Source organism: Mauremys reevesii, linkage group 2 (assembly GCF_016161935.1).
Source record: "Mauremys reevesii isolate NIE-2019 linkage group 2, ASM1616193v1, whole genome shotgun sequence".
Lineage (NCBI taxonomy): Eukaryota > Metazoa > Chordata > Testudines > Geoemydidae > Mauremys > Mauremys reevesii.
In genome coordinates, this window is record NC_052624.1 from 209,304,297 (window position 1) to 209,426,192 (window position 121,896).

At 41.7% G+C, this 121,896-nt stretch overlaps 2 protein-coding genes across 6 annotated transcripts; one reads left to right on the forward strand and one right to left on the reverse strand.

The window, feature by feature from the left end:
- Positions 1-20,052: 20,052 nt before the first annotated feature.
- On the reverse strand, positions 20,053-85,255 carry SS18 (SS18 subunit of BAF chromatin remodeling complex). 5 transcript variants are annotated; one of them, XM_039526477.1, is made up of 11 exons: positions 85,146-85,255; positions 82,815-82,891; positions 80,828-80,912; positions 61,300-61,453; positions 47,625-47,846; positions 32,092-32,262; positions 30,978-31,082; positions 28,548-28,640; positions 27,686-27,808; positions 25,457-25,590; positions 20,053-21,744 (listed from the first exon to the last, which is right to left on the reverse strand). In XM_039526477.1, exons 1-11 carry the CDS (start codon positions 85,212-85,214, stop codon positions 21,718-21,720), a joined length of 1,260 nt encoding a protein of 419 aa, XP_039382411.1. In that variant the 5' UTR covers positions 85,215-85,255; the 3' UTR covers positions 20,053-21,717. The 5 variants fall into 5 exon arrangements, with proteins under 5 accessions (XP_039382411.1, XP_039382412.1, XP_039382414.1 ...); XM_039526478.1 differs by lacking the exon at positions 85,146-85,255 and adding an exon at positions 84,406-84,689; XM_039526480.1 differs by lacking the exon at positions 30,978-31,082.
- Positions 85,256-102,622: 17,367 nt separating this feature from the next.
- On the forward strand, positions 102,623-116,593 carry PSMA8 (proteasome 20S subunit alpha 8). The gene is made up of 7 exons (XM_039521613.1): positions 102,623-103,208; positions 108,645-108,771; positions 111,056-111,180; positions 112,097-112,219; positions 113,543-113,662; positions 113,763-113,825; positions 116,055-116,593. The coding sequence occupies exons 1-7, from the start codon at positions 103,107-103,109 to the stop codon at positions 116,142-116,144; spliced, it is 750 nt and encodes a 249-aa protein (XP_039377547.1). The 5' UTR covers positions 102,623-103,106; the 3' UTR covers positions 116,145-116,593.
- Positions 116,594-121,896: the final 5,303 nt, after the last annotated feature.

The window sequence follows — 121,896 nt, forward strand, 5'->3', positions numbered from 1 at the left end:
AGCTCTCGTGAGGGCCTTTCACCTAAATCATGCTGGCAATGCCCCATAACCAGGCAGCCACAGTTCAGGTCCTACCCACCATTTCATTAGCAAGTGACTCTAGGCCAGGGGTCGGCAACCTTTCAGAAGTGGTGTGCCGAGTCTTCATTTATTCCCTCTGATTTAAGGTTTTGCGTGCCAATAATACATTTTAATGTTTTTAGAAGGTCTCTTTCTATAAGTCTATAATATATAACTAAACTATTGTTCTATGTAAAGTAAATAAGGTTTTTAAATGTTTAAGAAGCTTCATTTAAAATTAAATTAAAATACAGAGCCCCCCGGACTGGTGGCCAGGACCAGGCAGTGTGAGTGCCACTGAAAATCAGCTCATGTGCCACCTTCGCCATGCGTGCCATAGGTGGCCCCTGTTCTAGGCTCTGCTCTGCCCTTAAATTGTGGATTTTACCAAGGGACTTTCTCTTATCTCAGAGCATTGGGGCTGGTGGAACCCTCTATGCTCTGCTCAACCCTTCTCACCAACAGAACAGCAGCTCCAGCCTCCACCTTCAATCTGGAAAGGAGACAGCAGCTGGAAATGCAAAACTCATTCTCAAACTTAAATATTATTTTCATACAAAACAATAGGGGAAATTGGCAGGATCCACACTCTAACTGCTACTCTTTGCTCTTCCAAGCATGAAGATGGTGTTTTTATAGGCTTTTGCATGGTACTCATCACAGTAGTAGCTGAGTGCTTTCTGCTTTTCGGTACTGTTTCGGCTTTGCTTTCCATCCCTAATCTCAACCCTGGCACTATGAGCTCCCTCTCCTGCATCTGATCAGACTAAAAATAAACCATAAAACCCCCAGACAACTCAAATTGGAAATAAAATAAACTATTTTATCTCTTTGGGCCGGCTGTTTCCATGCAAATGACATGAGAAGCATGATTCACAGAACCACGGTGAAAAACTTTGTGGGAAAATTGCCATGGAACTTTATACTGGTCTGCATATTAAAGGTCTGCTGCTGCTTGTGGGAAGTCTTGAAAAAATATTCTACCTAGAAGCAATTTTGCTCCCACATCATATTAGCTGTATTTCCCTTCTGTGAGTGCTGTTCACAAGGATGTTGACATATAAATGGCCGTTTGTTTTGTTGAACTCATCTTCTCTTGCTACTTTTCCCCCCATCTGAACTCACTAGGTGAATAACTTGCACTGAACAGTGTATTTGACTAATTTACTCATTTTTCCTTTTCACAAATTATCTATGAATGGACTTCAGTTTCTTAACTTTGTTCATTATCAGCATTCTTTGCCAAACTGTTTATAATGATATTTCAGCCTACGGATTGCTTCCAATCTGTTTGTTATTATTTAATTTTGATTTTGTTCTTGTAATTTGTGGCAATGGCACCTGGAGTTCTGAATAGGCAGCCCTTTGTATCATTGCATAAATCTAGAAAAATGATTATTTATTTGCACGGCAGTAGTGCCTAGGAGTCCTAGATGGACCAGGACCCCATTGTGCGAGGTGCTGTGCCGGCATAGAGCAAGAAGACAGTCCCTTCACCAAGGTGTTTACAATCTAAGTATAAGATAAGAGACAGCAGATGAATACAGAGAGACCGGGAAGCACAAGGAAACAATGAGGCAATATTGGTCACGTGCTGCCTAAGGCATATTGCACATACACTAAGAAGAAACCCACCAGCAGCCTAACAGCTGTCAAGTTCTTTTGTAGGTATCATGGCAAAGGAGAGTTTTAAGAAGGGAAATGGAAGAGAACAGGTAGCTTATACAAATATATAAATAAATATAATAAATATTGCTATGAGTATTTGCTGTTCAGATTCATTACTCATCTCATGTGATTGGTCACCTAAATACGTGGTATTGGTTTGTGCATCCAAGACCTTTTCGAATGGCCCTGGGGACACTTCTCACATCAATACACAAGGGGGGGAAAAAGACATACAAATATTTGTGATACTCTTTTTTAACAATTTTTAGAACAATATTTGCAGAAAGTGAAAAAGGATACAAATACAATCAAAGCAAATGTGCAGGGATTTTTGCTCAAAGGAAGTTTTTACAAACAATTTTGCAGTATTTGCTCACCAATTATTCTCATAGCAACCTTGATGTCACAGAAGGCTATGGCTGTACCTCCTGTTAAAAAGGAAGTGTGTCTGTTTTCCTACAAAATATCCTCAGCAACAAAGACAGTATAAGGAAAGGTTCAGAACACATAGAACAATGTTTTCCATAATTTTCTAATAAGCAGCAATTCAAAATATAAAATCAAACTTCAGTAGAATGAGACCAGAGCATATAATATGTGGTTGTTGGGATTATATAACAGAGACGCTCTCATTGATTTTTTTATGAAGTATTGGATCCTGGAGATTTTAAAATTAGGCACTGAGGTTGACCCAATTTGGGTGGAAAAAGCTTATAGAATCCCAGGAAAGAACACAGCCCAGGGAAAAGTCTCTGGAGATACAGTTATTTTTAACCTTTCAGACCTGCACGACAAAGAGTGAATTCTGAAAACTGAGAGTAGAAAAGAGAGATTTAGTTTAGGAATGTTAGTATCCTTTCCCCTCAGAACTGCCCTGGCACAGAACTTATAAGGCAAACTTTACTTCGGATTAAGCAGGAATTTTTGGACTATGAGATCGAAGATGCCATTTTATTCCCAGCAAAACAGTGTAAGAGACCACAGTAAAATGTATGTCCTGGACCATGGCTCAGCTGACAAGTAGCTGGACCAGATCAAGAATACAAAGATAGAAAGTAAAAACAATGATCTAAGATCAAGAAATTTGAGATGAAAAAGTCTTCAGTTGAGATTGTAATTGAATTTGCCTTCAACCAATTGCATGTTTCAGCTTTTTTTTAATATATGTAAAAGGACCAATGGCTAGAGAGATTTCATGATACCGGTTGGAGAGCATTTCAGATACATTGGTGGAGCAAAGCTAAACAGACTTCCCAATATTAATGGGGAGATAAGATCAGGCACCAATGTAAGTACCCTATCATATTGCCATATATATTTTCAGTTGCTGTGTGAAATGCCAGGAGAGTTGAGTACAAATTCTTTTGAAGTCTATATATGGTACCTGACTCTTATGGGGTGTGATCCTCACTATCGCTTTGGCCCCTTCATGCCAGGTTAAAGGGCAGGAGTCGTTAAAAAGGCTCTAAAAGCCCTTGATCTGGCCCAGGATGGGGGTTCTCCCAGCACAGCACTGTAGAAGACAGACATAAGGTTGCCTTCTGAGGGCCTCCTCAAGCACCCTGGCATAGGTAGAACTGAGGTGAGGGAGGTGTGTCTCCCCTTAGGCTGAGTGTTGTGCTGCACCATCACAGAATCTCATCCACAGATTTTAGGTCTGCCTTCTCTTTGGTGGGTACAGTAACTTTGCAGTACAGGGCTTTGTATTACTTCCACTGGCATGACCAACTGCAACTAGGGTTATGTCTACACTACTCGCCAGATGGGCAGGCAGCAATCGATCCAGCAGAGATCAATTTATCACATCTAGTCTAGACACGATAAATCAACCCCTGAGCCCTCTCCCGTGGACTTCTGTACTCCAGTGCTGCAAGAGGCGCAAGGAGAGTCAACGGGGGAGCAGCAGCAGTCGACTCACCGTAGTGAAGACACCACGGTAAGTCAATCTAAGTATGTCGACTTCAGCTACGACCCCCACCCCCCAGTGTAGACCAGGGCTAGGAAAAGTATACCTGGGTAATGAGTTCTTTCCTTATGTGTTCCTCTTTGAGTGTCCCTTGCACCGTGCCCCCTTAGGAAGTGGGCAGATTGTAATATTAGTACACAGCATCAGAGTGGCTGTGCTGCATAGAAAAAAGAGCCTGTATCACAAAGCTTTGCATAATAATCTCTGTGGTAAAATGAGGGGTGTATTTATGAATTATGTACAAGAAAATAACTGTATTCAAAAATAAAACAATGTAAATCTTTAGAACCTACAAGTCCACTCAGTCCTACTTCAGCCAATTGATCAGACAAACAAGTTTGTTTACATTTGCAGGAGATAATGCTGCCCGCTTCTTGTTTACAATGTCACCTGAAAGTGAGAACAGGCATTTGCATGGAACTGTTGTAACTGGGGTCGCAAGCATAGGCGCCAACTTTCCTCAGTGCCAGTGGGTGCTCGCGCCTCCCCCCACCCCACCCTGACTCCACCCTTTCCCCGCCCCCATTCCAACCCCTTCCCCACAGTCCCTGCCCCAACTCCGCCCCCTCCCTGCCCATTGCAACCCTTCCCCAAATCCCCACCCCAGCTCTGCCTCCTCCCTGGAGCGCCGCATTCCCCCTCCTCCCTCCTCCCTCCCAGCTGCGTGAAACAGCTGTTTTGCGGCGCAAGCACTGGGAGCTAGGGGGGAAAAGCAGCATGCAGTGCAATCAGGGGAGGAGGAGGAGGCGGACTAGAGACAAAGGTGAGCTGGGCGAGGGGGAGGGTGGGGAGCTGCCAGTGGGTGCAGAGCACCCACCAATTTTTCCCCATGGGTGCTCCAGCCGTGGAGCACCCACAGAGTCAGTGCCTAGGGCTGTAAGATATTTATGTGCCAGATGGGCTAAAGATTCATATGTCCCTTCATGCTTCAACTACCATTCCAGGGGACATGTGTCCATGCTGATGACGGGTTCTGCTCGATAACGATCCAAAGCAGAGCGGACCAACACATGTTCATTTTCATCATCTGAGTCAGATGCCACCAGCAGACTCTTTTTTGGTGGTTCGGGTTCTGTAGTTTCCACATTAGAGTGTTGCTGTTTTAAGACTTCTGAAACCATGCTCCACACCTCATACCTCTCAGATTTTGGAAGGCACTTCAGATTCTTAAACCTTGGGTCGAGTGCTGTAGCTATTTTTAGAAATCTCACATTGGTACCTTCTTTGCGTTTTGTCAAATCTGCAGTGACAGTGTTCGTAAATCAAACAACATGTGCTGGGTCATCATCTGAGACTGCTATAACATGAAATATATGGCAGAATGTGGGTAAAACAGAGCAGAGGACATACAATTCTTCCCCAAGGAGTTCAGTCACAAACGTAATTAATGAACTATTTTTTTAACAAACATCATCAGCTTGGAAGCATGTCCTCCAGAATGGTGTCTGAAGCATGAAGGGGCATATGAATGTTTAGCATATCTGGCACATAAATACCTTGCAATGACAGCTACACAAGTGTCATGCAAATACCTGTTCTCACTTTCAGGTGACATTGTAAAAGAAGCAGACAGCGGTATCTCTCATAAATTTAAACAAACAAGTTTGTCTTAGCGATTGGCTGAAGTAGGATCGAGTGGACCTGTAGGCTCTAAAGTTTTACATTGTTTTATTTTTGAATGCAATTATGTAACAACAAAAAATCTACATTTGTAAATTACACTTTCACAATAGAGATTGCACTACAGTACTTGTATGGGGTGAATTGAAAAAATACTATTTCTTTTGTTTATCATTTTTTCAGTGCAAATATTTGTAATAAAAACTAATATAAAGTGAGTATTGTACACTTTGTATTCTGTATTGGAATAGAAATCAATATATTTGAAAATGTAGAAAAACATCCACAAATATTTAATAATTTTCAGTTGGTATTAAGAGTGCAATTAATCACAATTAATTTTTTTAATTGCAGTTAATTTTTTCAGTTAATCGGGTGAGTTAACTGCGATTAATTGACAGCCCTACTCAACATATATAATATTCCCAAGGGAGTCCTGTGGGCAACATAATTTGGCTTTGCAGAAGTTGATCTCAAACAATATTTGGGCCTGTTATTACATTTTCTTCCCTCAAAGAACAACTTAGTCCTTATCATGATGGCATCATTTGACAACCATTATCTAATTCAGCAGTTGGCAGCCTTTCAGAAGTGCTGTGCCAAGTCTTCATTTATTCACTCTAACTTAAGGTTTCGTGTGCCAGTAATACATTTTAACTTTTTTAGACAGTTTCTTTCTATAAGTCTATAATATATAACTAAACTATTGTTGTATGTAAAGTAAATAAGGTTTTTTAAATGTTTAAGAAGCTTCATTTAAAATTAAATTAAAATATGGAGCCCCCCGGACTGGTGGCCAGGACCCAGGCAGTGTGAGTGCCACTGAAAATCAGCTCGCGTGCCGCCTTTGGCATGCGTGCCATAGGTTGCCTACCCCTGGTCTAATTAAACCTCACAAAACCTCTACAAAGTCACTAAAGGCCTGATCTACAGCCGATAGAAGTCAATAGGTGCACGCCCCAGGTATGAAACATTGACCCCATTTTATAGATGGGAAACTGATGCAAAGAAGTTAAGAGACTTGTCCAAGAGCACACATGAAGCCAATGTCAGAGCTGGGATTAGCATTCTGATTCCCCCACCCTGCGCACTGGCAACTAGGCCATGGCTCTCTCCATATTAAACTGAACAAGAATCATCCTGGTTTGATGTCTTAGAAATTAAAATACAGATATCATGAAAATACTTAGCTCTTGTATAGCACTTTTCCTCCATTGATCTCAAAGTGCAACATTCATGAAACAGAGAAAATTGCAATCCTTTTAATACACAATCCCACTGATACCCAGCCTCATTCCATTAAAGATATTTAGAAGAATATCATGATACACAGTACATGACCACAAAAATGAGCTTGGGAAGATTTCATTTGGAGGCATGAAAAGGAGTCAAGTTTCATTGATCTACAACTTCACATTCAATTCTTGCAAAAAGAACAAGGCATTTATAATCTATTAAAAATCCAGGCTAGTTTTAGTCTTTTTGTTGGATAAGTCAGTCTCTCAGAATAACCTGAGAGTTGTGAATAAAGAAAAACTTTGCTGTGTTTATTTAGAGAATCTAACCCCTTGGAGCCAGAGTATACACTAATGCATTTTACATTAGTGGGCTGAATCAGAAAATCTTGATTTTTACTGCCAAGGGGGTAATTAATATCAGATCATGTTTGCAAAATGGTTGTGTTTATGTGGGAACGAGGACTAGGCACTAACTTGTATGGTTTGATGTATTCAACTTTAATGTGGAGCTAGAGCTGGCTGAAGAGTGAAATACTGAAAATAATGGACAGGAAGTAGGATTTCTATGGCTAGAAAATGCATTGCTGCTGAAGGGGGTGTCAGCCTTGGTGCTCTGCTCTTTCCCTAGGAATTTTGTATTCACAGAGGAATGGTAGGTAGAAGCTAGAAAATGGTTCATGTGACCTTAGCAACATTTGTATACTATGATGCTTTCCTAGAGTGTCACCTCATAGTACGGTGTTTTCCAAGCCTGCATGCTTATTGTTCATCCAAGGTCAAAATATGCTCAGAAAATATTTCTGTTCTCACATGTAACTGGAAAAGTGATTGCTTGGGTGTGAACAATGTGTGTTGCCACACCGCATAGGCATGGGGAAAACCCAACCTTCTGTGTGATCTGATTCAGACACTGAGGAAAGGACTATCAACAAGGCATTGCTCTGAACTGAAACATGCCTCTGTTTATGTCTCCCAAAGTTTATAACAAACTGAACTAGGAACCTCAGCTCAACTTCCTAACACCAAACATTAGGTTCAGAGCTGCTCAGTCAGTTTTTCAGAGCACCAGCTGTGCTTGGAATACAGAAGTGCCGGCTTCCTTTCCCCAAGCCTGCCTTTAGTGCCTCCGTCCCTCAGAAATACACCCATCACTGCCTTCTTACCCAGCCCGATCCCGGTGATGCCATGCTCCACAGACCCCATCCCTAAATGAAACATCTGCTTCCATTCTCCGGAGCCTACAACCTTGTCTCCCTTGTCTCTCTCCACATACTGCCCGTGTTCCCAGGAACACACCCTCACCCCCAAATCTCTCTCTCCTTCCCAGTTACACTCTTCAGGAATAACCCCACCCCTCAAGTCCCTCCTTCATCTGCCACTATTCCCCAGCACTGCCCCCCAAATCAATTAAAGTCTTTTACTGAGCCCCCACAATCTCCCTAAAATGAATTGCTGCCACCCCCTACTTCTTTTTGTGGGGCTGCTGCTGCCCCACTTCCTAGTGATCTCTGTCCCAGGAGCCCCAGCTCCTTCTCGACTAGCTGCTGTGCTGTTTGATTGCTCCCATCCCTCCAACCCCCCACCATGAACACTACGTGGCTCCAAGCCCTGTGTGCTCTCTCACTACCCTTCTGAAAGAAGCAGGAGCTCAGAGGCTGCTTTGCTCTTTATTGGGGAACATGTGTTGAGTTTGTAATCACTGCACAAATACAAATTTTCTTGTTAACACAGATACCGTTAGAGGCGACAGTGCTGGATAGCTCCAATTTAGTGGTACGCATTGGAATGATATTGGGTTAAACAAACAAACTAGATGGGTGTTCCTAAGTGTCCAATGAATGTCAGGTTTTCCTTATAAAAAAGGAACTGATAAGATAACAATAGTATTCAGTATTTATGAAGGGCCAGTTTAGTAAGTCTTGGGGTATCTGAAGCTACCTAGCGCATACCTAGTGATGGGTGGGGGAGTGTCCACATGTGGACAGCTCCAAATAATGAAAAAGGAGCGATGAACCTAAAATTGTGCATGGGGCTGGTAATCCCACCTCGTAAAACAAACTTACTACAGAAATGTATACCCAGAGTCATATCGTTACGCAGCAGGTTTGAACAAGAGACCAGCTTCAGGAAGAATATGATAGGCAACCCCCTAAGAAAGGCCAGGTCCTCAGAAGTCCCTAGCTCAAAGCCAGATCAACAATAAAAATCAGATTTTGGAATTTGAGAATAATGTACAAAGCTACTAAAACTGCTCAAGTAATTACCATCTTGATGTCCTTGGAATCAGTGAACGTAGATGGGCAGGTTCAAATGAACTACACTTTAGAGAAACAAATAAGACCAACATCTACTCCAGGAATGTGGATGGTAGACATGAAGATGGTGTAGCGTGGGAATCAGTCAAGCAAGGAATTATTAGAGTTCACTTTCAGATTAGAGTCTTCAAACTAACAGTCATACCACTCTATGCATGAACCATTGAAAAGACAGATGAGGAAAAAAAGATTATTTTTATGATTTATTAAAGAATGTGTTAACCAAGGTCCCAAAACACAATATCGTGACTAAACAATTAGTAGAATTTTGCAGTGTGAACAATCTAGTGATAAGTGGAACAATATTTTCTCATAAAGTGACATGGAACTCCCCAGATGGTAGAAGACAGAACCAGATAGATCATTTCTGCATTACAAGAATGTTTTTCAGCTTGCTGGCAGATGTATGTTTGTACAGGAAAGCAGATGTGGCCAGTGACCAGAACCTTTGTATAGCCAAATTGAAGATTAAGTTAAAAAGGATGAAGAAAGTTAAAAGAATACCATGCATCAATAGTGCACAATTAAAACACCGAAACACAAAAAGTGCTTTTCAGCTTAAACTGAAGAACAGGTTTGGTGTTCTAATGGAATAAACTGAAGAAATCCAAGACATTGATATTCTGTGGAAAATACCAGAGAGTGCTATCTAGAAAGGGCAAAGACAGCTCTTATAACAAAGAAATCTAAAATGGAAGAATGGATTAGCGGTGCTACCTGGGAAGCAGTGGAATAGAGAAGATGTGTAAAGCAAAAACTCATGAATGCTAAGACATGTGAAGAGACAAGCAAGTAGAAAGAAGAATATGAGTTCAAGACAGAGAGGTAAAAAGATGGGCTAGAGATAAAAGGACATATGTTGATAGAAAATGTCAAGAGGCTAAAGATGCCAGCCAAAGAGGTGACTTTATAACTTTGTATAAGACAATAAAACAGCTAACAGGAAACTCTGGCAGTATTGAAGGCCCTATTAAAGATGCAAGTAGGAAGACTCTTAGTACAGAAGGAGAACAAAGGAAAAACGAGTAGAACGTTTTCAGGCTGTTTTAAATAGACCAAGCCCAACTGAACTACTAGAAATACATGATGAAGACCTACGACCAGAGCTTGAGATTGATGTAGTAGATATTACAATGGAAGAAGTTGGAAAAGCCATCAGTAAACTCAAAAAAGGGAAAGCAGCTGGAGAGGATAACATTACTGGAGAGATGCTTAAAGCAAGTGATGAAAGAGCCCTCTAGACTTTCCCTGTGCTTTTGGATAGAATATGGAATGAAGAAAAGAACCTAACCCAGTGGAAGAGAGGCCTTATAGTAAAATTGCCAAAGAACTGCAATAATTGGAGAGGAATCGGTGCCTGGGAAAATCATGTGCAACATCATCCTGGAACATATCAAGAAATTAATTATAGAGTGGCTTTTGAAGGGTTAAAAATAGAACATTTCAGCTAAATATTGGCAGGAGCTTGGAACTGTCATGAGCAAGGAATTCACCTATATCCCCCAGCTTTATCCCTCCCTCCCCACCGTTTCAATGGAAGAGAGTGGCTGGCAGGATGTTCTCTGTGAGGGAGTCTCCACACTGGAATTTACTCTGTCTCATGCCCACACCTGTACTCGTAGCTGGAATTTCAGGGATATTTGGTGGAGGGAGAGGACTGAAAGCAAGAGATAGTCTGGCAAAGGGCCTGCCTGCCCTCTCGCACCCTTTCGGGCAAAGTGTGGCTCTGCAGCACCCTGCCTCAGTTTCCCCTTCTTTCAGGGCCCCTTAACAACTCCACACAGTCCAAAGGTATAAGACCAAATCCCTTTTTAGGGGTTCTCCTTTATTAAGTCTAAATAAAGTTGAAATAAAATCTCTTCCACCCAGATAAAAATAATCCTTAAATGCCTCCCTGGCAGGTAGCCTCCCAGTGAGGTTACACAGCCCTCCTTTCTTGGGGCCTGTGTTTCTGGGCTTTCAGCAGCACCTTCAGCAGTTTCCTCAACTTCTTCCTTCAGGAACCCTTTCAGCAGCTCTCATGTAATATTTTTCCTTACCTCCCTGGGCTAATAGAGGTCCACAACTAGCTGCCTGATGCTGTCTCCCCCTCTTTATATGGCCTAGGTGCCTTTCCTCAGGGACGGCTCTAGGTATTTTGCCGCCCCAAGCATGGCAGGCAGGCTGCCTTCGGCGGCTTGCCTGCGGGAGGTCCCCGGTCCCGCGGATTCGGCGGCAGCCTGCGGGAGGTCCGCCGAAGCCACGGGACCAGCGGACCTTCCGCAGGCATGCCACCGAAGGCAACCTGCCTGCCGCCCTCATGGCGACCGGCAGAGCGCCCCCCGCGGCTTGCCGCCCCAGGCACGCGCTTGGCGTGCTGGTGCCTGGAGCCGCCCCTGCCTTCCCTTAAGCTCTGTGGGGCAGCAGGTAAGTAGTCACAGGTGCACTGGTCCCAGCTCCCTCATAAAGGAGCCAGTCATCCTATAACAGTCAGATATGAGATTGTTGTTATGCTAGGCAAGCATTATTGTGGATCATGTGGTTAGCCTAGTCCCTATGATACATATTGTGAATTTTATGTTTTATTGACTATCTTAAAATGAATAAAGGGGACTTGCTCCAGAGATCTGTGTCTAAATTATAAACTAACATAAATAAATGAACTGTAAGTGAGAAACTAATTATGCCAACTTCTAACCACTGGAAACTAAGCAACCTTGACTACATCACATAGGATAGTTAATTTCACATGAGCAGGCTTCTCTGAAGAAAGTGAACAACAGGAACCATTTTGTTTTGTCACAAGATACAACAAGGAGAACATTGGTGATGCCTGTACAGAAGTTCACTCTTTAAACCGTGCCAGAAGGAAAATGATATCAAAATGAACTGTAGACTGATGCAAAAGATACCACACTCTGAAAACAGCACAAGTGGGACAAAACACACACAAAAAGTAGAATTAAAACAAGCTCTACGTTAAGACAGTAAGGAGAACATTGCATAAACTAGAATATGTTCTCCTTGACAGGGATGCAAAATGAATGGTAAGGTACTATATGTAGGGTGACTTTATTTCCTTATGCTGAATACAGACACCTGGTAAAAGTACTTGTATTCAAGTGAGTTCAATGGCAATCAAACAGAATATGCAGTACAAACATTCAAATTAGCATCAAGTTGACTGAGCCCCAGTTAAAAAGAAATACTGTATAGTTGGATTCTTTTTATTTACCATCTTATCTTTAAGGCTTTAGTGTTCACACAGGGAGAGGTGACACAGTGACACACACACGCTCCTGTACACCCAGGGGTGGCTCTAGCTTTTTTGTCGCCCCCAAGCATGACAGTCAGGCAGCCTTTGGCGGCGCGCCTGCGAGAGGTCCCTAGTCCTGCGGATTCAGCGGCGTGCCTTTGGGAGGTCACCGGTCCCACGGATTTGGCGGCTTCCCTGCGGGAGGTCCGCCGGTCCTGCGCCTTCAGCGTACCTGCCGCCAAATTGCCGTCGAAGCCACGGGTCTGGCGGACCTCCCACAGGCAAGCCGCCGAAGGCTGCCTGACTGCCGCCCTCGCAGGGACCGACAGGGAGCCCCCCGTGGCTTGCTGCCCCAGGCACAGGCTTGGAGCACTGTATACACCTCTCTCACGCAGAGGGCATGATTGACCAACCGACCTGATCCTCCCTGCCCAGCGCTCTCCACCCTCCATGTCTGGCTGGGCCCCCGGGACAGACCTGCCTCTCCTGATAACTGGTGCCACGTCTTCCCATAGCAACACAGGGGGTGGGGCAAGGAGGGTCACATTCCCTCCCCCCACCCCGATTTCTGCCAGGGTTCACACCAGAATGTGGCCAGCAGTAGCCTTTCAGCACAGTGCAGGAGGGAAGGGATGGGAGCTGCTTCAAGTCGCAGAGGAGGAGGGTGGGCAGGAAGGGATGACCTGCACATGTCTTTACAGAGCTCATCTCTTCTTCTCCCCCTACGCCCCTGCGGCTGGAAGCAGCTTGTTACTTCCTGTCCGCACAATGTGGAAAGGCAGCTAACATCGCCAGGCTGCTGCTGGCCATCAACGTAGCCCAGCTGCCTCCTGTCCCATTCCCCCACCACCACCTCCCCACACAACTACAGCATGGGCAGGAAGGGGTTAAGCCCTAGGGTGCCTTGTGCAGCAGAGCCCAGGGAACCTGACTGCAGGGGCCTCAGCGAACCCAGCCAGAGAGGTAGCCAATGGGTGAGGGTGCCTAGGGGACAGAGCAGCCCCACGCTTCCTGGGGGCAGGACTTAGGGCAGGGGACTGGGCACTGAGGAGAGTGCTAAGCCCCCGCCCTGGGCAGGGCCGGCTCCACCATTTTTGCTGCCCCAAGCAAAACAAAAAACAAAAAACCACTCGGACTGTGCCACCCCAAGATTGGACAGAATGCCGCCCCTTAGCATGTGCTGCCCCAGGCACGTGCTTCCTCCGCTGGTGCCTGGAGCCTGCCCTGGCCCTGGGGTCTGCTGTGGAGCCTGCAGGTTCAGCTCATAAACAAGATGGAAATCGCTTCCTCCCACCCACCCTCCGCCACTCCAGAGCTTAGCTGAGGGGCAGAGAGGCTGCCCGGTGTCAGGCTGTGCAGGGATTTAGCATATGCAGGTCTCGGCTTCTCCTGGCCAGCGCCCTGGGACAGAGGGTCTTGGGCTTTCCCGGGGCACCGGCTCAGACAGAGGCAGTGGGGGAAGGAAGGAGCCTGCTGGCCAGGCTGTTGGTGAGCTGAGCACCCCGACCAGGGGCTGGCTCTTCAAACAGTGGGGATATGGAGGAGCAGCGGGGCTGGGGAGACGAAGGGGCAGTGCAGGGAGAGGACAGTGAGAGGGGAGCACGTAAAGGGCCAATGGGTGGGCAACAGAGGCGACACGCAACTGGCCGCTGCCTGGAGCCTGCCTGCACTTACCAGCCACTGCAGCTCACGCACCAGCAGAGGGCGCGCCAGCCCCATGCACTGCCTCTTCGCCCCACCACCAGCCTTGCACATCCACCTCCATGGTCAGCCACTAGACCCCCCCACTCACCACTGTGGGGAGCACTGCTGGCGAGCAGGGATCTAGCCAGTAGCAGGACCTGCCAGTACTGATGGGAGGGAGATGGGAAAATTTGCCCATTTTAAAGAAAAAGCCAGGACACCTGAAGGAGGACTTAAGTATGGGACTGTCCCTTTAAAAACAAGATGTCTGGTCACCTAACTGTATGACATTGTGCAGAATTGGGGCTCTTGAGGCAATATGGAGCAACAACGGAATTATTCAAGAATGTCAGACTTACCAGAACAGTCACTCTCCATGACAGAGTAATGATGGTTTTCATATCTGCCATTGTACATGTGCTCCAGTGAATATAAGGCAACGTTTGACTTGTCAGTGCACAGATGTGATTGCTAAGACTGATTAAAGATTTCCAGTTACCTGTTGGGAATCCATTTGCAGGCCTGAAAACAGCCATCTACCAGCAGTCAAAACCACACAGGACGTAGCAGAGGCTTCCAACTTTGCCACATATTTTGCTCTGCCTTTACATTACTTGGTCCTGGGAGTACATGGATGTCTGAGGAGAGGACAAAAGTGCCAAGTTGGTTAGTAATTTGCTACACTTGGATGAACTAGTCCTCTGGTACAGAGAAGTTAAGAAAACCTTGTGAGAAGTATTTATAGCTGATATCCCTCTCCATGAACATTAATTATTTTTTTATATGTTATCTCATGGCAAAAGACAAATATTTCATCTGAGCTGAGGAAATGGCCCTGGGAGCAAACAGATAAGGGCAGTTATCTAGGCTCTCCAATAAAAACAGCTGGCTCTCAAAGGATCTACATCAATGAGGAGGGGAACAACAAAAAACCCAGACACACAGCTCAGAGTTGGACACCTTGGAGACTAATATCTGATCCACATATCAATTTGACAAGAAGGTATCTCAAAAAGTAGGGCCGTAACCAGAGTTTAGAAAGATACTGTAAGAAGCAGTGGCCCTTGGTTATACTGTACTTCATGAAAAGGAGCAGAGCAAAAATCTGAAGACTGTGTGCTGAGAATCAGCACTCAAAAGAGCAACCTTTACAATTGCATATCTAATTTTTTCTCTGGACTTAAAATTAGCTGAAAAACAACAAGGAGCTGGTGAATCCTAATGTACTGCAATTTCATAAAAATAAAATGGGTACTTCCACCCCAACAAATTAACTTTTTCTATAAAATATATCCAATGAGTCTATTCAGAGATGCCAGCGTCCTGGCAACACCCTCCTGAAGTAGGAAATTAGAAGTTAGGCAGTTTAAAATTAACTTTTAGCTGAAGTAAAAATGATTAAAAAAAGAAACTTTTTTTAAAAGGCTCCAAAGTGTGATTCACCTACACTGGTTGCTTTAAACAAAAACCGCAAGTCAAGCAAACACAGTACAGTGTTCTGAAGATTTCACAAACTGTAATAGCTTTGGTTAAACTAACAAAAAAGAGTGAGCTACTACGTTTTATAATATTTATGAAGCTGCTGACATTCTTCATTTCTGATGAACAAGCGGTAAAGCAGTAGCAGCAGCTTAGAAAAAAGTTATGGGTTGTTTTGTTTTTTATTTGCTGGGCACTGAGAAAAAAGAAAAGACCTACTTAAAAATGATTAAATCCCAGGCATGTGTAATAGTCTAATATTTTTCTTGTAAAAGGATATTTTTTCTCTTTTTTCAGGGAAGTTTGTCCACGGTCAAAAGAAAGCAGCACCAAACATGGATTAGAGCTTTTCCTCTCTTCTTGATTAAATTAAAAGTAGATGTTTTGTTTGCATTTAAATGGTAGCAACAAGGAGCTGGAAACTCTTCCCGGCTACACACCCCTCCCTTGGCATCCCCTTATAGGCTCAATTCCTGCAAGGTGCTGAGCACTTTGGCACTTTAAGCACGAGTAGACCCAGGGGTTCTCAAACTGGGGGTCAGGACCCCTCAGGGGGTCGTGAGGTTATTACACAGGGAGTCGTGAGCTGTCAACTGCCATCCCAAATCCCGCTTTGCCTCCAGCATTTATAATGGTGTTAAAAACATTTTTATATATTTTTAATTTATAAGGGGGGTCGCACTCAGAGGCTTGCTATGTGAAGGGGGTCACCAGTACAAAAGTTTGAGAACCACTGTGTTAAAGTTAATGGAACTACTCGCAGGCTTGCTGGTCTGGGGCCAGCATGCTGGGCACCTTGAAGACTGGAGTCCTATGTGTGCCATAAAGGAGAGGGGGAGGGAAGTAGCTCTGCAGTTCATGCCTCTCTCTGTGAGAGACCATGGAAGCCTCTCTATGTGATCACTGCATTGTGAATTCTGAAGAGTGAAAGCTGAGACAATGGCTGCTCTAGGTGGCATGTTACCCCTCCAGAGAGCCCAATCCAACACCAACTATAATCAATAGGGGTATTTTCACTGACTACAGAGAGCACTGGATCAAGCCCTAAACTAGCTAGTGTGCCCCCACAGTGGCTTTGGCAAATAGCAACATGAATCCTCAGTAATCTACTGCCCACCACCCAAAAACAAAACAAAACCTCCCACCCCGAAAGAGCTGCAGTTTCCAGGGCCCCCAGTGATCAGAGACTGAAATTAAGCAAAGTAAAGACAATCTGTACGTTATATTAGCATGTTTCACCAAAATGCTAGAGTTGGAAAGGTAATCATATACTTAAGAAATACTTAAATTTATCATACAAAACTAATTAATGAGTTTTTGTAAAGTTAGAATCAAATATAAACTTACCGTTATACACATGCCCACATCTACAGTACAGATTTCGCTCTTGTAGATTTACATCAAATCTGTACTTTATCATAAAAGCCACAAAATGATGTAAGGATTTCATGTTCAGAAATGGATAAGAATTGCCATACTGGTTCAGAAATGGCCAGTACCAGACATGTCAGAAGAAGAGGATGAAAAAATAAAAAGTAACCCAAACCCACAATGGACAATGAGGGAAGTTTCTTCTTAACTCTAGTGGGTTAGTTGTTGTCTTATTACGACAGAGCATATCCTTCTAAATAAACTGTTTCATCTGATCTAATGTAACTGGGGGTGTTCTCATCCGTATAAAAATCTATTTTTTTTAAAAAAACCTACTAAGCCTCTGGCCTCCCTGATATCTTGTGGATTGTGCAGTTATGCATTTCCTATTATCAGTTTTTAATGAGTTGCCTTTCAATTCCATTGACTATTCCCCTTGTTCTTGCATTATCAGAAAAAAATGAGTGGGAATGCTCAATTTACTTTCTCTTTTCTATTTATAATTTTATATACCTCTATCATATGCATCTCCACTCTGAACTAAACAGTCCCACTCTTTTCAGTATCTCCTTATATTGAAGTTTTTCCCATACCTCTAATCACTTGTTGCTCACCTCTGGACCCCGTCCTATTTCTGCTATTCCTTTTTTAAGATGGGGTGATCAGAACTGACACAGCATTCCAGGTAAGGACAGAAAATTTAATATAATGGCAATCCCCTTCTTGACATTTTTGTTTGCTTTTTGACCCTGGCTGCATATTGAAAAGGTTTTCATTGAACTGTGCACAAAGGGTATATGGGGGGGAGAGGGATAGCTCAGTGGCTTGAGCATTGGCCTCCTAAACCCAGGGTTGTGAGCTCAATCCTTGAGGGGGCCACTTAGGAATCTGGGGCAAAAATCAGTACTTGGTCCTGCTAGTGAAGGCAGGGGGCTGGACTCAATGACCTTTCAAGGTCCCTTCCAGCGCTAGAAGATAGGTGTATATCTCCTATTATTATATCTACACAGCAACTAGACACCACCAGCTGACTTGGGGTCACAGTTCACTGCTGGGGCACAGGCTCTAGGACCCTGCAAGGTGGGAGGGTCCCAGAGTTCAGGCACCAGCCTGAGCCCAAAAGTCTACACTTAAACTGCCACCAGCCCAAGCCCCATGACCCCAAGTCAGCTGGCACAGGCCAGCCACAGGTTTTTCTTTGCTGTGTAGACATACCCAAAGGGGTCTAGGTCTTTCTCCTGAGCAGTTAACATTATGTATGAGTAGTATGTTATTCCTTCCAATGTGCATTACCTTGCTTTTGTCAACACTGAATTTTATCTGCCATCATTGCTGCCTATTTGTTAGCTTTGTTATGCCCCTATGAAGTTTCCCAAAATATCTAATCTTGATTAACCTAAATAATTTTGTGTATTTCAAATCTGGCCACCTTCTTGGTCATCCCATTTTTCCAGACTATTTGAGAGATACAATAAACAGTCCTCATAGAGAATCTTGGTGCACTCCAATGTTAAACTTCACTATGTTAAACATTTACGCCTACTCTTTGTTTTCTCAATCTTAGCTAGTTTTCAAACTATGATGGTACTTCTTATCTTATGACTAGTTTCCTTAGGGTCATCTTTGTCAAGGTTATTTTTTTGAAAATCCAAATAAATATCAACTAGTTATTTATCCACTATATTGCTGAAACATTCAAAGAATTCTAGTAGGCTAGGGAGGCACAATTTTCCTTTTTCAGAAAACACGTTTGCTTAGCATATCATATTCATCCAAGTGTTGTATAATTCTATTTTTAAATTACTACTTCAGCCAATTTGCCTGGTACTATAGTAAGGTTCATTGGTCTGTATTTCACAAGATCAGGCCTCCAGTCTTCTGGCACAGTAGCTGATGTTAATGAGAGAGCATATAAAAAGCAGCTCACAGCCACTTTAATTCTCAAATTCCTTCTGAGCTATTGAATAAATTCCATGTGGTCCTGGTGACTTGTTACTCTTTAATTCATCTAGTTTATTCACCCTGAAGATCACCTGAAAGTAATGGGTACTTCCTCAACATCCTCTGTGGCGAAAACTGTAGAGAAGCTAAAGGATATTTTTTGCATCCATGTCCTTAACCCTCTTTACAGGAGCACCATCTATTTAAAAGTCACATCTACATGATTTTTAATGAACTTTTATTACAAGTAATATCTGAGATTACTTTAACTGAGAGCCTTTAGAGCAAAAGTATATTATTTCTCTATTTTTTCAGTTTGTTTACTTTGTTTATTTGACAGAACTTTGTATATGGTCAGTTTCACCATTTTTCTCCCAAACAATGAGTCAATTTTCTGTTTTTGAGAGTCTCTCACACAGCAACAAGGGAGAGAAAACCATTTTTTTTTTTAAAAGAGGAAAATGGTTGTTCAAATCAATCAATCACAGAAACTGTCCATGGACTAATGTGGTATCCGAAACTGCTTTTAACTCATTAATCGTCCTCTTTACTCTCAGGACATATTCTTTCACAGGCTTCCCGCATCTGATAAACTAATTATTTTTATGTTTCAAGTGGATGTTCAAATTCCTTATCAGCCCTCATATTTTCAACAATCCATTCTAAATCCAAGCTTAAGATCCTTTCTGTTGGCTTTACATGGGTTGGATTTCCATTTACTGAAGGATACCTGACTCAAAAAAACTTCTTGCACCTTGCCATTTTCGTCTCCTCCTCTCCCTCCCCAGCCCCCCCATACCTGGCATGCCTGCTTCCTTTTTTGTTTAAGGGGATGTGAATAATGTATAGGTATAATTTAAATGGGAATACTAACTTTTACGGGGAACTACCTCCTCTCAAGTTGTTCTTCTAATGTGGTACCAGAGGAATAAAGTAATTTTTGTCACCACCAATTAAAAACTTTTACGAAACAGGACCGTTATAAAACAATTAAACTTGCAAATGCACTAGTCTCTAGGAGGGAAACCCTGGAGGAAATTCTGCTTATTAAAATTGCAATTTTAGTTTCCATTAAAAAGGAGAATAAGACAACAGAAGATGGGTTGGCAAGACAAATTATTTCTTAATGTCAGTTGAGCTTATTTCAAATGAGATAACGTATCTTTACCAGGTTGGGTTCAGCACATTTTTTGTCTCTTCAACTCATTTATCTAATTCAGTCATCTTGATTATAGCCTCATGGACCTTCATTTTCAGAGGAAGAATTTTGTAACAAACAGCCTACACAACATGCTGATTACTGAACAGTTAATTCTAATTAACTTGGCTATGGCAAGAGAATTTTGATAAAGTCCTAGAATGCAAATATATTTTGGTTATCCTGGACCAACGTCTATAAAATAAAACCTCTCAGCAAAGTCTCCAGATGAGACATCAGAGTGATAGAAATCTAATTTAAAGAAACAAATGAGAAAATTAAAATCACAAATAATTTATTCTTCCTTTAGAGTTGATGGAATACAGTTTTAAATAGCAATGAAGTACACAGCGGTGGAAAATTGGCACAGAACCTACAAGCGTTTCATTCATAATAATGCTCCTCATGCGTTATCTGTTCAAACTTTGATGTGCATTTTCTACCGATCAACTTTAAGCTTAAAAAAAAAAAAGTTCTTCCTTTAAAAACAATGGACAAATGAAAATTTTGTTTTCCGTGTTTGTTTTGCTCATTCAAATACTATGTATTACAATTGCTTTCTCCCTGTTAAAACATTATGGCCAACTGTGAAAAAAATATTATTTTACTCCTGGGCTAATTTTATTTTTAAGTTATGTCCTTCATAAAGGTTGCATGTATTCTTGCACAACAGAATATTCTTTCACATATCTGAACTACAGTCACAGGATGGTATCAAAACCAATTTGTCTACTATGCTATTGATCAGCGTGCTGCCTTTATCTCACATGCAACACTATAAGCATCAATGCAGTTCACAATAAAATTTGGCATTTACCTCACCAGCAGGTTTATATGTGATAATCTAAAACATACCTTGGTCTCATATTAACCAGTAAGAAAAATGGATACACACAAAAAATGCCTCCTTTCTAAGGGTATTAATTCCCAGTTAAGAAAGTTTAGATAGAGGTTTACAAATTCTTCTATGCTAGTTTGTTACATACAAATTATCCAACTAAAGGTTAAAATACACTTATACAATACAGTTTGACCTGTCTTAAGTATTAATTTTTTAATTCTTTGCATATTCAAACCAGGTAAAATTAACATTGTCATATTCTTTGTTACTGCAATTAGAAAGGGATTACGGCTTGGTTTATGTTACACTGTGGCAAAACACCTACAGTTTGAACAATTTTTCTGGGTACCAAACCATGCTGCAAAAAATTGTCAAACTACATTAGAAACCTTCTTTACAAAAATGCTTCACTCAGAAAAATTAGAAAGCTTAAAAAATTAATTATTTGCACAAGACTATATCATACTGTTCTTGATTACCTTCCTGTTTAGGTAACTGGGATTCAATTCTTTGTACAAGAGCCTATCGGTAATGTACAGTATACTATGTCTTTAGTCAGCTTTATTATACACCATTTTGAGACCAACACAATCAAGCATTTACCATGCCCCCATCCATATTAACAGCAGATTTTTGATCCTGCCCAGTGAGTAGTGTACTGTCTTGCATATTCACCACATGAAAAACATAATATACAAAATATTGCTGCTGTAAAAAGTGTACATTTCCCCCTTCCCCTTACAAAAGAATTTGTGGAAAAAATATTAAATTCCCATAACCTTCATAAACATACAAAGCTGTTCACGCCTTTCAGTCTGTAACAGTCTGTTTGATGCACAGTTCCGAACTCACTGAGAACTGGTTATGTCAATGCATTTTCTGTCCAATATTGCCATCTAGAGTATGGTTGTGAAATGAGAGTTTTTGAGAGGCTACAGCCTTTTATAACGAGCCCATAAAGACTGTATATTGTAAAACAGCCATTTATCCACAATATTTTTCCAAAAGCTAGATGGAATGGGAGATTCTCTTCACAGGGAGATGTCCACAGTGCTGAGGAGACAATATGGCTGCTAATACATACTGGAATGTAAGTACTTTTTCACTGCTGATAGTTTCCATATTGCCCCTAAAAAAAGTTAAAATTAAAAATATGATTAGATAATGATTTTGTTTTCATACAGTAAAAGTTGAAACAGGGCAGTATCCAAAAAAGTCATGCCACTAAGAATTAAACACACTCAAAAACATTCATTTTATTGATATACATGGTATAGTGTTTCACCTCAGAAGTTCTCTAAATTTATCTGTAAATTACACTGCTGATTATATGTTTATGGCCTGGAGTTTAATTCTGTCTGAACAATTTTTCTTGAATTGGTATTGGTAATTAATAAAAGATTAAATAAGAGACATTAAAAATTTAAGACAGATTATGGTAAAACTGTCTAACAAAGAATACAACAGAATGGTTGAATACTAAATTGGAATTTGAGCAGCACTGCAAGAATTCAATTACATACAAAAGCACAGAAATTCATAGTGAAGGTATCCACTCAGCCTGTAACTCATAACTATTGTCCACATATTTTCAGAGCACCATAGAATAGACTAACACATGTAGTTCAAAACTCTGTGTGTGATCCAAGGCACATCTAGGCAATCATAAAGATGTAGATAGCCAACTTGTCCTATAGGAAAATCATAGAATCGTAGGACTGGAAGGTACCTCGAGAGGTCACCTGGTCCAGTCCCCTGCACTCACGGCAGGACTAAGTTTTATCTAGACCATCCCTGACAGGTGTTTGTCTAACCTGCTCTTAAAAATCTCCAATGATGGAGATTCCACAACACCCTTGGGCAATTTATTCCAGCGCGAAAGCACCCTGAGAATTAGGAAGTTTTTCCTAATGTCCAACCGAAACCGCCCTTGCCGCAGTTTAAGCCCATTGCTTCTTGTCCTACCCTCAGAGGTTAAGGCAGAGGTGGGCAAACTACGGCCCGCAGGACCGTCCTGCCTGGCCCCTGAACTCCTGGCCTGGGAGGCTAGCTCCCGGCCCCTTCCCTGCTTTCGCCCCTCCCCTGCAGCCTCAGCTCACTCACTCCGCTGCAGACGCAATGCTCTGGGTGGCGGGACTGTGAGCTTCTGGGGCAGCACAGCTGCAGAGCCCAGCCTGACCTGGTGGGGGGCAGTCAGGAAGGAGGGGGGGTTGGATGGGGAAGCAGGGGACAGTCACGAGCAGGGGTTCCGGGGGAAGTCAGAGGACAGGGAGAAGAGGTGGTTGGATGGGGCAGAGGTCCGGGGGGGGGGGGCGCATCAGGAATGAGAGGAGGGGTTGGATGGGGCAGCAAGGGTCCGGGGGCAGTCAGGGGACAGGGAGCGGGGATGTGTGGATGGGGCAGGGGTCCCAGAGGGGCCATTAGGGAACAGGGGAGGTTGGATGGGGCAGGAATCCGGGGGGGGGGGGGGGGGAGGGAGATAGGAGGTGGGGGCTGGGCCAGGACCCCCTCCCCTAACTGCCCTCCATACAATTTACGAAATCCGATGCTGCCCTCAGGCCAAAAAGTTTGCCTGCCCCTGAGTTAAGGAGAACACTTTTTCTCCCTCCTCTTTGTAAGAACCTTTTATATACTTGAAAACTGTTATCATGTCCCCTCTCAGGGCAGGTCTACATCAGAAGTGCTACATCAGAAGCGCTACATCTCTGTAGTGTGTCTGGTGAAGATACTCTATACCAACAGGAGAGCGCTCTCCCATAGGCATAATTACTCCACCAGCACGAGAGGTGGACGCTATGTCGGCAGGAGAACGTCTCCCGCTGACACAGTGCTAGAGTGGACAGCGCTTAGTTCGCTGTAACTTGAGTCGCTCAGGGAGGTGTCTTTTTCACACCCCTGAACAATATAAATTACATCAACTTAAGCGGTAGTGTAGACCTGCCCTCCATCTTCTCTTCTCCAGACTAAATAAACCCAATTTTTTCAACCTTCCCTCATAGGTCATATTTTCTAGACTTTAATCATTTTTGTTGCTCTTCTCTGGACTTTTTCCAATTTGTCCACATCTTTCCTGCAATGTGGTGCCCAGAACTGGACACAATACTCCAGTTGAGGCCTAATCAGCATGGAGTAGAGTGGAAGAATTACTTCTCGTGTCTTGCTTACAAAAGTCCTGCTAATACAGCCTTAATCCACAGATTTGATGCATGGAAATACTGGCCTCATTACTCTCCTCCAATTCCTCTGATGGAAGAGATCTTTTGTGAACGGCAAAGGTTGGAGCAGAGACATCAGTAAATGCATCTCATGATCATTCACAAGCTCTCTGCAGGTATACCATGGCATTCAGGATTTGCAGAAAACAAGAGGGCATGTTTGGGAATGACCACTTTGCACAGCATTGTCACCCCTCAATCCCACCAAGGTAATGCAGCATAAAACACTTCTGATAAGGCTGCATTATACACATTAGCACAGTTCCTAAGGTAGTAGTGCTACTGCGGGGAACAGGGAAAGCCTTCCACAAATGGATTCCCCTTGGGACTTGGATTATGCAAGAAACTGGAGGAAACAGAGGGAGGGAAGTTATCCCTGGCCCACACCAAAATGATCTATAGGAAATTCAACAAATTAAAACTTCTTTTCCCCTCTGTTCCCCCTCCCTCTCTTTAAGCATTTTTCTATGCCTACTTCTTGCATTTGGAACTATGGCCCTTTGTACACTAAATTATTTTTGAAGACTTGGAGCTAAAAGGTAGTTGCACTTCTAGATTACCAAATTTAACAAGGTTTTGTTGCCTTCCCCCCGCCCCTTTTTAACATATTTGTGTACAGAGAGAAATCTGTTCTCCCTGAAGGTACTCTAACCACTGTTACTCATGGGAAATATGTTTTTCTTGTTCAAAGTCTAAATAGTTGCTTATGGACAAACTATTAAGATTTTATTGTTAAAAAAACCTATCTGTGTAGTAATATATATTGTCATAATGTCCAGCTTCCTTATGCCCAGGAGAGTAAAGGCGTCTATTTTAATAAAGTTTACAATATAACATTCAGAGAGATATTAGGCAACATTTTCTGTTTTGTAGCTTGTAACACACAAAGGAGAAAATCCTCTGCTCTATGTCCAATCTTAATAACTAGGCATATGTACAAGGAACAGAGAGGAAGAAATCAATTCTCCCTTCTCCATGGCCATTAAGCAGCTGCTGAGCCACTCTGGTCCAATGGCTGGAATAGCCTCTACAGGCTCTTACTCAGCTTCCTGGGGATCCTCTGCCTCCCCCACCCGTACACTGCCATGCAGGGAATCAGTAGAAACTGAGGCTTCCAGTCTGCATGGGTCCCTCCCAACATCTATCCCAACACCTATACAGCATAATTACACTGCTTTGGCAGGCAAGGTGCCCTTTGTAGATGCCAAGGATGGGGGCTGGATTTGCCCCTAAGGGAATGCTTTAAAAAAAAAAAAAAAAAAAAAAGCATTTAGCCATGTTCAATACAGAGCAATAATAAAATGTGTCTCTGCAAGATGCTTGGTACCCTCAACTTCCACTTAAGTCACTCTCATCACTAGGCTAAAATGGTTCACATTAATTTTGATACAATAGTGAGCTGTTTATAACACACGAGCTTTGCAAAGTTTAGTATAGTTTGGCCAAATCAGAAAAGAGTGATCTAGACTAATCAACTCTCCTAGCTGTATGTGAATAATTCCAATGGAAATAAAAGCTATGAGAGTTACATATATCCATCCAGGGGAGACAATTCCCCCAAATCCATTAATAAAACAGTAAAATGAACACACAAGAATCAGTACATTTTCCTAAACAAAGTTGTACCTGGTCATATCCATAAGGCCTCTGTTGTGGTGGCTGCGGTGGTCCAGGCTGTGTGGGCCTGTATGCTGCATACTGCTGTCCTTGCCCTTGTGGATAGTTAGGATACTGAGGTCCTGGACCACTCTGTGAAGGACCTGCAAATCATTAAAACAAATCAAGAAAGGGAAGGAGTGAAGAACAGAATTGTAAATGGGGCTCCATGCCTGCAGACGCTGCAGGTAAACAAAATGACTATGTATTAGATATTCAATTCAATGATTCCATAGAGTTTAAAATCATCAAATTTTGGTATAGACCCGTTTGTAAGCCGACCCCTGCTCTTTGATGCGTCACTTTGTTTACCAAAAATATTCGGCTTATGAACGAGTATATACAGCACTTAACAAGCTTAAATTAGGTCACCACATACATCAGGCAAATACAGAGAGTTACATTCTTTGGTGCCTGCCACTGGATCCCCTGAAGACCAGATAGAGCCATAAAGTTCTACAACTGATGAACAGGTGCTTGCTCTTACACAAACAGACAGATCTGTTTCTGGGGCAAAATGTGACTTGCGTAGACAGTAACTTGATTCAGTGCTGACAAGTGCAAATTTTATCTAATCCCATTGGTCACTGAGCAGCCATTAGATGGTAACAAATTTGGTAATTTTGGATCTATGAGAGGTTCAAAGTGATGATCTTGAGGATAAAATCTCCATATTCCATTACCATTCTCCTCAGGCATCAAATCCACCTGAAATATGCTGCTTCAGCTCTCTGTGCTTCTCCTGGAGTGGGACAGAGACTTGAAGATTCATAATAATTACTGGGGCGCTGATTGCAAATAATTGATTTTTTGCAAATTAATGAGTAAGCAGATAAATATTAAGTAAAGCAGGATACTACATCCCAAAATGTACTTTGTTCATCTCACAAATGTAGTTCAGTTTTATTTATGATAATTCTGTACTGTTTACTAGTAAATGTTCATAAGAGATTTTGTAAAAAAGAGTTAAATATATTAATTTAAGACTTCATTATCTGCTTAAGAAACTGTACTTGAAAAGTGAGCTAGTTTGGGTGGGCAAATCATGGTGTGTGTGGATAAGGAGTTCTATTGTATTTGTTTCACCTGTTTCTTCTAATGTTTTTATTCTAAACCCCAGGTTTTGAAAATTGAATGTATGGAAAAAATGAGTCAAATTTTATTTATTTACTTTTTTAATGCTCTGGGTACACATACAAATATTTCAAAACTGTAACACTCCAGTCCCAACTTCAAAAACAAACTCTCCCAAATCTAACTAGGTCCTTTACAAAGCACTACCACTAACACAACTAAGTCAGATGTGAAGCTAGTATTTTCATGCACAATCATGATTGCATATATAATCTCACATACAAATTATGGAACTGGTTTTCACTGTCTCTTTTTGAGAGGATGTTTATTTTAAGATGAATGTGTAAGTCTTTTTACAGTATGACAGCAAGGACAATTTAAAATGTGTAGTATGCCCTGTTCTGATTCAAAATCTTCAGAAAAAAAAACCCCTGCACTCTGCGCTCCTTGTTATGGAGCACGTCCTTGAATCCAAGGGGTTAACGTTCCTAACAATAATAACGTGGTTTCCCAATGCTACAGTACATTAGCGTGGGGAAATTCTCAATACTAGCACAACATTATCTCTTAAGACTACAACTGTGCAAGTATTTTTTGTTACAGCAGTGGTACAAATATCATCAGAGAAAGTAAGAACTTAATGATCCAAGCTTGACTCTAATAAATAAACGTTAGGTGAGAGTCTATGCTGAGTCTCTAAGAGGTGCAACACAGAACTGGAAGCCCAGCAGTACAAGGAGTTAAGATGGCTTTATGGGGTTAAGATGGCTCTCTTTGTGCTCTCCTGATCCTAGGCTCCTGTATGGACTGGAAAGGCCCCCAGTATAACTTAGCTCTGGGACCAGCCTAAGTTACATATATCTCTCCTACGGGCCGCAACACAGTCTAGAATCTCTGCAGCGCTATGAGCTGCCCCAACATCCCCCTCCTGGCCCCAGCTCCACCCCCTCAGGAAGCTGTATTCTGCAGAATCTGTGCTGGGGGACTCCTCCCCCAGCTGAATACAGGGATTTTAGGGCCCTGTTATATTGGTCCAGCCATTTCACCCATCATAAAGAGGCTGAAGCAGAGATGAGGATCTCACCCATAGTCCTTGTGAAAACTAGTTTGTTGTCAGCTACTCACCATAACCCTGCTGTTGTCCTGGATAACCTTGCTGGCCTGTGTACTGCTGCTGTTGTGGAGGGTAACCCTGCTGCTGAGGAGGTCCTTGATATGCATCTTGCTGCTGAGCATACTGCGAGTTTCCTGCAAAACGGTTGCAAGAAAAAAAAACAATTAAAAATGTTTACTACACTTCTGCTTTCTCTAAGATGGACAGCCAACAACACATGAACAAAATGAAAATGCAATCTTGAATTCAAAAACTTAATAAAACAAAGAAAACTCAAACCAAACAGAAGGAATTCGGCCAAACAAACTGCAGTTAAAGCCAAGTTTGCAAGGTTGAACTGCAGCTTTTTCAGCATCTCTGCCAAACAAGCAGTACATTTACTGGAACATCACAGTCATAAGATCATGACTATGCTAAATAAAATAAAAAAAAGACAAAATTAAAGACATCTACGAGAGCACAGACTAGCTACACAAGATCAGCAAGCTGTTTCCTAATGGCACTATATTTATATATATACATATACATATATATATATACACACACACACAAAAATATATATATATATACACAAATGAACCAATGGATTTATGTTTAATAAAAAATTTCCATTGGAAAAAAACGTTCTCTAACAGTGTTTTAGTCATTTTACTGTTGTTAGAAATGGCAAATTATGGTTATATATTTTAGATGTTTGCAAGAAATTATTTTAAATGCTTCAAGTTCCCTGCAATTTTCAAGACAGCCAGCAACTAGTATTCTACAAGAGCTTTGCATGGGCATAAATTGTTTTGTGCAAGAATTTTCGTTCCCATAGGAGGTGGGGGAGGGAAGGGAATGTATGTGCGTATGTGTGTGAAGGTATATAGATACCTCCTTCGTAGTAATGTTGTGAGGAATCCTCATAAGGCCTATCGTAGCCTTGTTCAGGATACGACGGTTGCTGATAACCGTAATCATTATGACCTACATCAATTCGACAAGAGACAGGAAGAAACGTTAATGGCCTCTGAGTGAAAACCCTAAAAATATTTCATCTTTCAGAAAAATCAAAAAAAAAGTCAACTGGAAATACATAAAAAAGATTTTTCAATTTTATTAGCCAAAGATTTACCAATATGATTTCCTTTCATATTGAATTAACATGTGATAGGGAACAAAAGCTTAATGCACTCGTTTTAGCAACATCACAGCAAGGGATGGTCTTAACCTTCTGATAATCTTTGTTGGTGGGAAAAAGTACTTTATCTTTTATTTTAAAAAATGAAAGCATTTAGGCCTTTCACATGTAAATAACCTGAATTAAATTAGAATGAACAAAGGAAGCAATTATCATACTTTGTCTAACACCTGTTCGGCTGATCTCCAATTCAAAAGCATATGCTAAAAGCAGTGTGAAATATAACAAAGCTCAATGAAGTTATGAATCACATATTTCTGTAGTAAATTTTGCTCTGAAGTGTCAAAGGAAAAACTTCTCAAGGCTGATTTTTCCCCCCACAAACATCATTCCTAACAATCTTAAGAAGACATTTTCCCTGGAGAATCTCATTCATCAGCACAATCATTAAAAAAGAAGCTTCAATTTCAGAGGCTATGGGCCCCTCTGGCTTAGAAACCAAAACATGAGAAAAATAGCCTACCTGTTTGTTGTTTTAAGACCCAATATATTTCTCCTGCAGATTACTAAAATGTACTACATCATAGTGTCCTCTTGTGAAACTCAAGTCATGAGAACAAGCTTTCATTTTGTTAAAATTTGAGCACAAATTTTATGAAAGTGCCTAAATAAGGCAGAGAGCAAGAAGTTCTAAAAATAAATGGTCTTTGGTACAAATGAAGAACTAGACCCAAACTTCTTAAAAACTGACTCTGATGCTCCTACATTATTATTATTTTACATTTTATAGATTATTATTTTAACATATCCACTGCTGTTTAACAATACTTGCCGAAGTTAACAGAATATGGTGGATCTTTGTAAATTCATCTAAACTGCCATATAATTTTAATTGATAATGTTCAATTGTATGCATTAAATGCATGAATTACCTTTAACTATTTGAAAATTATGAAAGTCGTACAGCTAACTCTTTTTTGTACAGAGTAAATGAGGTCATCTGTATAACACAATATAAGTTTCAGAATTAAGACTGTATGTTATGATTTAACATAACTTGTGAAATATCTTTGAATGTACACAAATGAAAATCAGATGCCTACGCCTATCTATAATAGCTTTAGGCCTGGCTAAAATATTGATTTAAAAAAATTAAAACTTTAAATTCAAATAAATAATTCATTTCAATAAGTATTTAGAAATTTTGCTCTGAAATGTTGATAGGATTTGGGGGTTGTTGAGCTATGAATGTTTTTTAAATTGTTACTATTACCATGTTCCTTGGACTTCACAAAACACATCATTAAGTGGCAAGCAGGCTATCACAATAGCTATGAATCAGCCAGTATTTTTCCACAAAAACAGTTTGTTCACCCAACCTCTCCCTCAGCAAAACCAAAACAAATTAAAAAAGGAACCCCATCTTCTAATTTATAGCATAATCCTCATTCTCCTTGTTCAAATACACTATATACAGATCTCTTACTTCAAAGAGGAAAAAGGACTGATTTGTGTAATATTAATTTAGAGTCTGATCCTGAGAACACTGAGGGAATTCCACAGGACCATGCCTTTCAACAAACAAGCTCCTCAGGGCTGGAACTATCTTATGCCTTTATCAAACAGTATGTATGCTTAAGGCCCACACCACAGCAGCAACAAAACATGTGCAATTTGTTCTTAAAATCAAAAATAAAGTATGTTATAGAATAAGAACAATCATAAAAAAACAAAACATTATGCTTATAAGCAAGTTTTTTTATTTCTGTATACTAGCTATAAAAAGAATATATTACTCAGTCTCTTTCTACACATACAGTATCATAAAGCAGATGTATAACATGACTGCTTTAATTCAGATCAGCTGTTCTACATACACTGAAGAACCCTCCATACTTGTAGCTAAATGAGAGGATTCTTATTATAGAATATGAAAGCCAATATTAGGATGTCAAAGTAGAAGTATTACAAATGATGTACTTTGAGCAAGTTGTAAAATTAGTTCTCTTTAGCATCTTAAATTATAGTAACAATTCTGAATTTAGAAGCTTTTATAAATACAAGATCTGTTATGGTGATCAATTACTAACTATTTTCACCCCATTCTATTGTTTTTGAGTAGCTCTCTACATTGATATTGGGCAGGTATAGAAAATGGGAAAGTTAACATTATGAGAGATTACCATCAGGGTAATATTGCTGGTTCATGCCTTCTGGAGGACCTTGTCCACCATGACTGTATTGGTCCCCATAATAGTCTTCCTGGCCTGAGTACTGCTGTGGTGGGCCTGAAAAACCACAACCAGTCAATACGTAAGTATCTTGTTTTCTCTGTTAACAAGCTTGCTAATTTCTGGTTTTAGTATGAGAAATATTTCTCAAATGTACTCCCCACCCACCCTGTTGCATTTCAGACAACATATTTAATCTACTTGTTCGTCTGCACTAGACTCCATACAGTAGAACCTCAGAGTTACGAACACCTCAAGAATGGAGGCTGTTCGTAACTCTGAAATGCTCACAACTCTGAACAAAACATTATGGTTTGTTCTTTCAAACATTTACAACTGAACATTGACTTAATACAGCTTTGAAACTTTACTATGCAGAAGAAAAATGCTGCTTTCCCTTTATTTTTTAGTAGTTTATGTTTAACACAGTACTGTACTGTCTTTGCCTCTGCTGCTCTCTGATTGTGTACTTCCAGTTCCAAATGAGGTGTGTGACTGACTGGTCAGTTCGTAACTCTGAGGTTCTACTGTATGTGAATCTAGCTCAGAGTTCATTTTAAGAACACATGTAAAACAGCAACAGCACTAAGCTATGCATCAAGAAAAATACAGACTATCTTTTTAAAAAGGACTACAGTTAAGAAAAAAATTACAAGATTGTGGAATATAATTCTATTTTCTCTCACTTTCCTCTAGTGGTTGAGCAATTTTAGAACCAAATGGGTTATTTAATTATTTTCCATACGTATCAAACTTTTGTGACAACAAACTGAATTCTACTTCATACAGCAGGTTCTCTGGGGTGTAAACTTTTTGGACACCCTTTTTATTCAGAAATGAGCTTGAAACAAAAGAGAGATAAATCTCAAAATTCATGTCCAAACTAGTAGCTTTTCTGCTGCAAGAGCTACCTTTAAGAAGGAGGAAAAAATATGCTGGAGACAAAGAAATCTGAAATTGTGCACATAGCAATTTGGTTCAAATATGATGTAGACAAAAAACTATTTACAAAGATTTCCAAGATGGTTATTTAAACTAATCTGAGAAGTTCAATGTAGAGTCTTACCTTGCTGTGGTGGCCTATATGGAGGAATCTGTCTCTGACCCATCATGTGATTTCCTTGGTTAACTTGGCCCATCATTCCTATTGGTGGCTGCTGTCCCTGGTAATGTTGCCCACCTCCCTGTGGCATATTATATTGCTGGGAAGGAGGTGGCTGCTGGTGCATCATTGGACCTGTAGAAGAAAAAAACCCAACTATAATGTCTTTTCTAAATCGTGATCTGGATTAAAATCCTTTAAAACGCATAACAAATCAAATCTTAAACTATTAATAACCAAATCCACACAGATATGTCAAAAGCAGTACCATCAAGCATTGCTTAATTCTGGACCTATGCAAGTTGGGGTAACCAATTCAGTCACCAATTTACAGAACAGAACTTCTCCAAAAAGATGAAGATGGTTGCAAGAAGGTGTTGCGGCTTTTTAAAAAAATCAAAATAATGGGTATACTGTATTTTTCATTCCTATTTTCCTCATGCTCAAAGTTAATGGAAACATTTACACTCTATTTCCATACTGGATCAGACCAAAGGTCCATCTAGCCCAGTATCTTGTCTTCTGACACTGGCCAATGCCAGATGCTTCAAAGGGAATGAATAGAACAGGGCAATCATCATGTAATCCATCCCATAGTCCAGTCCCAGCGTCTGGCAGTTAGAGGCTAGGGACACCCAGAGCATGAGGAGGCATCCTTCAAATTCATGGATCTACCGTTCATGAACTTATTTAATTCTTTTTTTAATCCAGTTATAGCTCTGGCCTTCATAACATTCCTTGGCAACGAGTTCCACAGGTTGACTGTGCATTGTGTGAAGTACTTCCTTTTGTTTGTTTTAAACTTGCTGCCTATTAATTTCATTGGGTGACCTCTGGTTCTTGTGTTAAGTGAAGAGGTAAATACACTTCCTTATTCACTTTCTCCACACCATTCGTGATTTTATAAAACTGTAACTACAGAGGTCACTTTGTTCCTACAACAATATTCTCAGATTAAAACTACACTGCAGTTAAGGTTGGAATTACATATCAGTTATTATGGTAATTTTTTAAAATGCATGTTACTTAGATTAAAAGCTGTCTAGTGTCAAGATAGTATTTTGGTCACATGTCTAGCACAATGGGGTTCTAGTCCACAACTGGGCCGCCAAGGCACTACCACAATACAAATAAATAATAAAAATAATTTTAATTATCCTAAAACAAAGCATTATAAACTCAGGAAATTCAGAGTTAAGGCTAAATTTATAACAGCATTCAAACAACCTTAACTTTGCCTTGTGCTGGCAATAACCATATGATTATGATTACAGATTAGATTCAACTACTTTTTAAAGAAATATTAGAATCCCTTCTCCCTTCATGGTGTCATCACAGGAAGGTGAAGGTACCAGATTTCACTAAATCTTAACAAGATGTAAAATGTGAAGAGTCTACGTTATTCCGCTATTAAGATCATTAGGGCAAGAAAAGTCCAACAAGGTGCTAAACTGTTTGTATGTCTGTTTCTTTTTCTTTTCTAAATCCTGATCTGTATTAAAATCCTTTAAAACAGCGTAACAAATCAAAACTTAAACTATTACAAACCAATTTTTTCTTTTCTTTTTTTTAAATGGTCAGGTAAATTAGGAACAGATAGTATCATAGCAGAAATTTAATGGCGTAAAACTAGCTAAAAGCAGCCAATTTTGAGGATGGACTTATAAGAGGAATATTACATGGTAACATTCAGGAAAGTTAAATCAAATTAACTGAAGGTGTGATTGTACAGTGCATTAAACCCCTGTATGTATGCTCTCATTCAGAAGTGGCCAGACTTCAGTTTAGTTTAAACAAACTGTAATTAAATTAATTAAGAGCACTAGTAAGAGGGAGGCTATTCTAAGTGTGTTACTGGGGGAGGTTGCCAAAAAGTTTTCAACAAGAGGAGGCAAAAAAGCAGCAACAGAGAAAACAGAGATGTTCTGCATTTTCTTTTGAAGATAAATATAGACCATTAATTAAGATCATGGAATTCAAAATCCTGCTTCTGTTCTCTAGTATGACAATTTCTGTGTTCCAATTTTAAAGTACTGAATAAAAGCATTAAAATGAAGATGCTGAAATTATTTTCACTTAACTGAAATTGTATTTCATATTCTGGATTTTCTGAACAATTGGATAATTCAGACCATTCCAATTCACTACAGCTCTGTCTGAATGTACTGAGAACAAGAACACAGTCTTGAAAAAACGAAAACTAGTTGCCATAATATTCCTAGATCTCAGGAAAGCTTGTTAATTAACAATATTAATATTAGTCACAATACAATGTGATAAAATGTGTTGGCTCCCCATGGTGCAATGTAGAGGTTTTCTATTTGCTTTTTAAATTAGAACTTCATTAATGCTTTGTAAAGCCACAATGAGAATCCACTACTCTGCATCAGCCTAACTGTCTATAATATTAACAGCAGAGCACTTGGCTTCTTTCCAGTTTGGTCCAGGTCTCCTTTATGAGAATGGCATCAAGAAGGTGAGCCATGAGTTCTATCAGTTTTCAGAATGGAACCATTTCATGCAGCGGGTTGGGCAGGTGTAGTTTTTTTGTTTGTTTGTTTTTTAAAAGGGTTGGAGGGTGGGGTCCAGTAGTGGTTTTTTGTTTGTTTTTCAGTTACAGTTTTATGCCATATTTAGTTTCATACTTAGTCAGGATACAAAACTAAATAAGACTATAACAAAAAAACAACCCCCACTCCACACAAAAACAAACTAAAATATTAGATGACAGGACTCCCTTTTTGATGGTTTTTTTTAGTTTTTTTTATTTTTTGGCTATTGTTATTAATGATTTATTTACAGCCCATCAGCTCTAGAACATATTCCAATGACTGTGAATTGTTCATTTTGGAAGAGAAGCCTAGAATGGGGATGTCTGTAAGGACTATTGCTGACAGAGATAGAAGCTTGAGTTCCTTTAGTATGTTATACTTTAATTCTCAACTTTAGGAAGACTTGAGAATTTTTGAAGGAATAGTTAAAGATGCAGTCATCGCCAAATGCTGCAATGGTCTCATCTATAGTTGTAGATAAGAGGTTACTTCATGGAAGAGGCCACAAGATTCCTCTGGGTGAAGAAAATCACGCTGATCTTTGCAGGCTGTCTTTCATACAGCAATCATCCAGAAATGCATCTATAAGTATTCCCTGATGCAAGAGGAATACTTGTATGCATGTTGTCTCCATGACCAGATGTTTGGTGTGAATTCCTGGTGCTAAAGAGAGGCTGAAGGAAAATAATTTAAATTGGTAGAATTGTGTGTCTCATGGAAGAGCACAGATAATTTTGGTGAATCAGTCTGAAAGTCATGTGAAAGCATGCACCTTTTAGGCTGACAGCTCCAAACCAGTTTTGAAGGGAAAGGGATTGGATGATGGAAACCAGTCAGCACGTAGCATTTGAACTTTTTACTGAACTGTTCAATTTTCTTAGGTCCATAGCAAAACAACGGTGATCTCTCTTTATTTTTGGAATTAGAAATAGTCTTATTAGCAGCCTCTCCCTCTCTACACTACTTTGGCAAGTTTTCTATGGCTCCCATCTTTGAAAAGGAACCCATCTCTGCTCTGAGCAATATCTCATTACATGGATCTGAGAGGAAATGGGGGAAGGGAGAGATGGAAGTCAGAATGGAATGGAATTAGATTGCATATCTGAACCGGATTATCTCCAACAGCCAATGATTAGTGGTAATTCCATGCCATGCCCATAGGAACTGACAGACTAATCTTAAAACATATTGGAAAAATGAAGAGTAAGGTAAATGCAGACTGGAAGTGTGCTCCAGGACAACCTAACAAATTTGAGGCCAGGTGGGTACTGAGGATGAACAAGCGATAGAAAAATTCGACTGTTTAAAGTGTTTCCTCACGGTTTTGTCTTCCACTGGATCTTAGATGTCAAAGTGAGAGGGTACAATATGACAAGAATACAATAGCTGCTGACATGGTTGAGACTGCTGGAGGAGAGGTAAGGGAAAGAGGAACCAGATGAAGCGAACTGTCTTTGGACCCAAAAAGACGACACCACTAGGTGAAACCCAAAGCCCATGCTGCAAGATGTAGTCTCTTCCATCTCCAGAATTTAATAGGTTTTGCTGCTCAATAAACCTCTGTTATTAAAGGGCAGATCTTTCACCTTTGAGCTTGAGCTTTAATAGGAAGGCCAGATGACTTATGCCAGTGGTTTTCAACCTCTATTCATTTGCGGACCCCTAAAAAATTTTGAATGGAGAACTTCTTTTGAAATTCAACCTGTGGTCCATGAAACTTTATTTGCATAGTCACCCTTCATGGACCCCTTAGACATAGTCTGCAGATCTTCAAAGGTTTGCAGACCACAAGCTGAAAACCACTAACCTATGCCAAGAATACCATCAGAAAGTGATCCCAGATGTCATAGTTCTGGCCAGTGTACCCAGGGCATTATATGAAACACAGAGTGCATGTCTAGAAACAACGTGACATTCGGCAAACTTTTTCTACCTTATTTTGCTCCTCTGAGAGGTCGCAAAATAAAGGGAGCACTTAGTCACAAACCTGGAACTGACTGCTAGCCATGATGGGCTGATAACTGGTGATAAGAATTCCTACACCACAGTAGCTCTGCAGGAGCTGCTGCAGCATTTAGAAACTCCAGTGAAGCATACGCTTAACTGCTAATGTCTTCTAGGATCTTTGCAGCTTAGAAACTCCACAGGTGTCTGGAAGCCCAGGCAAATGATAAACAGACAAAACTTCATACTTTTTGCAAGCCTTGCTAATGTTACAGGGGAAACTTAAAAGATTCTTCAGCACGATCTCAAAAGCCTTGTAACATGTCAAGGGAGCAATTTGCTATTCCTAATACACCAGAAATATCTTTCCAATATGTACCACTAATTGAAAAATAGCAGAAGGAACTACCGCTTTACAAGGCCTTCACCTCCCAAACTAGATTTGAAGTTTCTAGGCATCCTCATTTTTTATAGGACATTGAAGAGATAAAAACAATAATTTGCCAGATGGGCAAAACACTTAATATTTCTAATTCAAAGCAGTTCAAGTATTTAAACCTTTGCACTTGACAAGTAGAATGTGGCATCTGTTGAAAGCAGACTCTGTTCACAATCAGCCATACCTTTGTTTCTTCAAGATATGATTCCTATAGGTAGCTACTCTTTAAAACCATATGAAATTGAAGTTAGTACAGAATGCAATGCATAAGTTTAAGGTGTTGGGGTTTTTTTACTTATGAATTCCAAATGGTTGGGTCTTGGTTATATTTGAGACTGCCTTTCCTTGTGTGTTACACTATGGCAATTGCAATCAGCAGAGGTGTTCAAACTAACAGCCCTCTGTTTAAATGGGAAGGGGCTGGTAGCAGGGCATTCAGAGTGAAGGGTCCTCAACAATGGAAATCACTTCTTCCCTAGTGCCTGAATTGTGTGACAATCAGCACCCTATGTTAGGTTCATTTAACCTTTCAGTCTTTTACTGATTGGGTAGGACAGTGCTGTTTAGGGTTTTGGGGTAGACAGAAAGGGAGAAGTTTGCTTCAGTGGAGTCAGTGGTGTTTGTGATCCCTTACGTATTTGTTTGTAACTACTGCACATTAGCCAGAAATCTGGAAGGGTATTTTATATATTTAAATAAATGAAAATGTCTTTAAAATCTTACTATCAGGTTCAGCAAACAGTCCTCAACAACTGGAAAGGCAAACATGACATCCAGGGCTATAGTTCTGCTGTTTAATTGGGCAGGCAACATGTGTCTAATGTTTAGTACATGGAGACTGGTGAGTCAGAGATACTTGGCGCTCAGCTCAGCTCAGGCAGGGGAATGGGGTCTACCACAGTGGTCTGCAGAGGGACATGAAAAACAGGATTCCTGAGAAGGCTGTGTTATTTATTTTGGCCTTTTTTTTTTTTAAATCAAAGTATTTGAGTTCTATAGTTTGTCACCATAATGCAGATGTGAAAAATTCTATTCAATCTACATAAGGAGTCCTTTCTAAGTAAATAGAGACTTCAGTTTGTTGAAAAATTCTGCTTGCAACAGTCTCCAGATAGCAAAAATGTCTTGTTAAAAATGGCAGAATACACTGGTCTACAATTTTTGAGAAGTCGTCTGCTTCAGAGATAAAATGTGCTATTTATTATGTATTTTGATGTGCTGAATTCAAATATGACAATTAAAACAACTGATTGGCTACTGTTTCTAAGTTATGTAAGTTTTTACATTTTATGTCTATATATATTGTGTAGATAGTAGAGTTTTAATCATAAATTGTAAACCTAGGTCTTTTCATGTGTTTATGGTTGCTTTACATGATAATATTTCACCTGTCCTGTTTATGTAACACTTTAAAAATCAGCAAAAGGGTTATATAAATAAAATTTATTATGAAACAAAAGGCAAAAAACTATTATATACATAGTTTAGTCCTATTCAGTGTCTACTCGGCGCTTCTTGGCTTGTCTCTTGTATTCATTAAATGGAGAATCTCTTGACACTGTCCAGCAATAGTCTGCAAGCATTGATGGGCTCCATTTGCCCTGATAGCATTTCTCCATTGTTGCAATGTCCTGGTGAAATCGCTCGCCGTGCTCGTCGCTCACTGTTCCGCAGTTCGGTGGAAAAAAATCTAGATGAGAGTGCAAAAAATGTATCTTTAGTGACATGTTGCAACCAAGGCTTTTGTATGCCTTGAGGAGGTTTTCCACCAACAACCTGTAGTTGTCTGCCTTGTTGTTTCCGAGAAAATGTATTGCCACTAACTGGAAGGCTTTCCATGCCATCTTTTCCTTGCCATGCAGTGCATGGTCAAATGCATCATCTCGAAGACGTTCACGAATCTGAGGACCAACAAAGACACCTTCCTTTAGCTTAGCTTCACTTAACCTTGGAAATTTTCCACGGAGGTACTTGAAAGCTGCTTGTGTTTTGTCAATGGCCTTGACAAAGTTCTTCATCAGACCCAGCTTGATGTGTAAGGGTGGTAACAAAATCTTCCTTGATTCAACAAGTGGTGGATGCTGAACACTTTTCCTCCCAGGCTCCAATGACTGTCGGAGTGGCCAATCTTTCTTGATGTAGTGGGAATCTCTTGCACGACTATCCCATTCGCAGAGAAAACAGCAGTACTTTGTGTATCCAGTCTGCAGACCAAGCAAGAGAGCAACAACCTTCAAATCGCCACAAAGCTGCCACTGATGTTGGTCATAGTTTATGCACCTCAAAAGTTGTTTCATGTTGTCATAGGTTTCCTTCATATGGACTGCATGACCACCTGGAATTGATGGCAAAACATTGCCATTATGCAGTAAAACAGCTTTAAGACTCGTCTTCGATGAATCAATGAACAGTCTCCGCTCATCTGGATCGTGAACGATGTTGAGGGCTGCCATCACACCATCAATGTTGTTGCAGGCTACAAGATCACCTTCCATGAAGAAGAATGGGACAAGATACTTTTGACGGACACGGAACATGGAAACCCTAACATCACCTGCCAGGAGATTCCACTGCTGTAGTCTGGAGCCCAACAGCTCTGCCTTACTCTTGGGTAGTTCCAAATCCCTGACAAGGTCATTCAGTTCACCTTGTGTTATGAGGTGTGGTTCAGAGGAGGAGGATGGGAGAAAATGTGGGTCCTGTGATATTGATGGTTCAGGACCAGAAGTTTCATCCTCTTCCTCTTCTTACTCAAGTGAGAATGATTCTGGTGCATCAGGAACCGGCAGTCCTTCTCCGTGGGGTACTGGGCGTATAGCTGATGGAATGTTTGGATAATGCACAGTCCACTTTTTCTTCTTTGACACACCTTTCCCAACTGGAGGCACCATGCAGAAGTAACAATTGCTGGTATGATCTGTTGGCTCTCTCCAAATCATTGGCACTGCAAAAGGCATAGATTTCCTTTTCCTGTTCAACCACTGGCAAAGATTTGTTGCACAAGTGTTGCAGCACATGTGTGGGGCCCATCTCTTGTCCTGATCTCCAATTTTGCAGCCAAAATAAAGGTGATAGGCTTTCTTAACCATAGTGGTTATACTGCGCTTTTGTGATGCAAAAGTCACTTCACCACAAACATAGCAGAAGTTATCTGCACTGTTCACACAAGTACAAGGCATCTCTGCTCACTTTGGCTAAACAGAAATGTGTCCCTTTGCAAAATCAAACACTGACAAATAAGAGAGCACGACACTGTATGATTTCTAGAGCTGATATAGGGCAATTTGTTCAGCAGAGTGATGTAAGCTTCGTTATGATTGCATCATCCATGACGTCTAGGAATAACATGATGCAATTCATATCATGTATGACGCAATACCAGCTTCAGATTGCATCATTCATTGTTTTGCCTAAAAAGCAAGTACTGTCCAAACCCAGTCATAGATTTATTCATAGATCCAGTCAAAGATGTATTTTAGTCATTTCTGGTTTAAATTGAGATCCCTTCCCTTTATAACTCACTTATCCTCCACTATTCCCAAGTCAAGGGTCGTATATACTGACTCAATAGCATAACTTGAAAACTAGAGCCAATCAAGAATTTTAAGCATCATTTTCATTCTCAGTGACCCAGAATTAGTAAAGTTTGACTACATTTATTTCAGAAGCATTTTGGCTGTAGAGCAGTGTATCTTATTCAATATACTGTACCAATAAACTTGTAGGATTGTATACAAAAAAAAAGGGAGACAAAGGGGTTTTGTTCCACATTCGCTTAGCCACCTTACATTCCCATATTCTTCATAAAGGTTGGCTAATATTCCTTGCAGTTTTCTCAGAGTGGTACAACACCTTCATTATGAGAGTCACCTGTGGATCTTATTGTTTAACATTCATTTTCCACAACCCAAGAAGACTAAAATTTTCAGTTGTAACAGGACTGACCTTGTAAAACAATCTTGTGAAGGCTCTAGATTTTCATACACGACATTCCTTCAGCAGGTGTCTTATAAACTAGTGCAAGTCAATGATTAATACAGTAGATACTGATAACAAATCACATTATTGGACTTTTTGCCATACTAAAAAGTGTTTTCATTCCTTTCCTACTAATACCATCAGACTCAAATGATAACTTCTGTATGACCTCATACTAGTAACTGCACACACACAAAAAATATGTTAAAAGAACATTAATGTTGCAGATTCAGCACTCAAAAGTTAGCAAGTGCCATAATTAAAGGTTATCTATATGCAGCCTTAATTTAGCCCCTGAGCATATGCATTCTGATAGTCTTTAATTACATGATCACATACATTTTTCCACAAGACCACTCACTGCCTCATTCAGTGCACAGGATGGACAGTACTCATTGAACAAGCAGCTATATCATAATATTTTATCATCATTGTTCAGTGTGTGCCTTATGCCTTATTTCCATCACATTATTCAAACCCTGCTCTAAAGACTGAACAATTAATTTCTTCGTCGGCTTTGCTATGGCACACATCACTATAGTATCAAACTATATCACAAACGTTAATGAGTTTATTTTCACAACATCCCTGAGGTGAGATAGTATTATTATCTCCATTTTGCAGATAGTAGGGAACAGAGACACGGAGTGATTAAAGTAAAAAATATCCACTAGTTTTGGGTGCTCTATTTCATATATTCCACAGCCAGAGGAGACCATTGTGATAATCTAGTCTGACCTCCTGCATAACACAAGCCACACAAGTCCCCTGTTTTAATCCCTGTTTGAACTAGTGTTTATCTTTTGAAAAACATCCAATCTTGATCTTAAAGTTGCCGGTAATAAAGAATCCACCACAACCCTTGATAAGTTGTTCCGATCGTTTTTTATCCTCACTCTTATTTCCTGTCTGAATTTGGGTACCTTCAACTTCCAGACACTGGATCTTGTTATAACTTTGTCTGCTAGACTGAAGAAAATTTCCCCATGCTGGTATCAAATGTGATCAAGTCACTCCTTAACCTTCTCTTTGTTAATAGATTGAGCGCCTTAAGTCTATCTTTATAAGGCATGTTTTCTAACCCTTTACTCATTCTTATGGCTCTTCTCTGAACCCGCATCAGTTTATCAATATCCTTCTTGAACTGTGGACATCAGAAACGAACACAGTATTCCAGTAGTAGTTGCACTGATGCCAAAAACAGAGGTAATATAACCTCCATACTCCTACTTCAGAAATTGAATTAGCTCTTTTGATCAAAGCATTGCACTGGGAGCTCCTGTTCAGCGGACAGAGCCTCCATCCTGTAAGTATGGCCTACTTTCTTTGTTCCTAGATGTGTAACTTTACATTTGGCCATATTAAAAAGCATACATTGTTTACTTGTGCCCAGCTTAACACACAATCCAGATTGCTTTGTATCAGTGACATGTCCTCTTCATTTTTTTACCATTCCCCCAAATCTTTGTATAATCTGCAAACTACATCAGTGATGATTTTATGTTTTCTTCAAGGTCACTAATAAAAATGTTAAACGGCATAGGGCCCAGAACTGCTCCCTAAAGGAATCCTCTGGAAACACACCTGCTTGATGATTCCCTGTTTACAATTACATTTTGAGAACTGTCAGACAGTTTAAAATTCAATTAATGTGTGCCTTGTTGATCATTTCTAGTTTTTTAATCATAATGTTGTGTGGTACAAAGTCAAAATCTAAGTATATTCCATCATTACTATTACTTTATCAACCAAACTTGTAATCTCATCAAAAAAATATACCGAGTTAATTAGACAGGATCTGTTTTCCATAAACCCATGTTGATTGGCATTAATTATATTTCCCTCTTTTAATTCTTTATTAATCGAATCCCGTATTAGCTGTTCCGTTATGCTGCCTGGGATCAATGTCAGGGTAACAGGCCTATAATTAACCAAAGTCATCCCATTTACTCTTTTTAAATATTGTCATAACATTTGCTTTCTTCCAGTCTTCTGTAACTTCCCCAATTTTCCAAGAGTTAACAAAAATCAACATTAACTGTCTAGAGAGTTCCATGGCCAGCTGTGTGACACTAGCAGTGTTACCAGTGGCACCAATATAATTGTCTCAGCAACAGTTCCTGCTCCACAGTGAAGCAAAGTAATGATTTGTTTAGATGCTGCTCCAACCCCTCTTTGAAAACCCATTAAAGTACTGATATTTGTTCAGTAATGGAACTACTATATCAGCTGCTTCAGCAATCAATTTAAAAAGCATAATCTATTCCATCGAATTGCCACAACTTCTTATTAACTTATTGTTTCAAATACACCGCTACCCCGATATAACACGGTTGTGGGGAGCCAAAAATCCCTACCGCTTTATAAGTGAAACGCTGTTATATCGGGGTAGCGGTGGCAGGGCTGCAGCGGTGATTTAAAGAGCCCAGGGCTCCGGCCGCGAGGAGTCCCAGGCCCTTTAAATCGCCGGCAGAGCCCTGCTGCCGCAGCCCTGGGGTAGCAGCAGCAGGGCTCCAGCGGTGATTTAAAGGGCCCGGGATTCCCCGCAGCAGGCGGAGCCCCAGGCCCTTTAAATCGCTGGCAAGCCCCGCTGCTGCAGCCCTGGGGTAGCAGTGGCAGCGCTCCAGCGGTGATTTAAAGAGCTCCGGGCTCCGGCCGCTGCAGGGAGACCGGGCCCTGTAAATCGCAGGCCAAGCCCCGCTGCCGCAGCCCTGGGGTAGCAGTGGCAGGGCTTCGGCGGTGATTTAAAGATCTCCGGGCTCCGGCCGCTGCGGGGAGCCCAGCCCCGCTGCTGCAGCCCCAGGGTAGCGGCAGCAGGGCTCTGGTGGTGACTTAAAGGGCCCAGGGCTCCCCGCAGCAGCCAGAGCCCCAGACCCTTTAAAGCGCTGCCCAAGCCCTGCTGCCAGAGCCCCGGGGTAGCGGCAGCAAGGCTCCAGCCGTGATTTAAAGGGCCCTGGGCTCCCCGCAGCAGCCGGAGCCCTGGACCCTTTAAAGCACCGCCGCAGCCCTGCTGCTACCGTGCTATATGCGAACCCGTGTTACATCAGGTCACGTTATAGCAGGGTAGCGGTGTAATTCTTTTACAGTCTTAACAAATCTACAACTGTTTTTGCAGTTTCTAATGATCAATTTCCAAGTTTGATTGTGGGGGGAGGGGGTAAATGTATTGGGAAAGTATTATAGTACGAAGAATACTATGAAGAAATATTAAGTACACTACTTTGAAATAGCTGAATCACTAATTCCCTATGTTTAAAGTAGATCAATTACTTACAAAATAAACTGATTTTTGCACAGATATAAAGTTTAATTCTTTCCTTGAATTTACTTCTACCTACATCATTTACTTCACTTATTAAGAATCAAGTCTTCATAATTAAGGTAAACCTCAACTGCAGTATGTCCAATACTTTTCTACAAAAAATTCACAAATATTATAAAAAATGCTCCAGGACCCACTGCCTAATAAACACACAAAATTTACCAATTTACAGCCAGAGGTATATTTGCTCTGATTTGCAATCACAGCCGTGTGTCTACTGTACTTTTTCTTAACTACCAGATTTCTTAGAGCTGTGTAACTACAACTATGGCTAATCTCAGAATCATCAGTTTTCTTGCTTTTGCTAACAGTAACCAAACTCGTGGTTGGACTGTCTTCTGTACTAACGCTGACTGGATCTTCTTGTTGATTTGAACCTCTACCTGACCTAATAAAAAGAAAAAGTATTCCTTCACAGACAACAGCCAGATGTGCAACAAAACATGGAACAAAAGACACTATTGGAGAGCAAAACTCAATCTCAATTCACACTATAGTATTGTGCATATTAGTGACCAAAGAGAGAGCCTTCCAAAATAAAAAAAAAATTCTCTCATAGCAGAAGTAGTAAAGGCAGCCGCACATGTATTCTTTAGTTGACTTATTTGCAGTACAATCCAGATAGTAGATAGAGTTCAAACATGTTCTAATTACAGGATTTACATTTTGGATTCCATAGTTTGGCTTTTAGAGGACAGCATATTCAAATCAAATGCAGCAAGACTTCACAATGAGCAAGTGGTGTTCTGCCTGTCTGTTAAGAGCATTTGTGTGAATACATAGCATAGAAACAAGTAAATAGTTTTGACCATTGTGGTAGTATCATATTTTTACACTGCAGTGTACTTGGCACTAACACAAGGACCACACTGTCAACAGGACAAAGCATCTCTGCTGTTTATTCTGGATAAATATCTTAGACACAGAATCCGTTCTGAATTGTTACTTTATGCATAAAGACATCATCAGAAAATACTATGTAAAACAGATTTGTATCTGGCACTGAAATTCTATTACTAATACAAAAGGAAGAGGTATTCCAAATTAAAAACATATGTGTGATACAGAACAGGGATACATATGGATACATAAGATTAGATAGTCTCCTATAAATATTTATTGGGACTATCTAATCTTAATTACTCCATTTATCCATAAAGATTGAAGAGTGACTTGTGTATCAGTACTTAAAAAGAAAAATGTATTGTTTTACCATGGTAAATTTCTACAAGAGATACATACAGCAAAGTAATAACTCTTTTATATCACCATCTTCACCAAATGCAGAATGTTTCATTAATAAATAACACTACAAAACAGACATAGGTTCCCTTCAGATCTGGCAAAAAACAGATTATTTCCAGTGGTTCACACTGTGTCTGAATGGGGCCCAATGACTGAAAACGCTGAAGTGACTGAAACACAGGAGAAAAGAAACAAAGGGTGGGATCCACAAAGGTACTTAGGTGCCTAATGCCCATTTTTAGGCACCGCTGCAATCCAGAAAACTCCAGCTCAGCTGCTGTCTAACTTCATAGGTACTTAAACTCACTTGGCACCTAAGCTTTTGCCTCTGGACATGCGAACTGCAGCCTCACTCCTGGGCACCTATCTCCTCCACAACTGCCCACTCTAGGCAACCAGATGCCTGTCTCCCATCTAAGAACCAGAATAATTCACAAACCAGAAAGACAGGCATTCAGCCACCTAAGCTTAATATAGGAGCCCTATTCATTAGATAGCATCTGAGCACATCTACTGGATCAGCCCCCTCAGGCTAGTTCACATAATATAGCCTGGGGGAAAAGGGGAAGAGAAAGAAAAGGAGGACCTCCCTCATAACCTTTAGCCGAGTGGATAGGGTATACACCCAAGATGTGGGAGAGCCCCCAGTTTAAGTCCCCATCCTCCTGAAGGGGTGAAGGAATTCAAACAGGGATTGGCCACCTCTCAAGTGAGTACTCTAACCACTAGGATATAGAGCAGAGGTTCCCAAACTTTAACAACCCATAAACCCCTTTCACTAAAATGTCAAGTCTTGCAAACCTCCTCCTAAAAATGAATATTTCCAGGGGTTTTCTCCTTTACCTGAGTATAATTTATAAAAAGCAGTGATCTTAGAAATATAAAATTTGTTTTATGACATGCTTATTACACTTTATTTATGATTAATTATTATTTATCATTACAATATTTATATTATATTATGAAAACTCTTTCAAGATCTCACTTTCGTAGCTTGTATCACTTTAAATAAGCCTGTTATAAAACAAGGCTCCTATGTTTCATCAAGGAGTATCAGATGTGAAACAGCATGAAGGTGTTTAAGAAGCCAACTCAAAGAGTTCCTCCTACACATGCATTCAGGTCTTGAGCAGCCCAGGCAAACAACATACGTTACAACAAAGCTTAAACTTGTTCTTCATAATAATTTTAAAAACAGCAAGAAATATCCACCTCCCTTTCCATTTCATATAAGGAGTCTTGAAGTTTAAATCTCCTCAGTGTGATAGATATGCTTGCTTTGATCTGCTTCACTCTTGGAAGTCCAGGGGCTCCAGGCTGCTGACCCCATGCTGCCTGGGGTCCCTAGGAACAGCTCTGTCTGCCATTAGGGATTTTTTTCCCTGAGAACCCCCTGTAACATTTCGTTAATACCCCAGTTTGGGAACCGCTGATATAGAATCATTCTAACTCTATCTCTAGCCCAATTAATATTTAACTATTCAACTGTTTCATTAAAGTGGACCAACTTCAACAAGAGAGATTGAGGGACACGCATATCAGACTATTTCCACAGCCTAGCGGTTAGGGCACTCAACTGAGAGATGATCGACCCAGTTCAAATGACTTCTCCCACTCAGGCGCCTATCTCCAAGAAAGGAGAGGCGCTTAGCATCTCCCATGGGCTAGCTTAGGCAGTTCCTCAGCTAGTATGCTGGCTTTTGTGGATCATGTTCTTAGGTACCTATTTCTCCCCATTCATTGTATAGGGAGTCTTTGTGCCTAACTCAAGCTTTGTGGACTCCAGCGGTTCTAATGATTTTCTAGGTGCCTATTAGGTGCTGTGGTGCTCAGCACTGCTACACCTAAGTCCCCTCATGGATCCCACCCAAAGATCGTTAGGGACATAAAGATAAATATATTTAGAGAAGGAAACACTTTAACTTGGAATAAAGGCTTTTTTCCACCTTTAAAGGCTTACATAAGAGGCCTCGTTTTCTAGCTGACCCCCACTTAATAGGAATTAAATTTCATTTACCTTGGTTTGGTTGCATGTTTATGTTTGGTCTGGGGCCATAGTTGCCCATGGGCTGTCCTTGGCTCAGAGTCATCTGATTCTGCACTGGCATGCTTTGTGAAGATGGCACTGAGTGATTATAACCGCCCATGGACCCATGGCTACTTGAAGGCATGTTCATGGAACTGTTTGTCATACTGAGTTGATTAGGCCCAGGTCCTTGCATAGGCATATGGTTAGGTCCTTTGGAGAGAAAAAACATGTTATGTTAAGTACCATTAAACAATCAACAGCAGTCACACTCAATCACAACACTAATTATATTATGTACATTTATTAAATCAGCAGGTTGGCTTATGATTTGTTGACCTGATTAAATCATAAACAGAGTTTGCAATTGTCATTAAGTTTAGCTCCACTGTGACTTTACATTATCTCATATATTAGCTGAAACTTTTAAAATAAAAGTTGCAAATGATCATTCAGCCTTTCTTAAATCCATACTCTGTGCAAAGCTAGCCCTTTTAGCACTTAGCTCACATACACCTTGATTTCAACACACCCCATATTGATCAGTGCAACAGTAGGATCTCTAGGTTCAAGAGCCTGGCTATACAGATTTTAATTTATTCAGACTAGTTAACCTAGATATTCTTTTGAAACTGGTATTTAATACTTGGGAAATAATAACAAGTACTGACCTTCAGACAGTGCAAAGAAACACACACACACACAACACATGATTATATGCATATTTAACATTAGGTTCTAACACCAACTACACAGCCAAAAGCTTACAAATATATTTACAGATTACAGAAAAAAACAGTTAACCTCTCACCATTTCTCCCAATGAAGACCCAAAGGATGAACAACCTGGTCACACACCCATATGGCCAGTTATACCTCTTCACTCTTTACTCCTCCCTTCCTGGCAAGACAGGTTGGAGTTTGATTGATCTCTTGATTATACCCACTCTCAATGGATATTTTAAAAAGAGTATAAACATGACTGCTTGATAGGACACCATCTGATCAGTTTACCTATTCTTTTAGCTGGGAGATGTGAATTAAAGTCCCTTTTCTCCCAATCTGAATATCAGCTGTTCACATTCTAAATATTTATTTTTTGTAACTGGAAATTGCTTCTATAAAAGGATTTTTTTTGGCTCTCTGCGGTGGCAGTGGAATATAATTTTATTTTGTACAGCTTTTTTCATATAGGCTTTATCCCCAAAAACTTTACACAGTATTAGATAATACAGTTATAAAGTTAAAATGAAAAAAATAAAAGCAGAGAGAGAAAAACAGGTAAGGGAGAAAATTTTCTAATCAGATATGAGGGTTGAAAAGGTAGTGAAATCAGGAAGGTTTTCGTAAATGACAGGCATCCTAAGAGTGAAGTACTGTATGACATGCGGTACCTAAAAGTAGCCCCTATAACCCTCATATTCATAATTCGTATATGGTTGTAATATTTCATACAAAGCATGCCATGTAAGATACTACATGAAAGGTCATGATCTGCTGAAACCCATTGTTCTGTCAAAATAAGTATATTGTTAGTGTGTATAATATTATGAGATTTTTTCTGTATGGTTGTTATTGAAATATGTTGAGAGTTTGGGAGTCGCCCATTGCTAGTTCTCCAGTGACAACAAAGGGGCGACCCACACACAGGAAGGTGTTAAACAACCATTGATCAGCAGGAGAGTTGTAAACAAGAGATTTACAATTCTGTAACAGAGTTGAGTTAGCACTACACAATGGGGATTGCTCAACTCTATGACTCAGTTGCAAAAGACCACACCAGGTGGACTGCTCAACTCTGTGACTCAGCAAGGCCCACCAGGACATATTTGGGCCAGTATTTTCCAGGCACATGGACTGAGGGTATAAAATAAGGGGCAGTGGCATCAAGCAATTACCTCTTTCCTCCCCCACTTACGCCGAAGGCAACAAGAATGCTGGGAAGACAAAGACTTGAACTGAGGAGACTGGTCCCAGGCTGAGAAGGAAAGTCAGTCTGTGTATTAAGAACTATAACCTACCTGCAACATCCAGTGGGGTGAGAAAAGCTGTTTGATTCACCTCTGGTTTAGTCTAAAAGTTCAGGATTTAGACTGCGTGTTTACTTTTTATTTTCTTAAGGTAACTATCTCTTACCTTTATGCTTACCACTTATAAACACTTAAAATCTATCTTTCTGTAGTTAAAAAAATTATTTTAATATTTTATCTTTACCAGGGAGTTTGTCTAAAGTGCTTGGGGAATCTGCTCAGGTTACAAAGGCTGGTGGCATGTCCATTTTCCTTTGATGAAGTGGCAAATTAATTAATAAGTTTACACTGTTCAGTGAAGGTCTTGAGCAGTGCAAGACAGTATATTTCTGGGGTGCAAGGCTGGGGGCTTAGGAGACTAGCTGTGTTTTTCTGCATATAGCTCATGAGTGGTTTGGAGAGCACTCAAATTGGCTTGGTGTGCCTCTGCATGCTGGTGGCTGAGTGATAACGGTGCCTGGAGGGGTTTGCTGCTTGTCACTAGCAAAGCATTGTGAGAGACAGCCCAGGCTGGAGAGTTAAGGAGGCACAGCAGTTCCACAGTTGCAGGCTGTACCCCAGGGAACCCGTCACAGGAAGGAAGTCTATCATACTACCAGTAGCAAGATTATGTGATGGGGCAGAGAGGGGAGGCCAACGCTACACAAGCTGAGTGGGGAGTGTAGAAGTGATAGGTCTATAAATAGGCTACATCATGGCTAAGTAGGCTCAAAGCTTTCATTGTGAAATAGGCTGCATAAAGGATACAAAACAGAAGGCAATTTTGAAATGGATCCTAAAAGAAACACAGAACAAGTGGAGCAGTATGAAGACATAGCAATTTGGTTGTATTTTTCTGTATGGTTGACATCAGCATTCTATATGTCTGGAGAGCCAGGTCTTGGCCAAGGAAACATAGCTGCAATATTCAAAGTCAGAAGAAACTAAGGCATAGATAAGGATTTTTAGATGAGGCAGTGTTATACACCAGAGGTTCTCAAACTGTGGTCCACAGACCACCAGTAGTCTCCGAGCTCCATTCAGGTGGTCCGCGGATAGTTCCCTCTAAGGTGCGCGCTTGGGTGGCTGCACATGAGAGAATGAAGGGCCACCCACCCAATTAGTGAAGCCGTGCAGGTGTGGCTCCAGTAATTAGGTGCCTGGACCCTGGAGAAGACGCAGACGTAAGGTGAGGTGGTGGCCTTGGGAAGAATAGGGGGTAGGTGGGAGGGGCAGTGGGGTGAGAAGACGGGGTGTGGGGAATTTGGGATGTGCAAGGCTGTGGCGGTCAGAGAAAGAGGCGACTTTCCCCAGTTCGAGGACTGTGGCTTCCTGGGAGAGAGAGCCTTCCTTCCCAGCCTCAGCTCTGTGGCTGCTGTGGCGGGGAAAACACCCCTCTCCTTCCCAGCCCCAGCTTGGGGGCTGCCACCGTGGGGGAGAGAGGGCACATCCATCGCATTAGAAAGGTAAGATGACTGATATTAAAATATGATTTGTGTGCTTTTATTTGTAGAACAAAAAAAGTTAATTATTATTAAGTTTTTTTATATATAGTGCTTTTATCGAAAGCGCTTTACAATAGTTAGCTAATGGTACAAACAACATTTGGAAAGATCATTAAGTGGTCCACCGAGACCCTCAGCAATTTTCAAGTGGTCCACAAAATAGAAAGTTTGAGAACCACTGTTATACACAGTGTTACAGAGGCAGTTATTGGCAGATTTGCAAACAACAAGATGTATAAGAAAAAAATGAAGGTCAAGGATCATACACAAACAAAAAAGGCAAACGGGAAGGAAATATAGAAACTCACCCTTGAGGTGAGCTTGTTGTCTGGCTGGTTGGTGGTTTTTGTGTGCTTGCTTAAATGCCATGTTCCTGCTTGCTTGAAGTTTGTAGTGTGTTCTGTTTGGGGGAGCTGTGAGCTGTGTGCCATGTGGCCTGAAAGCTTCCTAACAAAGCTCTAGCCTGCTCTCCTTTGATCCCTAATCCCTTAAGGATCCCCTGACAAGGGGGCCAGGGATACCTCAGGGAGAACAGGAGTTTAAAAAGCCAGCTCCTATGTGACCAGAGGAGCTAGCAAACAGGTGAGTTTTGCGAGGGAGATTAGAGTGGGAGCATGAGAGCCAGATACAACTAATGACCATTCTCTAAACTTAAGCCAATAAATGTCCCCCTCAAAAAAACAAAACAAAAACCCTCTGCAAGAGTAAAAATAATGCAGGCAGATGTCCAGCAGCAAAGCAGAGGCTATCCAGTTTATTGCCCTGAATGCAGCATGTATAATTACCTGCCTTGTGGGCAGGGGACATATGTGTGCATGCAGTGCAAGTAACTCATGAGCTCACAGTGGCTGAATTGGAGGCGCTAAGGGAGACAGAGAGGTACACAGATGAGACTTTCTGGGACACAGTAGAGTGGTCCCACCCTCACTCTGATAGCCTGTGTGCTGTTGAGAAGGATGAAATTCTCACCAAAGGAGAACATCAAGCTGGAGCAGAGGGAAACAAAACTATAGTTGGGACCGTCCTTCCAGATGGAGTCATGATATCCTATTGCACAGAGGCTACCCCTCCAGAGGAAGGAACCCCTGTTTTTTGGAAGAGACAGGTAATAGTAATGGGGGATTAAATTATTAGAAATATCGATAGCTGGGTTTGTGATCACTGGGTGAACCACACGGTGAATTGCCTGACAGGTGCGAAGGCTGCAGACCTCTTGACAGATTTGTGTGCAGTGCTGGGGAAGAGCAGGTGGTTGTGGTACATGCAGGTACCAATGACACAGGGAAAAGTAGGAGAGCGGTCCTTGAGACCAAATTTAGACTGCTAAGGAAGACATTAAAGTCCAGGATTTCCATGGTAGCATTCTTTGAAATGCACCAGTTCCATGCACAGGGCCAGTTAGACAGGCAGAACTGCAGGGTCTCAATGTGTGGATGAGACATAGTGTTGGGAGGAGGGACAAAGGAACTGGGGCACCTTTTGGGAACAAAGAATGGTATTCAGGAAGGATGGGCTCCACTTAAAACAAAACAGAACCAGATTGCTAGCTGGTAAATTGAAAAGATCGTGGAGGAGTTTTTAAACTAAAGGCTAGGGGAAATCTGACAGCCACAGAAGAGCACATAGTTCAGACAGACACACCCCAAGGAGGAGGATTTATTAAAGGGGATACTCTGTATCCTAGTAAAGAGGTGAGGATAGAAGGTGATAAAGTACAGGTCAGAACTGAAGACAAACAGTCAAACAAAAGAGAGTCCTATTCAATTACATAACATGAAAGAAGACAACTAAATATTGACAAATTTTATAAGTGCTTGTATACAAATGCTAGAAGCCTAATTATTAAGATGGGTGACCTTGAGAGTCTGGTATTAAATGAGGATACTAATATAATAGGCATTACAGCAACATGGTCGAACAATGATAATCAACACCAGGGTACAAAATATATAGGAATGGCAGAGTAAGTCGTGCTGGTGAAGGAGTGGCACAATATGTGAAAGAAAGCATACAATCAATATTGTAAATATCTTAAATAAACCAAACAGTACCACAGAATCTCTTTGGATTGAAATTCTATGCTTGAATAATAAGAGTATAGCAGTAGGAATATACTACACCTCTACCCCGATATAACACTGTCCTCGGAAGCCAAAAAATCTTACCGCATTATAGGTGAAACCGCATTCTATCAAACTTGCTTTGATCCACCAGAGTGCGCAGCCCTGCCCCCCAGGAGCGCTGCTTTACCGTGTTATATCTGAATTTGTGTTGTATCAGGTCGCGCTATATCGGGGTAGAGGTGTACTGATCACCTGACCAGGATGGTGACAGTGCTTGTGAAATACTCAGAGAGTGTAGAGAGGCTACAAAAACAAAAAAACCCAATAATAATGGGGGATTTCAACTATCCCTATATTGTCACCTCAGGACTGGATGCAGAGATAAAATTTCTAGACACCACTAATGACTGCTTCTTGAAGAAGCTTGCCCTGGGACCCACAAGGGGAAAGGCAAGTCTTGATTTAATCCTAGGTGGCACACAGGATCTGGTCCAAGAGGTGAATAGAGCTCAACCGCTTAGTAACAGTGAACGTAATATAATTAAATTTAACATCCTTGGGGCAAGGGATACCAAAGAAACCCACCACAATAACATTTAATTTAAAAAATGTGATCTATATAAAAATGGGGAGGCTAGTTAAATGGAAATTAAAAGAACAGTCAGCACAAGAGTGAAATGCTTGCAAGCTGCATGGAAACTACCTAAAACACCATAACAGAGGTTCAAACAATATGTATGCCCCAAATAAAAAAAACAGTAAGAGGGCCAAAAAAAATGCCACCTTGGCTAAACAGCAGAATAAAAAGAGGTGGTTAGTGACAAAAGGGCAGCTTTATAAATAGGAAGTCAAATACTAATGAGGAAAATAGAAAGGAACATAAACTTTAGCAAGTCAAGTGCAAAAGTATAGTTAGGCAGGCCAAAGAATAATTTGAAGAGCAACCAGCAAAAGACACAGAATCTAACAGCAAAATTTTAAGTACACCAGAAGCAGGAAGCCTGCTAAACAACCAATGGGGCCACTGGACAATCAAAGTGCTAAAGGAGTACTCAAGGAAGACAAGACTGTTGTGGAGAAGCTAAATGAATCAGTCTTCACTGTAGAGGATGTGAGGTAGATTCCCACACCTGAGTCATTCTTTTTAGGTGATAAACCTGAGGAACTGTCCCAGAATGAGGAGTCAATAGAGGTGGTTTTGGAACAAATTAATAAATCACCAGGACTAGGTGGCATTCACCCATGATTTTTGAAGGAATTCAAATATGAAACTGCACAACTACTAACCGTGGTATGTAACCTATCGCTTAAATCAGCCTCCGTACCAGAGGACTGGTAGATAGCTAATGTAATGCCAATTTTTTTTTAAAGGCTGCAGAGGTGATCCTGGCAATTACAGGCCATTAAGCCTAACTTCAGTACCAGGCAAATCGGTTGAAACTATGATAAAGAACAGAATTATCAGACACATGGATTAACACGATATGATGGGGAAGAGTCAACACAGGTTTTGTAAAGGGAAACCATGCCTCACCAGTCTATCAGAATTCTTTGAGGAGGTCAACAAACATGTAGACAAGGGTGATCCAGTGGATATAGTGTACTTAGATTTTCAGAAAGCCTTTGACAAGGTCCCTCACCAAAGGCTCTTAATCAAAGTAAGCAGTCATTGGATAAGAAGGAAGGTCCTCTCATGGATCAGTAACTAGTTAAAAGACAGGAAACAAAGAGTACGAATAAATGATCAGTCTTCACAATGTAGAGAGGTAAATAGCAGGGTCCTCCAAGGAGCTGTACTGGGACCAGTGCTGTTCAACATATTCATACATGATCTAGAAAAAGGGGTAAATTGAGAGGTAGCAAAATTTTGCAGACAATACAAAATTACTCAGGATAGTTAAGTCCAAAGCAAACTGCAAAGATTTACAAAGAGACCTCACAAAACTGGGTGACTGGGCAACAAAATGGCAGATGAAATTCAATGTTGATAAATGCAAAGGAATGCACATTGGAAAACATAAACCCAACTATACATACTTAATAATGAGTTCTAATATTACTTGTAGTAATCAAGAAAACGATCTTGCTGGAGTCATGGATAAATCTGAGAAAACATCTGCTCAAATGCAGCAGCAAAAAAAAGCTAACAGTTATGGGAATCATTAGGTAAGAGAGAGATAAAAAGACAGAAAGTATCAAACTGGCATTTTATAAAGCCATGGTACACTCACACCTTGAATACTGCATGCACTTCTGGTCACCCCATCTCAAAAAGATATATATTAGAATTGGAAAAAGCATAGAAAAGGACAGCAAACATGACGAGGGGTATGGAACAGCTTGCATATGAGGATAAATTTAAAAGAATGGGATGGTTGAGCTTAGAAAAGAGACAACTAAGGGAGGAAATTATTGAGGTCTATAAAATCATGAATGGCATGGAGAAAATGGATAAGGAAGTGTTATTTACCCCCCTTCAAATAACACAAGAATGAGGTTCACCCAATGAAATCAATAGGCAGCAGATTTAAAACAAAAATAAGGAAATACTTTTTCACACAACACATGTGGAACTCATTGCCAGAGGATGTTCTGATGGCCAAAAGTATTTGTGGGCTCCAAAAAGAATTAGATAAATTCATGAAGGACAGGTCCATCAATGGACATTAGCCAAAATGTTCAGTGACTCAACCCCATGCTGAGTGTCCCTAACTTCTAACAGCCAGATGACAACAGATGGATCACTCAATAAGTTGCCCTGTTCAGTTCATTCCCTTTGAAGCATCTGGCACCAGCCACTGTAAGAAGACAGGACACTAATCCATTGGTCTGAACCTGTATGGCCATTGTTATGTTCTTATGGAGTTGTGTTTAAGGAAGCACCTCTTACCCAAAAGAAGCAAAGCCATAAGTTTACTTGATCTGGCAGACAGAGATAATGGAAAGGATGAAGTGTTAAAGGTGTCAGATGTGTGCAGTAAATAGCTACCTTTGTAGTGATGGTAAGGCTAAAGATAGAGAAGATAAGCGGAAAGATGGGAGACTCAGAATCAAGCTCTTGCAGGACTCCATAGAAGAGGGGTTCATGGCACAGAGTAAGAGCCAGAAAGAATAATTTGGTAAGCAGGAGTCTGACCATGACAACACAGAACCAGAGAGGCCTGCATAATCACGTCTCCAAGAAAATCAAGCACTGCTTAAGACTGTACTGGCATCAAGGGGAAAAAAGGACATCATCAATAACTACAGGTTGAGATAGGTTTCAATGTGGTAGAGTAAAACTAACATTTGAAAGAAAACTCAAAGATATCATACAAGAAATTATTATAGGGATGACAAAAGGCTACTTTCTCAAGTACAGACGCTCCCTGACTTGCGCAAGTGTTCCGTTCTGGAACGTCCTGGTAACTTGAATTTTGCCTAAGTCAGAAACGTATCTCCGACCATTATGCAAAAACAAAACAAAAAAACCTCCTATTTCTAGCTTACGGAACTTTTTCCGTAAACTCGGATTTGCGTACATCGGGTTTACGTAACTCGGGGAGTGTCTGTACCTTATTGAAGGGAAGGATAGCAATAGGATAGAGAAATGTGTTGTCTGTAGGAGAACACTTCAACTTCTCTGGTCACTCAGTAACAGACTTAAAGATGGCAATTTTGCAACAGAAAAGCTTCAAAAACAGACTCCAACGAGAAACTGCTGGACTTGAATTAATATGCAAACTAGATACCATTAATTTAGGCTTGAACAGAGACTGGGAATGGCTGAGTCATTACACAGATTGAATCTATTTTCCCATATTAAGTATCCTCACACCTCTTGTCAATTGTCTGAAATGAGCCATCTTGATTATCACTACAAAAGTTTTTTTTCTCCTGCTGATAATTGCTCATCTTAATTAATTAGCCTCTTACGAGTTGGTATGGCTACTTCCACCTTTTCATGTTCTGTATGTATATATATCTCCTTACTATATGTTCCATTATATGCATCCAATGAAGTGGGCTGTAGCCCACGAAAGCTTATGCTCAAATAAATTTGTTAGTCTCTAAGGTGCCACAAGTACTCCTGTTCTTTCTTCAAACTGGTCTTCCATCAGACTGCAACCAGAGAAAGTTGGTTATGACCGCCTTCTGTGATCACAGGACAACAGGGCCAGTAAGCCAAATAATACAATTAAGGGCCTCTGTAGTACATAAAGCCTTTTGTTATCTAGGCCACAAGTTTCTGAGCAATCATCTTTTGCCTGATTTCCTTGCCCAGCAGTTATGATCATCAGGGAATTGGTCTAAAGTAAGTCCTTTGGTTTGCTCAGCACTGACCACTGTTAGGCAGGTCTTTTTCCATCACAGGACCCTGGCTGTGGAAGACCTTTCCAATAGTAGGCCTTCCTGAATCCATAAGTTGGTGTTTTAAGGGCACGAATTCTATTTACTTCAGGTAGGTCTATTCGTGATAATTTTCCCTACAGCTCCCTTGGTTTTCCATGTTATTAAATGTGTACTGTATTTGGACTAATTATGTCTTCTTAGATTTTTAAAATTTTGGTTTTTGGTTCCTATTACAAAGTGTTTATTGGGATCTGTGACGGGGTGGATTAAGCTGTGAGGCCCCCTGATGGAGGCCTCATGACCCTGCCACATCCCATCCCAGGAAAAGGGCAGCGGAGAGAGCCCTCCAAGCAGCCAGGAGCAGCAGCAGCAGCATAGTATGCAACCAATCAGAGAGGGACTGCAGAGAGCAGCCAATCATGACCTAGCAAACTTATATAAAAGGAGCTGCAGTGCAGTGCAGAGTTCAGTTCCTTGCTGGAACTGGAGGAGTGTGCATGCCGTGTCTGTCTGGGGGTAAGTCTACACTGTAACGTAAACCTGCATTTGAGCCCTGGCTCAAGCCTAGCCCCCCTTGCATCTACACTGCAATTCTACTAACCCAGGGCTCAGATCCTGCAGGGCTGGAAGGTCCAAGCTTGATTTAAGTCAGGACGCAGAGTCCAAGCCCTAATGCTTTGCAGTGTGGATGCAGCCCCACTTGACTAGGGTCCCAGAAGTCAGTTGGAAGTATCCCACAATTTCATGGGACAACTTTCTTAGTCCTCTCTAGCCCACCAATCTGCAGTTCACTCTATTGAAAATGGAAGCCACTCAGGTCAGTATTAACCCATTCTCTTCTGATCATCAACCTGCAAGCACTCCATCAGAGAGCCTCCTGGATTCACAACGGAGACTGAACTGATCAAGCCTTTTGCACAGCAGGCTGCTTCCTGGTATCGTGCAGGGCAGGTAAAGTTTTCCCACAGTGCACCACAGTCCTAGGGCTAGAATGTCCACATTTTGGGGGTGGGCGCTAGGAACTCTGTGATACGGTGACTTTGACTCTGATCTGCACACTTCAGTGTGGACACCACAACCCTAGGTTTGAACACAGGTTGGCTGAGGGAGCTACAGGACCTCGGACAGAGCAGTGCTGGCAGAGGCTGGGGGGAACACGAAGAACTGCCAGGTTGGCTGCTGGGATTCAACCAGGACAAGGCCCCAAGGTAAGGGTGAAGAACGAGCTGGGGCCACGGGAAAGTGGCCCAGGGAATCACAACAGTGACACAGTTTAACTAAAGGGATGTGGTGTATGGCTGCTATATATAGGGTCCCTGGGCTGGGACTTGGATTAGAGGGTGGGCCCGGGTTCCCCCACCAGCCACTGGGGAAGTGGCCTGCCCTTCGATGTGCCCCAGAAGGGGAACTGAACTCTTTTAGTGGCCCAGCAAGAGAGCCCACTGGGGCCAGAAAGACCTAGAGAGGTGACGTGGTCCCACACCAGGGCCAAAACTGCTTGAAGAGCAGGGACAATTTGAGAGATCCCAGAGGGGCTGAGAGACAGTTCAAACCAGGGTAATGCAATAGGCCCTACTGAGCTGATTGAGTGAGACCCAAGATAGGGCTGCAGATTGACAGATCTTACAGAGGGAGCTGAGATAGGCCCCTGTTGGACTTCTATCCCAGAAGGGGTTTGGGTGTTATGTTCTTTTTGTTTTGTTTTTTATAATCTCACATAGAGACTGTGCGACTCGGCCAGAGGGCTGAATCACTGAAGACTCACCACAAACAGAGTGCAGGCATAAGTACTGAGACAGGGATGCTCACGAGAGGTGTGTGTGACCTCATTACAGGTACTTATTCTGAGATATCTAAATATATAAACATGTACACAAAATAAAATAACTGACTGAAAGCATATATCTCAATTACTAAAGGTCTGAATATAGGGAACCTTTTAGAATTTAAAAAAAAAATTGCTATATTTCAAAGTTGTACATTTAATATGATTTTTTCCCCTCTTTCTCCAAGGTTCAGGAAAAAATATTCAATGGATTCAGTGTCACCCCCAATATCAGAAAATGACCCATTGTAAACTGTTTATCTTCACATTCTCAGAGAATCTTTAACAGAGAGAAGGAGCAGATGTATATTTTAAAAAAAGAATATGTTGCGGTAGAGGGTAAATTAAAGCTTGGTTAGTAATCATATTTAAATATTCTCTCTATTGGGAGAATACCCAAACAAAATTTATTTACCTTTCACATATTTTCATAAGAGCTCTTTTTTGTAGTCTACCTAACTGGCAAAAGATGTACCTTTTTATGTACAGTAACTTTCTCCCCCTTCGTTCTGCAGTGAAGTGTCAATGCTAACATTGTGACAATGATCTTTTCCAAGGAAACACATTACTCTCATAAACACAACATTATGACTTTAGTAGAGGCTCAAGAGACTGAATTGTGAAGGACAATGCCATTTTCAATGTGAGCAGATGGACGCTAGGAGGGGCAGGAAACTCCCCACTGAGAATCCCATGATTCCATTTAGGAAGTGAACATCATCATCATATATGACGAAGCAAAAGAGGTCTCTTCTGCCAAATGTGGCCTGTGCTACAAATAGATGATTTAACTAAATTCTGCTCCACCCATAATGACACATGTCACTAAAGGACTGCTTGTCCTTCTCTAGAGGCTAGCAGCCACTTTTCTCAAAAAGAAATCTGATCACTATCAGATCATTTGAAACCTAGAGTTGAGGGGAAGCTAGGGACTTGTTACTCTGATAAGAGCTGGAGCAATCGCAAGATTTATACCCTCATGTTTTAAATTCTGTCCGATTTATTTATATATCTGTAGAGTTTATCCATGTGCTTGTTTGAAAGGGGTGAGTCTACAGAGAACCTTTGATGGCAGCTTCCTTTCTCTGGAAGAATCATCATTTTAGAGCTCTGGTCTGAAGAGCTCACTTGCACCCACTGTGTGGAGAACTGAACAAAAGAAATCCTGGGAATGTAGCTTTTTAAGTTAAAAGCTAAACTATGAGAAATAGGCACTAAGACTTTGATACTAAATTCTGGGAAGCTGATTCCCAATAAAGAAATAAGCTTTTCCACAACTCTCTCCATTCTGCTCTTACTGCTAACAGGAGCACTTATCTCTGTAGCCATCATCTTATTTCATTGCTTTGTTTTTTTTCGCAATTAAATGACTTTCAAGTTACACCTGAAACAATAATCTTCAAGCAATTTCTTCACAAATTCCTTAACATTCAATGTCTTCAATAATAAATGGAATACAGAAAATTAGTGGAAATTAGATTATTTTTTATAAAGTGTTCTATTTTTAAAGCTTACCCTAGAGTTTGAAGCATTCTAAGTTATATTTACTTTATTACTCTCTTGTTATTTAGCTATGATGATTTTAGAGTCTTTCCTTTATGGAAGGATTTGTATTTCTTCAGCCACAGGCCAATACCTTTCCCCAATAAGTCTTCTAAAGCCAACTGTACTGCATGTTTTCAGACAGACTAAATTTAGCCAGTTTTGTTCATCAGAGGAATGCTGTATGTCAGCTACATCAAAGCCCAAGGGCAGCCTGATAAACACTGAATACAGGTCACGTAGCTCTGTAGCTAACAAACTCTAAGAGAGCTTGTACTCGGGGGCATTCAAAGCAGTTTTGTCATCAACAATCTAGTATCCCTTGAGCCCCCATGTCGTTTCAGTTGCTAAGCAACACTGGTGTTAATGTCTTAGAGGAGAAAAACTTACCAGGCATCTGGCCGTTCATCTGGCTCTGCATGTGTGGTGCAGGAGGGCCCCCACCTACCATACCATCTGAAGACATGTTGTGAGAACGTGGAGGTGGGGGAGGGCCACTCTGACTCATCCCTCCTGGACCCATAGGCATATTCTGTGTGGGTGGCTGAAAGGAGACAGTTTAGTCAAACAAGAGAAGCATTTAGTCTGACAAAAATATTATATGTACATATGGTACAACAGTTGCCTATATTGTTAAGTGGGCTATGAACGAAAGCACTGTGAAAAGCATTTCTTGTCTCTTCTGATACATTTAACTCCTCTTAATATTAATTTTAGTAAAACATTTAATATTTTACATAATGTATTACATCAATTTTACATAACGTATTAGACACACAGAATCTTTCAGCTTGGCTATTAAATAAAATACAAACCAATGCTTCATTAAAAAAAATATATCAGAACAGTTTAAGATTGCTTAAAAAAAATTAACCCCCTACTCATCCACCCCAAAAAAGGACATTTTAAAGAACCATCCCTTTATATCTGCTCTTTCAAAGCAATATTTGTTTGGTATAAAAATAAACATTCTATAATCTTCTCTCACCAACAGTTCCTGGTGCATCCACTGCTGATAACAGACTTTGCACCAGTAAAAAAGTAGTTACAAAAAGAGATGAAAACCCCTAAATGCTGAAAGCATGCCAAAAATCTGCACTATTACAGAGGAGAACTGTGGGTGTTAGAAAGTCTGACATCCCTTCTTTTTTATCTCTCTGAAGGTTCATAATTTTGTGCTGAACACCCCCTACAGACTGGAAGCACATTAGTGCTGCTCTCCAAAGGTCCAGAGACAGCTGCCTAGAAAGGATGTTTATGGCAAATTTCCTAATGAAATTGTGAGGAAAATTGCTGAATAACCTTGAGAGTTCAAAGAAGGAAAGCAAGAAAAATAATATACATGAGCAGAAATTTACCACTGGACTCTACTGAGGAGGATGTATTGGGAACAGAAACTGCTGCTAGCTAGCTTCACTGTCCCACGCAACCCTCAGGAGACAATACTACCCCCCTTGTACACCTCAGCCAAATGCTTTCTATGGGATAAAAATGCTCTCTACTATGAGAGGGTAAAGATTCTCTCATCTGGGGCTCCTCAGACAACCACCACGATACCCCATGCAGGCTACCATGCTCTGGGGCACCCTCTCCTGTGACACAGGTATGTGGTTATTTTGCCAGATTCCCTTGTACAGAAAGAAATAACGTGACCAATGAGTGACCTCCTGTGGGCTAATTCCTCTGCAGCCTTGTCCTTCCCTTCACTATGTCTATTCATCGAGGGTTCAGAAGAAGATAGAACTGGAAGTGGAGAGGAGAGGGCATTTAGAGGAGAGGGCATTTAGCTTCTTGACAATTTCTTTAGGAAGTCTGCTAAAGTTCTTCTTTCTAGGCAGCTGTTTTTTACACCCTTGATGGCCAGCCCCAATGTACTTCCAGTAAGCAGGAGGAAGAAAAAAACAGTGAAGGAGATGGCTTCCCTACTAAAACCCTTCACCTTCCTCTACGATGACAAAAAAGCAAAGAGGTGGATTTTCATAACCAACTTATCTCTCACTGCAGCAAAAACAGCAGGAAATGGAGGGGGTAAAGTGTGGAAGGCAGCTACCATTCTACAGCAGAACCTCAGGGTTACAAATACCAGAGTTACAAACTGACCAGTCAACCACACACCTCATTTGGAACCGGAAGAACACAATCAAACAGCAGCAGAAACAAAAAAAAAAGCAAGTACAGCACAGTTAAATGTAAACTATTAAAATAAAAAGGGAAAGCAGCATTTTTCTTCTGCATAGTAAAGTTTCCAAGCTGTATTAAGTCAATGTAGTCGTAAACTTTTGAAAGAGCAACCATGATGTTTTGTTCTGAGTTAAGAACATTTCAGAGTTATGAACAACCTCCATTCCTGAGGTGTTGGTAACTCTGAAGTTCCACTGTACTTGATCTTCCTCCTCTATTAAAGAAGAGGGAGGAGGGTAGGCCTTTTAGGTGAAGCTCTTGCTTCCTTAAAATAAATAAAATAATAATTGGAGATATACCTGTCTCCTAGAACTGGAAGGGACCTTGAAAGGTCATTGAGTCCAGCCCCCTGCCTTCACTAGCAGGACCAAGTACTGATTTTTGCCCCAGATCCCTAAGTGGCCCCCTCAAGGACTGAACTCACAACCCTGGGTTTAGCAGGCCAATGCTCAAACCACTGAGCTATCTCCCTCTCTCCCCCCCCCCTTCTACTTCAAGAGGCTGACCTTTCCTCACTAGGGTTGTGGGACTCTTTCTGAATTGAGCAAACTAGCTCAAAAATATTTGTCAATAGACACAAGATAAGAAAACTCAAGATTTTATTTCTCATTTTATTTTAGACAGATTGCTTATTTGGAGTATGTGAAGCACCAATATAGGGTCAATAGCATCACATAATACAGGCGGAATTCTCTCAGGGCAGAACCACACAAGTTGAAAGAACTAACAATCTATGTCATTTTTTTTTCTTGTTAACACTTTCCCAGATAAAGATTAACTTTGCTAATGATTTACAGTTGGATTTAGAAAGATTGAGAAAAGGTTAATGTTTACACAGCACTTTCAAGGATGAAGATCATCATCAAGTTTCGGCTGTAATTAAGAATGAAGTGGTGAATTCCTTGTGGTGGTATTTGCAATAAAGCTAAAATATAACAATAGCCAAAGAGGTTTGCATACCCCTAAGCAAGAAAAAACTGACAGGAAGCCATGGGAGGGAAAATATGGCTAAATCACATGGTTCCCAAGGCTATTTGAGCCAAACAGATACAATACTTCAGAAAATGGAAATCCTACTTTAGTGAAGCCAACAGAAAAGACCATAAACACAAACAGCTTAAAATGTAAGATATAAACTATCATGGCTAAGAGAGAATTTAAGTAAATAATTATATTTGAAACCAGACCTACTGTGAATTAGTGGGTCCACTGAGAGTTACCAGTTAAGGGATCAATTAAGGAGAATAAAGACATAGCTTCTCTGCAACAATGATTTCTTTGCAACAGTCTCTATCATAGAAGACACTGGGGAAAATGCACCTCAGGCCCATTCTTTTCAGAAGAAAACAATAAGGTACTGTCAGAAACTGAGGTGCCAGGAGAAGGTGCTAGAGAAAAATTGCTAAATTAAAGTGCAATACCAGAACCAGATGACATTCATCCAATAGTTCTGAGGGCAGTTAAGAACAAAGTGTCAAAGTTGTTAACATAAGCAACCTCTCATTACAATCAACTACTCTATCAGAGGACTGAAGGGTAACAAATGTTATACCTATCCTCAAAAAAAAAAAAAAAAGGCAGTGCAGCTGATCTAGGAATTACAGACCAGTGAGCCTTATACTTCACTATCAGGTAAACTGACTGAAATAATTAAAAACTGAATTATAAAACACCAAGATGGACACAGGATAACGGCAAATTATCACAGCTTCTATAGAGGGAAATCATGTCTACCTAATTTATTAGAAATCTCTGTGTGTCAACAAAAAAAAGTAGATAAAGGAGACCTAACTGACTCAGTTTATTTAGAATTTCAAAAAGCCTTTGGCAATGTCCCTCATAAGGGTCTACTGAGGAAACTAAGTAGTGCTGATGGGCATACTGTCATGGATCAGAAGCTGGCTAAGAGAACAGAAATATTTAATACATTTAAACATGGAAAAAGGCTACTAACGTGATGCACCAAGGTTCTCTAGAACTGGGGTTTCACATATTTATTTATTATACTGAAAAAGGGGGCATATAGCTGACACTTTGCGGATGATACAAAATTATTTACATTATTCAACTCTAGAGAGGACTGTGAGGAAGGAATAAGCAATATGATGACAGATTAAATTCAGTATTGATAAAAATAAGATACCATAGATTGGAAGGAATGATTTGAGCAACTCATAAATATTGCAGGGTTCTAACTTTCCTGTAACTACTAACAAAAAAGGACCTGGATATCATTGTAGACAGTACAGTGAAAAATGCTCAAAATGCAGAGGCAATCATAAAACAAAAAATGAAAATGTTGGTGTATTAAGAATGGGATAAGAAAATATAATGCCATTATATTTATAAATGCTCAGTTCAGTACCATGTTCAGTTTTTCACCCCATCCCAAAAAGATGTGAGAAATAGAAGCACTTCAGAGACAGGCATCAGATGATTAGAGACCTGGAAAGTCTTTCATATAAAAGGTTGAAAAGACTGATACTGTTAATTTTAGAGAGGAGACAAATACAAGGGGATATGATAGCAATACAACCTCATGAATGGTATGGAGCAGCTAAATTAGGAACTCCAATTTACCCTTTCATAGCAAAAAAGAAGGGGACATTCAATGAAACTGAATGGAAACAAATATATAACTGATAAGAGGAAATTCCTTTTTATACAACACACAAATTGCTCAAGGAATTCACTGAGAAAGTTTAACAACAAGTTGTAAGTAGGATTCAAAAAACAATTACACATGTATATGGACAATGATAACACACAGTTACATTAGATGGGATATACACCCTCATACTGCAGGGCATAAGTCGACTACTAACTGATGGGGATTAGGAAGAAATTCCCCTACATATAATAATTATCCACTATGGTGTTTCTGGCACCTTCCTCCAGAGCATCTGGCACTGGCCATTATCAGAGGAAGCATACTGAACTAGATGGACTACTGGCTTGATCTAATATAGCAACTTCCACGTTCCTATACGTGATACTACAAATAGTGGGACCTTATTCAACAACCAATCACTTTCCAGCCTGCTTCAAAAATAATTTAACCAGCTATCAGATTAACAGAATCATAGAATTGTAGGACTGGAAGGGACCTCAAAAGGTCATCTAGTCCAGTCCCCTGCATTCATGGCAGAACTAAGTATTATCTAGACCATCCCTGACAGGTGTTTGTCTAGCCTGCTCTTAAAAATCTCCAATGATGGAGATTCCACCACCTCACTGGGCAATTTATTCCAGTGCTTAACCACCCTGACAGTTAGGAAGTTTTTCCTAATGTCCAACCTAAATGGCCCTTTCTGCAATTTAAGGCCACAGCTTCTTGTCCTACCCTCTTAAGTTAAGGAGAACATTTTTTCTCCTTCCTCCTTGTAATAACTTTTTATGTACTTGAAAACTGTTGTTGTGTCCTCTGTCTTCTCTTCTCTAAAGTAAACAAACCCAATTTTTTAAATCTTCACACATAGGTCATGTTTTCTAGACCTTTAATCATTTTTGTTGCTCTTCTCTGGAATTTCTCCACATCTTTCCTGAAATGTGGTGCCCAGAACTGGACATAATATTCCAGCTGAGGCCTGATCAGCATGGAGTAGAGCAGAAGAATTACTTCTTTTGTCTGGCTTCCAATACTCCTGCTAATACATTTCAGAATGATGTTTGCCCTTGTTGCAACATTGTTCACTATTGACTCATATTTAGCTTGTCATCCATTCTGACCCGCCCCCAGCTCTCTTTCTGCAGTACTCCTTCCTAGGAAGTCATTTCTTTTTGTATGTGTGCAACTGACTGTTCCTTCCTTCTATTAAGTATTAAACCTTTTTGCTTAATATTAAGCTATAACATTCTGTCTTTTAAACCCAGATGAAATCTAGGTCAATGGCCTCAATACTTCTTTCATAAGTTAGATCAACTATAAGCATCTTGACCACCTCCAGTAAAAGTACTAAAACATCAGCTAGAAAGAACTTAAATACAAACTGACTTCATATTATTGAAACATTAAACATCTTCCAAGTTAATTTTTTTCTTTGAAAAGCAGACTGGCCCAACATGAAGCCCAGTCAATTTCATACTTTAGTCTTAGTGTAAATCCATGTTAAGAGGAAGTTCAGATCTGGAAAGAGTAAGGATGAAGGCTGCTTGGCATGGAAGAGTTTTTTCAGGATTAAATGCAGAAGGGAATTAGAGTTCATGTTGATTTTATTCCAATTACAAACTGGAATCAAATTCAGTATTTTAGGATAAAGATCTATTTTAAATTATATGATAACAGTAAATTAAGGAAGCCAAAAGTCATTCTGAGCTGTGCACTTATGCCAACAGTCATGCAGCACTTCTCAAAGCTGTAGTAAGGTTTTCTTCAGGGTTTTAATACAGGACAGAAACAAAGCAGCAAACAAGTGCAAGCCTTGAATTTTCTACTACGACCCTAACTTTTATCAATCTGAATTATTATAGCCTTCCTGCTGTCAGTAAAGGACAAAAGATTTGTTTGCAGAGGACTGACAAAGTTAAACAGGACTGAGATACAAGACTAACTATAGCAGAGACTCTGGAAGGGTTAAAACATGTAGGAGAGGAAGTAAGCATTGCTAAATCCTACTAAAACTTTATTGCTAATCTGTGGGGAACACAAAACCGTATTTTGAAGTCTGCTTTGAAAACCTTGTTTTTTCTGTAATCATTTTAGGGGGGGTTATTATTGTTTGATATGCAGTGTAAACAAACGTTCCCCCACCCTCCTATGAGCAGAAGAGAAATGGAACTAAATCAGGATTTAATAATTTGTGTTCAGGTCTCTGAAGCACAATTCTTTGTAATATAAGATTTTCCATCCCATAAACTACCCTAACCTGCAGTCTATTGCTAATATCTCAGCTCTGTCTATTCTATTGATAGGTGGCAATGGCATCTGCAGTGCACTTACTGAGGTGTGAGAGTGGGAAATAAGGTGACAAAAGGCCTGAACTTCTGAGATTTGAATAAGCAAAAATGTGAAAAATGTAAATATAGTTATGTTTATTCTGCTACTTTCAAAAAAAAAACAGTGGAAGTGTTAGAAAAAAGCATCCATTTTTTCAGCATGTGATTTTTTTCATATAACAAAGTATTTGTGACCATATGTAGCTGTGAAAATAAAGTTTAATTACAAGTGTAATTTATCATCACACTGTTGCTGATAATCTTACTGAAAAGTGATATTAGTGGTAAGAAAGTCCAAAGTAAGAATGACAACCAATTTCCAGCATGATTTTATATTAATGTTTTTAATAGCAAAAGAGAACTTCGATTTAAATATTTGGATAGAATGTTCACCATGTACACAGTAAAATATTTCATCATTAAAATCAGCTGACCAACCAGAAGAACTTTATTAGAATACTTTTAAGGTTTGCAGAGCAACCAGTTCTGCTGTTAAAAACAATATGAAATCAGGATAACAACTGGTTTATGATTATATTTTAGGCTCTAATCTGCTGTTAGATGCAGCTGTTATGAATAAAATTTATACAGGATATTTAAACTTCCTTTAAGACATTTATATTGCCACAGAAAATAAGTGAACTTAGGGCACACTTGAGATTCAAAGCTGGATGGGTGTATGGGGTACTCCATGACAGCAGTGAAAAATGGGTGGATCACTTCTGTTTTTAAAAAACTGATCTTGTCCACCTAGAATAAACCTGTTTTTAAAAATGCTTTCTTGAAGACACATGTAACCTTAGAACAGGGACCTTCTGCTCTTCAACTGTGCAGCTCCTTCTTCTTGGGGAATCAAGGAGGCTATTGCTGAGTTTAAGGCCTGGTCTATACATGTTTTGTTGGCATGGGGGGGGGTCAGTTGTTGGGGGCGAAAGCATTTGTGTGTTTAAAAAAAAAAAATCCCATCCCTAACCAAAGTAGCTTCACTAAAAGCCCTAGCGTAGAAGCAGTTATACCAGCAAAGAAGCTGTTTTGCCAGTACAGCTTATTTCTTTCACTAGTGTATATGATGCTACTCCCCTAGAAGGGTTTGCTGGTGTAGGTATACTGGCACACTTCTTATAGCATAGATAACGTCTAAGATATCGGCAAAAATTGATTTATTGTAGAAGTGTTTTGATGGTATTGTGCAAGACTCCATGATTACTACTGAAGAATTTGCGATCACATAGGCCAGAGCATGTTAAGAGAGTGGTTTAGAATCTTCGTGATTAGAGAAAACAAGCCTCTCTGAAGCAGAATGGACAAACTGGTGAATACTGGGAGTCCATGGTACTTCTGAGCTAACTCATAGGCTGGATGATGAAGGTTTGAGTTTTTAAAAATACAGCGGGCCCAATTCTCCACTTTATACCAGTGTAACTACACTAGTACCAACAGAGACATACCGGCATAAAACTGGTGTAGCACAGTAGATAATCAGGCACCAAATGGTAAAATGAGGGGCCTACTAAACTCAGTTTACAGCAGTGGTCTCCAACCTTAAGCATAAAATCACTTTTTGAATTTAAGTGCAACCCAGGCTCCACCTCAAAGAAAATACAGCAATAACCATAATCACACAAACCCAAACATCCTTGCCCTGCCCCTTCTCTGAGGCCCTGCCTCGCTCACTGCATCCCCCTTCCCTCTGTCACTTGCTCTCCCCCACTCTCAATTACTTTCACCGGTCTGGGGCAGGGGCTTGGGGTGCAGGAGGGAGTGCAGGCTCTGGGCTGGGGGTGAGGAGGGGGCTCAGGGCTGGGGCAGGGGGTTGAGGTGCAGGATGGGTTCGGGATACAGGCTCTGGCTGGGCATTGCTTAGCTTAGGTGGCTCCCAGAAGGTGGCGCAGCAGAATGAAGGCAGGCTCCCTGCCTGCCCAGACCCCGTGCTGCTCCCGGAAGCAGCCGGCACGTCTGGCAGCGGCTCATGGGGAAAGGAGGCGCAGGTGACTCCATGTGCTGCCCGTCTGCAGGCACCGTCCCCGTAGCTCCCATTGGCCACGGTTCCTTGTTCCCAGCCAATCGGAGCTGCGGAGGTGGTACCTGAAGGCGAGGGCAGCACGCAGAGACCCTCTGCCCCTTCCCCTCCCCAGAGCCACAGCCAGACATGTCGGCCACTTCCGGGAGCGGTGCAGGGAGCCTGCCTTAGCCCCGCTGTGCCACTGGACTGTTAGAGGCCAATCTCCTGGTTTGGCTGCAGGAGGGTCAGCAGCAACTCTACGCGATTGACTGGTTGACTGTGGAGCCTCTGACGATCTCAGCGACTGAGACTGAGATCGTCTCTCAGAGGCTCACCAATTGACCAGTCGATTGATCTACTGGTTGGTGACCACTGGTTTACAGGAATCTGACGTTGCCTAGAGGCTTCCTATTTTTGTTTTTTAAAGTCTTTCAAATGTCCTTTACCACTCATACATTCATTTTTTGTCTCAACATGTCAGAAGTTTCACTGTTTGCTGGGATTAACAGCTGAAGTATTCTCCCTCCACACTCAGCCAAAGGAATCTGACCAGCTGTTTGTAATGGACTAGTGGTCTTTTGGAAAACATACCCAAACCATACATTTAAATATGAAGAAGTCCTATATAACTATAGTTTTTGACCCTGCAAAGAGTGTGAATAAGTCATACAGCATCAGAAACATGAAATATATGGAAAAATTACTAAAGGTGATCTCCTGCTGCTTTTAGACTAGGATCAGCTAGTCACTGCAAACACACTGGTCCCTCAGCAGGATTTAATACCATTGGACCATAGGCTGTTGCTCTGATGATTAAAGGATATAGCTAGCAGTTCCAGTCATATCTAGACATTAGTCAGTATGTAACAATGAGCACTTGTGTGTCATTAATAAAAGGTTTGAAATGTGGTATCCCACCTGGAGAGATCTTGGCTATCATGCTGTGCAAAATAAATACAAACTCTCTTGATGAGATCCCTTCTAAACACATGGGGAATTCAAATTCAGTCTCTGCTCTGATAAAATGCTTGCACTACTATAGCAGCACCTTGGCTGTGCCAGAATTATCATCCTCTACCTTATCAAGATAAATCTGACTGTTGAGAAGAGATAGTCTGTATAAAGAGGCTTACCTCTAAGTTTCCCTACTCACTGGGAGCTTTGAGTGAAGAATCTGAGCATCATACATAGTTTAATCCATCCTCAGGTCTCAGGGAAAACTAACTGATTTCTTTATTAGCATTATATGGATAACTTTTAAATTGTACAGCATCAGATATAAAACATGAAGCTTGATTATTGAAATATCCTCCAAGCAAGGCTACTCCATCACTTGCTTGTTCACACTGTCTGTTGCTAAATAGCAGCATCTAACTTAGCACTGTGGGTTTTTAAAGCACTTAACAGTATTGATACTTCCATGTTCAAGAACTGATCATTGGACTTTGTACTGATGCAAATACATTCACCTACCTCTATCCATCATAGTAATACACAGGTACATTTCAACCCCTTTCCTTCCTTTTTCATAATACAAACTCATGTTTCGTGCAGGTTATATTTTAAAAATGCTACTGTTATAAATCATTTGTTTCATTTTATTATCCAGCATTCTACGTACTGTGGTTATTGCATTCCCTCAAGTAAATGTTTTTGTTTTTTTTTTAAAAAAAAGGTTATTTACACTGCTCCTAGAAAAGCTTTGTAAGAGAGAGATAGAGAAAGTTAATAAAAACACCTATTGGAAATCGGCCTGCCTTCTGACTCAACAGTGAATACCCAGGGAGACAAGCCATGAACCATTACCCCCTTTGTTCTCAGCTATTTGTAAGCTGAATGAACAGGGCAAAACTAGTGAATTTTATGACTTCTTAAAGTATTTTATAAAAAGTGGATAGCCTCTGCCAAAGCAACACCATACCAGAGGCTAACAGACCTTATCCATTTGTTTTTAAACCATACATATCAACATCTACCCTACTACAATCAAGATTGCTAGTCACAGCACAGGCACACACCCAAAGAAATATATGCTATACTACCTAGAATATTATCAGACCTTACCAGCTATGTAGGGTCAGATCTGGTTATTGCTTATTCAAGGTTTAGTTTTGTTTTTAAAACTATATTTAAGGTTTTGTTCTTTAACTGATTAGATCTTTACAACTAGATACAATGATTAGAATCTAATATCAGAGGGGTAGCCGTGTTAGTCTGGATCTGTAAAAGCAGCAAAGAGTCCTGTGGCACCTTATAGACTAACAGACGTAGTGGAGCATGCGCTTTCATGGGTGAATGCATCCAACGAAGTGGGTATTCACCCACGAAAGCTCATGCTCCAATACGTCTGTTAGTGTATAAGGAACCACAGGATTCTTTGCTGCTTTTATAGAATCTAATAGTTTACTAACTATAGTCTTCCTTTCAGAATCCTAACATGCTTTTTATAAAGCAGGAGTCTTAAAACTATAACTTGACTACTATGTGCAGATTAGGCAATGTCCACATTCAATTTAAATACAGAATTTTCAGTGAGCAAAATTTTATTCGCCCCGTTCTGTCCTAAAATGTTGGAGTACTGCTATGTATGGATTCATTCTATGCAAAAAGTTGGTATATTAAAATTTCCGATGAAGCAACTCCTAGAGATGTCTGAGATCCTTCTGCCTGAAGAGGAACTACAACTATAAAAGCAGTTTCTCCTCCCTTGGTGTTCACACCTCAACTGCAGAAGAGGGCCTCATCCTCCCTGATTGAGCTAACCTCATTATCTCTAGACTGATTCTTGCCTGCATATTTATACCTGCCTCTGGAAATTTCCACTACATTCATCTGACAAAGTGGGTATTCACCCGCGAAAGCTTATGCTCCAATACGTCTGTTAGTCTATAAGGTGCCACAGGACTCTGTCGCTTTTTACAGATCCAGACTAACACGGCTACCCCTCTGATATATGAATACAGTAAATCCTCACAAAGTCATCCCAGTTAACGTTGTTACGTTGCTGATCAATTAGACAACATGCTCATTTAAAGTTGTGTAATGCTCCCTTATAACATTGTTTGGCAGCCGCCTGCTTTGTCCACTGCTTGCAGGAAGAGCAGCCTATTGGGAGCTAGCTGGTGGGGGGCTTGGAACCAGGGTGGACCAGCAGCCCCCCTATCAGCTCCCTGCTCCCCTAAGTTCCCTGTGCAGCAGCTGCCCAGCAGGTTATCAATTGCCTGGCAGTTCAGCTGTCCCTCACCCCACTGCCATGTGCTGCTCCTGCCCTCTGCCTTGGAGCTGCTCCCAGGAGCCTCCTGCTTGCCGTGCAGGGACGGGGGGAAAGACGGGGGCTAATGTCAGGGTGTCCCCCTTGCTCTTGCTCCTCTCCCCCCACTTACCCCATATCCATAGAGCGGGATGGGGGACACAACAGGGCTCAGGACAGAGGGAGCTTGCTGGCAGCAGCTGCTGCCTCAACTTGCTGATCTACTTAAAAAGGCAATGTACTTAGAGTGGGGTCAGCGTACTTAAAGGGGAATGCACATCTCTCTCTCTCACACACACAGGGTGTGTGTCTATCTGCTATGCTGTCTCCCCTCCCTCCATTTGTGCTGCCTTGTAGAGTGTAATGGCTACATTAACGTGTTAAACCTTGAGGGCACAGCCAAGTGCTAGTTCATCATTTAGCAATAAGGCATTCCACAGGAAATATCCCAGCCTCTTCCACCCTCTGACTTCACCACCTCAACCAAGCTTAACAATCATCACTGCTGTGTACAGTATTAAACTGTTTGTTTAACACTTATACTATGTGTCTATATATAAAATATACGCTTTTGTCTGGTGAAAAATATTTCCCTGGAACCTAACCCCCTCTATTTACATTAATTCTTAATGGGAAACTGGATTCGCTTAACTTCGCTTTGCTTTTTGCAAAAAAGTTGCATTTTTCAGGAACATAACTACAACAGTAAGCAAGGAGTTACTGGATAAGATTCTATTATATTAACACTAGCTTTCAGAACCAAAGCATTCATGCCTATGAAAGGACTGCATATATATCTGACTGCAACAGCTTTTTATCTAATATAACAATCATTAATTTGAGCTGATAAACTTATAACAGTTTATTGAGGTGCTGCTTGTAGCGTTAGTAGTTTCTCTTCTTGAAGAAGTTACGCTAGAAGCAACTGGTATTTCAGTGGCTGCTGCTGCTGTCGTCTGGATTTTTGGAAAAAGAAACCATCACTCTGCATTTAAAAAGCTTTTTGCACTTATATAACAGCAGGGACTTGTACTACTGTTCTTTTATGAGCAGAATTCTCATATGTGACTAAGAGTATGTTTATACTATCCCCCGGATCGGCAGGCAGCGATTGATCCAGGGGGAGTTCGATTTTTATCGCATCTAGTCTAGACGCAATAAATCGATCCCCGAGCACTCTCCCGGCGACTCCTGTACTCCATCAGGCTGAGAGGCACAGGAGGAGTCGATGGGGGAGCGTCAGCAGTCGACTCAACGCAGTAAGCAGATCTAAGTACATCGACTTCAGCTATGTTAAGCACCTTCAGCTACATGAATAACTTTGATCGACCCCCTCCCCCACCCAGGTGTAGACCAGCGCTACGTTTCATGCATGAAATTATTACACATCACATCCTCCAAAAATGTGTTAGCTTCAGGAGTCAAGTTTCTCATGCTTCCACTACACACACATTTTTCTTATGGTATGTCTTCACTACTGGCCGGATCGGCGGGCAGCAATCGAGCCAGCAGGGATCGATTTATCGCATCTAGACTAGATGCGATAAAAATCGATCCCTGAGCACTCTCCTGTCGAGTCCTGTACTCCAGTTTGGCAAGAGACGCAGGCTGAGTCGATGGGGGAGCGGCAGCAGTCGACTCACTATAGTGAAGACACCACGGTAAGTAGACCTAAGTACGTCAACTTCAGCTATGTTATTCGAGTAGCTGAAGTTGCATAACTTAGATCGATTCCCCCCCTCCCCCCCCCCACTGTAGACCAGGCCTTAGTGTTTTATTAAACCTCTTTCCGTCATTTCATATGGGATGAGGAAGATAAATGGATTTTAGTTAGAGCAGGAGTCGGCGACCTTTCAGAAGTGGTGTGCCAAGTCGTCATTTATTCACTCTAATTTAAGGTTTTGTGTGCCAGTAATATTTTTTAACGTTTTTAGAAGGTCTCTTTCTATAAGTCTATAATATATAACTAAACTATTGTTGTGTGTAAAGTAAATATGGTTTTTAAAATGTTTAAGAAGCTTCATTTAAAATTAAATTAAAATGCGGAGCCCCACGGACCGGTGGCCAGGACTGGGCAGTGTGAGTGCCACTGAAAATCAGCTCGCGTGCCGCCTTCAGCACGCGTGCCATAGGTTGCCTACCCCTGAGTTAGAGTTTCAAGGTTTTTCTTAGCACTTTAGAAATTCAAATATCTTCTTTTTGAGGAAAAGAGTCACTCCAAATGCAGAACATATAGTCTATCTTCTACTTCATTAAAAGGACTGAAGTTATGGCAATTTTAAAACTGAGCAGGTGCACGTTGCTTTGATAAGCATGCAATGAAGTGAAATGCCCTGAATATTCAAATGCCAGTTTCACTATAGAAGAGGAAAGGGGCAAGGACTGTGTGTACTAGGAAAGCTGGCTTTCCAGATCGTCTATAAACAATTAGGGAAAGGGCTGCACCTAAAAGTTTGAGAAGCAAGAAGCGTGGAAGAAGAGTTCCATTTAGTTTTTTTCAAAGAGCTAAACAGTCAGACTTTGTCAAAGACAAGAAGTTTGTTTTTTTGTAAACTCTCTAGGCGAGTGGTCTCCAACCTTTTTATGCCCAAGATCACATTTTGAATCTAAGGGCAACCCAGGATCTACCCCACCGCCCCCCCACTCCCTCACTTGCTCTCCCCCACCCTTACTCACTTTCACCGGGCTGGGGTAGTGGGTTGAAAGGGGTGAAGGCTCTGGGCTGGGACCAAGGGGATTGGGGTGCAGGAGGGGGCTCTGGGCTGGGGCAGAGTCTTGGGGGTACAGGGTACTGGCTCTGGGAGGGGGTCAGCGCTGGGGTGCATCCTCCTGCAGGGCAGCACTTATCTCTAGCGGCTCCCGCTTAGTGGCAGGTGCAGCGAGGCTAAGGCAGGCTTCCTCCCTATCCTGGCCCCACACCACTCCTAGAAGGCGCCAATGTGCCCCTGGACGGGGAGGAAGGCCACCACACACTGTCCCTCTCTGCAAGCAGCACCCCCACAGCTCTCCCGGCCAATGGGAGCAGCATGAGGCTAGAGTAAGTAGGGAGTATACCTTAATAGCAGTCACACTGCACTGCCAGAGATCGTGATCAACTGGGAGATCCCCTAAGATCAACCAGTCGATCACGATCGACCAGTTGGTGACCATGGCTCTAGCTCTTATTAGGTTTTTAAGAGATGCAGCTGGGGATAGTTCTAGGATCTCTGTCTCCCACTCATTCATTTCCTACAGCCAAGAGGGGTTAGTTCACCATTGCTTGTCACCCAGCTTTCCAACTGCCCTTCTTCCTACATTGGGCAGAATATAGCAATCTTCGGCCTCTGTTCATAGATCCATATTCCAATGTAGGACCCCACCCCATTCTTTACATGTGCCTCAGACCTCCTATGTGGTGCTAGACTATACAGGCATATTACTGTCCAGGAAATAGGAGGAGGATCCCTGGAGGTGTCCAGGCAGAAAACAGCAGAGTCCAGAGGTCAATTCTCCCATGTTTGGTCAAGTGGAAGGGATATCCAAGAGTAGCCCCACACCTAAAAGCATTGCTACTCCTTCCTCCATCAGATCAAGGGGCTGGTGGGGGGGGAGGGGTGAGAAGGGTTCCACATGAGGAGTTTCTTTTCCTACATCTGCCTTGCTGTTGTGAGCAATGGAAGTTTCATGCCATTGATGTCACTGTCATTTAATAATTCAGCATTTTATGATGTTTGCAAAGATGCTATGGGCCTTGATAGGTCATCACTGCTTCCTCCACCCACCATACCACTTCCTCTAAGACCTCTGAATCTGCACCTCTTGATCCACAGCCAGCAAAAGTGTTACTTTACCCCACTGCTGCTCCCCTTAGTAGAAGTTCCTCCCCCATTCCAGGAACACCACTCCTTCACCACACACTAAGAGATAAGGGTAGTAGATCCATACCTACACCATAGTCTGTTCCTGGATGGGAAACCAAGAAGGAATTTAAAAAAAAAAAAGTGAAATACATGCCTCTTGTGTCTAACTACAGCCGCTTGATTCTTTGAAAGCCTTCCCAGCTTTTCTGGCTAAAGTTATTGCCTCCCCTTTGGAATTTGGGAATGTTTAGTTCTTAAAAATAAAAATTAAGAACAGGGCTGTCAAGCGATTAAAAAAAGGAATCACAATTAATCGCACTGTTTTTAACAGAATACCATTTATTAAAATATTTTTGGATGTTTTCCATATTTTCAAATATATTGATTTCAATTATAACAGAATACAAAGTGTACACTGCTCACTTTATATTTATTTTTATTACAAATATTCGCACTGTAAAAAAATAGTATTTTTCAATTCACCTAATTCAAGTATTGTAGTACAATCTCTTTATCGTGAAAGTTGAACTTACAAATGTAGAATTATGTACAAAAAATAACTGCATTCAAAAATAAAACAATTGAAAATTTTAGAGCGTACAAGTCCACTCAGTCCTATTTCTTGATCAGCCAATCGCTCAGACAAACAAGTTTGTTTATTTTTGCGGAGATAATGCTGGCCACTTCTTGTTCACAATGTCACCTGAAGGTGAGAACAGGCATTTGCATAGCACTGTTGTAACCGGTGTCGCAAGATATTTACATTCCAGATGTGCTAAAATTCATGTCCCTTCATGCTTCAAACACCATTCCAGAGGACATGCATCCACGCTGATGACGGGTTCTGCTTGATAACAATCCAAAGCAGTGCAGACCGATGCATGTTCATTTTCATCATCTGAGTCAGATGCCACCAGCAGAAGGTTGATTTTCTTTTTTGGTAGTTTGGGTTCTGTAATTTCCGCATTGGAGTGTTGCTCTTTTAAGACTTCTGAAAGCATGCGCCATACTTCATCCCTTTCAGATTTTGGAAGGCACTTCAGATTCTTAAACCTTGAGTTGAGCGCTGTAACTATCTTTAGAAATCTCACATTGGTACCTTCTTTGCATTTTGTCAGATCTGCAGCAAAAGTGTTCTTAAAATGAACATGTGCTGAGTCATCATCTGAGACTACTATAACATGAAATATATGGCAGAATGTGGGTAAAATAGAGCTGGAGACATAATTTGCCCCCAAGGAGTTTAGTCACAAATTTAATTAACGCATTATTTTTTTAAACGAGCATCATCAGCACAGAAGCATGTCTCTGGAATGGTGGCCAAAGCATTAAGGGGCATATGAATGTTTAGCATATCTGGCATGTAAATACCTTGCAATGCTGGCTACAAAAGTGCCATGCGAATGCCTGCTCTCACTTTCTGCTGACATTGTCTCCTGTAACAAACTTGTAAACAAACTTGTTTGTCTTAGCAACTGGCTGAATGAGAAGTAGGATTGAATGGACTTGTAGGCTCTAAAGTTTTGCATTGTTTTATTTTTAAGAGCAGTTATGTAACAAACAAACAAAAAAACCCACATTTTAAGTTGCACTTCCTCAATAAAGAGATTGCACTATAGTACTTGTATGAGGTGAATTGAAAAATGTTTCCTTTGTTTATTTTTACAGTGCAAATATTTGTAATAAAAAATATAAAGTGAACAGTATACACTTTGTATTCTGTGTTTTAATTGAAATCAATATATTTGAAAATGTAGAAAAACATCCAAAAGTACTTAATACATTTCAGTTGGTATTCTACTGTTTAACAGTGCATTTAAAACTGCGATTAATCGTGATTAATTTTTTTAATCACAATTGTGTGTTAATCGTGCGAGTTAACTGCAATTAATCAAAAGCCCTAAAAACAACCTTATTCAGCATCAGACATATCTGTAAAAATGTTAATTTTAAATACTGAGTGAACTGTTTTCCATTATCTGGTCAAGTTACCACACAGCAAACCAAACCCTTGAAGATTTGGCTAAAACTTAAATCCACTTATGGGAGAATGAACTTACATTTGTTTTTACAGAATCAAATGAAATACAGATCAGTTCTTTTAAAAAAAAAAAGGCAATCAAGAAGTTGTGTTTTCCCCCTAAGTGTAGCAGTCCTAAAAAGAAAAAAAATATTAGCTAGAAATTGGCACATTGTGGAAGCTTCTGCACACATCATTAGAAATGCACCTCAGTCCTGACCTGCAAACCCCCTCTTATCCCAGTCCTCTTTCTTGAGTGCACACCACTACCACAGCCACTTGTGCAAACAGGGAAGTGTCCACTAGGGACCAGGATTAGGTCAAACTCATTTCCACTTGTGACCAGAACCACGTTACTAATCTACAATAGGTCTCCAGAAATGAAGGGGGTTAATACATTAATCTTCTACTACACACAGACCTCATAATTAGAGTGGCTCTAGTCAAGCTAAAATTTTACCTTTCCAATAGGATATTACCAGGGTAGCTTTACGAAAAATGCTAGAGAGGCACTGTTTTGAGCTGAACACAACTCAATGCTTTATAGATACTCAATTATAGGGATACTTCACTATGGGAAGCACACTTCTCCAGAGCCTGAAGAAATAGTAATTTATTTTCACCAACTAAAACTGTATCTGGCAATGGATGTGTGTTTATCTTTGTGATTACAGAAGTGAAACAACACATATTGGAAAAAGCTTCAATTGTATATGAATTTCAAAGAGTTACATTACCAGAAATACAGTTCTTCACAATGACTTAATCAGACTTTTTGACCGGGGCTATGTTATGTGGAAGCTTGGCATGGAAAGTTAAGAGGAATCAGGCTACTATATCATCATCAACATTCTTCACTCTGCTTCCTTTCCCTTACTATGGCAGAAATCAGGTCAAATAATCATGGCCAGATTGAAGATCAGACGGGAAGAGTTAACACCTCAACTGAAAAAAGTTGCAAGTGTATCTATTCACAGGAGTTAAAACAATATAAAAAACAATGTTCAATTAACATTAGAGTTAGAAACTGAAGCACTGAACATCCAGGAAATAGTGAAGATAAAGTAGCCTATGCAATCTTAGTTGAATCCTATGTGTTGTCATGATATGGTCTAGTTACATAATCACATACTGGCACAAAAAGGGTAGAAGACATCAAGTAGCCAGTCTGCCCCATCTTCAGTCCTGGAGTGGGTTAGAGCCAGCTGGGGGCTGACTTAACTTACAACAGCCGAGACTGCCAGAGAGCAACACACTCTAGAAAGGAACCTTCCCCCACCTCCCTCCTCCCCCTCCCAAAATAAATAAATAAATAAATGGGTGGAGAGTGGGAGGACCACTGGTATAAGAACCAGCTACACTAGCTGGATAACTACTCTCACGCTTCAGGAATCCTTAGTTGAGGAGATATAGGGGCTTTCCACTGAGTCACACAAGGGACATCTGGGTGCTATTTTTATCAGAGCACCAATCTTTCCTTAGATAGCATAACATGTGTGTGCAAAGCGACTCCAGCAGCGTGAGTTATTGGTCCCAAGGAGCTATGTGAGAAGACCTTACTTTTCTCACCCAGGGGAAAACTGAACTCAACTGTTCAAATCTTTGGGCCATCTTCAAGTACCTTCTCACAGTATCAAGAGCCCACATGAAAACAACTGCCTCAGTTTATAGTGTTTTACAGAGGTACTTACTGCTGGTAGTAGAGACTGCATGTTTTGATTGGAGTCTGCTATAGTGGCTAGGTAGACCAAGTTTGTATGCAACATCTGCTGATACCTAGCAAAATGAACAGAGCAAGACAGGTCCAAAAAAAGCTAAGGACACAATAATATTTAAATTCACCTCCTTTCAATTTACATACATAGGCAGAATGAACTCTGATTTCAGTACATCAAGAAATTATGGGGATAGTTCTAGGAATCCCAAGCTTTCCACATTTCCCTGCCCCCCATGTTTTGACAATTCCCTTGCAAAAGTACTGGAAACACTCAGGCACATTCTCCTAGTAACAATTACAGAAGCAGCAACAGAGTGACCTTGTTCTTGTCTGTTTCATGCCCTGCTTCAGTTGAGTTACCCAGGAAATGTGTTGTGTATGAGCCCCTACATGACCATTTGATGCTGCTTGAGGCATGTATTAGCGACAGACAGCTCATGTCTCTCTCCTTCTGATGCACCCAGCAGCAAAAGATCATACCTATATATCAATCATATAATCAGAATAAGCAGCATATAATCAGGGCCCCATGTATTCCACAATTGCAAAATTTACCACAAAGAATTCAATCCTTGCTGCAGAATAGTTCTCTAGTATCTTAACTTCCTTTTCTTAAAGGGAAATTACATTTCTAATCTTGGTTGCAAAGATTATCTTGAAAGCATGACCAGCATATAAGCCAATATCTATTGGAGTCTGCAAAAAGCCTCAAACATGGCTCATAGGTGTGGACACCCTCAGTCATCTCACTCAGGATCCCATGGCTGAAATACTCTGGAATTTGGCAATTTTCCAAGATACCACAGAATTCAGCATTTTGCTGCAGAATTCATTGTTCAACAGGAATATGAATGAAGTGTATTTAATGTGGATACAATCAATTAACACTGAGGCAGAATATGGCCCCATTGTGACACAGAGCACAGAAGACCTTGTAGAGTGCTTCCCCAATAGCCCAGAAGGCAGACTGAAAATCAGAAATCAATTTCACACTTAAAGTTTACATGTAGAGGCACAGGCATAATCCTTTTTTGGGATGGTGCTCACCCAGGGACGTGGAGCAACCCTGACAGGAAAGGGAGCTGGCTGACTGGCAGGAAGCAGCTCATGACCACACCATGCCCTTCACTCATGGCCTATCCATGCTTGCAAGTACCATTAAGTTAATGCATTCAGATTTCTGTTAGAACCATTCCAACCGAAAGATCAGCATTTGACTCACTTTAGAGCAGTGGTTCTCAGACTTTTGTACTGGTGACTCCTTTCACATAGCAAGCCTCTGAGTGTGGCACTCCTTATAAATTAAAAACACTTTTTTTATATATTTAACACCCCATTATAAATACTGGAGGCAAATGGGGTTTGAGGTGGAGGCTGACAGTTCACAACCCCCCATGTAATAGTCAGGACCCCTCAGGGGGTTGCGAGGTTCTCAGTTTGAGAACCCCTGCTCTAGAGGATGCATCCAAGCCTTCTTCGTCAAACATCAGGCTTGTCATGATACATGGCCTTTTAGGCAGAGATTGGCTGCTTTGGGATAGGTGGAGGAGTATGAAGTTCTTGGATATGTCCCCAAAACAGCCTTCAAAATAGTGTCAGCTCCTCCCCCTACTTTGAATTACTAGGGAAAGTGTGAAGCATGTAATCGAACTCCTCCCCAAAGTAATCAAAGCACTGACACACACAATAGAAAAGTCTATACATTTTTATTATGAAATCCTTTTACCCCACATTACTGCCACTGTATGCTAATAAATTAAAACCAGCATTTCAATATTTCTAGAAGAGGAAGTTTTAATGATATTCATATACTTGTTTAAAGTTTAAAGGTGCACTATCATTAGCAGTGTTTTTGTATGTTCGCTAGCACAATTCTCCAGTGAGCTGATCTAAATAGATTGGGTTTCCAGTTAAATTACCAATATCACCAGGTACAAAATACATTTAGATTAAAATCTTACTGAGAGCATTCTGAGGTCTTTCCTTTGTTCTGATAGTCCATTATACACTGAATAAGATGATTATTTTCATCCAACATCTGAAATAATAAAACAGAAGTCAGGAATAAGTTTCACACCCTTTTAATGTAAGTGAACTAAAAGTGAGACCAATCTCTCCCATCTACATCACATCATCATTGAAAAAGTGCTTTTAAAAAAAATTGTGTTTCTTATTTTGTTTTGCACAGACATCTTTGTAGAACTTTTCACTCCAACTATTCTTTTAATTCTCCATTTGTTTTATGGCTTTTAGTTTAAGGTTTTGGATTTAAGTCACTGCTATAGTTAAGACTCCAAAAACATTTTCTTTCTAATTCCTATTCTGTCCTTGCCACAATTTTCTATAAATTTCCAAAAGTTTCATTTTCCAAGTTTGGTCTCTGCTCAGAAATTTGTTTTAAATAGCTTACACAAAAAAGTTTTCCTTCTCCTATTATGAAATGCTAGTGATTTGAAAAGAATAGCAACAGCTATGGGAAGAAAATTGAACATTACTTCAAAATAGACCCCACTGCCTTTTAAAATTAGATTTGATTAACGTATGAGCTTTTAGCACAATTGCACTCTATGAGCATAGAAAAATTATATAAATTATTCTCTATCACATTTTAGAAGTATTCAAGATCGTAAATACGTGTAACTAACTTACTTTTTAGTTAAAAAAAAGTTATAGTCACATAAATGAAAGAGGCGCACTTCCTAATTTTCCACAAAATGGGTTTCTCGTGACCTTCCTATGGTGTCCAAGACATCATTTTGGAGGTATCTGCAGGCAAATAGTATCTTATGTTTACCCCAAAAAGGGAGAAGAGCCACTGCCAGAGATTCCATTGAGATCATTAAGGACTTAGCGATTATCGATTTTATGTGGAAGATGCTCAGATACTACAGTACTATAAGACCCTAAAATAGATTTTCAAAACATTTCCTACGTAAAGGATATTGAACTCGTACAATTAAGCAAACAGAAGTCAGGGAATGACAGTTAAAATTGCATGTGCAACCTTAACTGTGCCAGTGTTAAAATTCTGTATTTATACACAAACTATTTTGCAAATACAAGATATACTGAGGCTATGTCTACACTACAGATCTTACAGTGGCACAGCTGTACCGCTGCAGCTGCGCCACTGTAAGGGAGAGCTCTCTCCTGATGGCATAATTAAACCATCCCCAACGAGCAGCGGTAGCTAGCTACGTAGGCATGAGGGGAGAGTGTTTCCTGCCGACAAAGTACTGTCCACACCCGTGTTTTTGTCAGTGAAACTTATGTCAGTCAGGGGTGTGGTTTTTTACACCCCTGATCAACAAACTTTTACCGACAAAAGTGCTAGTATAGCCATAACCTTAAATATATGTATCTTGCTTCCCACTCCAATTCTTGTTTACTTACACAAGCACATCCCAAGGTAGTGGCAGTACCTAAAACAGTACCTAGAGACCCAAGTCCCAAGCCTCTACTCAAACCATAATCCCACTTCATTAATATGCAAAAAAAAAAATTTAAATCTTATCAATAAAACTAAGTTTAGAAACTGCAGTTTTGACTTACCTCACCAATAAGCACTCGACAAAGACCAAAATTATAAAAATTACTTATCCACAAAGGTGAAGTATGACAATTAACTAATGAATACGTCTCATGGTATAGACTTAATTGTCTGACATATTACCCCAATTAGAAAGACATGGGGGGGGAGGAGGAAAGAGGAGTAATATCTTTTATTGGACCAACTTCTCTTGGTGAGAGAGACAAGCTTTCAAGACATAGAGAGCTCTTTTTCACATCTGGGAAAGGTATTTCCACCCCCCAAGCCTGCATCCGCAGCCCCTCCACAGGCCCATCCACCAATCCTGCATCCCCAGCACCTCCACAGGCCCCTCCACGCGCCCACCCCAAACCTGCCTCCCCCACCCCCCAATCCTGCCTCCCCAGCCCCCACAGACCCCTCCACGCGCCCACCCCAATCCTGCCTCCCCAGCCCCCACAGGCCCCTCCACGCGCCCACCCACCCCCAATCCTGCATCCCCAGCCCCACAGACCCTCCACGCGCCCACCCCAATCCTGCCTCCCCCACCCACCAATCCTGCCTCCCAGCCCCCACAGACCCCTCCACGCGCCCACCCCAATTCTGCATCCCCAGCCCCCACACACACTCTCGCCCCTAGCACCACAGCCCAGCCCTGCCCTTTACCCTCTGCCCTCAGGCCCAGCGTGTTCCCAGCCCCGCCAGTCGCCGCCCCCCGGCCGGGCCGGAAGCAGCCCCGAGTCGGGCCTGGCCCCTCCCTCACCTTCTGGATGGCGGCCGGCGTGATCTCGCCCTTCCCCCGCTGCCTCGGGGCCGCGAACGCCACCGACATGTCGGGTCCCTGCGCGCAGGAGGAGCCAGCGCCCGGGCCGCGGAGGAGAAGAACATTCACCACCGCGAGGGGGAGGGGGCGTGACGGCTCGCGGGGCCAGCCCATCCCGGTCGCGAGAGGGGGAGATAAGCCTCCCTGCCACTACCCCCCCCCTTCCTCCGACCGCGGGTGGCAGCGCTAGCGACACTGGGACTGGCTCCGCTCAGCGAGAACGGCTCCACTGATAGGAGCGCCCTCTTGGCTGCTTTGAACGCGTCCTCTTCGTTACACATTCCGCCCCCCCCTGCGATTATGGTACATTCCTACCCAGAGCTCTCGGCCTGAGACAGGCTGTAAGTGGTACGGCCGGGAGCAGGGGGAGTCCAAAGGCCTCGCTTTACAGGGGAAAGCGGCGAGTTCTACCCTGCCCCCAGCCTTGGTTGCGCCCGCTCATTAGGCTCCTGGCCGGGGCAGTGAGGGGCCTGTGCGAACAGCGGGGGGAGGAGTCTGGGGAGGCGCGTGATGCTGCCTGTCGGGGCTGCGCCGCCGCTCGTTCAGCCCCCTGGGAACGCTCCATCCACTCCGCGGGTGCGAGGTTAAAGCCGCTGCGAAGAATCCGGCTGGGAAGCTGCAGCTGTGACACTTCAACGTGTGTTATGGTGGAACTGACTTACCCATAATTTAGTTGCCAGAACCGATACACAAAACGTGTCAAGGAACAACCCTATATGGAATTAGATTACATTGCTAAATCTCTCCGAACAGCTTGGGCTGATTCAAATAAAACTGATTTAGTTTCTTTACCTTTTATTTTAGCCAATAAATCCAAGTGCACTACCACCCAGTGCTGCTTTACTTCTGAAGCAAAACTTGCTAAAACTACCTTAGTTTAATGTGCTACAGAAAAAAATTACTAATTAAAATGCTTAGCCCTGATTCTGCAATAATACCTATGTTTGAAAGCACCCAGAAATAAGCCAATCCATAAAGTAAGATGATTCTTTACTAAATTAGCAGGAAAGAAAGGATGCAAAGATTGTAGGCACAAGTATAAGATGCTAGTTGCAAATGAGAGCAGAGAATTTCCAAACTATAAGTTTAGGAAATAGTTTCTTTTTTAAGTCCACTGCTGTTTGGGGAGGAGGTAGTCTTAGGCCATATCTATACCTAGCAGCGCAGCTGTACCAGTACAGCTACACCACTGCAGCGCATATGGTGAAGATGCTCTATGCTGACAGGAAAGAGCTCTCTTGTCAGCATTAAAAAAAAAAACATCTCCATCAGTGGCATAAGCTATGTCAGCAAGAGAGCTGTACACACTAACTCATGTTAGTATAACTTATGTTGCTCGGCGGGTAGAATAATCACACATATTTTAGTGTAGACCAGGGGTCAGCAACCTTTTAGAAGTGGTATGCCGAGTCTTCATTTATTCACTCTGATTTAAGGTTTTGTGTGCCAGTAATACATTTTAACGTTTTTAGAAGATCTCTTTCTATAAGTCTATAAAATATATAACTAAACTATTGTTGTATGTAAAGTAAATAAGGTTTTTTAAATGTTTAAGAAGCTTCATTTAAAATTATATTAAAATGCAGATCTTATCAGTTTAGTGTGATCCTTGCCCTTGCTTTTCCTTGCTGAGTTTTCCAATGTTTGGCATGTATCTGGATACTTTAAGCGGCACACATAGGCTTCTGAGGGATCGTTGTTAACCGTCTCCGAGAGGAACAGGATAGATTTCATATATGAAAATACATGTGTGGACAGGTTTGTGTATCCAAATGCGGAAAGCATTGCAAATGCAATTTTCTTCAAACAGTTACATTTCACTGTCAGGGACATCCAGCAGGTCAGAATAGAGGCCCCATGATCTCTCTTGGTAGCTTCATGTGCACTCCACAGATCTCCAAACTTTGATGCTCACAATTCTGAGCTTTTTAACTGAATGAGTTGCATTTTGAAATCTTCAATACCCATTCACTGAAATACAGACAAATCCAAGTCACTTTCATTGAACTTTTCAGGTTTAATTAGAAAAGAAAGCATTGGGCCAAATCACTGCAAATCTTGAAATCTGTCAGAAAATTCTGATTCCAGTTCTTGCATGTACATTCCAATCTCATTGACACTGACAATGCAATGTGTCGATAGCTCTTTTGTGTGTTGGAAGTAGTGGAAAGTCGAAGTTCGAATATCCTGAGGAAAAACTGCTAGTTTTACAACAAATGCCTTCTGGGCTTCATAAAGATCCAGAACAGTTTGCCCTGCACCCTGGAGACAGAAGTTGAGTTCATTTAGATGAGTGGTGATGTCAGTTAGAAACATGAGCTTACACAGACATTTGTCATCATCCAGTTCGGGGTAGTTTTATCCTTTTTCTGAGATTGCAGTTTACAAAGCACACCAAAACCTTGCCACGACTTAGCCATCAAATGTTGCTGTCAAGTGGAATGTTGTTATAAGCACTGTCCATCTCTTCTAGCAGTGCTTGAAACTGTCTGTGAGTCAAAGCAGATCAACAAGGAAATTCACAATTCACACCACTGTATTCATCACATTATTAAGCTCTAAATTTGAAAATTTTAGCGCACAGGTTTTCTTGATGGTTGATACAGTGAAATTTGACTGCCGGGTGGCCAATTTGATCTTCAAGTAACTTTATAAATCCTTTCTGTTTTCCAACCATGGCAGGCGCACCATCTGTTGTCTCACAAAATATTTTTTATGTCAACTCCTTGTTCTTCAATATGGTTTACAAAACTTTCCACTATATCTTCCCCCTTTGTTGTGCAGAGCTCCCCCCGGACTGGTGGCAAGGACCCGGTCAGTGTGAGTGCCACTGAAAATCAGCTCGCGTGCCGCCTTTTGCACACGTGCCATAGGTTGCCTACCCCTGCCTTAGACTGTCATTCTCACAGGCCTGTTCTTCCTTACTATTGTGTTGTGTTGTGGTGTTGGGAGCTCTTCACATGGTTTCTTTGGGGTGGTTTTGGTCAGTGTCCTTTGATGGATGATTTCTGCTTTTTGGGTGACAATACATAATACCACACCCAGAAGTATAAGCAAGCCTGCTCTCAGACATTGATTATTGCTCTCTTTCAGCTGGTTGCTGGCTCAGATCCTTGGCTCACTGCTCAGACCACTCTCCTCAAGCACTAGCCCCACTGGTTCTCAGGAGCAGCCCAGCCACCATGCAGGCATGCTGCTGACCACATACCAACCTACTCGCACCATCTCAGTCCTACTCTGGGCTATTTCCTCAGCTTCTGTTCTCCCAGGATTTAACTGTAACTACCCAGCAGGTCCTTTTACCTATTTTTTTCCACCACAGCCAGTTCCCAGCAGCTTACAGGCATCAGTCTATCAAATTTCTTTACCACCCCTCTATCTCTCTCACTGGGCCTGATTCTCTCTGCTCTCACCGGAAAGAGATTCTGCCTTCAGGTTATTCAGTGCCTTCTACTGACTTGATACTGATCTGGCTTGCTGCCCTTACCAGAAAAACCTTTGGCTCAATCCTTTCACTCCAGGTCATTCTAAGGAGGGAGAGTAGTGCCTATTAATGATTCAGCAGCTTCATTACACATCTGTCTAGGTTTTTGTGTGTCACTCAGCACCATGGTATCTTTTTAGTTTCTTTCCCCCTCTCCCACTCAGTTTTATTATTATTGTGGGAAAGCAAAAATCAGAAGAAAACCTCTCTCTTTTGACATTTTGTTCTGAAGGTGGTGAGAGTGATAGTCACTCTGATGTATTCTGGGAGTGAGCGCTGCACTTATGGGATAACTGCCAAGATAGCTCAATGCCCAGATTGACTTCAGGTTTAGAGCAGTAATACCTCCATGGTTCAGAAGCCAAATTAGCAATCAACATTACCCAAAAGAACCACAGTAGTGTGAATTTATTGTTTCATTTACTATAATACTAATATATACTGTTTACATATGAATGACTGGGGAAATATTTATATATAAAAATAAAATTCTCAGCAGAATGACTGACCAACTATTTTATCAACTACAATTGGTTAATAACATAGTAAAAGCATCCTAATTAGTTAATAATTAACCAAAGTTATTAAATCACACAGTGTTTTAATATTACATGCTGGAAAGAGACACAGGAGATGCATTAAAGAGCCACTTGTGGCTCCAGAGCCTCAATCTGAGTATCACTAGTTTAGAGAGTCCATTCCTGAAAAATTCTAGAGGTCATGAGTGCATAGATCACTGTGGCCAAATCAGATTCTGATAGAAGAGGGTGAAGTTACCTAAACAGCTGTAAATGGATTTTTTTTTAAAGCAGCTGCAGTTATTTGGGCCTCAAAAAAAAAATACTAAGGCATTCAGGAGGATCCCAAGTCAGCAAGGCCCTTGATGGAAGTTAGACACTGACAAGTCTTCAAAGTGCTTTCTTCTGCCCACACCCATATCCTGCTTCAGGGCCTACTGCAGGATTCTTCTGTACTTTTTTAACTGAGCACCACCTCCTAGGGCTTTCTGCCTGGAAACACTTTTTCTTCAGCAGGTTACCTCTGGCCTGCCCAAGACTCTAGCAACTTTTCCCAGGAAACTTCCTGCTGCTTTTGCTCCCCCTTCCTTATTGACTGCTGACTCTTAAAGCCCTTGGTGCTGCCCTGCCCTCTTAATTGGACAAACTGGACCTGCTTCTTTTAAAGGGGCCAGCCACCCTGTGACAATGTTTGATGTTGAAGTGCAGAGCTAGATACCATCCACATATTGGTCACTTGGAACCTATGCTGTCACTTCATATGCTCCCATGTTTTGATATAAGTTGTGAATAGGATGTGGGGGAGGGGACTGAGCCTTGGGGGATTCCTCAAGTGAAGACCTAAGATGCAAGTAGTTGCTTATCACAACCCTCTGAGGCTGGTCCAAAATAAAGTATTGGAACCATTTCAGTGCATTCCTCATCATCCTTGTTACATCTCAAATGTGGGAAGGCAATATTTGGTGGTCAACAGTATCAACTGTTGCAGAGAGGTCCACGAATAAGAGTTCATGCAACCAACACTTTGTCCCCCACTGCTGACAGTTTTACAATAAAACTATCTGTACCCCTTTCTCTAGGATAGTTTTACATTCACAATGCTAATGTCAAAGTTGCTGAAGAGTTTCCTCATTTATTAACAGCAATGTCATCTGATCTAACGGTAAGTTTATGGAAAACACAGTAGCCCCCTATTTTAACAGGAGGAAATATTACACACCAACTAGATTTAAATAATGGCACAAGCTCATACAGGCAAGGAAATAGCTATAGTGGAAGTGTATGACATATCTCAGAACACATAACCACAACAGGGTGTCTCCTTTATGTCTTTCTTAATGCGCTGCAATATGTCTTGGTTTTGGGGAACATATGGTACATTTTCTCCTTAATTGTGCATTTTTTTGCTTTTGTGAATTAGTCACAACCTTAACATTATTTAACTGTAATTCTGATACGTAAGTCTAGATCACCACCAAGTGTTTCAAACAGCAAACAAACATATGATCCTGCTCTTTCTACCACTTCTTTTCCAGCTCCACTTTTGAGAGTTTACTCCCTTTAGTGTTAAGAGGATTTTGAGGTTTTACATATTTTGGATGAAGGCGATGAACCACTTATTATAAAGTACTTTCCCCCCTGTCTTTAAATCCTCTTCCCAGAGCCACGGGGAGAGAGGCTGTTCTGTGGAGGCAAGCCTCAAGGACAACAAAGAGAAAGCTTCTTACTGAGACGAAGTCCATGGCAGATCAGAGATGGTTAGCCCCTTCATGATTGGGCCCAAACACCTCATTGATTCATTTTACTTTTGGAGAAACAGAAATCTATAATCTATGCTGATTCTGGCAATGAGTCCAGCCTCCCAACAATAGTACTGCCTGCCAAGGATTCTCCTGAAAAAAGGACTGCAATATCCTGCCCTCTGTATTAGCTCTATTTCAAGAGCTTATCCAGAACAAAAGAGGAGCCAGACCAGAAGAGGGACCAGGAGAAATTCTCTTTCATAATAAGGCGAAGATAAAGCTGCTTGGTCATTGTAACACCCTCATTTTCAAGGTTACGAGGCTGACAATCAGTTTCAAGGTGATTCCACCTGCTTGTGTCTACTTGGACATAATTGGATGGGAAGGAAATAAGTAATTTTTGTTCTCTAGATTTTGTTTTGGTAACTAGGTGCATTTAGATCTTTATAATAGTGCAAGAGGTTGTGTGTGAGGCTTTCTTCAGGTGAGACTATTTTCTTATCCTATTAAGAAAGATTTTAAAACACACAATATTACCACAGAACAACAGCTGCAAATTCTAAGGGAATAATAGAAATTAAGCAGCAAATGTTGGTAGCTGTGAAAGAAAAAGAAAAAGACAGAAAGATCTTTAGTGTCTCCCCAGTCTAACTGGGTTAGGCTGTGATCCTACTGTGACGGGTTCGGTCACAGATATCCCCTTGGGACAGTCACCTAATGTGCTGGAATTACCTCCGAGCCCATTTTCCCTGCCAGCTTGGGACTCCAGTACCCTGCCTTGTTGAGCCAGACATGCTAGCCTGCTGCAACACAGCCCCAGGGTCTGAACCACACCCCCAAAGCTGCAGGCTTTAACTAAAAACCACTCAGCAGGTTACCTATCTCCAGACACTCAGTTCCCAATGGGATCCAAACCCCAAATAAATCCGTTTTACTCTGTATAAAGCTAATACAGGGTAAACTCATGAATTGTTCACCCTCTAGAACACTGACAGAGAGATATTCACAGCTGTTTGCTCCCCCCAGGTATTAATCACTTACTCTGGGTTAATTAATAAACAAAAGTGATTTTATTAAGTATAAAAAGTAGGCTTCAAGTGATTTCAAGTAATAACAGGCAGAACAAAGTAAGTCACCAAGCAAAAACACGCAAAAACACCCGTCGCTGCTACCCTCTGGGGCCCTTTAAATTGCCACCCGAGCCCCATGGCTGGAGTCCTGGGGTAGCAGCAGTAGGGCTCTGGTGGTGATTTAAAGGGCCCGGGGCTCCCAGCTGCCGCTACTGCAGCAGAGCCCCGGGCCCTTTAAAGCTCCGCCAGAGGCCGGGGCCCCGGGATAGCAGTGGTAGCTGGGAGCCCCTCCGATGGTGATTTAAAGTGCCTGGGGCTCCCCTATGGTAGTGGCAGCTGGAGCCCTGGGCCCTTTAAATCACCCCCAGGGCTCCCAGCCGCCTCTGCAGCTGGTAGCTCGGGGGTGATTTAAAGGGCCCGGGGCTCCCAGCTGCTGCTACCACAACCCCGCCCCCTCCTAAGGACTCCAGAGTACCAGTAAGTCCTTTAAGTTACTTTCACCCCGACCTCAGAGTTATATTTCATATTTCTAGTTTCAGATACAAGAATGATACATGCATACAAATAGGATGAACACACACAGTAGATTATAAACTTTGTAATGATACATTACAAGAGACCTTTTGCATAAAGCATATTCCAGTTGCATCATATTTATAAGCATATTTCCATAAACATGGAGCGCAATGTCACACCTGTAACTAGATCTGCTGGTACAGTGACCTCACAGGGGTTCCTCATAAGTGCATAGGTCCATGGTAGTGAATCCAGTTGTAAAGTTGTGTAGATGGTTGTAAAATCATGAATGGCATGGAGAAAGTGAATAAGGAAATGTTATTTACTCCTTCACATAACACAAGAACCAGGGGCCACCCAATGAAGTTAATAGGCAGCAGGTTTAAGACAAATAAAACAAAGTACTTTTGCATACAATGCACAGTCCACCTGTGGAACTCGTTGCCAAGGGATGTTGTGAAGGCCAAAATGATAACTGGATTCAAAAAAGAATGAGATAAGTTCATAGAGGATAGGTTCATCAATGGGGATTAGCCAGGGTAGTCAGGGATGTATTCCCATGCTCTAGGTATCCCTAGCCTCTGACTGCCAAAAGCTGGGTTTCGATGACAGGGTATGGATCACTTGATAAATGCTCTGTTCTGTTCTGTTCGGTTCATTCCCTCTGAACTACCTGCCATTGGCCACTGTCAGAAAACAGGATAGTGTGCTATATGGACCATTGGTCTGAGCTAGTATGGCCATTCTTATAGGGCCTGCATTTTTACTTTTGCCTACTTGAACAGTTGAATTTTAAACATAAGTATTTAATTAAATTAAACGTTTCTTTAATTAAAAACTTTCCTTTGTTAAATATACATAGTGTGCTGTAGGACAGGCTGCTACCCAGGTATCTCCAGGTCTCTTTTTCCTCTACCAGAATTCTCCAACTCAGTTCAAGTAGTACATTCAGTCTTTCAAGTCTGCACAGTCCATCAACACACTAAATACAACTCTCTGTTTAGACTCCCTGAGACCTCTCATGATGTGTCATCCAAGCCCTCCAGCTGAGGCAATTCTCCATCCTGTTACATTCTCACATTTGGTTCTAGTGACCTAGAGACACGGCCAGACTCATTCCTCCATCACTCCCCAGTCTTCAGCTCTCTCCGCTTCAGCTCAGACTGGGGTGAAAGTGGGCCGGTACGATGTACCGGTAAGAAGCCAGTAACAGCCCATACGCAACCCACACTAAAGCGTCTGGAGCCCTGGGCGGCGAGGGCCAGGCAGCGCAGATGGGCAGGCTCGGGGAGGCTGACCCCCAGCCCTGCCCCTTCTGCCTGAGGCTCCACCCCTTCCACTCGAGGCCCTGCCCCTTTCAAGGGACAAAGCCAGCCCCCATACCGGTAAGAATTTAATATTACTTTCACCCGTCTCAGACATCCCCCTCTGTAGTTCTCAGCCCTCTCTAGCCTCGGCTGTCAGGCCAGGGAAGTTTGTAGGTGCAGCCCCATCCTCCTTATTCCATCAAACTAGGGAGAACTTGGACTGGAACAGGAGCGCTGGGCCCAATTTCATTTAAGGGGCCAGCTACCCTGTTACTGAGCACTACATTGGCTGGGGGAAACTGCCTTCAACTGTAGTGTGGTTTGACTCTTACGGTGCTTTTTACTTCATAAAAGAAATTATATCAAGAGGGGAAAGCTGTTTTGAACTTGTTCTATTTATTGACTAGTTACTTCTTGCCTGGTTCTTTCAATTTTGACATTTATACCTTGCACTGGCCATTGTGTGGAATATTAATAAAGAGTAACACTTGAAATATGAGCCTCTATGTCCTGATATAAAATGAACTACCCAAACAATATTGCACATTACAAAGATATGGGTGTCTATGCCATCTTCCAGAGAGACAATTACAAAACCAGAGAAAATCATTGTGATGCTAAATTTTGATTCTAGTATCTGACATGTTAGTTTGCAAATATAAATACTTACAATAAGAAATGCATGTCATGTTCAACAGTCAGCACAAATGGGAACAAGCAGGGCTGCAGCCGTGAGAAAATCTTTCAGAGCCTTGATTTTATTCTTCAAAGGGGAATCTCCTGCTAGTAGGAATGTATGCTGTAAATAAAAAATATATATAACACTGTCTAATCTAATTCCCCTTAGAGCTGAAAGTTCTATAAAAATTCCTAAAGGTTAACATTTTCTTTCAGGACAAGTAAGGCAAAGTATTACAGTGCAGTGACTTTTTCACTTCTGTGTGTCAATACAGCAAATCAGAAAAGGTACACATGGGATGGCATCTGCTCCGAAGTACTGCTGTAGCAAGGTCTTGGTGACTTGCTTCCTCCTTTGAAAAACAATAACGCTGTCACAGAGAAGCCTTTCCTGCAGAAATGGCTCCAGGCACCCTTTCCCCTTTATAAGCTATCATTGGCCTTCTGAAGAATCACCACCATTAATGAGAGAGGAACAAACTTTGAATTACCACAGGACGTGATTCCTGCTTTGCCAACACTCATCAGCAATATGCAGCAGCAAGATGGAGTCAGAATGATATCAGATATAAATTTTCTGTCAGAGGGCCTGATCCTGAATGCAGAGCATCTGCAACTCACACTAAAACTGAGTATCACCATCACCAAAAACACTATGATCAAGATTCAGAAAGGGAGCACAGCTCATTTCTTATGATCCTATGAGTACTGGTAAAAATTAAGAATTCACAAAGCTTTTATGCAGGTTTGTACTGGCTTACAGGGAAATCTCCCATGGAATGCTGCCCCAGGCACATGCTTCCTGGTGCCTGAAGCCAGCCCGGTCCATAGAGCAGGTGGACACACCAGGACTCAGGAAAGAAGGAGCTTGCAGCAGCTGAGGTCTCAGCAAGCTGATCTAATTAACAAGGTAGTGTACTTAAAGGGGAAATGCCAATATCTCCTTTCATTCCTGCTGCCTTGTAGAGTGAGAGAGTTAACCCTTGAGGGCTCAGCCAATTGCTAGTTCATCGTTTAGCAGTAAGGGAAATATCCCACCCTCTGACTCCTCCACTTCAACCAAGCTTCATAACACTGGTCTACAATTTTTGAGAAGTCGTCTCCTTCAGAGATAAAATGTGCTATTTATTATGTATTTTGATGTGCTGAATTCAAATATGACAATTAAAACAACTGATTGGCTACTGTTTCTAAGTTATGTAAGTTTTTACATTTTATGTCTATATATATTGTGTAGATAGTAGAGTTTTAATCATAAATTGTAAACCTAGGTCTTTTCATGTGTTTATGGTTGCTTTACATGATAATATTTCACCTGTCCTGTTTATGTAACACTTTAAAAAGGGTTATATAAATAAAATTTATTATGAAACAAAAGGCAAAAAACTATTATGTACATAGTTTAGTCCTATTCAGTGTCTACTCGGCGCTTCTTGGCTTGTCTCTTGTATTCATTAAATGGAGCATCTCTTGTCACTGTCCAGCAATAGTCTGCAAGCATTGATGGGCTCCATTTGCCCTGATAGCCTTTCTCCATTGTTGCAATGTCCTGGTGAAATCGCTCGCCGTGCTCGTCGCTCACTGCTCCGCAGTTCGGTGGAAAAAAATCTAGATGAGAGTGCAAAAAATGTATCTTTAGTGACATGTTGCAACCAAGGCTTTTGTATGCCTTGAGGAGGTTTTCCACCAACAACCTGTAGTTGTCTGCCTTGTTGTTTCCGAGAAAATTTATTGCCACTAACTGGAAGGCTTTCCATGCCATCTTTTCCTTGCCACGCAGTGCATGGTCAAATGCATCATCTCGAAGATGTTCACAAATCTGAGGACCAACAAAGACACCTTCCTTTAGCTTAGCTTCACTTAACCTTGGAAATTTTCCACAGAGGTACTTGAAAGCTGCTTGTGTTTTGTCAATGGCCTTGACAAAGTTCTTCATCAGACCCAGCTTGATGTGTAAGGGTGGTAACAAAATCTTCCTTGATTCAACAAGTGGTGGATGCTGAACACTTTTCCTCCCAGGCTCCAATGACTGTCGGAGTGGCCAATCTTTCTTGATGTAGTGGGAATCTCTTGCACGACTATCCCATTCACAGAGAAAACAGCAGTACTTTGTGTATCCAGTCTGCAGACCAAGCAAGAGAGCAACAACCTTCAAATTGCCACAAAGCTGCCACTGATGTTGGTCATAGTTTATGCACCTCAAAAGTTGTTTCATGTTGTCATAGGTTTCCTTCATATGGACTGCATGACCAACTGGAATTGATGGCAAAACATTGCCATTATGCAGTAAAACAGCTTTAAGACTCGTCTTTGATAAATCAGTGAACAGTCTCCACTCATCTGGATCGTGAACGATGTGGAGGGCTGCCATCACACCATCGATGTTGTTGCAGGCTACAAGATCACCTTCCATGAAGAAGAATGGGACAAGATCCTTTTGATGGTCACGGAACATGGAAACCCTAACATCACCTGCCAGGAGATTCCACTGCTGTAGTCTGGAGCCCAACAGCTCTGCCTTACTCTTGGGTAGTTCCAAATCCCTGACAAGGTCATTCAGTTCACCTTGTGTTATGAGGTGTGGTTCAGAGGAGGAGGATGGGAGAAAATGTGGGTCCTGTGACATTGATGGTTCAGGACCAGAAGTTTCATCCTCTTCCTCTTCTTACTCAAGTGAGAATGATTCTGGTGCATCAGGAACCGGCAGTCCTTCTCCGTGGGGTACTGGGCGTATAGCTGATGGAATGTTTGGATAATGCACAGTCCACTTTTTCTTCTTTGACACACTTTTCCCAACTAGAGGCACCATGCAGAAGTAACAATTGCTGGTATGATCTGTTGGCTCTCTCCAAATCATTGGCACTGCAAAAGGCATAGATTTCCTTTTCCTGTTCAACCACTGGCAAAGATTTGTTGCACAAGTGTTGCAGCATATGTGTGGGGCCCACCTCTTGTCGTGATCTCCAATTTTGCAGCCAAAATAAAGGTGATAGGCTTTCCTAACCATGGTGGTTATACTGCGCTTTTGTGATGCAAAAGTCACTTCACCACAAACATAGCAGAAGTTATCTGCACTGTTCACACAAGTACGAGGCATCTCTGTTCACTTTGGCTAAACAGAAATGTGTCCCTTTGCAAAATCAAACACTGACAAATAAGAGAGCACGACACTGTATGATTTCTAGAGCTGATATAGGGCAATTTGTTCAGCAGAGTGATGTAAGCTTTGTTATGATTGCATCATCCATGACTTCTAGGAATAACATGATGCAAGTCATATCATGTATGACGCAATACCAGCTTCAGATTGCATCATTCATTGTTTTGCCTAAAAAGCAAGTACTGTCCAAACCCAGTCATAGATTTATTCATAGATCCAGTCAAAGATGTATTTTAGTCATTTCTGGTTTAAATTGAGATCCCTTCCCTATATAACTCACTTATCCTCCGCTATTCCCAAGTCAAGGGTCGTATATACTGACCCAATAGCATAAATTGAAAACTAGAGCCAATCAACAATTTTAAGCATCATTTTCGTTCTCAGTGACTCAGAATTAGTAAAGTTTGACTACATTTATTTCAGAAGCATTTTGGCTGTAGGGCAGTGTAATCATCATCACTGTGTACCAGTATTAAATTGTTTGTTTAAAGCTTATACTGTGTGTGTGTGTGTGTATATATATATATATATATATATATATATACAGGGGCGGCTCTACAAAGTAGGCTGCCCCAAGCAGCGCGGAGCGCTGCGCCGCCCTTCCCCGGTCCCGCGGCGGGTCCCGTCTTCCCGCGGCTCCGGTTGAGCTCCTGCCGGCATGCCTGCGGCAGGTCCACCGGAGCCCGGGACGAGCGGACCTGCCGCAGTCATGCCTGCGGGAGCTCAACCGGAGCCACGGGAAGACGGGACCCGCCGCAGTCATGCCTGCGGCAGGTCCGCTCGTCCCGGGCTCCGGTGGACCTGCCGCAGGCATGCCGGCGGGAGCTCCACCGGAGCCAAATGCCGCCCCCCCGGGAAACGGCCGCCCCAAGCGCCTGCTTGGCGCGCTGGTGCCTAGAGCTGCCCCTGTATATATATAGTCTTTTGTCTGGTGAAAGAAATTTCCCTGGGACCTAACCCCCTCATTTACATTAATTCTTATGGGGAAATTGGATTCGCTTAACATGGTTTCGCTTAAAGTCGCATTTTTCAGGAACATAACTACCATGTTAAGTGAGGAGTTACTGTATCTTGGGGGAGCAGCATGACCACTGAAGAAGCATGGGGTCAGGAGGGCATAGGCCCTCTGTTGTTTCTTGTGTTTGAATTTAGCATGTTATTGTGTTATGCATTATGAGGCATGATCTGAGATGCCCCATAATGCATAGCATGTTAGCATACCAAATTCAAACACTAGAGGTAGCAAATGATAGGAGGGCAATGTATGAGGCCTACCTTTGAGGCACCAAAGCATCACAACATGAAGCAGCTGCAGTGACACTTCCAACCCACTTCTGAGGGAAAAAAGGATTGTCCCCCACACCCCTGATGGTGTGGTGATGATTGGATAGAGCATGAGCTCCCACTGTCCACACCATCCTTGCAGATCCCTCTTCTCTCTTTATCCTGGAAATTCTTACCTCCCAGTCTGAGGCTGCTTTCATGGTTTAACTCTATCCTATTTGTTTTACCTTTTGGTTTTCTACTCTTCAATCCATTTTATTTATTTATATTCTCTTTTTATTACTTTTATTTTCATCTCAGAAGGATAATAAGAGCTGTATAGTATTACGGGTATTTTCACACTGTGCTCTTTGGTTATGGAACTTAATTTATTTATACACTACAATCTCAGAATCACCATATATTATTTTTAGGAGAGGATCTTCAATACATCTATTTAATTTGATAATAAATGACCAGTAATAAATGGTACAATGAAACACAAAAACAAAGAATACATAGCTATGTTTGACCAAAAATAGATTGCAGAGTTGGTTTTGTCAGCATGAATAATCATGGTGCCATTTCTCTTATATAGTGCCTTGGTGACAAAAAAAAAGCATAGAAAAGAAAAGAAACAATATACAGTATTCATAATTCTGCAGATATGCTTTGAGTATTACTGTTCTTGAAAGCACTTTAGAAAATCCTGCTCTGTAACTAAAATCTTGAAATACTGAACGTACATTTATTATTTTCCACTTTAGAAGTCCGTAGATCACTTTATTTCCCATTTTCATTATTTATTTATAAAACAGTCTCAGTATTAATTATTATGAATCTGATCCTGCAATCAGATCTGCACAGATGGATAAAATTGCATAATTAGGGTATAAAATGTTATAATTAGTTATAAGTGACTGAAAATAGGGGAGTTTATGAAGGATTATAACAGGGATCCTTTCCTTCTCAGCCCTCCCTATACACAATATCCAAAGGTTCACTCTCAACCTGAATCTAGAAGTGCAATATATTAACATGTAACAAGCTTTAAAAAGGAACCAAAAAAGACTTATGTAGCATAATCATATCCCATCAAAATCAGTGCTGTGCCCCTTGTCCTTGACCTAGCCTGTGATACCCTGCCCATTTGGTCCAATCCAGCAAGTGATGAGATGGCATGAGGATGAAGTAATTTAAGTCAACGGGACTCCACCAGGGCACAGGATTCATTGTATCTATTGGGTTTCCGGGAAACGGGGCGGGCAAAGCCCGCCCCATGCTAACGGAACCCCCCCCCCAGCCTAAGGGGAGGTACCACAGGGCCTCAGAAACCCACTAATTGCGGGGGACAACTAATAAAAGAACAGGGACAGGAGTGTGGTCAAAGGGTCATAAGAAGGGATCCTGACGGGGATACCGAGCAGAGAACCCTGGACAGCGCCCACTGCCCCTCGAAGGCGTCAAGGGAGCCAGCGGACGCCGCCCAGAGGAACTCCGCCCGGAGACGTGAGCAGACGAGGGACCGGAAACAAGCCCCACAGTCGCAGGAGTCTCCGTCGGCCAACCTCCTCTCCCTGGTTGCGTGGATGGCCTTTTTAGCCAGGGCGAGGAGGAGGTTGACCAGGAGGTCCCGCGACTTTGTGGGGCCACGGATAGGGAGTGCACGGATAAGGAGGTGAGGGGAAAAGTGCAGCCAGAAACGTAACAGAATGTCAGTGAGGAGCCGGTATAGGGGCTGCAACCTGGCGCACTCTAGGTAGACATGCGCCAGGGTCTCCCTCACGCTGCAGAAGGGGCAGGTGTCCGGGACAGGGGTGAACCGCGCCAAGTACACGCCCGTGCTCACGGCCCCATGAAGGAGCCGCCAGCTGATATCCCCGGCGGGCCTCGGGACCAGGGTGGAATACAGGCTGGCCCACCGGGGCTCCTCACCCGCCACAGGTGGCAAGAGGTCCCGCCACTTGGTGTCGGGGCGGGACACGAGGGTGAGGAAGTGAATGGTATGGAGCACGAGCGCGTAGAGTTGTTTCCTTGGCGCGGTTTGAAAACGGACCGGCTGCAGATCGTGCAGCCGGCTTGCGGAGAAGGGGCGGGGGGGCCGGTCGGGTCTACGGGGCAGGGGCCCGATTAAAAGGTCCGGAGGGCCCGGGGAGGGGGGTGGGCGGGGCGTGCCCTCACGCAGGACCCGGTCGAGGTAGGCCCGAGCAGCGGGCGGCAAAGCGGCCCTCACCTCCTGAAGTACGCGCGAGGGAGTACACGGTCTGGAGAGCCCCATCCGCCGAGCCAGCGTCAGGGGATCCAGCCAGTCTCCCCGGTCGTAGTCCAGGAGGTCTCCGACCCTGGTAGCTTCCGCCAGGACCAACCTCTGGCGCACCGCGGGGGACTCCGCCACCTGCACACGGAGCTGGGGGTTGTGTAGCAGGGGCTCCGCAAGGAGATCTGCCCCCTCGGTGGCCGCCACGGACCTGGTCGCAGAGAACAGCTTCCAGATCCGGAGGAGGTCCTGGTAGAAGACCGGCAGCCCGGAGAGGTCTCGCGGAAGACCCCTCGGATCGAGATAAAGGAGCTGCCGGTCGTATTGGAGCCCTCGGAAGCGGCGCAGGAAGGCGTGCTCCAGGGCTCTCCACGCCGGACTACCCGCACCATAAAGGAGCCTCTGCAGTGCCTGGAGGCGGAAGACGTGGACCTGAGTGCGGAGGCACTTCAGGCCCTGCCCGCCCTCCTCCAGGGGTAGGTGGAGTACCCCTGCAGGGACCCAGTGCAGTCCTGGCCAAAAGAACTCCAGCACCACCCTCAGGATTCATTGTAGGACTGAAGTCAAAGATTCTGAAAATGCAAGCACTTATGCCTGTGCTTAACTTTACTGCTAGCTGTAGTCCTGTTTTCAATGGTAGTGAAGTTAAGCTCAGGCATAAGTGTTTGCAGGATCAGGGCCAAAGTTAGTAAAAAATAGCTAGAATATTTACAAAATTCTCTTTTCCTTTCTCTGGCCCAAGTTTCCGGCCTGAACTGCATAAGTACTTCTAATATGCAAGCAGGTGAAATGTTGTGCTTTCTAAAAGATGCCATACACAAACAAGCTGTATTTCTTTAAATATTGTTTCTTTTCAAGCAATGTCTCCTTTAAAATAATAATATAGCGCTTTTTATCTTTAGATCTCAAAGTGCTTTACAAGATAGGTCAGTATCATTATCCCCATTTCACAGGTGGAGAAATCGAGGCACCGAGAAGTGAAGTGACCTGTTGAAGGTCACCAAGCAGGCCAGTGGGAGACACAGGAATTGAACCAAAGTCTCCTGAGTCCCAGTCTGGTACCCTTGTTTGCAGATTTTCAAGTAACACTATCAAAGTGTTAATACAAAATGCAAATATTGGCCTCATTCCTACAACTGGAAAAACAAGGTTCCCGGTGGGCATGGGGCTCTGACTCTGCAGTTCCAACTGGAGGACTGGGGTAGTGACAGTATGTTTTGGGAATGGTGGGAGGAGGTGTTTGCTTGTATATCGTACTTGTGCATATGGGAAAGCTACTGACAGGAGCATTGCGGTGGGGAACTGTGGATACATTTCTTAACTCCATGGGACTACAGAGGAATAGACTTTTTTAGTGGGGAGGGAGACTCTAGAGTTAAAAAGGAACAGAACAGCTGCTGAATATCACTCTAATGAGGAGCCGAAGTTGGTCAGGTGATAGCTTTCAACATTGGCCCTCTGGCTGGAGAGCAAGCCAAGCCTTCAGGGTGCCCAGGGCTCTTCCTGGGGTGACCAATCAAAGCTGTTCCCTGGCTCTCTGCTCTCCTGGGGCCAGCCGCACTCCAACAACCCTGCAGCCTCTAGCTCCCCAGCAGCTTTTGTCCCATGACTACATGCGTCCACTTGTAACGAGGCGACACTCGTTTCTAGTCTCCCCCCCGCCAGTGTTTGCTGGGCTGGTTCGTGCAGCCCCGAATGCCTGGGGGCCCTTGGCGATCCAGGCCTGTGGGCGAGGAGAGCTCTCCCGGCGGCTGGCGCGCTCCCTAGGCGGCCGCCTGCCGGCCGGCTCCGGAACAGCAGCCAGCCAGCCCGGCAGGCAGGGAGGGGTCTCTCGCCCGCCGCAGCAGGTGCGCGGAGCCGGAGCGGGAGCTGCGGCTGGGCGTCCCCAGCGCGCCGCAGGAGGAGCATGGCTGCCCGCTATGACCGCGCCATCACCGTGTTCTCCCCGGACGGGCACCTCTTCCAAGTGGAGTACGCCCAGGAGGCCGTGAAGAAGGGCTCCACGGCTGTGAGTGCGCCCGGTGCAGCCGGTCCCCCACCCCGGCAACGCCCGCCCTGCCTCCCCTGCGCCTTCCAGCAGGGAAGAGACAGTCCCTGGCACTGACCGGCCCCCGGAGGGGAGGGAGAGGAGGGGAAGGAAAGGAGGCTCCCCATCTCCTCGGGGTGTGATAGGGAGAGACCCCCATGGGGCGGGGCTGGAGAAAAGAGAGACTCTCCTCCCCCAAAGAGACCCCTCCATGCGGGGCTGGGATAAGGAGACATTCCCTCATAGGGGCTGGGATAGAGGAGACTCTTCCAGGGGCCAGCAGAGGGAGAGACTCCCCCATGGGGTGGGACTGGGCTAGAGAGAGACTCCCTTGTCAGGGGGAGTTATGGTTTTGTATGCCCATTGGAACGACACGACGCACACATTGGTGTGACCGACTGCCCCAAGTACATACCAAGAGACTGCCCCAAACCCTGAGGAGAAAGGAACTGGAGGCTCCCTCCTGGCTTTGGGTATTAAGTCTCACCATCCTGCTCGGGATGGAGGATATTGTTTTGGTGTGTTTCAAAGTGACATTTACCTTCAGGAGTCTTGTGCCATTTTAAAAAAACAAACAGCAAAGGCCTCTCTCCATCAGATTTTCCCCAGAGCTCATGATACCAGCCCTGGTTGGTTTGCTACAGAAAGGGAGAGCTTTTTAATAGAAGCCAGTAACATCACAGCACCGACCCCCACTAAAAAATGAAGGAAAGTGCCTCTACAGGTGTAGTAAACTAGGAGATGCCCAAACTGTCTAGCTGTGGGACCCATGTGAGCAATTTGCCAGGAGCCCAAGTGGCATTCCAAATATGCATAAAGCAGAGCAGACAGCTGGGTTGTCTGTAATACGCAAAGGTGTGGCCTGCAGGGTTGATTGGTTGTAGCACACTATCCTCTAGCTTGATCTGTGTTTTGGTATTGAGCATATAGACATACAGGAGATGCAGGCTTAGGTAATGACAAGAAAATATTGATTCAGGTATCCCACTCACAGAATAGGTGACTCCTTGCCTAGTTCATGACTGCCTAAAAGGAACTGCTTACGCACTTAGAGTATGTCTACACTACCTGCTGGATCGGCGGGTAGTGATCGATCTATCGGGGATCGATGTATCGTGTCTCGTCTAGACGCGATACATCAATCCCCGAATGTGCTCCCCATTGACTCCGGAACTCCACTAGGGCGAGAGGTGGAAGCGGAGTTGACGGGGGAGCGGTGGCTGTCAATCCTGCGTCGCGAGGACGTGAAGTAAGTCAGTCTAAGTCGATCTAAGATATGTCGACTTCAGCTACGCTATTCTCGTAGCTGAAGTTGTGCATCTTAGATCGATTCCCCTTCGTTCCGCCCCTCCCCCCCGACCAGGCCTTACAGGGCTAGATGTGGTCATGCAGAAAGGTCACAGAGAAGTCAAGCTCTAAAAGAGACAGCCATCCTATGGCATACTCCCAAATAGACCTTCACTATGTACAATCTGACCTGTTGCCACTTGCGTCAAGATAGAAAATTGCATGTTAGAACTTGTAGTTTTCAGGTTGCACGTGTGCATTAAGGTGTAATAAGGCTACGTTGTAGAACCACGTCACACGTTTTAACCACCGTACAAAAAAATTTAGTTAAAAAACGTGGAAAAAAATAAGTGGGCTGATTTTAGTGTGTACTTTGTTTAAAGAAACTGCAATTTTTTTTCTGCTAACCCCATGTTTAGATCTGTTCTATAAGAAAATTTAAAGTATGGTTCTACTCTGAACAGTTATTCTGTAAAACTACCATTGTGACATTCTGTAATTCTGTCTCTCGTGCACTTCCATCTAGTATTAGCTCAGCTTACAAGTAAAACAATTATTTTTCTTATTGCCAGCTCTGGAAGTTTAGTCTGAAAGTCAAGTTGGGTTCTTTCTGGGTATCATATTATCACCAGTATAAAAATTCTACAATTAGAGCTTGATTAGTAATTTTGTTGATGTGGATGGCAAGGTGGGATCATTCCCAGGTTACTTGCACACCTATAATGACTCAGCTGTGCTAGCAGGAGTAAAAAAAGTAGTATTTTTATAAATAATGTAAATAGATATAACTGAAGAAGATGACCTTTAATGTAATCATTTTTTATCATAACTGCGCTTTAATAATTTTTTAGATTTGTAGAGGAAAACCTTTTTGTGACCCAAACATCTATATCAAAATAGAATCCTTTTTTATCTCCCAATGTTTAGAAAATTGCACGCACACGCACACACACGCAGTTCTTAATCCTGCAAGAAGTTGTGCACAAGTAGACCTCACTGACATGGATGCAGCGGTCTGCTTGCATAGAATAATTTGCAGGACTGGGACCTTAAAATCAAGAATAAAAGACGTAATGTGGAAAAGATGGAAATGTCATAAGAAATCATCTATAGAAAACTCCCGGACTAATTAAAATGTCTTGGGAAGCTGCAACAAATAGAATTGATGGACATACTGTCACCTTTTAAAGGATAGGCATTTTTAAGATGCAGTGAAGGTATGAGACCACTGGGTATATCTTTCCTAAACATTCTAAAACTCCAGCTTATATCTTCATATTTGTGTAATGCTTCCAACATTTGATATTGTGACCTTTTACCTCACGTGAAGTTGACCTATATTTGTGTCTAAGGGTGACACAAAATGTCAGGGGAAGCTTATCATTGGTTAGAATACAGTAAAGGTTTAGTTTTGGGAGAGTGATAGGGGGATGATATTGGAATGCTTGTCACTAGTTAGTAAGTTGTATAATGTAAGGGTCATGAGGTTTGGGGTACTTTGCACTCTGAGGTGCTTTTCTTAGGTGCCAGTGGGAGACGGGAGCTTCCTTCTGGGATTGAGGCATCTCCATGATTTCTGCTTGTCTTTCGCCACCCCACCTCCTTTCTTTCTTTCTTTTTTTTTTTTTGGAGGAGAGAATATTCCTTCTGTTTGTTTGTCCTCCCCTGCCGAGGTAGTGGTACTGTTTTTTGGAAGCTCTGTCTTGGAGGAGTGGATGTCTGTGAGCAATCTGATTCTGTCTTGGGACCTAGCAGCTCCTAAACTCTGTTCCTCTGCACACCCTACTGTATCTTCAATTCATTTTCACCTTTAGATACTCCTGGAGGAATTCTGCACCACTGCACATGTGCAGAATTCATTTCCCCGCAGATATCTTTGCTTTCCCGCAGAAAAGTGATTTTCTGACAGGGAAGCAAAGGGAAGCTGCAAGAGCAGTCACACACCACTCCCTAGCTGCTCGGGTATATCATTTCAGGCACCCAGAGCGGTAAATCACCACAGGGCTGCAGACACCCCAGCTAATGGCTCCTACCCTGAGCCGGGATCATCTGCTAGTCCCGGCCGGGCTGGAAGCAGTAGAGAACGGGATTTTCTCTTCCCCTGCAAGAAGTGGCTGGGGCTGTGTCAGACCCACCCCCAGAAGCCTCTCCCAGCTGCAGGAAGTTCAGCATCCTCCCCTGCTTCCTGCCCCCATTGCTCCTCAGCTGTGGGTGGAGGGATCACTGTACAGGGAGCTGCTCCCCCATCCGGACCCAGGGCTTTGGAGCTGTGCTCTGGCTCTGCTCCAGCTCCAGGCAAAAACCTGCAGCTCTGCTGCTCCAGAGCTGCTCCACGCTCCAGCTCCGGGCTACGCTTCAAAGCCCTCTCCGGACCTTCCATACCCAGACACCTCCACCAAGCCTCACCCAGAACCTCCCTAGCCCTCCATACCTGAGCCCCAACCCATTGAACTTCAACCCCTGCATTTGGGGCCCCTGCACCCAGACCCCCTGCCTCTGGACCCCCATCCCTGCACCCAGACCACCACCCCACTGAGCTCCCTGCACTCAACCCCCCACTCTGAGGTGCCCCACCTCCCGGAGCCCCCACGTCCAGACCCTTACCCCACCAACCCCCAACTAGCTGCACTCAGACCCCCACCCTACCGACCCCCAACTAGCTGCACCCAGACCCCACCCCACCAAGCCCCACTCCCGCAGCACCAGGACTCCCCTGCTGAGACCCCCACACCCAGACCCCTCTGCTGAGCCCCAACCACTTTCATCTGGAAGTCCCTGCAGAGTCCCATTGCCCCTGCACCTGGAACCACCCCAACAAACCTCTGTGCATCCAAATCCCCCCACACCTAACCCCCCCCCACACTGAGCTGCCTGCACCCAGATTGTCCACAGAGAATCCTCTCACCCCACACCTGGATCCCCTTACACTGAGCCCCTCCACACTTGGATCCTGCCTGGTTGAGCCTGCCTGCCCTGCACCTGGCGCAAAGGGACAGGACCCTAGGGTATTTCTGGGGCAGGCCCAGGCCTTGTGCTGTGTCAGGTTCGGGTGCAGCCTCACCACTGAGTCTGTGTCCCGGGGGTGAGGAGTGTGGAGGCTGCAGAGTAATCTCTCACCTTCGTGCAGTCAGTGGCCTGTGTTCCCCACTGCTGTGCTGGAGCCTCTGCATTTATTTATTGACAAATAAAACTTGCACAATTTTATTTTTCTTATTTTCTTATTTATTATTTTTATTATTGCACGCAGAATTTTTAATTTTTTGGTGCAGAATGCCCTCGAGAGTATTTAGAGCACTTTGAAGTCTGACAGTAATTCAGTCATCCAGGGAATAAGTTCTGATTAGAATGGGTAGAAAATACCAAGTAATAAATAAAAGAAAGATAGAAACAAAGTTCTCATACACTATTGAGATGTTGAAAATTGTCTCCGCTATTACAATAATATCAGCTTTTGTTGCCCATCTCTCCCATTCTGCCCCTTACGCGTGGTTGGAGCTTCCTGTAAACATCCACAAAGTACATCTTTATCCTTTTAAAAAACCCTCCTTAAAATTCTCCTTTGCCATGATGCCTACAAAAAAACCTTGACATCAGTTAGGCAGCTGGCATGCTGATACCACAGGCTATTATGCTGCCCAATATTACCTCACTGGTTCCTTCTGCTCTTCTATCTGTCTGACTGTATTCACCTCTTGTAACTTGTTTTATACTTAGATTGTAAATTCTTTGGGCAGTGATTGTCTTTTTGTTCTCGGATTGTACAGCACCTACTACAGTGAGATGCTAGTCTGTGACTGGGACTCCCAGGTGCTACTGCAATTCAAATAATAAATAAGACATCCACAGCTTCTCAGTATGGCAGCATAGCCACCTTACCATTTTCATTTCTAGCAGAGGGTCAAATATTATTGTTTATTACTTACTGAGTACCATCACTGTGGAGACTGTAACAGTCTAAGGCTCTTATTCTGCAAAGAATTAGCCATATACATAATTTCATTATCATAGCTTGGGGACTTAAATGTAAAGGGTCATTCTTACCCTAAGTACCATAATATCTTCATTATATTGTTAATGATGAAAACATTTCTGTTTCTAAAGTTTATTTATTTTTTTATGATGACTTAACAGGTTGGAATTCGAGGGCTGGACATAGTTGTATTGGGGGTAGAGAGAAAGTCTGTTGCCAAACTTCAGGAAGAAAGAACTGTGAGAAAGATTTGTGCACTTGATGATCATGTCTGCATGGCTTTTGCAGGTATTGGTTATAGAGTTATTGCTCTATGAAGCATCTTATTGCAGATATATGTTGTGCAAGAGGCCTTTAAAGACCTGTTCCTGGATTTAAGAAAAAATATTACTGAGGAGGTCAGGATAGTTCAGGATACTGGTAAGGCTTTTGCTTTTACATCATAGGTTTGAATGTAGTGACCAGAAATCACTGCCTAAGGGAGTGGGTTTTTTTCTGTGGCTGGTGGGAAATAATTTGGTCTCTTAGAAAATTCTGAACATTTAGGGATTTTTGATTGACCCTTTCCTTTTTTTCCCTCTTGCTCAGGTAGATATGTAGATCATTAGCAGTGATGGGGCCAGTTGGAGCAGCAAGCTGCCTGTAGACTGGCTTCAATAGCCTTAAACAGACCAAGAGAGAAGAGAACACTGTACCTGTGACTCCATCCCCAGAAAAAGAAATTGGGGTAATATTGGGGAAAAACCCACAAATATGGGAAAGACATTATGGGACTGGAAAAGCACACCTATCCCATTCTTCTTCACTGTGTCTGCCCCTGGAATCACTTTCTGAGGGTAGGGAAAGAAATACCCTCCCAGGCAACTGGTGTTGGGGGGAAGGAGCACTTGTGAACACCTGCTGCCCCCACCCACCCAAGGAGTAGCTTGGGGGGCATTTAGACAAACATCCCCCTTCAGAAAAGGTTGGGGGAAGAACTCCTCAGCGGTTTGTTTACGCGTTTGCAGTTTCCCATTCCTTCCTTATTACTGCTTGCAGGGAGAGAAAAGAGAGGGGACCATAGAGAGACCCCTAGAACTCCTCTTTTGGGGCTGTGGTGATGCTCCTTTCAGCTCTCCCTTCCTTGTTTATTTTAGGGCTACTGTAGCTTCTACAGCCTGCTTCTGCTAGTCCTGAGTGCCTCTGCTAATTATGTATGGATCTGTCTGAACAGGGGTGAGACTTGTACCTGCAGAATAGAAGGAAAAGGAAAGGATCAGCTAGGAGTCCTTAAATGTTCAAAACACATGCACGGGCATGAGTGTACATACACACACACACGCAGAGAGCATAATTAGTCGTTTACCCGCCCTAGCTCTTACTGTTGTAAAAAGTGATAAATTAATAAAACTGCTAGGGTTTTTATGGAAGATTCAGCAAGAACTTCCTAAGATGTCCATTTGCCTCAACAGCTCTTTAGTGCCCACCTTGCTGCATCATTTTTTGTACGAGAAAAGAAGTATAATGTAATTAGATCCTGTAACACTTGTGCATGTGTTTAATATTAAGCACACAAGTACCCTCATTGACTGTGTTTGCAGGATTGAGGTTTGAGAGATTAGAGTGGAAAGACAGTTTGAAGAGGACATAAGGGTGTATTTTATTCTAGAAGAAGGTGTAACAAATAAGTTTTTGGCTGTCACTTGACCCACTTGATAATTTAAAGATACACAGTCAACTTAAATCAAGCTTGGGGGAGGGATAGCTCACTGGTTTGAACATTGGCCTGCTAAACCCAGGATTGTCAGTTCAACCCTTGAGGGGGCCATTTAGGGAACTGGGGTAAAAATCTGTCTGGGGAGTGGTCCTGCTTTGAGCAGGGGGTTGGACTAGATGACCTCCTGAGGTCCCTTCCAACCCTGATATTCTATGATTCTGTCTAAAAATGTCTTGCCTACTACTGTTACAGGTAACATGGAAGATGATTATAACTAAACAAAGTAGAGAACAGTGTTTTTTCATCTTTATTTTTTTTTTCTTTCCTTCTCAGTTTGTTTGCTTTTGTGCAATTTGCCATACTTTGTGAATGGTCAGTTTCTCTTCTGTAGTCAGACTCAGACAGAGGAAAATGACTTTTACAAAGCAAGAGGGAGGGGAAAAAAGTAATGTTTGTAAAAACACAAAACTTGGAAAGAGGCTCACGGCAGGTGTAGTACCAGAAACTACTTTTTAACTCACTTTTTAAATGCACTAAACTTCACGTTGTCGATATCCTTTAAGGCACAGTGATTTGTTTTTGCTGCTAATGCAAGTGCTCAGTAAATCAGTATTCCTTAATCTTAAAAAGGTACATGTTCTGAAATGTGCATTTCTTACAAAAATGTTTATTTTAAACACTATTTTCTTAGAACAACTTGTGTTCTATTTGTATCCTGTATTTCTGTCTCTGTTAGTCAGGTTTTGAGCAAATTGGTTTTTGATACTAAAGAAAATACTTTATTTTAATAGTACATTTCTTCATAAATGATACATGTATTATTTGATAATGAATATTCACTTTGTTGTAACATATTTGATAATTATGATTATGTAGGTCTGACTGCTGATGCTAGAATAATAATTAACAGAGCCCGTGTGGAGTGTCAAAGCCATAAACTTACTGTTGAGGATCCAGTCACAGTAGAATATATAACACGCTATATAGCATCTTTAAAGCAGGTAAGTATCTTACTTAGTGGTGTTAGTTTTCTATAAGGGCCTTTAGATAACACTATTTAAAAGCAACCAAGCTGCTTCTATTTCACAGCAGTAGAAATAGAAGCCAGGTGTCAGATTGCCAGTAAAAATGGGAGCCTGGTTACATTTTCTGTCACTGGACTTTTAAGAATGCATATAGTGTTTAAAAGAAATACTAGTATTTTCCACAAGAAAATAGTTTCCATTATCAGCTTTTCTGTTCGACGGACCACCTGCAAATATCGCTCCTGCTCTACTCTCATGTGCTGTAGTCCCTTTCATACATTTCCTATGATATTTGGAAATGAAAATATATTATTGTATAACAAAAAATAGATTAAACAAATTTTAAAAAGCTTTTTTCAGATCAGTACTAGATAGTATGAAGAGCTGAATTTAAGGTAACACATAGATGCAGATCCTTAATCTCAAAATGTCCTTTCTTTCTTCATATTAGTGGAACAGTTAGGAATAGTCTAATCAATCATAAATCTATGGGGAGATGTCTGTTGAAATCTGCTAATAACAGTACCCTGCACTCTGTTTGCAATAGCTTCATATGTAAAAATATTTAAGCAATATGTTTATTTTTAAATTCCTACAATTAGGTTAGGCCTAGTTGAGAATATTTCATAGTGTACTTTATCTCTCACTAAAAGCCACATTCTGCTGTCAGTTACTCTTGTGCAACTTCACTAGGGTTGTGCAAGTATAACACAGAGTAGAATTTAATCCCAGAATATTTAGGAATTGCATTCTCCCAATAGTATGTTAATAATAATCAGTTATAGGTCAAATTGCTGTGTAGAGCCTTTTCAGTTTTATGCTGTTTCATGTGTACTAGACGGATAACATTCCATGAAGGTAAAAATGTGAAAACTGTACATCTTGTTCATAGCGCTATACACAGAGCAATGGACGCAGACCTTTTGGTATTTCTGCCTTGATTGTGGGCTTTGATGATGATGGTAGTCCCAGATTGTATCAGACAGACCCATCTGGTACATATCATTCTTGGAAGGTAAGCTCCAACTTAATTCATAAATTGTATTATCTTAGTGCAAATATTTGCATAGGCAGTGTATCCCAATGAAGTCTGATGTTGCATTTTGTACTATGGAGTCACATAACCAAAGAATCTGTTCCATGCTTTCAGCAGGCTAGTTACAGTTGTTTGAGCACCAAAGCTAATTTAGGGTACGTTTACACTGGAATAAAAGACCTGTGGCCCAGCCATGGTTGGTCCAGGTCAGCTGACTTGTGTTGCAGGGCTACAAATTGCTGCGTATGTGTTTGGGCTCAGGCTGGAGCCAGAACTCTGGGCTTCTCCCCCCAGCCAGGGTCCCAGAGCTTGGGCTCCATCCTAAGCCCAAACATCTGCACAGCAATTTTACAGTCCCCAGGCAGATGAACTGAGTTAGCTGTGGGTGTTGAATTGCTGTATAGATATACCCTTAGCCTTATAGTTAAAGAATTAGTGAACCCACAGCAAAAATAAGAAAATAAATTTAAAATATTTACAACAGCAAACATATTGCATGGTGATTGTGTGTACGCTGTCACCGATTATGAGGAGATAACCTCTCCATAGTGAATGTTGAAACCAGATTCCATTATAAAGCCCTATTTCAAACTCCGCCTCTCCTTTTAAACTTTCCCATGGCCTGAAAATTACCATATCTACTATGAGAGCAAAAGAAAACATAGGAGAGATATTTAAAGACAGTGGGTCCAACCTTATGAGTTACAGGTCATTAAAAACTACCTTATTTTAAATTTTATTTGTCTCGTTTTGCTCAAAAACAGCTTGTTACTATTTTTTCAAGCCTTCTATTTCCATTTATAGGCATCACCTGGCCCCTTCTCAGATGGGTCCGATAATTGCACAGGAATGCTGGCCCCAGGCCCTTAAATGGGGAGACTACCCTGTTACAGCAAGGAAGTCCTAGCATGGTCAATTTATGGAAAAGGGGGTTCTGGTGTGAAAAAGCTTGAGAACCACTGTTCTAATATTTTCATGTCCTCAGGTGTTACAAGACCTAGGACCACTAACGATGTTTTCAAAGTGCTTCAGATTAACAAGGTTTATTATGCTCTTTGTCATCTTTCCTTAAAAACGTAAAGGCCTGGAAATCTTGAAAATGTTGCACTGTTCCACATGGAAACAGTGAAATAAAGTCTTTGCTGCCAACATTGCAAAACCCAAATCACATGTTACATAATGATAGTGGGGGATTGCCAAATCAGTATCATCTGAGAAATGTGTGCAGACCAAATGGGTTTGATTAGATAAAACAAATTAATGTACATCGTGGTGAGATGCATAACTGTGTGTCTTCTACAGGCAAATGTAATTGGCCGCAATGCTAAAACTGTGCGTGAATTTTTGGAGAAGAATTACACAGAAGAAGCTATAGCAACTGACAAGGAAGCTATCAAATTAGCAATAAGAGCTTTGCTAGAAGTATGTAATCCAGTAGAATGCATACAATAAATGCTTTCAGAAAAGCTTGTTTTTCTTTATTTTGAAACTTACTTGTAATGATGTTTTTGTTGTATACTAGGTTGTGCAATCTGGTGGAAAAAACATTGAACTTGCAATAATAAGGAGAAACCAACCACTGCAGGTATGAGTTATTGATTACATAAGGATAAAACGATAATTCCTATGCAGAATCTTTTGACAAAAATTATACCAGTTTACACCTGTGCATTTCAACTGGATGTATAAAGTGTCCCTACATCTGGTAAAACAATATTATGTGACTTCTGTTGTGTCTCTGTAGATTGATGATGCTCTGAGCTATATAGTAACTGCTGATAATTTATATTGTACTATAAGAAGCTGTGTTGGGAAAATTCAGTGCAGGAAACAGTTCTGGGAAAGCATATCAAAACATACTTTTCTGTCTTGTGTGTGGGAGACATTTTCACGTAGTTTACATGGCGAGACTCAGTAAATTTTGCTATTGTACAGTTCTAAAGAAGCATTTTTGCAATTTAATATTTCTGGCAAACATTTTGTGACTTCTTTTGTAGCTGCTATTACAGTGGAAAAGACAGACTCCAGGCATGACAAATAAAAAATAAGATTTCCATAGAGTATTTCCCTTCTTTTGGAATAAACAACTCCATTCTTCTGCATACATTACCCCCATAATAGATAAGTGTATGTAATCTCTTTAAGCAATTTTAACTGTTTGAGTTGTCTGGAATTTTAGTAAGATATGATATTTAGTCCTCAGTCCCAAATGAAAGAAGCCCAGCTCTAGAATAAATTCTTGGCACTATAGTCAAAAGATTTTGACTTATAAAGATAAATGGTGGTGTGTGCACTCTTGAAATAAACGCATCTTCTACCATCTGCATTCATCATTACACCCTTAGCAATGTATCACCATTTCCTGCAGTAACACCCACATCCTGTAGACTCAAGTTCAGTAAACCTTTATGTTCATACATTGCTATTGTGAATTCTGCATACTGAGGGTGAATTGAATGAGGAATTGTTGATAGAAGATAGCTGGCTAGAAGTTTAGCCAAAATTACATATGTGCTTTATCAAAGATAGACTGATAAGAAAGACACCCTGTTATTGCCATGAAGCCCTGGAGAAGTGGAGGGGATGTGAAGGTGCATCAACTCAGCAGGAGCTCCCCAGGACATTTACCTCTGGGAATGCAGGGGAAATGAGGACACTGCCTAACCCTTTGAAAGAGTAGGGCATGTACTTCATAGATTGGGGCGGCCAAACTGTGGCTCATGAGCCATGTGTGACTCTTTTACAGTTAAAGTGCGGCTCACGGAGCCACCCCAAGTCCCCCCATTCTCCACTTATGGGTGATGGGAGTATAGGCTTTTCCCCAGTGTGGGGGTCTCGGGGCTTCAGTCCTGTGAAGTGCACCTGCCAGGGCTTGGGGCTTCAGCAGGAGCAAGGCTGAAGCCCCGTGCCCCATCAGGTGCCTCACACAGGACTAAAGCCCTGAGCCCCAGCAGTTTTGCGCCCTGGCTCTTGAACTTCTGAAGATTTGTCATGTGGCTAGGAGGGTCAGTAAGTTTGGCCATCTCTGCCACGGATAAAAGTGGCCCTTAGTATTCTTTCTTCTGTTACCAGGGTGGTAGAGCATCATGGGAAAACACCACTTTTCATAGACATTCCCCCCCTCCCCCCCGAGTCCATAAACATGACTTTAATTCTTATATTCACTATTTTCTTTCAATGATGTTGTATGGATTTCTAACACTTGTAACCAATTTGAAGGTTTGGGTAACAACATATTTATAAAGAACTAAGGGGGATATTAGATAAACCATTCGCCTTTAATTTCTGGTAAGAGCCTGTTAGGATTTGGTTCCAGCTGGAGGTCTGAGTGAGTGTCCACAAAACTCATTTAAATTGCTAGTGGACAGCCCAATAAAATGAAACCCTCACACATAATTTGACAGAATTGGCAGTCCGTAATGAAGAAGCCTAGGTTTGTGCCAGTATAGATGCTAAATTACCCTCTGCTGTTGAAGTTAAAGTTGTTAGCAGAGTAGCTCACGGTACAGCTATCTGAGCATATCTGGCCTGTGTATTTACTTATAAGGAAAATAATCATCCCTGGCAGTCTCTTAACCTGCCAGGTTTATAAATGCAGATCTGTATAAACACATGTCTTGACTTCAAAGAATTCACACAAGTTTGGTTCTGTCAATTTGTGTCTCAGATGGGAGCTTTTGAAACATTTTTTTCAACACATCAGGAGTACATTTTGGAGCTGTGAAATGTAATTGAATCTATGGATTAAAAAAGTGCAGATGGAATCCGTATTAGTTACGCTTTATACAATTCTTTGTCCTATGTTCCATTTCAGATTTTTAGTGCAAAGGATATTGAATCACAAGTTGCAGAAATAGAGAAGGAAAAAGAAGAATCTGAAAGGAAAAAGAAGAAAAGTATTTAAATCCCAGATAAATGCTGATTGCTGCTTATTAAAATGTTTCCAAAGTTTTAACAAATACTAGCTGACCACAATATTTACAGCTGCTGAATAAACTTGTCTCTTTCATTATCAAATACTCTAGTTTTCTGAAACCTCTTACAATTACAAATATGCTAGTCCTAATGTGCTTGTATTTACTATGGTGTGCAAACAGGCAGGTATTTGCACCTTACCATTCCTCCATTTATTTATTGTTTACATATTCAGCATTAAAAGGCATTGTCAAACTTCCTGTAAGCAGATTATCACCAAACTATTGGCACATCTCTGTACAAGATATTAAAGGTTTCCAAGTGTTCAATTTTTTCTTATGTAACTTTTTGCAAGTTTGATAAGTTTGTGTTTACATACTATTACTGTTACATATGGAATGCAAATTAAGAATGCAATAAAGTTCTGATTTATGTTTTGACCGTTTAATTTATTGTGTTGCATTTTCCAAAGCATGTTGCCCCTGCTAGTCTTTATCGTAGATGGCACAACACATTGAATTGCACCACTTTTTGAATGATAGAAACACCTTTCTTCTATTAGTGGATTGTACAAGATAGTGAATGGTATTTTTCTTAATGCATTTGTATTGCATTTAACTTTCAAAATCTTAAATGATGAAGCCTATCATTTATTGGACCCACTTCTGTTCTCCAACAGAAGTGGGTCCAATAAAAGATATTACCACACCTACCTTGTCTGCCTGATATCCTGGGATTGATATGGCAACAACTACACTGCATACAAAGCCTATTATGTTAGTACTCCACTGAGAATATATTTGTTGCAGAGTTAAACATTGCACCCCTTCTCAGGAGTATATATTTTGTTTTTATTGAATCTCTCCTACCACTGCAACCTTTCAGTTGCCCAACTTATCTCTCCTTACCCTTATTATTTTTCTTCCTCTCTTCCCTCCTTTACCTTCTCTCCCTCAGTTTCTCTCTTTACTTACTCCCCTGTCTTACTCCAACAATTCTATTCCCATTCTTCTCCTGCACTCTAACCCCAACCAGTTAGGTCCTCATGATCCCATGACCTTGCCACCTCACTGGGCCACTTTAGGGGCCGCATTAGCTGGTTATGGGTCTCTGGTGCAGCAAGAATTGCAGATATACCTCCAGGGAGGCTTTCTGCTGGTATGAGCAAGCTGCCCTGAGATATATCCACTGTCTTACCTCATGGCTAAATCAAGCTCCTGATGATTGTTATTGGTAACTAAATACTTTCTAGCAAGAACTTTAGAATATACTTTTTACCATGCATTCTTGTTGTATTTTTAGACATTTTATATTAATGTAGAGTTCTGTTGTATTATGGCTGTTCTTTTATTCTGATATTTATGAAGACAGTTGCGGAGATATAGGAAGAAGGGGACACACACCAGGGCCCAAATGGGGCTCTGGGTGATCACTACTTCCCACCACCCAACACAGATGTAATGAGGTTAAGTGGTGTCCGTATTAAGAAATTAAAACTATTGATTATTCCTCAAGACAGGCTTTTAATGACTTACAGCTATAAATGCAACACAGACGGAATAGGAAAATAAAAACTAAAGACCAGCATTGAATAAGGATTAATATAAATTGTAAACAAACACAAGTACAGGTAATATTGTACATTAGCTACTTATTACTATAAAAACATTCTTAACAGTGGCAAGTTTTACTGATGACAGGCACGAGTACATGCAAAGCTATTATTATTTAACTATTAACCTTATAAATTCTATTCCTACCCTTAATAACCACAAGTACAAAGAAAGATACTATCAGTTGATGAACAACTTTCTACTATTCCTAAACAACACTAGTATAAAATTTTTACTACTATTTCTAATACAGCAGCATTAATATAATCTAAAATCAAATTATCCCGACACTACCATTCTTAATATTATAGTGTCAGTACAACTTGTGATCAAAACAGCTCGAGCAACCCAGACTTCTTTACTCCGTAACCTTATACTGCATGCAACCAGACTATTTTACTTTAAAATCTTACCCTACCGAGAATACGTTACCCTTTAGTTGACTGCTCTTTGCACTGGCCAGGTACAGATAGTCAATGTGATTCAGGTTTCCTCGGTTTAGGGGGTGTGGGTCAGATGGTCAAAAGGAACCACATCCTAGACCAAGACGTGCACACACGCACACCTGAGGCTCTACACATTCTTACCTGACCACTGTATTTTGAAGCTGGTCAACCAATCAGGTTAGGTCAGATCTTTAATGTGATTAGAGTTGGCGGTATATTCATGCTTACTTATTTTCTTGTAGCCAATTGTTGTTTTAATGTGATAAGTTATGCACAAGGGGATAACTTATATCCATATAGCCCATTGTCTCGACTGTGGTTTGTCTAATAGCTGAATATTCCAAATATAGTCAATGTGGGTTAGACAAGCTGGACCCAGGGAGGGGGTACAACTTATCTCACTTTATAGGAGTTAGCATAATGTGGTAACTGGTAGCAGAGTGTCTTGACCACAAGTCTGTTTCCTTTTGCAAAGCTTGCTTCTTAAAACTAATTCTACAAGGCTCGCTTTATGAAGCTTCTGGAAGTTTTAAGCCTAATACTGACAATACTATTGTTCTTTTTAAGCCTGACAACACTCTTGTTCAAATTAATCACAACAGTGTGTAAATTTAAAATACTGTTTGATGTCTACAAGCCTGAATGTTCAGAAGAGAAGTCCACCCATATAAAAGGTCAGCTAGCACAAGAGGACGGAGGAGGAGACATAGGTGGTGGTGGTGGGGATTTGTGACATGAGGTATGAATTTCAAAAAATGCGTCTACAACTGCACACCTAATATGCTAGTGTGATTACTGAGGTTGTATACGAATAGCCAGTTATGCACCCAATTGGCCATTTGAATCAGTAAATACATGATTTGCATTCCCGGTTGTAACTACACCTTCATTGCTTAATCTCTTCCCTCACCCTTCTCTTTTCCAGACTAAATAGTCCTATTTTTTTTTCTGTTTTTGTATAGTATCTCCTTTTCCTTCCTGACTTTTACTGCTCTGCTTGCTGTCTCTTTTGGCAATTCATCCTTAAGAGCTCAAGTTCTCTGGTGTGAAGTTATGCTGCCACTTTAATGCATTTGGAGTGCTGATAAATCTAGTCATGATCATTTAATTTTTTCCATGAGAATATAATTTTAATTTAACTAGTGAAATTGATTCCTCAAATACATTTCCAATTGTTGCAATTATGTGAATGAATAAAATTGTCAGCAGCCCTCCCAAGCCTCCCTCATTTGAGTTGAGTTTTAAGGCAAGTATTAAAAGTTTCTCACTCTGACAAAGAATTTCTGTGTTCAATTAAAATTATAAAATGTAACTCTGTTTTAAAAGGGTCACTGTCAGATTAAAAATCTTACTTAAAATAATTTCCTTACCAGCGTTATAACCCCTGAGATTATTACAGAAATAATTTTAAGAATCCAGATTCCATACTCCTTAGTATTCTGGATTACTTTTGCATTTCTTTCAGCTTGGTCAATGGAGATTGGCTAATTAAACTTTTGTTTATTATAACTGAAATAGTTATTCAGTACCCATAAACCAAAGATCAAATGACTAGCCAAGATGAAAAACTGTTCCCTTACTCCCCTTGCAATGTAATGGAATAATGCAATTGTGTACTCTTCACAGATTTTTTTTAATGTAACTTCCTAAATCTCTTTTGTTTTTCCCTTCTGGAGTTCTCACTGTCTCTCAAACCCCCTCCCCCGAATCATGCTATATTGTCGTCAGTGTCACTTCCTCCATTACTTTCACTATCTTCAGGTACTTCTCTTTCTCATACTTCCTTGTGTTCTCTACTTCCTTTTTTTTCTTTTCCTCCTTTCAAAAACTCTCTCTCTTACTCATCTCTCAGCTTCACCCATCTATGTCTACCTGCTTCACATACATCCTCTCACCCTGGTCCATTCAGATATGGGTCTTTGAAATTTTACCAGACATTTAATGGAGGATTAATCCTTCTGGCCAAAGAATGGTAGGTTGACCCCAAGGTACAGAGGCAATGTCCAAGGGACAAGCCTGCTCCATTGTGCACCTAAAGATGTTGCCCATGGACACTGCCTGGTGGTCTACTCTTTGTATCCACCTCCAACTAGTGTCAGGTCACTGATAAATATTTATGCCCCACAACCAGGGGCGGCTCCAGGCCCCAGCATGCCAACCGTGTGCTTGGGGTGGCAAGCTGTGGAGGGCGCTCTGCTGGCACCGTGAGGGCGGCAGGCAGGCTGCCTTCGGCGACTTGCCTGCGGAGGGTCCGCTGGTACCACGGCTTCGGAGGGTCCGCTCCTGCGGGAGGTCCTCCAAAGCCACGGGACCAGTGGACCGAAGGCAGCCTGCCTGCCGTGCTTGGGGCAGCAAAATGCCTAGAGCCGCCCCTGCCCACAACCCCTCTCATTACAGGAAGGGAGAAGAGAATTTCTTCTCTGTTCCCATCCCACCACAGAATCACTTCGCCATTGCGATGTGGAGGTCTCACACTACTCTACCTCTTCCCAGTCTCCTGTGATGGAAGTGTCTTTGCCACTCTGTCCCTCACTCAACCTCTCTTTTAGATGACTCCTCTCCAGTGACTAGCTCCAGTGTCAACCTCATATGTTCATAGCTTTTTCAAGCAGCGATAGAGTGAAATTGTCCAAAGCTCTGAACAGAAATGGTAAAAGTTGCAAAGATTGTAGTTAGTTTTCACCCTGCAGCAGGCTGGCAAACCTATGAGTGTCAACGTGGAGCTGTCTATCTCCATGTTAGGAAAACAATACTGCATCCTTTTACACTCAGTTCATGTTTTTTGTATCCATGAAGACTAGCGTTTGTTTTAATGAAAATTTAGATTCTGTGGATGCTAATGGAAGCTTTTTCAGGCAAGTGCCTACTTGCTGTGTTCATGATTTTCCATGCACTAATTAAAGTAATACTTTTCATTTCTACAACATTTTCCATAAAAAAATTCCTCAATATTTACAAAAATGAGTGTTTCAATATGATAATCCCACATTTCTGTTTGCAAATATTGCACCTGCTATTGTTAAAAGAAACACCTACCATCACCAGGACAGAGGTCAATGAACAGCATTTTGCTGCAGTTTTAATAAATTGTTTACATTGTACATTTGATAGCACTTTACATACGATCAATTTCACTGTTCTGTATAGTAGGCCTTGATTCTGCAATCACTTATTTTTGCAGTTAACTTCATATGCATGACTTCCATGGCACTAATTATTTGCTTAAAGATGAGCATATGTATATGCATAAACATTCACAGGATTGGGACTATGGCCCTAATCCTGCAACAATTTCATTCATCAGCTTCAATTTACCACAGTGATGGAACTACTCACAGTAGTAAAGTATTGTTATCCCTATTAAACAGGCAATGGAAACTGAGACAGAGACAGAAGAGGCATTCCACTCTGAAAAATTACATCTTGTCTCCTATTGACTTCCATAATAAAATATGCTTAGTTTACATGGGAAAATATTTTCATTTTTTTCTCTGTAAATTCAACCTGGGATCTGAAAGTCAAGCTGGGTTCTTTCCTTCTCATTCACCAAAAATAGGCCAAATTTTAGTCTTGAACATTAGTCCTTCCAGGCAATTGTTGTGGCATCAAGACCTTAGTTACACCCAGGTGTTCTGGAACAATTTGTACAGTGGGGATGCTGAGAACCATTGAACCAAACTGT

Bases quoted from the DNA above. Each gene is read 5' to 3' on its own strand.
- PSMA8 (XM_039521613.1), top strand. From the start codon at position 103,107: ATGGCTGCCCGCTATGACCGCGCCATCACCGTGTTCTCCCCGGACGGG. The intron at 112,220-113,542 runs GTAAGCTCCAAC...TGTCTTCTACAG, and splicing joins GTACATATCATTCTTGGAAG to GCAAATGTAATTGGCCGCAA. The intron at 113,663-113,762 runs GTATGTAATCCA...GTTGTATACTAG, and splicing joins CAATAAGAGCTTTGCTAGAA to GTTGTGCAATCTGGTGGAAA.
- SS18 (XM_039526477.1), bottom strand. From the start codon at position 85,214: ATGTCGGTGGCGTTCGCGGCCCCGAGGCAGCGGGGGAAGGGCGAGATC. The intron at 61,454-80,827 runs GTAAGTACCTCT...GTCTCCTTTCAG, and splicing joins TGCAGTCTCTACTACCAGCA to CCACCCACACAGAATATGCC. The intron at 27,809-28,547 runs GTATCTATATAC...ACCGTTTTGCAG, and splicing joins ACAACATTACTACGAAGGAG to GAAACTCGCAGTATGCTCAG.